At 33.7% G+C, this 144179-nt stretch overlaps 2 protein-coding genes across 5 annotated transcripts; both read right to left on the bottom strand.

The window, feature by feature from the left end:
• Positions 1 to 29307: 29307 nt before the first annotated feature.
• On the bottom strand, positions 29308 to 132396 carry LOC143252974 (tubulin epsilon chain-like). Of its 4 annotated transcripts, XM_076505941.1 has the most exons (13): positions 131954 to 132395; positions 130708 to 131139; positions 100204 to 100283; positions 96125 to 96241; positions 94085 to 94200; positions 82785 to 82906; positions 58116 to 58182; positions 57458 to 57578; positions 44957 to 45156; positions 40997 to 41137; positions 38950 to 39090; positions 33330 to 33504; positions 29308 to 33218 (listed from the first exon to the last, which is right to left on the bottom strand). In XM_076505941.1, exons 4-13 carry the CDS (start codon positions 96236 to 96238, stop codon positions 33057 to 33059), a joined length of 1359 nt encoding a protein of 452 aa, XP_076362056.1. In that variant the 5' UTR covers positions 96239 to 96241; positions 100204 to 100283; positions 130708 to 131139; positions 131954 to 132395; the 3' UTR covers positions 29308 to 33056. The 4 variants fall into 4 exon arrangements, with proteins under 4 accessions (XP_076362056.1, XP_076362055.1, XP_076362057.1 ...); XM_076505940.1 differs by lacking the exon at positions 130708 to 131139; XM_076505943.1 differs by lacking the exon at positions 130708 to 131139 and having other exon boundaries at positions 33114 to 33245.
• A 6458-nt stretch (positions 132397 to 138854) lies between these two features.
• LOC143251662 (uncharacterized) lies at positions 138855 to 139382 on the bottom strand. Its single transcript, XM_076502920.1, has one exon. It carries the CDS (start codon positions 139380 to 139382, stop codon positions 138855 to 138857), a length of 528 nt encoding a protein of 175 aa, XP_076359035.1.
• Positions 139383 to 144179: the final 4797 nt, after the last annotated feature.

Here is a 144179-nt window from a genome sequence, read left to right as displayed (position 1 = left end):
AATTTCATTGCTGCTGCTGCAACGACATTCATGTGCCAACAGTGTTCGTGGTCAGGACATTCAATTAATGGAAAAACTCTGACTGTCTAATGATATAAACAATCTGTATTTTTATGTCATGATCCCAGCAGTGATATACTACAAAGTTGTACTCTTTTGCAGTGTTTTTATACCATGTGCTTTTCCTAGAGTTTCAAGTTTCAAAAGTAGTTTCATCAATGCATTGTCCGCTTGAATGATGTAATTCCTACTAAATAAATAGTTATATAATATTTAACAAACAGTACATGCTTTTTTATTATTGTGCAGTATCTGCTTTCAGAAACTGCATCAGTGAAATTACTAATTATACAATTACACATTTTAATCTACCTCATGCATCTGCAACAATACAGCTCCATTTCCACAATCACTAACATCCAGCAGAAAATGGGCAATCTCGTATTGGGGATATTAGCAGTGGAACTTTGAAATTACACTAGACTTTACTAACTTAAATTAAGGATGAGTCTTTAATCCTTTCAGCCTGCCATGGCCAGGTGGTTAAGTCACTCGACTTGTATTCCGCGGGTTCGAATCCCCGTCACACCATAGATGCTCGCCCTTTCAATCATGGGGTGTTATAATGTGACGGTCAATCCAACTATTCGTTGGTAAAAGAGTAGCTCAAGAGTTTGTGGTAATGACTAACGGCCTTCCCTCTGGTCTTACACTGCTTAATTAGGGACAGCTAGTGCAGATAACCCTCGTGTAGCTTTGCGCGAAATTCAAAAACAAACAATCTAACTAAGCTGAACCTCCACTCAGCCTGACTCCATTACAGAGCTGTCATCACATCATATCTTTTATTCAAGTTTCTTGCTTTTTTCTGTTGCAACACTGATGAGATTTTCACTAAGAAAAAATGTTTAAGTTTGTTTTTATTGTTTTATATTTGATACTTTTTCATTTTTGTTAGTAATTGTTAATTAGTTAAATCTCAAACATATCATTTTTGTGAAGAGTTCAATTGCTTTATTTATTGCTAGGGTATAAAAATACCACCTAACTACGATTAGTCCGGTAGTTTCCGAGATTCGAGGTTGAGACAGATTTATCGCAAATTACCTTTTAATAGTACAAGGTATTTGGAAAGTCACTGTGCACTTATATATTTATTAACAGACATGTTTCAATATAGAATACAGGAGGTAAATATGAATGACAATTTTAACAATGTTGAAAGTGACCCCCGTTGGCATCAATACAGGCTTGGATTCTTCTTATTTTGTTTCTAAACACCACTATCAGTTGCTGGCTTGAAATAGACTGAATGAATGCTGTTATCGCTGCTTTCAAGTCATCCAGCGTGCGCGAACGATCTCGATACACTGCAGATTTTGCTGCTCCCAATAGATAAAAGTCTGGTGGATTAAGATCTGGTGAGCGTGGGGGCTACACGTCTTTGGAAATAATGCGGTCTCCAAAACATTCCTTTAATAACCGCATAGATTTGTGAGATGTGTGGGTAGTAGAACCATCCTGTTGAAACCATGAGTAATTGATTTCATCACTTGTCATCTGACTGATGAAGGTGTGAAGAATATCCGAACAATAGCGCTCACTGTTTATTATGTTCACAAAGAAAATAAGGGCAAGAATTCGACGTCTGGAAATCGCAACCCACATTAAACCTTGAAATCATGTAGGGGTGATTCGTGCAAACTGTGAGGATTATTGGGTGATCACAATCTTGAATTTTGTGAATTAACGTAACCCGAGAGATGGAACCATGCTTCGTCGGTAAAAAAGGCCACATCCAACACAGTAGCTGTATTCTCTTCGATAAATCGGTTAAACCATCTGCAATAGTGTATTCGTTTTTCATTATCAGTTGCTTTCAGTTCTTGTACCACCATAATTTTGTATGGGAAGAGCTTTAATTTCTTTCTGACGTCCTTATGAGCAGTTCCAAGACCAATATCATGCTGCTGAGCTAACTTTCGTAATGATTTTGATGGACTCTGCATCACACTGTCAGAAATATCCAACAGTTTCTACTCCGATAGCTCTGCTGGCCATCCACAGCGTTTGGCATCATCTACTGATCCTGTTTCCCGAAACTTATCAACAAGGTTACTAACTGTATTGCGATGTGAAACAGGTGTATCTGGGAGTTTTTCAATAAATCGCTGTCGCAACACATCTGTGTATCTACCACCTTCTCGGAATACGTGTTCGATGAGCCATACACAGTTTTCAATTGTTAAAACCATATTGGGATCAAAATCTGAAATATAATACAATATTATTACAAAACTGCACAGTGACTTTCCGAACACCCTGTATTTACTTTTGATAAAGGTATAACTATCTAAATCTTATAATTTAGGATCTTCTGTTTGCTAGAAAACGAGGGCACCGTCTTGGCAGAATCTTATGTATTATACAATGTCTTTCGTATCGTTATTGTGTTTTCAGTTTCAGTTGTGTCAAAAATGGATAAAATTAGTAAAAGCTTTAGATGGAATTACTTAAATATCGTATCAACATCTACAGGATCAAGGGATGAGAAATCAAATTTAAAACATCTAGGTGTTCTTTTCAATCTCGTTACACCAATAGCTATTGATAGGCTAAAATGTCAAGTTATTTCAATATTTGTACGTTCAGGCTAGTACACACGTCTAAATAAAAATTTCAGGCTTGATATAATGGCTAATTAATAATGATAGCATTATTAGTAGTAATAGTATGAGTAGTACCAATACTGGTTGGGTCTAGTTCAAATTGAACTTCAATACTAATTTTTTTTTACTAGTGACTAGTTCCCAAAGAGAGTATGGTAAAGATAATAATAAAGTGTAATTAAGTTTCCGAGTATGAAACAAATAACAAAAATGTATTTTTAAACAATCATTTGATTTACTTTAACAGCTATTGTGGTAATCAAGCCAGGCGTTTTTATGCCTGCCATTGTTTCTATGTACAGGGTGGCCCGTAAGTCCTTACCTAACCATATGTTATTGTGTTATATTCAATTACGCATGTATTATAAATTTGTTTCTTCTTTTCAGAGAAATATGGCCAATGTAAGCCAATTTACACTTGAAGAGCGTATTGTGATAAATACGTGGGTACACGACAGCAAGAATACTGGTGACACCACACAGATACACTGGATACATAAGATATATGGATGGGTAAGGGCTTATGTGTCACACTGTAGATAATGCCTATGATAATGATGGTCATGAAGTCTGAAATGTGTAAAATGTTTGACTTCCAAAGCAAATTAGGACTTACACACCTATGTTCATGGAGAAAGATAATCCATTATTTCTTTCCAATGAACCATAACACAAATGTTCTTGTAACTTTATAATTGACCACATATGAAATATGATTCTGAATTTTATGAAACTTTCTTTTAAATAGGCAAAATACATTTTTTATCAAAAGTTTTAAGTTAACATTTGACTGTGGCTGCTTTAAACATGTGCAGAACTTTTGTGAGCCACACAATTTATACAGCACACTCACATCGAACTGCTCAAGATAGACTACTCTATATGGCTCTTATGAGTTATCTTCAATGGACCCTCCTAGGTCAATGGAACTTCTACTTGGATCCATTGGACCACCCTTTTGTCCTTCATTGCCTGATCAGAACTGTCCTAACTTGGTGGTTTGACATAGAGTAGACCACATCAGGGGTGCTGCTTTGTCCACTTTATGTGGATTCACATCTATTCATGGACTCATTTTTAAGGAGTTGAGGTGCTTACTTTGAGTCCTTGGAGATTTACACTTTCTGGTCAGTCAAGGAGCCTTCTCTCCTTATTTCTCATTATTTAGCTTATGACAATTTGTTGAGCTTTGTCCCATTTCCTTCATCTCAGTTAGGGAAGGGTGGACATGATACACTGTGACAACTCCATAGTAGTCACTTAATATCACCAAGCAAGAGTGTACAAATTCCAGGTATCTGTGCTTTCAAATCCTGGATGTTTATGTTTTTTCTGCAGTTCACAGTTGCTAAATTGTGGTCTTAGCTTGCACTATTCCTGGCACCCAGAATTTGGTTGTGAATTGATTATCTCATCCCAATAATATTCTCCCCACAGAGTGATGCCTTGATTCGCAAGTCTTCTGATAGGTGTGTTTCCAGCTAGGAACATGTCATATATGCCTTTCTCACATACTAGTACGCCAAACTTCCTTTTGGTCTCTCATTCCACAACCACTAACACTTGGATTTGATGCATTTAGTCAAGGTTTGAGATGTCTTCACATCTATGCTTACCCTTCTAATCAACTTTTCTGCAGAGTTGTATCCCTAATCTAAACCACTCTATGTGTAATCCTATTGGTGGCTGTGTATAAGCTGGCACAACCATAATTCCTACTGCTCTGACTTTCACTTGTATAATCTCCTTAACCCTTACACATGACTTGGTCTCTACTCTGTAAACCTAAAAGACATTGTTCATTCAGACTTCACCACACTTCATCTTTTCTCATGGATTTTATCAGATCTATTCCTTTATTCTGTTGCATCTCTCCTTACCCATTCCATCAGACATTTTTATGTCCATTTACCAAAAGTGATGGTCTGCATTTAGTCATTTTGACTCAGTTTTTATCCTTCTTGCCCTTCCATTCCCCTTCTTTACTAGTTATTCACCTGATTGTTTAAGAAAAGCTTGTCCATTTCAGCTATATCTAGTTTTGTTGAACTCTTCTGTTTTTTTTTGTTTCTTAAAGTTTTGTGTTCCCCTGTCAGTTTCCTCCTTTTTCACTCCAGTTGAATCATGTGCTCTCCAAGTTCCTTTGATTCACCTCATTGTGATATTTTATGTCCTTTCTTCTCCTCCCTTTGACTTTTCTCTACATGTTATCTCTCCTTCAAGACCTATTTCCTTGACCTTCTTGCTTGTGGATATTGTCAATCAGATAATTATGCCTTTAATGTTACCCATATCCTCTACTATTCTTATTTCATTTTATACCCCAAATGGTTCTTCTCTCCTAAAACTTATGCTGCTTATAAAGGCAATTTGGCTTTCACACCTATTTCCTTATTGTTCAGTCCTGGCATGGCCAGGTGGTTAACACAATCAACTCGCAATCTGAGGGCCATGGGTTAGAATCCCCATTATACCAAATATGCTCACCCTTTCAGCAATGGGGCCATTAATATGTGACAGTCAGCACACAATTCTTTGATAAAAGTGTAGCCCAAGAGTAGGCAGGGGGTGACAAGGACTAGCTGCCTTTCCTCTAGTTTTTCTCTCCCCTCAATTTAGACTCCTGTACGTGGTGAGGGGACCTCCTAGGGAAGGTTCTGTTCTTTTAGTTTGCCTACTTTGGAATTTAAACATCCACCCACGTGTTTACCGTGCGTGGTAACCCGTGAAGGAGAGAAGAGGATCCTGGTGGTTGATAGGTCCAACCCTAACACACAGCTTTGGCCTTTTATTCCTGTAGACAGGATGACTTGGGGTTGCCATCCTTGGATCACTTGGCTGATCCACTTGGGCTAGGGTCAACCAAGTACCAGTGTTAAATGTTCTCAATAGGTGTTGTGGAAATTGTATCTGTTTGTATGTATACAGTGCTCAAGAAACCCTGGTGTTGCTGCAGTGTCCTTGTTTAGCATTGTAGCGCATCCCCTCACAGGGTTCCATGGTAGGTGAGGTCAGTGGGAACTGAAATATTCTTTTTCATTATGGAACTTTCAAATAAAACTTAAATAAAATAGTGAAAAAACAGTCCATAGGTAAATGACCATGTCTTGAAGATTCTGAGCAGCAATTTTCAACATCTGTAATACCTGTATCTCATTTTCTTATACTACGCACTCTTTCAGACAAACCTTTAAGACAGATGTCTCCCTTTTTCATTCAGAAGGGACTAGAGGGACTTGCAGGCTCTCCAAAGTCAGTAATGAAGCTTTGCTCTGGTGAAATATTGGTGGAAACATCCACATCTCAACACAGTGAAGCCCTCTTGCATTTAAAGGTGATTGGGGATGTATCTATTAAGGTTATGTCTCATGATACTTTGAATTTGTCACAAGGAGTTATTGTTGAGAGGGATTCAAAGAACATCCTCAAGTAAGAGATTCACACTGGTTTCTCCACCCAAAGCGTTTCTGCAGTGAGGCGTATCCGCACTCCCAAAGGTGGAATTATAATACCGACCAATGTTCTCATTCTGACATTTACATCACTGCCTCCATCTGCCACCATCAAGGCAGGTTATCGTAATTACAAGATATGGCCAAATAATCCAAACCATTTCAGATGTTTCCATTGTTAGCGTTTCGGTGACTTGAAGACATCATGTGGTGGTTCCTTGACGTGTGCTCGTTGCAATGGCAAGTACCAAGATGTCTATGAGTGTGTAATGGACCCTCATTGCATCAATTTCAATGGTTTTCACCTGTCCTACTTTTGTTCTTGCCCTAAATGGTTAGAAGGAAAAGAGTTGAAGCATTTGAAAACAATGCAAAACATTACTTACTTATTATGTTGCTGTCCACCACTTCATCTCGTACGTATGATGTTTCACCTTGTTCCACTGCTACAGTGGGAGTGCAGATGGATCTCTCTACACCTCTAAAAGAATTGTTGTTAAACCAAATAAAAAGTCTTTTGATCTCCATGGTTACAAACTTTGATGAATCAGCATCAACACCCATCTATGTCCCTAACATACATTCCAGCAAACTCCAAGATCCACTTCCTTTGGTTCCGGGTATTGGCGTTTCTTCAGGTATATCTTTTTCTCCCACCCCAAGATGCAAAACAGTCATTCGTTCAAATCCTCAATCACTGGAATCCTCTTTCATCAACAAAGACCTGCCCAATCGACCCATGGCGGGATCCATGAAGGTCAACACACCTCTTCGAATAAACACAATAAAGAAGAAAAATGTGGTCATAAACAAAAGGGCTCTCCACCCCATTCATCTAACAATAGAACTGTCAAGGGTTAAGTTCTAATCTAGATGACATCAAAGCACTGATTGCTTTCTACCATCCTGTATGTTTTTCCTTACAGGAAACATTTTTGAAACCTACCGATACAGTGATCTTTCGGCAGTTTTCTTTGTACAAAAACGACCATCTGTGTGATGGATGAGTGCATGGAGGGGTGTCACTGTTGGTGTTTCAGCATGTGCCCACCCTGTTTTTGGCACTCTACACACTCTTGGAGGCAGTAACCATCTGCGTTTTCTTGGGACATACCATCACTGTTTATTCTTTCTACCTATTGCATGGAGAGACATATGATCACTCAGACCTTGATGCTCTCATTGAACAGTTGCTATCTCCCTTTTAATTGTGGGGGACTTTAATTGACATCATCCCCTCTAAGTAAGTGTTGATATTGATGGAAGGGGTCATTCCGTAGAGTTTATGTCTTTTGATCACAAACTTTCTCTTTTCAGTAGTGTTTATTTTACTTATTTTCATGCACCTAGTCTGTCCTTTACTTGTTGATTTCTGAATTTGATCCTCTTTACTATTCTCCCACTTTTCATGAAGGGTTGACAATGACCCACGAGGCAGTGATCATTTTCCTATAATTCTGAGAGAGACTGGATGCCACCTGACCTGCATGCCCCCGTGGAAGCTGGATCAAGCAAACTGGCACTCTTTCACCGCTCTCACAGATGTTGATCCTGCCATTGTCTGTAAGCCATCAGTAGACAACTGTGTGGCAGAAGTAACTGACTGTATTATACACGCAACTGTTCAGTGTATTCGTAAAACCTCTACACATTTTCCACAATATCCTCGTCCATGGTGGAATCCTGCTTGCCACATGGCACAGAAGGCTCAAAAATGGGCCTGGGATATTATTTGCAGGTATCCCACACTCTCAAAAAGCATTGCTTTCCAGCAGGCCTGTGAAGATGCTTGCTGGGTAAGATGCCAAAGCCAGAAGTACTCTTGGATTAAAGCACAACAAGCATATCTTCTACCAGCAGTTCCAAAGTCATATGAGACAAGATCTGAAAGGTCAGCAGGCATTATAATTCTGTCCTCCTCTCGATCTTTACTCTAGGTGAAAGCTTTTGCCAGATATCTAGCACTTCTGCTTCATTATCCACCTTCTTAGCCATCAAGACTCAGGTAGAGCGATCACCTCTTTCCTTTTGAGCTGATTTTCTCTATGACTATAATTGTCCCTTTACACTGGTGGAATTCAAACTGGTCCCTCTTCAGCCTAGCAGTATATCTGTCGGACCTTATGATGTACACTACGAAAAATTTCTTAATGGACCGGTGACTTCATGTGTGGGTTCGACACTTTTCCATTCTTTTTTACTGGAACTTGGAGTCCCTCAGGCCTTTGTTTTGAGTGTCACACTTTTTAGTATAAAGATTAATGCCATCACTGAACAACTCCCTCTTACCATTGCAAACGAGCTCTATGTTGATGCCTTCACATCTCGTGTCAGTCATCGAACATAAGGTATATTGAGCGGCAGCTACAGACTACACGGCTTTAACTTCTCTCTGAAGAAAACTGTTTGCAAGCACTTTTGCTGCCAACGGGGTATTCACCCTGATCCTGAACTCCATATCGGTGATGTTGTTCTGCCTGTGGTTCCCAAGACAAAGTTCTTGGGGCTTTTCTTTGACAGTCAGCTGACCTTTGTACCACACGTCAAGCAGGTACGGGTGAAATGCACAAGAGCACTGAACATCCTTTGTGTCCTCTTTCCAACGCTTGGAGAGTGGATCCATGTTCTATGCTAAAGATATATTGTACTCTTATTCAATCGAAACCAGACTATGGATCACTGGTCTATGGCCAGGATCTCAGCCTTAAAGAGACTGGACATCGTTCATCATCAGGGACTTTGGCTTTGTGCAGGGGCTTCTGCACTTCCTCAGTTCAGAGCTTATACACAGAGTCTCATGAACCTTCTTTGCACCTCTGCTGTTTGCGATTGTCTTTACCATATGCTTTGAAACTTTGTTCCTTACCGAAGCATCCCACTTGGGATTATGTTTTTCTTCCTTGGTGGGCCTTGCTTTTTCAGAACAGATGATTTGCCATTGCTTCTTTTGGCCTTCATATCCAGGAACAGTTGGATGACTTGGGTCTGTCCTTGGATAACGTTGGTGTATTCACTGGTCAGCCCATCCCACCATGGCTTATTACAGTCCCCAAATGTGACCTATCTTTAAGTCATCTGAGAAAAGCAGACATTCCCAATTGGAAATACTGTCTGTTATTTGCTGAACATCTTCCAAACCATCCTTCCATTCCTATTTATACTGATGTTTTGAAATCAGGTGACTGTGTGAGCTCTGCCATGGTTTGTTGTGGTTCGGTGGTTGCGTGCATAATCCCCTCTACAGCTTCTGTGTTCACTGCTGAACTGTATGCCATTTCCCTTGCCCAGGATCACATACAAGCTAACAGTATTCAAACTGCACTATTTATACAGACTCAGTTCTCTACTGGCCCTGGAATCGCTTTATGTTAGTTCTCACCATGTTTTCGCCGATAATCAAAACTAACTGGTCCATTTACTTTTAACATCTACTTCTATTCAGTTTTTCTGGAAACCAGACCACCTTGGTATTCGTGGGAATGAGCTCTCCGACACTGCAGCTAAATCTATTTGCTCTGGCACTATCACTGTCGTGCCTGTTCCATACATGGACAATGGTCCTGTATTTCAGGCTTGGCTCCATACCAGTTGACAGTTCACTTGGAATGAGCAACAAGGAAATAAGTTTTTTAAATAAAACCCTCTATTTGACTTTGGCTGTCTTGCTTCCATAAGGATCGAAAAGAGGAAGTTGTTATAACTATACTACGCATTGGTCACAGTTTTTAACTCATCGTTTTCTTTTATCTAGGACTGATGCACCAGTGTTACGACTCTCAACAGTGGAACCATTTTAAATAAGTTCTGTCCCAAGGTTTATCTGTAATGTTAGACACTGTTATAGGTGATGGTAACACTTCTACCTTTGAAATGTTTTTAGTTTTTTAACGTTAGACAGTGTTATTGGTGATGGTGACACTGTTTACCTTAGAAATGTTTTTAGTTTTTTAAAACTCGTTAATTTTTTTAATGCTATTTAAGTTTTTTAATTTATACATTAGACCTTTTTTAAGAATCAAAGTAAATCTAGTTCGATTTTATATTAGAAAATGGCCATAAAGTCAAATAACTCAAAACCAGGACTGGAAAGGACAACTTCAGGTGACTATCATTGCTGTTTGAACTACCTGTAACAATTAAAATTTTGCTAAAAGTCTTTTAAAACTTTTATTACTTTACTTTTTGAAATGGCTATAACGTTAAATAACTCGAAACCAGGAATGGAAAGGCCAACTTCAGGTGACTAACAGTGATTTTTGAACTTACCTGTTATTCTTACTGGTGAGTTATGATAATTACAATTATGCTGCAGAAGGTCCTTTGCAACTTGTATTATTGTAGTTTTTTTCTTACTGCTGTATACTAGATTTAAAAACTGGATTTAATGCTATTTATGTTTCTAATTCAAAATTAAACTTTCCTTTGTTTTACCTTAATTTCCTTTTATGAATTTTAATAATGTTACTTTAATTTTAACTTTTTACTGGTTGTATGGTACAGATATATGTACAAGTTTCTCAATTTTAATACCTTTCACTCAGTGATGGACCATCATTTATGGACTTCATGAATAAAGAAGAAGGGGATTTCTGTCCATCCCTGTTGACCTTTTGATTGAATAAATTGGAATTAGTTGACTTTTCAAAATAGACACTCGCAGACAATAATTGTACTTTCTTTGGTGTGTCATTCCTCCAGACTCCTAACCACATTTATCTGCCCTTTCTTTCTTTATTGGAGAAGGGAGAGTCCTTACCACTTCCCAATTCTCAGTTGTTGAGGTGGTGGATCATGAAGCCTTCCTCCTGAGTGTATTGTATAATCTTAATTAATCTTAATTTACCCTACATACTCATGATTTTCTACTGAGTGAGAAGAGGACAAATTTGGTTTCCCTCTCTCCATTTTCTCTGTTTATTTTCATCCAGATGTCACTTGCAATGAGACCATCATACATGGTATCTTTTCCATTATGCACTCCCTTATTCTTAGTGTTGTGTGTAGTAGAGGGCCTTCTTTTCCTTAATTCCAGTTGTATGAGATTTTTTCCCTGTTTCTACAGTTAAATTTGTGGAACTTTGCCTGCCTCATAATACCAGCATCAGAATGTACATACACTGCTTCTATGGTTGAGCAGATTTTCATGTCCTCTTTGTAATTTCAGTTGTAGGATGTCTCTTACCTGCATTTACAGTTGGGTGAGTTTTGATTTCTACTCATAATATCAGTTTCAGATATTGCCCTGTTGTTACATTTGAGTTGAGGCAGTGCAAAGACTATGTAATGCCAATTTGTTTTACTTTTTGCTTTGATGGTTTTGAGAGTTTGTTCAGTTTTGGCTGACCACTAACTTTTACTTTGTGATTCTTATTGCATGACACACTTATTGCTGAGGTCAATGAGTATATGTAACAAAGTCCACATGCTTTATCTACAATGATTATGTTACACTCTACTTGTTTTCATCCTCAGCCTCTAAATGCTAAGGATGAGCTATGGACCTTGCCTGTCCAGTTGGGTATCTACATAATTAATTCATTTTATATTTTATTATGGATTGCATCTGTCCAAACACATTGCAGTTGTGCACATCCTTTTCTATCCTATCTATATCAGAGTGATTTCCTTCCTCAAGGGTGAAGAGCATATCTGTTCCAGATGCAGTGCGTTATCTCACATATGTACTTTGGTTTTATCTTGAAGCACACCAATTCTTTTCTGGGTGGTTTCTTTCCACTTGGTTTCAATGCTGGGTGTTTACACTGAATCCTTCACACTGTATCACCAGAGTTTTTTACAATGAAAGTAACGAGCAATAATCTTCTATAATTTAAAACCTAAATTTGTAGGAATGGATTCTAAAATTATGTTGGTTCTTCTTCTTTGCCTAAAATGTTAAACTTTTACAAACTCAAAACTATTATTTTTTCAGTCACAAGGTGTTCTTTCCAAAATATGCGTTCATTAAGTGCACAAATCTGTTATATTAAAACAAATTTGAAAACCACACCATGTTGTTACAGTTCAAATTGACATGTCCTGTCTAATGACTTTGAATCTTGACGTTTGACACGACCCTGTAGCATTGTTTCTATTGCATAAGGTCCTATTGTAAGGCTGTGATGTTCAAAGCACACCCCTCACTGAAGGTCTTTCATAAGCCAACTAAAGTATAAAGACCACCCATTTCAGTAGTGTTGTTTCACAGAAATCAGTAAGTGAATTGACTGGTATGTCTTCCTATTGAACAGCATGAATACCTGTTTCATGTTCCAATTGTTTGAGATATGTGATGGGTGCAGCTTGTATATACATGTGTTACTTTTATAGATGAAGATTATTCTTGATTATGTTGTGCATTGTTTCTTGGGCATGTGAAGCTTTCTCATTGACCTTTGTGGGTTGATTATTGTTACAAAATACCATACGTTGCTTACCATGTTAGACCTTGTTCTAAGTCTCTTTTTGGATGGGCCTGATATTCCAAGTTGATCCATATTTCTTTAATTTTCAGTGCCATTAAGTACAAAGGATATCCACATCTTGGAAATGATAATTTCCTGCTCTGAGAGTGTGAAAACTTTATGTTAGAAAGAGCTGTTACATACCCTTTTCATAGCAATCATAATACTACCTATGCAATGCAAATAATCTCAAGACTTAGTCTTGATATATGTTGGTTCACCCTAAATTTTTATTAGTTGTGGTTTTTATGTGACAAGCTAATATGCATATTAAAATTTATTTATAGGACCTATGTATGACTCCATTTTTGTGTAGAACAGATTTCACAGATCTTTCTGGCTCTTTGAGGCCTTTGGTCTCTCACCTGTTGAAGTTTTGCCTACTCCTGTTCCCCTTTCTTGGGTCTTAGCAGCTAGTTGTTAAATTTCTCATTTGCTCCTCCCCCACATCCTTTAACACCATACCTGTGTTCTGTATCTGGATCAAATATTTTTTTTCCTGAAGTCCCCAAGACACCAGCAGCTGTTGAAGGTGACATCACATTCACACCTATTTTCCATTTGTATTCCAATTTCAATCTGGATAATTATCTCTATCCAGTTTATGCTCTCTGGTGTTATATTGCCTGTGTGGCTTTTTTCTGTGGTTCTCATTCCCTTTTGGTTATCCCTTGGAATCTTTTCTCTCATTATGATATTTTCCCTATCACACTTAGAAGGTAGATTCACCAGTTTATCATATTGGCTTATTTTACCTTGTTTTCTAATTCTCAACATGTTCTCTTATAAGAGCTGGCACTTATCTCTTTCTCTGGCTGCCTGTTTTTTTTCTATTATCTATTGGAAGAAGTTATTAGGGCTGGATGTGGATCACAACAAAGATTTATCACCTATTACCTTTATTATGTGGCCATCTCCTCTTCATCTGGATACTGAATATCACCTGTTGCCATTATCCACACCTTGGTTTTACTGTGAGAGGGTAAATTTATATTTCTTTCCCTTTTAGTGTCAGTATTTTACATGTTGAATCCTGCTGTGTTATGTTTTGCTAATGTAGATAGTGTGAACCGTTCTATAATGGAACCAAAAGAAAAATACACAATGTTGCTTAAGTACGGACTGAAAATGATCCATCAAAGTGCAGTAAAAATACAAACTTAGCTCTTAGCTCCATCATCTCTCAGTTTTGGACTTGGGAAGTCAAACCCTTTTGACTAATGTATTTGACCATGTAGGCTGGTCAAGGAACAGATTCATTTTCCATGATTGCCTAAGAATTTAGATAAATGACATATTATTGGATTTTTTTCACATTTATTCTCCTTTCCCGTGCAGTCATTTTGAACTAGATTGTCTCTTTTGTTCTGTATTATGTATTCATTATCTCACTCACTCATACTCCCCTTTTTAAGCTACTTGCCAAGGTTTATAATTGCAATTGGATTTCTTTTCTCTAGTACCATATCTCCTGTTTGTCCTGGTTGAGTTATATTCTCCATTTGGTTAGTTTCTTCTTCCATGGATGTTGACCATTTTCTTATTTTTCATGCCTCTTCCTGTCATGTTTTTTTTTTGCACCTAATCAATGACATCTTTCTGTATGATATCTTGCTGCCAGAGATGTGGATGATGCTGACACATTAATGTTCCATTACTCACAGCACAGGACTAACTTTGCCTGCTTTGGTTCTCATTTCCCTCACCATTCTGCACCTTTCATGGTGGCTTTGATGTTGAGTTGTTTATTTTTCTCCCTTCTTTTTCAGATGTCACAAGCATCTTATTCAAAATATCTATATATCTATATTATTGACATAGTAAAACTTGCTGAAAAGTTGCTATTACCTCACAAGGAATACCTAAAATCCACAATGATAAGGAAGTATACAAAATGTGAAGCCCACCTGTCCATTCTGCTGCTATTGAATTAGTATTTTCTACAAGATTACTTAAGTGATGTCTATATATTTTATCTTCTATACCTTCAGCATTTCTGAGAAAAAGCACAAAGTATATGCTCGCTGTTTTTAGTTGCAACAACCTATTGCACTATCTCTTAGTTTGGGACCTAATTTCAGATTAATGCACCTGAGAGTAAAGTCTAAGCAGCTCTCCAATGTTTTTACACACACAGATTCCTCCTTTCCCATCTCTAGTGAAGTACATGAAAATCCTTGCTTCCCAGTCCAAGCTGCTGGGGAAGTCAATGTAAGGAGAATGTTATTGGACAGAGCAGTTTTACTGGTACATCTCTCATTTGGGAAGTAGGGCTGGAGCATTTATTTGGTCGTGCAATACAGAACACCCAACTGTGTTATAAATCAAACCATTTCCATTGGCTCAGATCAGCAATGGGTTTTGAAGTTGCCTAAGATTACAGTATCTTACCTGTAAAGAATGGCCTGATTTATAGCTCCAGCCACAATATACACTCCTGCCAAACTGCCTGGCTGTCACATAATGGGTAATTGAGCAGTCTTACATTCTGTGTGATGCAGATGGAAAACTATCTTTCACCTACCTCATCTGTCAACAAGTAGGATTAGAACCTGAGTCAGGTGGAAAGTGTTTTTGATTAAATATTAATTTCTTATTCAATTAATAATTTCTTTAAATATTAATAAATTTTTGGACATTTTGTTGCAGTAAGTATTGGTTAAATATATTTTGTTCTTCTTTCTGCCATCATTATTTTGGAGGTCATTATTCGGAAAAACAGTTGACTGTACTATTTGGTTGCATTTGCTGATGGAAAATTAGAAAAACCATGGGTAATAAGTAAAAGTGAAAATCTGTACTGTTTCAAAAATTTAAGGAAGAATCAATTTCCTGTGGAATGGAAAGCAAATAATAAAGCATGGATGACAAGTGCTATATTTGAGAAATTTTTGAATAAATTAAACAAAAGAATGGAACAAAGAAATAGAAATATTCTACTTTTCCTAGATAATGCAACTTGTCACCCCAAAGTTCAGCTTTCAAATGTTTATTTAGTCTTTCTACCTCCATGTACAACATTAGTTCTACAGCCACTAGATAAAGGAATTATAAAGTATATAAAATTAAAATACAGAATATTGATGCTTCAGCATATTATTGCAAACATGGATGACTGTAAGAGAGCATCTGAAATGACCATGAAAATTGACACATTAGATGAAATTGCAATTTTAAGTCATTCAATCAAATGCATAATAAAGTGCTTCTGAAACTGTGGATTTATTCTTGATAATGGCAGAGATTATAGAGAAGTTGTTTGTTATGACAGTTCTACTGAAATCCAAACTCTGATTGAGAAGACTGATGCAGATGATTCTATGAATGCAGAAAGTTTTGTGAATGTTGACAAGAATGTTTTAATAGAAACTGATGAAATTTATTTAAAATTTTTAATAGAATAGCAAAATGATGTGAGAGATTCAGAAGATGAAAAAATGGAAAAGATAGTAAGGAAATAGCAATTCCTACTTCATTGCAAGTGTTATATTAATGCTATCAAATTGTATGCAAAAATGAAGGGGGAAAATGAACTTCATGAAAAGGCTGTAGAATTGGTGTTCTCTTTTAACCGCATGAGAAAGCTCATTAAAAAATGATTGCGTTGAAATTGGACACTTTCTTCAAATAAATTTAAGATTTTCTGTACTTATGTATATTTTAAACGTCTATTTTTGTTCTTATTTTAATAAATATAGCATAAACAGTATAATAACTTTATTCACAAATATCTTACTTCTCTTGAGTTAAGAAAGTATAATGTTTCACTAAAAAATTATATATAATTAAGGAAATGCATGTTCACTGTCTAAGCCAAGAAATCTGTTTAAGCCAGAAATTCTATTCAGTCCTGGTTTTGCTGTATCATCATAGTACCCCTCATCTGGATCCTTACCTACAATTCAATTTACTTTTTAATACAGGAACCCAAGACTGAACACAATACTCAAAATGTGGCCTAACCATCAGTGAGCTATACAGTGAAATTATAAACTGTTTAGACTTGTATTGAGTATTTCTGTAAATAAAATCTCAAATTTTATTTTCCTTACACAGATAGCTTATGAGATTGATTAACCAGACCACAAAGATCTTTTTTTTCTTTTCATAACACTATTAAAATTATTCTTGTAAAAATTATACACATAACATTTTTCTCTGTTAATGTTGGAAATCTGGTCTTGTACAACCTCCCTTGAATTACATTTACCCCTCAATGATTTCTATTGGCATATGTATTACTAAATTTCTGCCACTTTAAGAGTTGTGTTTTGATACTCAGCCTTCATTGCATTGCAAAAAATTCCAGTGCTTTCAAACTTTCTTCTAGGGCATTACAATTGTACTACAACTTGTTAGCAAGTCAGTATCTTTTTATGTAACATATAATCATTAAACACATTAGTAACAAATGATGCATTAGGCACAATATTCTAACATTATTCACACATATAATTTAAGTTACTGTATGGTGATTTAAGAACGGCTTAAGCACCCCATAGTTATTTTCTTTGTAGCTGTTTCCAATACAGTACATTATCTTTGCTAACATAAATATCTATTCTCATTCAGAGATGCTCTTTATATGCAAAATGTTTATGTGTATGCCACAAGCCTTTTATCTCCCATCAGTTGGAAGTGACTGATTCTAATGTGTCTCACATGCAATGACCTTCCAATAATAAGTGTATGACATACTCTCTTGACACCTATAACTCCAATTCAATTCTACCAGTCTATCACTTCCAGTTTCCAGCACTTGTATTGTAATGTTTAAATTGTGCCCTCTTCAAGTGTTTTATCTTTACATATCTTTGTATTAAGTTGCTGTTGTTTTAGGAGTACTTGTAATTCATCTTACAGGTGTATCAATCATTCATTTAATTATATTATTTTACTTCCACGCATCAAATCTCGCATGTAGTTTATTGTTAATACAAACTTATTTCATTTTATAAATTAATGTTTATTTCACTTTTGTACTTCATATTAATTTGGTATTGGTGGAACCCTTGAGACAAAGTCCACACCAAACTTTATCTGTCAATATTGTACACACTTATTGTTCAGTTAAAATTTTTCTTTTAGAGCTTAGCAATATCCTTCGTTCTGCAATGTCCCATTAGGCTGAACATGTGCCTATTATTTTTGGTTTACTTGTGGTTCCACTTATAGGTTAAATATTTTGTTTTCTTCAATACATAACATATACATGTTATGTATATATATATATATAAATATATATGTTTGTTTCACTACACAGTTTCTTGAAATTAATTTTATTTAATTTATAATTCATTTGTCTTGGCTTCTTGGGGCCAGAGTCCACTTTACCTGCCCCCAATGTTGCATTTCATGCAGCCCAGATTTATCAGTTTCTTGTTGTTGTTTTAAGACACATTTCACAGTATATTCCCCTTCTCCTGACATTATTTCATGATAGTCTTTGTGTGTCTCTTTTGAGAGTAGGTAGTTGCAAGTCTCACCCTATACAGGCTTTAATTCTTTTTACTTTAGTTTACAATCAGGCAGTTTCTTTGAAACTTTTATGTCCTTCAAATATCTGTTAATCCTATTCATTTTCTCCTCACCTAGTTTTTCAGCTTTGTATTACCCTATCTTTTTTCCTACAGGCAATGTTTACCTTCTATTTCCTTTCTTAGGTGTTCCAGCAATATTTAAGGATTTTTGTGGTTTTCCTTCTCCTCTTTCCTTCCTTGTTGGGACATTTGCCATCTTCAGTTCTTTTCTTCCATATGTGATTTCTTTATTTTGGGATATTCTTGGGTGGGACACTGCTGTTTGTTGATCATCCACTGCTAATAGGGAATTTAGGTCAGATCTGTCTCTCCACTAGTCTGCTTTGGGGGCTTGTCTCCGACAGTTAGGGTAGTGTGAGGTATCTGCCATGCTATATTCAGTTGTTTTTTTACTTATTCTTTTCTTTCACTCTGACATGTTACCATCTTTGTTATTTTACATGTTCAGCTATTTTCCGTTCTTTACCTGTCCTCCCTATGTGTTTTCTCCAGGCCTTCTCTGTTTTGATCACTTTTTGCACATCTGGGAATACCCACAATACATGTTCCTATCTCTATTTCTTTAGATGTTATTGTAGTTTTTTACTACATGATTCAGTCACAGTTTTCTGTCTTGCTCTTTGGACCTGTTTCGGTTATCTGAGCTATTCATTTTCATCCTTCCCTCTTCATCAATATGATGATAGATGATCATATCCCCTATGACATCAGATTTACCACTTCCTCCACCTTTTCTGGATTATTTCTCCTCCATGATAATTATCTTCAGAGGTTGGAGATATGGTTCAATCAGTAGGAAGCTTTAAGAAAATGGTCTATAGGCAAAATGTCTTATCACCTTCATACCCTAGAACTTCTACCAGTTCAGTGTGCTTTTGTTCAGTCTCTTCCTTTTATCTGGATTTGACTATGCATGATTACTTTTGACTATTTGATAATGGTAGCTTCCATCACTTGCCAAGGGGACACTCATTCTTATTTTCTTTGTAATCAATTGTGGATCTCCCTTTTAGAACCCACACACTTGATATACATCTCCTAGGGAGGTCATGTTTCAGGTACGTTCATTCTTATCGATTCCCAGATAGTTATCTCTCTTGTATTTTGATCTCTAGTTCTTCATCCACTTGCTCTGGCTGTCAATACTTTCAAACAGTACTAAGTCCAGTTTATAATGATAGTTCTTCTCCTTTTTTTTTCAAATGTTTGTTCATCTATATCACTTCAGTTCATGCATTTCTGGTTAATCTTTCCTGGCTAGAAAAGGTGTGGATTTCTTAGCTGTTTTGGCTCAGTTTGTTTTCAATATTCTGGATCATTTTATTCACCTACATGTTAAGTGTTGCAGACAATGGTCCAGTGCAGTTAAACTGGCTAAAGCGCAGCCCAAAATGGACCTCCATCCTAGGAAAGTCTTGTAAAGTGTTTGGTGGGATACTGTTGGTGTGTTTCACTTTGAGCTGCCACCACTCAATGTGACAATTACATCAGATTCCATTGTCAACAGTTAGAGCTCTGGGATATTGCACTGGAAGGAAAGAGGCTTGCTTTGATCAATTGTAAAGGTGGTGTGTTACATACAGCAAGGATCACATCTGCAAAGAGTGAAGAGCTAGACTGGGAAAACTTACACATTCTCCAGACCTTGCTTCATCTGATTATCTTCTATTCCAAAGTTTGCAGAACTATCTTGATGGAGAGAGCTTTGAACACATGAAGATGTCAAAACTACCCTCTCTACGTTCTTTTCCTCCAAACCTCAAGAATTTTATAGAAGTGGCATTCAGAAGCTTGTGAATCATTGGCAGGAAGTAACCTTATACGTTCATCACCTATTATGAGCTTTAAGTAGCTGTTTCTTCCTTGTCAGGGTACTATCATCTACCTTTTGCTACGCTTCACTCTTTCATTAGACCGATTGGGTAAGTTACCTCTTAGTTTTTAGGGACACATTCCTCTCTTTAATTTTATGGATCCTGCTCTGTAGTTAGTGATGCTTGATTAGGTATACTTAAACTAGTCAAAATTGCATTGTAAGGCCATGATATTTTACAGTATAATTCCATGGCCACTAAATGTACACTGCTGAGATGGGGTGTTCCACAATATTACTTGTAGGTTTATTCTTGCAATATGTTTGCTTCAGTAGTTTGCCCATTCTGAACCATACCTACTGATGGACTAAATGGATAAAGAAAAGGAGGATAACTGCTCATTCCTGCCATTCCATGTACTTAATAAATCAGTATGGTCTGCTTTTAAACATAGGGTTTCATGATCATCCATTGCACTGTCTTAGATGTTGTCATTCCTCTGGACTCTCCACTGCATTTTCTCTCCCAATTTTTTCTAGGGAATTTTGGGAATCCTTTACCACCTTTCAGTTCTTAAGCCTTTGCAGAGGGGGGCCACGAAGCATCCTTCTGGATGAGTTAGTGATGAGAGTAGAGTTGTGTTCTACTAGTGTAGATTATAAGTAGCCTTCATTTTATATGTTGAGAATGATATGTCAAAATTGGAGTTCACCTCTTTGATTGGGATCCCTCATCTATGTTGTGTGTCATGGTGGAAGTATTTCCAGATTCATAAGGTTCTTTCTCTTCCATTATTCTTATTTTGGATATGTTACTGCAGTTGGTGTGGTTCCTGTTACTTTGATTTTAAACGAGCTGATTTACACTACACAGACATCTTTTCAATGCAGGATGTTAAGTTCCCAGATCAATCAATCAGTTTCTCACATTTTTATCATATATTCCTGTCGTGGGTCAGGGGTATGAGATTTCCTTTGGTCTCATGAACTCGAGGTGAAGATGGATTGTGGTCAACTTGTTAGTAGCATGATCCCATTTCTTACCCTCACATGAATGTCAGTTCCCAATGGCTGGATTTTGAATTATAGTTGCCCTACCGACAGCATGATCCTCATTCTTACACCTGGAGGCACATCCTTTTACACTTACCCACATTTATGTATTATGGGATTGATATTCATGTATCTGATGGTTGAGATCTCTATCCAGCCACAGTTCTCTCCCTATTGGACATGCTACCCTTATTTTTGCCAATATCTGTGAAACTTTTTCAACAATAGGCAAAAACTATATCTGGTACAAAAATAGTGTGGTCTCACATATATGATCTTTGAAGATGCCCTCCTTAGGAATGTCCTTCAGACACTTTCAAAAATCATTCTTTTTTTTTTTTTTACTTTACACTAGTCTCTCCACCAGTTCAGTGTGAGATTTGAGTTATTTAAGTGAAAAGATTAAATGTACCATATAAAAGGTTTTTTCTATACTGAAAATTTATTTCTGACAGGTACTTACACTTCCCATATTCCTCCTCACTGAAACCTGAGTTTCCATTGTCCTTAACTTGTTCTTCTCACAATATTTCTTTGCTTCTGGTTCTTCTTATCTGGAAGAAAATAAGGTGGCACCTACCTTTGTCCTCTTCTCAGTAATTTAAGTATACTCCCAAAATTGAAGGAGAAACTGAGCAAAAGTGGGGCTTGAAGGATTTGAGAAACTCTAGAATTGTGGACAGTGGAAATAATTGTAGAGGATCCAATTAATTTTAACTGATGAAGCCCATATTTTGTAATTATGTTACTGCTTTGATACTCTTTTAACTCAGGTGTGTAACATTTGTTCTATTACTAAAGTTATTTCTACTGATTCTTGATCAAGATTTTTGAATGAACCTCAACTTGTAAAACTTTTGTTTCCCTCTTTCATTATTGTGGATTCTTTCATTCTGTGTTCCTTGTTGATCCTCAATTTCCACATCCTTCCCAAACATAAGACTTATTATCTGTAGTCTATGGTTGGAATTCTTCCTACCCTTTCTTCCAGCTCAGGAATTTTCTGTTTTCTAATAATTTATATATCTTCTACCATAAATTTGATTATCTTCATCTTTTGTTTACATGACGTCTTAGCTTGCTGTACTCTTTACTTCTTCCTTCTGAGTGCTTTAATGTAGAAGGTTGCACTAATTTCTCTTCATACTTCCATATTTTTTATTCCAATTCATTTGTTTCCTTTTTTCTGGGATTTGCTTCACTGAAATGCTTTATTTTTTGGAGTCAGACTTCCCTATTTTTATCTCAAGGAACTACATTTGACACACTTTCTTCTTAAAGACTTTAAACAGTAGTAATCCTAAACACTAATTCCAATCACATTAAACTATAGAAGATATAATCATATCTCAGGTTTTCTTGTGTTTGACATGAAGACTTGAGAATTTTATTTTATCTAGTGAAGAAATAGTTCCATTTAAAAATTCCAACAAGCAACTTCTGCAAAAATGTTTCTACTTTTAATTTCAAGTAGTCCTACCTCTTACTAGTTTTATTTGTAGCATATATGAAATTAGTAATGTTAGTTGTTAAGGTTACAATTGAAATTTAGAATACTACAAGAACCTACATGATCATTGGCACCCAAAGAAATATTTTCAGGATGGGGGTGACTTTTATGCAGGGATTAGCTTTTATAGCATAAGTCAACAGACTAAAAGAATGTGTAATGTGTGCTTAGATGCAAATTTACAATTTTAGTAAAAATTACTAAAAGTGAAATGTAAGAGGGGCAAATGCCCCCTATTTCTGGCACCTATATGCATGATATTAAGCTTGTTATTATGTACTTTGACTAATATATATACTAGATGTATTACATAAACGTTATCTAAGGTTTTTTCTATCAAGGTTGAACATCAAATTAAGAGCATCTTGGACATCCGCTGTAGCCAAATAAACCCATGGAAAACCAGAAAGAGAAGAGAAAAGCAAGAGCAAGACATTCTTAAAAATTCACTGACTGATATATTAGCTTCACTAGAAATGTATGATGGACTTCAGCATATATTTTGTTATGATCACTTACACAGTGAATTTCATCGAAATGGGGAATTGTTTCATGTCTGGATTATTTATTGGAGGTCTTTAATAATAGCCCATGGATAACGTGCTATTAAACAACAAATAGAAATATTGAAGCCAACTCATAAGTAGTTAAGTGTTCAAAACAAGAAATGTTTGTCTAACATATATATACATCTTATTGATTTTTAGGTTATGAAAATTACATTGAGTTGAATGAACTTTAAATGTGCAGTTTAGAAGGTGATTCATTACTGTGTAAAAAATGTTTTATGAAAACATTTTGATTTTTGCTTCGATTGAACTGAGAAAACTAGATGTGTAGGAAGTGTTATTGTCACTAGATAAATGTTATTTTTATTGAATACATGATAATTCAGTAGTACTCAGTAATGTAGTTGACTTCCATTTAGATTGTAATAAAGTTATTGGTTACTTATTTGCAAGTGTCTTGTAATCAAATTGGTGTTTCTTTTTATTACATTTTTAAGTTATTGTAATAATCAATTAACTGAAATTAAGATTATTCTTATTGTCATGAAAATAATCAGTCAGTCAAAATTAGTGTTACCAATATATACTTACCATCCCCTGACTATTGTCTATTCACTCTACTGACTATATTTAACTATTATTATACATTGGCTTTGCCAATCTAAGCATTGGTCTTACATTTTCTAGTCTTTTATATCCTCGTTTAAATGCCCTTGACAGTATCTAATTTGCAAATTTCTTCACTCTTGTCAAATGCCCTCTATCTCTATATAAGCACCTCACTTAGATAATGTAATAATTTTTTCTTGACAAATCATTGGTCACAGTTTTCTCTGATGAAGTGTCACATGTCATCACATTATGGATAGTGACTTTCATGCTGCTTTGTTGATTTTATTATAATCATAATAATAAATACAGAATCAGGTAATAGTTCCCATATTACTATTATTAATCAGGCAGCTAATCTGATTTTCCCTACTCCTCCTTTGTCATCTGGCATTTCTTTGCATTGGGGTTTCTTTCAATTGGAGCAATCAATGTTTTTTTTCTGTTAAGAAATGGAGAAATTCATTTGGCCTGGGGTGTTTTTCCCTAGGGCTTGTGAAGTTGCTTTTTTTATTGATCCTGGGGAGAATTTAGATTCTGTTTTCTGACACTCTTCTTTACTTGGTCAACCTTTTCCAAGTCTCATTTGAATTCTAGTCCTTTTCTTCAATCAATCATTTGAAGTTGTGATGTTTGGGGCCTTTTTTTTGTCCCCTTTGAATTTGATTCTCCCTTGATAGTGGTGGTGGGGACTATTTAGTTTCTCTTCCTTCCTGAATTCTGGTTAAGGCTGGGTGATTTACTATTTTATTACTTGACAGGAGAGAAATTGTACCATCCTTTGTGTGTTATCTTGCCTTGGTTTTCCACCTTCTAGTGGAAGTATATGTGTTGGCTGCTGACAGGTTGATGTTATAAGTAGGAGTTGTGTGCATGTTTGTAGGACTTAAATTCTGCTATATCCTGATATGCCCTTCCTTTCTAAGTCTGTGGCAATCAGGGAAGGAAATACATCCACCTCTGCAATTTTTTGCCATTTGTTTCTTGCCTCTGCAATTGATTGTAATTTGATAATTTGTTTTGGGCCTGTCAGGCCAAGGAGTGTTATGTAATCCACTTTACCTCCTTTTTGTAGTGATAATCTTGACTATGTATTTATTGAGATCCTTCAGTTTTCCTTGCTTTTTCCCCATTTCATTAGAGATAGATTCCAAAATATCTATTTTCATTCTTAGATCTGTATAGGTGAGTTATTTTCTGGGTTACATCTCATCAGATTCAGCACATTTGTCTTTTTCTGTCTATTTCATTTATCCAGTGTGAGAACTTTTTGCAGACTTTTCCCAATGCTTTTCTGTCACTTTCTTTACATGTCTGGGCAACTTTGTTTTGGAAGTTTGCTCCTACTCCTTGACCATTTTTAACATCTGCTGTATTATAAGAAGGAGATACTTTTGTTGCAGTCTTGTCTCTTTATTTTCCAGGGTCCCTTACATCTTGCTTTCAGACAAGTATGCTTCTCTCAGTCCAGTTCCATACTAACAACCAATTTAATTATTCTTACTGCTAGTTGCAATAGCCACTGTATAAATGAGATGTTTCATAAGACTGTTCAGGCTCATACCAGATGATATTACCATATTATCATGAACTGCCACTCCTGGACTAACTTTAGTAAAGCTAAAGGAGATTCTCCCTGCCCCTGCTAAACATCATATGGAATAAATTTGGGTTCATTTGCTTTTAAAAATTTAAAGAACTTGGTTCAGCTTTTGCACTGTTCCTCAGGATTCTCCAAAATGTGTTATACCCCCCATATTCTATTAGTGGAGCTAGGAATCCTTACCACACCCAATTTCCAGTCACTGGGGTAGTGGGTAGAGGCTTTTCCTTCAGAGTATGTGTTCCTCCATTCTTGGAGATGAGGGTGAAATTGGGGGCCCTTATACTTGGGTCCCTGGATGTTTTCCCAATTGTCAGTAGCAGTGGCACCAGCTTCTCTGTGAGCCTACTTGCAATTATGATTCAGTTTTGACAGTATGCTGTCCTTCTTTTTGATCAATGTCAATTTAGGATATTATTCATAGAAGGAGAATGCATAGTGGTCCCATCCTAGACTCTTGGTTGAACACAAGTTCCATGTTCTCTCCATAATTCCAAGGACATATAGAATACTCCTTGTCCATGTGATTGGGAAGTGGAGATGAATATTCATAACTCCAGCTCATGTTGAAGCACTTGAAACACATTACTCTGATACCCTGGCATTGTAGCATTAATTTCATTCAGATAGGTAAATATGTTGAAAAGGTAAGCCACTTTCCATATCCAGCACTTCTCCCTTAATTTGTATGTAGGTTCAAAATAGTATTCAGATCAAAAGAAACCTATCTTTTCATGCAGTTCATAAAATCCAGCAAACTTTTATGCAAACTTGCCATATCCTCAAAGAGTAAACTGAAGATCCTCATATTGAGTGGTCTTGATTTTATAAATTTAACTATTTTTTTGACATCATGCAATAGCTCATTTAAGTCTTCTGGCATTCATTTCATTGCAAGTGCATGGCAATGAAGACAACAGTGGATACTCTCGATGTCCAAGTTTTTCTTTTTTATGCGTGCCACTGCGCCTGCAAATTGTCCAATCATAGCTGCAGCCCCAACAGTTCAAATACTTGATCAAAGCTGCCATTGGACCTCATGTTCTTCCATAAATCAATTAACCAGTTTAAACATTTGTGTGGCATATTCTGACTCAATTTTATAGTTCTAGGAAAAAATATTAACATTCTAAAATTTCCTCGTGGAGCCCAAGATAACTATGGCAGAGCATAGTTTAAAAAACAGAAAAATATAACAAAGTGAATAGCTTGAAATTGCCAAAATATTAGAATTAAAAGTTTAAAAGAAATCTATGAGAAAAATGAACTAAAATAAGAGTATTGTTGAAACATTAGTTGATGATTACTTGTTATTTGAGGGTGCATTAAGGCTTAAGTCTCTATTAGTTAAAACTGAACAAAAAGCAGAATTCAATACTTTAGCCATTTTATAATCACATCTTCCTTTAACATCCCTCAATGATCCTATCCTCATCCAAGCATATTGTTTACACCTAATATACTTTTAAAAATCCTTACTGTTAATTTTTATGTTTCCAACCAAATTCTTTTCATACATCCTTTTGAATGTCCTAATTTCCTCTTTGACTAACTTGGTTTTATTTGTTTGAATTTTATGCAAATCTACACGAGGGTTATCTGCATTCTTACTAACTTCCTTATTTTCTATAATACCAGTTAATTTCTTAAATTTGTGATGCTTTTCTTAAATTTTTGTTTGTGAGCCCACCTGGTTTTTTTCTTGCAGCTACCTTTTTCTTTCTGTTTTAAATATTGAAATTATTTTCTTTAAACATTTTCCACATTTACTCTGTTTCCAAACAATTCAGCTGCCCAATTCAAAGTGAATAATTCTTGTTGTATTCCTTCAAAATTTGTTTTGATATCTGGGATCAAAATATAATTTTCTCATTTCCATATGCAGCAAAATATCAAATCTAATACAGCAACAATCACTTGTATCTAGGTATTTTCCAATTTCCACCCTCTCAGTCATTTCTGCATCAGAAATTAACAATAACTCTAAAATAGCATTACTTCTTGTAGGTTTCTTCATTAATTGGTGAAGAAATCCATCTTAAACAGTTTCCAGAAACCTTCCTCCAAGTGTCAAATTTAAGGTTATGTGGCCCAGGGGCTAATACTTTTTGTGAGCCATACATCCTATGTAATTTTTCATAGAATAAAATTATCAATGAGACCTGCTTTTTTTCCTTATGATTTGACTAGCATTTCCCAATTAATGTCAGAAATTAAAATCACCCATAATTATGACTTCATTAACAGCTGAAATCTTAATCTCACTAATTTCTTCTGTTCCACCTGGGGGTCTGTAACACATTCCTACTGAGTTTTTCCCCTTGATATACACTAACAGAAACCCAAATGGATTCAACCTCCTCTCTATTATCCTTAATATTCTAAACTTCAATAGGATGTAGTTTGCACATTACATATAGCTACTCCTCCCCCTCTTTTTACTTCTCTGTTCCTATTAAATAACCTATAATCATGTATTTCATCAAAATCATCTACATTTGACCATGTTTTAATTATTCCTATTATATGAAAAATCTTCTATTCCTACCATTCTGTTTTATTTCTTATACATCTAGTATTAAAGCAGTAACAATTAAGTCTATTCTTATAACTATTTTATGCTGATTTCTTATGTTAAACTTTTCTCTATATCTCAATTTTGTTTCATTTAGTTTATCTTTGCCCTCATCACTATCTAGTCCTAGATTAGAAATGAAATAAAAATCCAATAACCTGAGTGCTTTTGAAAGGTGGACCTTTCTTCTTCAGGTGCAAACTAATCCTAGTTTAAAACTACCCTTAAAGTTGAGTTAATAGCTCCTGAATACATGCCAGATCCTTTCCTATTTAAATGTAAACCATCCACCCCACAAAGTTTCTTCCTCCTAATGAATTGATCCCACAAGTCCAACCTATATATAAAACATTCATAACAAAAAAACCTTTAATTATATAAAATAACTTTGGAATCTGTGACTTTTGTTAGTGGAAAACAATCTCAAGAATCTTGTTGTATGCTTGCTATCCCTAACTTTTATGAGATCACGTCTATCTCTGTCCATCTTGGGCTTGAATTAAATTACTTCAAACATAAATATCCAATGAAAGAAAAAATGTCTATATTCTTCTAAACAAATTAACATTGTGCATATTATTAAGGTGAATAACAAAAGATTTAAAACCAATTTGTGTGTTGACCCTTTTCAATCATTCATCATTACGTTACAAACCTTGTATATTACCGAGATGTTTGTATACTTTCAGCATCAAAAGACGTTTTGCAACTGGTTGCTTATTCATAAATCAACCAGTTAAATGAAGCTTCACATAACTGCCAGTTAGTCTCTCATTTCTGGCTTCATCATCTACTTGAACAAGTACATACAACAGCCTAGAATGCATTTATATTCTTAAAGTAGAATATGTTACTTATTACAAAGGTGGTCCTCTTGCTTTCATAACTGAGAATTCTACATCATCCAGAATAACATAAATGCTTTGGCACTGTTGGCAAAAGTCTTGTGGCATAAAATATTGAATTAGTTTTTTTATTAAAGTATTTCCATTACATATGTATGAAATTAAATCGTGTCACAAAATGTTTGAAATAGTAACTTTCTACATATTAAATAAATATTCAGATTTGTTGTATTATGTGTAGATGGAACATTATGAGTTAGGAAAAACAGGTTTTCTACAAATAACAGGCAGAAAATCCTCCAACCTTATCTCATGTTATATATGCAAGGACCAGATGTTTGAAGAATAAATGAGAAATGGGCATATGGAATCTGTTGTCATAAATTTCCTCCTCTATGGAAAGTATTGTCTTTCTCAAGCTTGAAAGGATAAATCTAAGAAACTTGTAGAGGGACTGAGGTTCTCATGAAGTGAAGGTTTATTAAACTTCCTTTCATGAAGTTTTTCTTGCTCTGTCATGTTTAAATGCAACTAAAACATTCTCCTCAGCAGTCCATTTACAGATGATAAGGCATTGGGTTTTAAATATCTTTTAGTTTCAGTGCCTCCAAATAGATTAAAATGTGTATAAATATTTTAAAAATTACTCAAAGCTAAAAATGTTATTTTCACTCATATTTATTATTATTCTTTAAATAACATATTCAAGAATAAGTTTAAAGAATCCCAAAATATATAAAATGTCATATATTTTTACACTTCAATTCTCTTATTCTTATCTATTTCATAATTTCTGTTCTTAATATTTTAATCTCAGGATAGTAGAAATGTGTTATAAGTTTGAGAAAAAAAGAAAAGATTATTTTAATGTTTCTTACAGTAGTTCAATGCTAACACACACACCATAAATTTTTAAGCCATAAACAAAGCACATTAAAAATGTATTTAATTAAATTTTTACTACCTATATCAGTCGTCCTGAAAATACATATTACATTACATATCCTCTAGTATCTCCCAAACAAATATCAGAAGTTGTTTCAGAAAAACTTTAAATTTTTGTACTTACTTGCTCTACTTTGACACTAAATGTAGTGAAATGAAAAATATAAAATAATACCATTTATTAATGTTTGAATGCCTCATTTGTTGCAAGATCTTTAGTTTTATTATCTTCAGTTTCAACTATTAATTAACCTTTTCACGTGCATTTTCTGTTAGTTTTATTGCTGTTATATACACTATTGAGTACTGTGTGTGTGTGAAAACATTAAAATTATGATAATTAGCTTATTATATCTTTGTGGAATATAAGTTATCTATCAACTGCTGAGTTTGTGTCTAATCTCACACAGATGCAACTACACTCTTGTGCCAGTGTAATTTCAGCTGTTCTGTTTTGGAGAAGTTTTAACCAGGTAAACTAAAAGTTTATAATTTTTGCATTTTAGTAACATTTATTAAAAATATATAACAATAAAAAAGATATATACATAAAAAACAGAAACTTAATACTTATTTTCTGGGCTGAGGTCCTTTGCTCTTGGTGCCTTAGCTCACTAACACTACTTTATTCTTAGTGAGTTAGTTAAAAAAATTCTTCATATAAGTTTAAATATGCATTATAGAACAAAGGCAACACATCAGGCAGAATAACAAAGTGTCTGAAAACTGTAACTTGTTTGGCTTTGTAAATAAGATATCAATAAGTTAAAAAGATTCTGTTACTTTGAGCAACTACCATCTTTAACCACCAAAAATTAAAGAATTATGATTAGAATATGCTCTTTCTACTTGTTTCAAACATTTCTATCAGGTAAGTACCAGAGATTAAATAAATAATTCTCTCTAAAGCTATGGAAAGATGCAAGGTAAGATAAACTTACCTCTTGAGGTTGAAATTCTATCCCCAATTATAGTAATAAAGGTTTAACATAACTTTACTAGTAGTAGAATAGATAAATTATACTAGTATTGTGTTATAAAAGCCTAGCCAAGTTATATAAACTGGTATAATTCCCAAGCACCACCCATTAAATCTACTAGAACTACCAATTTTCAGACTAAAATACTTATTGGAAGCTCTTCTTTATATTTATTTAATACATTTTTAAATTTTTCATGAAATATTAATAATTTTTTAGAGTTTCTTTACTAAATCCATTGAATACTAATTTTTGCATATTTCAATATTAATAATAATGTGTATGTTTTTTTGTGAAATTAAATAATTGCATCCAAATGAAGCCAAATAAGTAAACAAAATCATGAGAAAGGACTGCATTAAAAACAGCAAATCCTTAAATTTTTATGCCATAAACAAAACATTAAAATTAAACAAAACACACTGCATATTTAAAAAAAAGATCCTAGGGTACAAGCTATAACGTGGGATTATAAAATGTATCCTAGGTTTTGGAGGTGACTAAAGAAGTAGGACTTACATTGCAGCAGCGATACACCATCTATCAGTCTTAACCTCCAATTTGCTAGTCTCACATAAGAAGATTAGAATTTTAGAAATTAGGAGAGTGAGATGTGGGTGTTCAAGCCAACAACATCCCACATCTGTATCACCCTTCACTGCCTGCAGACAGCTGTGGGAAGGTGACTGCTCTCCCAAGTTAAAATAACAACAAGAAAAAGATAAAGAGGCACTAATTAACATGACATCAGGAAAGTGATAGTTTATTGTAACTGTAATACTTTTATATGCAGCTTCAGGTGTACATCTGCATAAAATAGTGCCAAATTCTTAAATGACCCTATCTTAACTAAAAATAATTATTAGTAAAATTTCTGTGATTTTACTTTCTTTGTATTTATTACAGAATAATTTAATAATTTCATTTAAAATTTCTTTATTAATTCCATTAACTATCAATTTTTGTATCAGTATATCAACATTATAATTTGTTACAAATTTTACAATATCTGAATAACTGCAAAGTTATAACAGATGAGTATGGCACATTACTATGTAAGGTGGGTAAACCATAAATTGGAAAGTCAAAATCTTTTCTTTCATCAAAAATATTTATATTGATATCCTTTCTATCAATTACTTTAATTTCTAAATCTAAATAACGTGTATTATTTAGATTATTTAGCATTAAATGTTAGCATGTCTTGATAATTCATTTTTACTTCAAGTGGGTTGCTCATTATCGTGCAATATAAAGTATTTTATTTTTAACATCAGAATCACCTTTCACTCAAACCTATTCCGTGAGGGCTTCATAAATTCACAAACAAATTTTTAATAAAAATAGTTTTGTTCAAAAATCTGTTTTTGTAGATGGTAGACAAAGTTATGTTTACTAAGAGCTCACCAAAGTTTGTAAAGATACACTTAGCACATTTACTGTTATAATATGTATAATTTGATGATTACAAGATAGTTCACATTGGCCAACTTTGTATCAAAAGTATTAATATCAATGTTCCTGTATCAGCCCTTTTGCAATTGGTCATGGGTCAAAGGCCATGTCATGTTTGTTAACTTGAACTCAAAATTTTATCAAACTACTATTTTATGAATTTATGTCAATAAATTTGGAATCAATATGTACATTAAAATTCAAACTTTAATATCATATATAAGTTAATTTCTTAATTGAAAAGTAAATATTAAAAAAACACACCTAAATGTAGATTTTAGTGAGTCATGGTATGTAGAATACAGCACTGTTTAAAATTAGATGTTTGTAATGTCAAACTTCTTGGTCTGTAGTTTTGTACAAATTAGGAACTCAAATTACCAACATTGACAAGCTAGAATATAAAATAAGAACCTCGTATCTTTTTATTTTGTGAGATATGGCTCAGGTACTGAATCAAACACAATGGTCCTTTATATACACTTACCTCAATAAATGACATGTGAATAACCAGTCAACATCTCAAAATGTCCCCAGAATGTTTTTCTCAGTTGTTTTAATGTGCAAAAATTTTACCTCATTCTTTCAAACCAAGATATCAAGAAGGAAAGTTGTCTCTTTAATCTGGTTGAAGTTTCATATTTTTTTAAACCTAAATACATCTTAGTTACTAAGCTTAATAAATTATAGCATAATTCTGTGGTATAAGTATAGCTATTTATGATTTTTTGGTTATTCAACTGTATGTATATATATATATGAAACCTAAAAAATAAATTTTCTTTGATATCCTCCATGTACGAAATTTTAAAAGGTATAGCAAATACTTAACATGTAGAAATGTGTAGACAAACTCGTGTATATCATATCAAGCAAAAATGGTTAGTCAAACAGTCCTTGAATTACCTTTAATTTGAATTACCTTTGTACAAGCATTCCAATTTCCATTTCAGTATTTTTTTAAATAAATAAATTGTAAACTAAGAACTTTCATATATGTATCATATTTATATATCTACAACAGTATAAATTTTTCATACAAATAATTTTAACCTTGGATGAGTAAACAATGCTGCATTTGCAGTTGATTTATCCAGTGACTGATAGTCTTCTATTAGAGTAGACAAACAGGACAATGTTGTTTCAAAATCTTCACTCTCCATCCCATCAACCTTCAAGAAGTGGTGAAGATGTGCCTAAATGAAATCATTAGTCAAAACTCACTATATTATTTTTATATATTCTGTTGATATAGAAACTGCTTATAATACAATCTTTAAATATATATTTAACCAAAATTATATTACCTTGCACTTGTATAGTTTAAGAAATCTGGATTTCATTCTTAACAAATTCTGCTGAAAACAAGTGTTATTAGTAAGAGTCACCAAAGAATAAGGATGGCCAAGAGGAGGTACTGCACAAAATCCAATCTTCCATCTGTCTATATTCCAAGGAGCAAAGTTAAGGCCATGGGTCAACCTTAAGTAAAGATAAGAAATTTTTTTCTGTCTGATATGAAACAAAAAATAGGTTTACACCTAAAGTTGTGGATCACTGTAAGTATATATTCCACAACAGAGTGGACTTAGAACAACTGTACTTCTACCAAATCAACAAAAATAATTCACAAGTGCCATGTTATTTAAACAAACAGACCTTATTGATAAGCAGAATTTGCTAGTTAATTATATTAAAATAATAAATTATTCTCACACATGTGACACTTATATAACTGGAATAATCTCAAATAGTAATAATCAAAAACACTAGTTGCTATTAATTTTTGGATTAACTTCCTAAGTCATGACACTAAGACATGAAGCTGAACAACCTTGAATTAATAAAAAAATGTAAAGACAATATTTTCAATAATGAGTAAACTAGAAAGGATGTCAAATGTCCGTTTTAAGAAACACAAATGTAGAGGAAGACTTTTGAAATATTGTCTACTACAACTGTGTTTTTTAAAACAGGCAATTGCCATCCATTCCAGTTTTACTTGTCATGAATACTCTTGCCTAAACAATCTATCAATGGTTTAAATACTTGGAATAATCAGACACTGAAATTACCTTCATGATTAATCATTTATTTGACATGACACTAATCAATTATTTTTAACAGTCAATATGCCCCCACTAATACAGTGGTAAGTCTACAGGCTTCTAACACTAAAATCAGGGGTTTGATTCCCCTTGGTGGGCTCAGCAGATAGCTCAATGTGGCTTTGCTATAAGAAAACACACACACATATAGTCAATATAATTAACACTTACAGATAATCCATTATATTAATAAACTGCATTAATTAACCAGCTTTGTAAATAACTACATATTTCATAACAGTCAAAACAAAATAAACATCCACAAAATTAAACATTAAACTTCATAAGACTAAACACATGCCAAGGTGACTGCAACTTCTACAAAATATTATTTTTCACAATTTCTTCAACACTAGTAACATCTTTAGAAGGCTACAACTTTTACAGATGAACATGCAAAAAACAAGATCCACAACTGAAACATTTAGATCACTGTAATTTTGACAGAATATTTCACAAGATTTTAAAAAACAAACACTTGATTATTATACTTTACACCAAGTTTAGACCAATAACTGTAATAGTCTGAGATGGTTATCCCCATCAAAAAGTACACTACATGGACATCTGGCCATCACACCCATATGTGCTTGTTGAAAATCTCATTCCAAAACTAGGAGAATTAATATGTGGTTGGTTCCCCCTTTGTTGCTATAACAGCCTCCACTCTTCTGGGAAGGCTTTTCACTAGATTTTGGAACATGGCTGTGGGGATTTGCTCCTATTCAGCCACAAGAGTAATAGTGAGGTCAGGCACTGATGTCCTGTGAGAAGGCCTGGCTTGCAGTTGGCATTCCAGTTCATCCCAAATGTGTTCAGTAGCGTTGAGGTCAGGACTCTGTGCGCCAACAGTCAAGTTCTTCTATACCAACCTTGGCAAACCACATCTTTATGGACTTCGCTTTGTGCACAGGGGCATTGTCGTGCTGAAACAGAAAAGAACCTTCCCTAAACTGTTGCCGCAAAGTTGTAAGCACACAATTCCCTAGAACATTACTGTATGCTGCAGCATTAAGATTTCCTTTCACTGGAACTAAAGAGCCTTGCCCAAACCATTATTCCTCTTCCACAAAACTTTACAGTTAGCACTATGCATTCAGGCAGGTAACATTCTCCTGGCATCTGCCAACCCATATTTGTCTGTCACATAGTTTCCACTGCTACAGAACCCAATGGCAGTATGCTTTGCACCACTCCAGCTGATACTTGGCACTGTGTGCAGCTATTTGGCCATAGAAACCCATTTCGTGAAGCTCTCAATGAACAGTTCTTGTGCTGACATTACTTCCAAAGACAGCTTGGAACTCAGTACTAAGTGTTGCAACTGTGGATAGACGATTTTTACAGGCTTCAGCACTAAACGGTCCTGTTTTGTGAGCTTGTGTGGCCTACTGCTTCATGGCTGAGCTGTTGTTGCTCCTAGACATTTCCACTTCACAATAACAGCACTTACAGTTGACCAGAGCAGTTATAGCAGAACAGAAATTTGATGAACTGACTTATTGGAAAGGTGGTATCCTCTGACAGTGCCATATTGAAAGGCACTGAGCTCTTCAGTATGACCCATTCTACTGCCAGTGTTTGTCTGTGGTGACTGCATGGCTGTATGCTTGATTTTATGCACCTGTTAGCAATGGGTGTGGCTGAAATAGCCAAACCCACTAATTAGAAGGGGTGTCCACATACTTTTGGCCATATAGCATATATAGTGATGGGGAGAAATATTTTTACAATTCTTCTTACACTAAAATCACTGTGCTGAAAAAAACTCCTTTAGGAGACTGCAGATTTCTTAAATGTTGACAGTAAAAACAATACATTGTATTGAAAGTAAAATAAACTAAACAAAACTGTGTTACAGAAGAAATCACAATTTACACATCAGGATTTTATACACTAATGAATATTTCACAGAAATAATACTATATCAAAGCAATTGGAAATTCTTAACCTACAATTTATTTTCAAGAATAAAAGATGTAAAAGAAAATATATTTACATGCAAAACTTTTCTTACCATATTGTGCCTCTTTCTAAAGAGCAATGTTGTTAATGTTGGTGCCTTCTAATTTGTTTATCGTAATTTTGGTACATTGTTTTTTGAAATAGCTATTAAAGTACAAGTCAAAATAAAAACTTGGATTTTATAAAAAAAATAAAAAAATATTATAACTCCTAACCATCTACACGATCTTTTAAGTATTTTTGAAAATATATATTAACAAAATATTATTTTCTATGGACAGAAATGCTGTATATTCAAACACACTTTAAACTTGTTCTTATACAAGATGTCATAAATGCATAATCTTGAAATTAACCCACAGTACTGAAATCATTCTTTTGATAGTACCATCAGTGCTCTACATGGACACATTAACTACAAATGCAGTTTGGAGTAAATAATATTTGAGGATGTTTTAATGTGTATTTTTAACCCTACTACATAAAAGCATATGAATGTGAAAAAAAACACAAAAAAACAACACACATATAAGCTTTGCTATTTGTCCAATTTTCCTGCAAATATATACAAGAAAGTAAGTTAGTGGTCACAAATGAACTGCAATTTAGATGAAAAGTTATTAAACTCTGTAGTAGTAGCAGTAATACACAAACTTTGTTGATATCTGTGATGGTTAGTTGTTACAGTTTGCCTATTATTGCTTCCATTCCTTTAGTTCTTCTATTTTAAAATACTTATACTTCAAATAAATCATGAAGTTGTAACTCAAGATTACATTTTACTTATTACTGATTTTTTATGTAGTTAAATTATTTCAAGATTGAAAAAGTTTCTGAAATGGACTTGATCTTAAACAAATGACTCAAGCCTAAATATGTGCATGTCCTACTTAGCATCATAATATTTATTTAGAGATATATAAAGATGAATATTAGTTATGTAAAATGTTTTTCTTTTCTCTTCAACTAAAGCTATAAGAAGTTCCTATAAAAAACACCCTACAATATAATGTTCTTACAGTCTAGTATACTCATAAATGTAATTGTTTTGGTCTATAGAATAGGTTTGGTTTGTAAGTTGTTAAGCTCAGGATTATACAATGGACTGTCTTTGTTCTGCCTACAACATGTATCAAAACCCAATGTTTTAGTATTATAAGCCATCAGACAAGACTATATAATAACAAAAAAGCTAGTTAGTAACTTATGCAACCAGCTTTTGGTAAAGAGCACGAAATATTGATTCAAGAAGTGAAAGAAATGCATGTAATAAACCAGTTCACAACCTCAGCCAGGTGACCACTATATAGTTGAAACAACATACAGCTAATCTTGCTCATCAGTTAACAGGTTTCATTCAATCTTCATTCATGAATAACTTAGAGTACCCAGATTTCCAAATCAATAACCTGAGACAGTTTAGGTCTTGCACCTAATTTCAAAATTATTATTATAAGTTTGAAGTAATTTAACTTTAAATTTAATAGATTGTTCTACAATATTCCCAATTATATTAATACTGGTAAACTTTTTGAAATAATTTCAACTATGTTTTTTGGTGATAGATACAAAAAAATGAACAATAATTGTCAAATTATACATCCAAGTAATTTAATTATTCACATTACACAATTCATCTTAAAACAGACTACTTAATAATTGAATTTATTTAAGAATCCATAATGTTTTAAAACACACTTCTTTTAGGTTTTAACATTACTTTGAAAAATTTTTAGACATATCTTTGTGAAGAATGAATAGAATGTACAAGTTCTGGTTTTTCATTAAATAGTCATAAAATTCAGTTCATGACTGTGTAAGGTATGTTTTGGTGATGAGCACTGCCCTAACTGTCATCACATTCAGACCAATGCAGACTTGGTTTCTCACCACATACAGATGGAGCTTTTGAGAGTGTGGTGACAGAAGAATAGGCATTACAACAATGAGCAAGTTAAGAAGGCCTATTAGATTCAAAATTTGATGTAACTGAAATGTTTTGTGTGCTTGAGAACTTTTCTTTGGACAAATTACCAAAAAATAGTATGTCTGGTCACCCATCAGTAATTAAATATTACATGGTCATGTTTATAAGATTACACTAACAGATGTCATGTACCACCAAATTTGCTGGCTTATGCATTTATTTATGAAAAAGAAATCATTCTGACTGGTGTAAACCTATAAAATTTAATTCACGAATTTTAAAGTCAAGGATTAATTAAAAATTCATGCAACTATTTAAAACAGATAATTTACACACAAAAAACTTGAAAGTATATTATAAAAGATCATCAACCACAACCTTTAAGTTATATTATTATTAGTTTATTTTTATATTTATTGTGACCTCTAGGGGTGAAATTCTCAAAAAGGTAGAGGTAACAACACTCAGCTGAGTGAAGTGGATCTGTTTTTGAAAAAGAAAAAAAAAGTTTGTGTAAACATAAAGAATGACAAAACATCTAAAATAAGCCCTAGTACTAGTATTGCCTTAAAAAGTAATACCTGGTGCTCAGTACCAGTGACCACTGGCAGAATTTCAACCCAGGTGACTTCACTATTTGACAACTTTTTGGTTCATTATTTTATAACTATTTTGTCAAAATTAACACATTTACAGAACTCTATTATTGCCAAGTATATTTCTATGTTTATCATAATTTGCTATGTGCTTTCTAACAAAAAGTGATCCTACTGACTTACATTGACAATTTCTGTAGGAAACAATATTAATATAAAAAATAAATATATCCCTAATATTGTTTTGAAATGGTTTCATTCTTTAAAATTTGCTTGATACTGAATATACTAAAAGTAAGAAGTTACAAGTCAAACAGTTAACTGAACTAACCTATTAAGGTTACGTCTAATATCATAAAGTTGACCTTGACCTCTAAGCATGAGAGCACATGATAAGTATAAACCACTCTTGGGATTGGTTTCTAAAAGATAGTGGTATGGAGAAAAAGCCTCAGAAAACATGTTGTCTATTCTGCAAGAAATAAAAAAATGAGTGTAAGAAAAACTGATATAAAGTTAGTACAAACTTATCTAGAACATGTGCTCTGGTTTTGATTTACAGTAAATAGAAAAATCAAGTAGCAAGGAATTTAATAAATAAATGTAAGCTTTAGTATCAAAAACTAATCTAACGTGTTTTTAAAAATACAACAGATACCATTTTATTTTTTTTCTCAGTGTAGAAGTACTTCAACAATTTATATGAAACCTAGTACAAGCTTACTAAATAGTATCTAGGTTTGGCTTTACAAAAAATACTTCATTCATTTGTCTGATGTTAAACACAAAGCCACAAATGGGCTATTTATGCTGTGCCCACCACAGGTATCAGAACCCAATTTTTAAAATCTTAAGTCCAGAGTCTTACTGCTGAGCCACTGAGGGAGGGGGCTACAAAAATTGTATAATTCTATTTAGTTTTCCTATAATTAATTAGGTTGCCAAATTTCTAAAAAAATATTGTATTGAGATTACTAAGAATATTTCTTTTCATCTTAGAATGTCAACTTCTCTTTGCAGTGATAACTAAAAGTTCAATTATTCTATTATATTATATTTTATTCAATTATACACACATGTACAATTCCAATGATAATAATTAACATATTTCTTTTGATAATTTACTTTTTAATGCACTATTCACCATTTAAAAAACTGACAAATATTTATCAATAATTCATGACCTGACTTTTCAAACAGTCAGGCTACATAATATTTTTGCTAACATTTTTCTTAGTCAAGAAAAACTTTTAACTAATAACTATACTGTTTTTTTTGAATAAGTAATAAGTTATTGTATTGTTGGAGTATAATAAACTTAATAATAATGTTCAGTGAATAAGGATTTATGTAAACAGGATATTTTGCCTAACTAAATTTAACTGATGCCTTGTCACAGAAGCTTTGACAAAGATATAATCTAACATGAAAATATTTTAAGAAATGAAAAGAATGTCTAAAAAAATTATATAACATTTCCAGAACTATGGTTTGTTCCTAAGTCATTTAAACTTCCCATTAGATTCTTTGCTCATCCCTGCAAGAACTCCATCTAGTCACTTCCCCCCAAAACCGTAAGTTTAAATTCTTTTCAAAGCTGTGCTTCATAATTAATTGTCTAGACTATATGCTGTGATACCATAAAAGAGTGGAATAAAAGACTGTAGCAATAAAATTAAATCTGCAAAAGGAAAATAAAAGAACTTGAAAAAGCAAGGCATAGCTACTGATATTCCCAAGGGATAATTACTTTCCTAACAAATATCAACCTAATGTTGTAAGATAGTCAACTTTAATTTTTTTTAACAATAAATAGTTTATTTATTTAACTTTGTGAAGAAGTACCTGTCAAGTGACAGGTAAAACTCCTTAGAAGTGCACAGAAATGAAAGTTTGAACATTCAATTAATTTTCACTCATAAATTACAAAAGAATAAAATTTACAAAATGAGAAAAAATCTCAATTTTTTAAAGTAAAAATTGTTAAACAGAGTTAGAGTTATTACTTCTTGTATTTTGAAATTTGTTACGCAGGTATACACTCAACACCTGAGAAGTGCTTTGCAGTATGGAGAAAGATTCTTAAGAATTAGAAACTATATTGTTAAACTCCTCTAGTACACATACATCAGTAACTGGTGTATTAAAAATCAGGAACTATACACTTTGTGTATGCTATCCTTTGTACGAATACTATATTTATATTTTCATGGATTAGCTAACATACTGGTAAAGCACTATTCTATAGTACTATACTAAAATTAGTCATCAACAAAATGTTGTATATCTTTCAAATTTATACAGTAGGTCAATGATTAACCCTTCACAAGCTTAAACATTTGCATTTTTTATTATACTATCACATCAATAAAACTTACCCACGTAATAATATTTCACCATTGGCTAATGCATTAACTGGAGCAAAACTAGATACAAGAAAGTGAAGTTGACGATATGGAACAAGATTCACTACAAGCTCATTCAGATCCATATTTAAACTTCCAGGGAACCTTGAAAAACTAAGAAGTAGAAAAATATAGAGGTTATAATTTTCCTATACTGAAAAGGTATTCCTCCATAGGTACTTCCTTATTTACACAAGGTTATCTATTCTCATTCAATGCTGCTCTCTATTATTATTTTTTATAACTTTTTATTACACATGCCACATGTTTTCTGCATCCTCCTATTAGAATCAAATGATTCCAACATGTTTCTCATACAAATCATCATGCATTATTACTTTATCAAAAGGAGCATTGTACACTCAAATGATATAACTCCCTCTCTGTGCTTTGTAGTTTGGCAGGTGATGGAAGTACCAAAAGTGAGTGGGGAGGAAGGGTGGGATGTGTGAAATTATAATGTCCAATACAGTAGGTTTTACTGCTCACAAGATTAGCTAGAATGCCATATTCATGATGAGGAGAGATTGGTGTGAAGGAAGAAAATACAAGCCCTTGAAAAGCTTTTGAAGGATATTTCTGGAGATGAGAAAGTCAGATTCGAAGAGGAGAGCAACACTACATTTGATCCAGATATATTCTTCACCCATTGTGTAATAAATCAGGGGAGAAAATGAAAGAAGCATCTCCAAGTAGGAGTGTGTGAAGGGTGACAAGTAGGAATAAGCCAAATGGATTAAGTTACAAACAAAACTGGTGACAGTAAAAAAGGAGAAATCACTGGACAAAGAGGGTTACCATGGGATAAAAGATGGGAATATGAAGCTGTATGGGCAATTATAACAAAGAGTATGCATAGGACATAGAAGTCTGTGGATTGGGAAGTGGTAGAGATGAAAAATAGAGGAAAGGGAAATAGGATAAAAAGGAGTTACCTTCATGAGCCACAAAATTCTTTGGAAGGAAGGAAATATCTGGATAAAGGAGAAGATATATATGGTGGTGAAGTGTGCATGTAATGCTGATGGTAAATAAGTCAGGTCAACAATGCCAGCAAGTCAAAAGGAGGAAATACACTTTAAGAGATGGGTGAAACAAAGAACACAAGGAAATACATTCAAATGTAGGTAAGGAAAGAGAATAGAGAGCCACATTACCATCCCAATTACTGAAGAAATGGATTAATATGGTAAAAATGGATGAGAGGAAAACCTTGCAGTAATTATTAATGGGAAAAATGAAAGGTATGGGATAAAGCTGCCGGATAATATGAAATCAAGGAAATAGAAGACTCTTCAATTAAAAAGCCATCTAGTCTAGCAACATCTAGAGTGTGAAGTGTAAGATTCAAAACAAGGAAAGAAGGAAGTGTCATGGAAGCACTCAAGGGATCCCAAGTAAGGTTCCACTGGTTATGCAAGGTCCACTAATGGAAACAGTCAGCCCCATGAGTTGCAAAGGTAGACTGATATGAAGCCAATGGGGAATAAGGTATACTAACACCATCATTCAACTGAGAGGCAAATTATTCAGCATAAACCCAAATGTCAGGAAATGGGAGAGTAACCAAATTAGGTTGGGGAGTAAATTCATGCAGTAATGAAAAACACAGGTTATAAAATACAGGAACAAAGGATAAAACATTACATACTTAAGAAATGAAGTCTGAAAAACTGTGGAAGGCAGAACAGAATCTTCAGGAAGGATAAATTCAGGAGGTGGAAAGAGGTGATCAAAGTCCTCATCAGCTTGCACAGGTTCCACGTGTTTAAGAGAAAGTGAGGCAATGTCTAGAGATAAAGGATGATCCATATAACATCCAACTTCTCTGCAAATAAATGTAGATTTTTTGGATTGCCAACACCTGAAGCGTGTGGTAAAGTGCTTGTTGAATGTGAAACACCTGAAGTGGTGACATTAACTTCATAATTCATGTTGCATCAATCAATAAAAGTATTTGAAGTAAAAAATAGATGAGATTAGAATCAGGGTAACTGAACCTGAATGCTTTAAAAAAAACTGAGTATGTTAAATTAAACCACTTTGAGAACTAATTCAATCAAGAAGAAAAATAAAAATATCTGAATGTAAGCACTGCTAAAAATGATAGTTTGATACAAGTGGTAGAGAAGTGATTCATGATGATTTGCATAAAACACATATTGAAATCATATGATTCCAACAGGTGTGTGCAGAAGACTTGTGACATGTATAATAAACAGTTTGCATATAGAGGGCAGCACTGAGCAAGAACAGCTAATCTTGTGAGGAGGAGGGAAGTACTATGTAAAAAAAACAATTTTAAGAATGTTTCTTAAAGTAAAGAATAAATTATATGGTGTAAATACTACAATAAAATTAATTATGTAAAACCAAACCAAAGAATATTTTGATCACTTTTTTCAAGCTAATACACAAAATAAGCAACAAAACTATAAAACAACTTAAGGTGTATAAAAATGACCCTTTGATAAACATGTGAATGACAGTCTTTCTTAAGATGTATTTGAAAAAAAAAGGGAAAAAAAGCTAGAGATTCTGTCAACTAAAATAAATCAAATATGCTTTAAATAAAGTCTAAAACAAGAATAATATACCAATAATGTAAAAAGTCATTTTTCTGACCATTCAATATTATTGATCTTAAAAGCAAAATTAACAACAGTTGATTTTATGCTTACTCAGAAGGGAAATAAATTAATTTCACATAGCCTAAATTCACACTGTATTATACTAATCACTCTTCTCGTAGTTATAAATGTGATTAATTCACCGAGTTGAATTTTAAAACCAGTTCCTCCAGAATTATACTAAAACACACAAATGGTATGTATATGGCACAGTCCTCATGTCCTTATTGTATATAGCAGTTAAATGTTTGGGGGTCATGGAGAAGACCTAGTTTCACTTTTCTTTCTGAAAATTAAATGTTTTACCTCTTCACTTCTGAAAATTTATAAAATTAGTCTGAGAGTCCAAATGAATGTTATATTTTACTGTCTTTTCATCCTACAAAGGTTTTACTTGTTACTATTAAAAAAGAAGCTTATAAAAAAGGATTATGCAAATTATTTGTTAAAACCATGGGATACCATAAAACATACATTGACAACTCATAAGCTATGTGTATGTATAGTAAGTCTACAATATATTTTGATTATAATGTAAAAAATTAGCAATACTTTCAAGTTTTTAAGCTGTTTTATTGCAATTTCAATCTTATGTTACTTTAAATTGAACTGAACAAATAAACACAAGCACAGATAAATGTCATATTAGCTTATTACATAATTCAATCCATTTCCACAAAAGGTAATAAGCATGTTCTATTGTCTCTCCTATATCTTTATATATCCTGAGTGTATTGTTGAAATGAAAATAAGTATTTAAATATAGAAGTAGCTTAATTACAAGCTTACTTTTCTCACATAACTGATAATTATAACAGTAACTAATGCACCATATTGCTCACCTTTAACATACAGATGAATTTCATATACTATTGTAGCTGGTTTGCATTATGAATGCTTTGGTCATAAGATATAGCTTACAGTACATGAAAGTATAACATTAATGAGTTACACAACTGTACTAGATTTATAATCTTAGGAGTGAAAAGAAAACTGGCTTATAATTAAAATGGAATAACAAGATATTTCACTTACAAGTTTCTCAGATATAAAAGTTGAACTTTCTTACAAGATATTATTCACTAGGTTGATGCATGACTTAATAACAAAGGATAAGTATTTTTCTAATGATACAAAAATATCAGCTTACTAGTGAAAAGTCAGTCACTAAAATACCTTTAATGTAGATTCAATCCCTCAAATTACAGATTTTCTGCTTATGAACTGCAAGGAAAACTTGATTTAAACAAACAGATTTTGACATAGCCTGTTAAGTAATTTAAAACAAAACTATTAAGCTTACCTTGTGATATTTAGAAGTAAATTTGCCACAATGTTATTCATTTGATCAAATGGTTTTTCTTTGCAGTGTTTTGCTGATACTCCCAGAGATGAGGTGAAAACACTTTCTTGTTTAAGAGAAATATTAGTAGGAGTTTTCCCAGTGTTATATGCATTACATGGAAGGGCTTTAGAAACCTGATTGCAGATGTTTATCAGAGCCTAAAAATAAAAAATACAAATGAATAAGAAATTTTCAAACAATTTAAAAATTTCCACTTAAGCATATTCGCTAATACAAATATTTATATTAGCATGAACTTCACACTAAATAAAAGCAAGTATAAAAAAATATCATTTGATGGGTAGAGTGAAAGTATGTAAAGACAGAAGTTTGTTTTTTTGTTTTGAATTTCACGCAAGGCTACTTGAGGGCAAAGACAGAAGTGAAATTATTGAGTATTCTATGCTTTCTTTTTAGACACCTAAATTAACATTTTAAAAAATAAAATGAAATTGAAAAAAATATATAACTCTACTGTTATTATACTTGTTATCTAGATTTTACCAAGAATCAGACCTATAAATAGTCTGGTTCACATTTAAGAAAAGTGATTGACATACAGCATCTTAGGGTAATTTTTGGTAAACAGTTATTTTGGCCAATTTGGGGGTGCTAAATTTAGAAACATTGTTTGCTTACTTAGCAAATGGCTCCTTCACTCTCAAAATTGAAAATTAAATGATCATTCATAAAAACCCCAAAATCAGTAACCATTACCTTGTAAACACAACAAAAAGTGAAAAGAGATTTCTCTCAAGCATTTAAACACAATGTTTTTGGTTTTTGTTACAGATCTAAATGGTTCTTTGAAAAGCACCTCAATAGCCATAGTACTTTAAATTCATTTAGGCAAGATTAAAATAAATTAGTCCATAAGTTTTGTTTTCCTTTTTATTGGCTATATTTTTGTGTGCCACTAATAACAAACATGAGGCAAACTTATACCTGATTCAGTTTTATTACTCATCAAACTCTTTACAAACTAACCTCAAATTGAAATTCTTTTTATAGACAGGATTAGAATAATCTATGAGATCTTGCTAGCACTCAAAAAGTGAAAGTCTCAGATGTGGGAAAGGACAAAACCAAGATCATTAAAGCTGACTGGACTCTCTTACAATGACTTGTTGTTGCATATGAAATTGGGCAAACGGTTGACTTGAATTAAATTATGAAACATGAACTGCCACAAGTCCCTCTTTCTTTACTGGAAGGCTTTTTGAGATTAGGATCAAAGTCACTTCTAACTGATGAGCTGAAAGCAAAGGTCAATTGCCCTAAGAAACTGCCTCAATATAAAGATGCAACACTGATCACTGATAATATAACTATAGTCAATATATCCATGGAAAACCTCAAGGGGAAAAATCTTTAGTGATTTTGCTAGTGTTTTCTGTGCACTGGTCTTTAAGGCAGGAGAAAAATCCAAACAGCTTAGCATTGTCCTTGACCATATCAAATTTTGTCTGTGAAGACTATTACTCAATAAAGGTACAACAAAACCAAGAAACCCATATCAATCAGAAGGTCACTTCAGTCTTCTAATGTTCCTTTACCTCATGACTGGACAGGTCCTTTGGCTGTTACTGAAAACAGTGGAAATTTCAAAGCAAGCAACACAAGCTGAAATACTTGTAATTGTATGTACAGGTGGTTGTTATTCAGCCAAGTCAAGTCTTTTGCAGCCAATCAGATATTGCTGTGACATTCCTTCAAAGTTCCAAAGAAGAAGCATATACATGTATAATATTGCACTATATCATTCAAGTACTTCTGTCATTATTGTACAAGCTCAAGAAAAAAATATATTTGCTGTTGCTACTTGCCTGTTTTGAGAAATTTCAGTATGAAGAGCTATAGATGAAAGTAGATTCTCAGAAACTTTGCAAATTCATATCAATTCATGAACTTGTCTCTGATCTGTCTCCACTGTGCACTTTCTCCAACCTTCTTTAAACCAATACACACAAATCCAACAAAGACACGCGAAACACAATTGAACAAAATGCTACTAAAAATGAAAAAAGCCAACACAATTTCAAAAACACTTTATTCCTACCTACGTAAAACTGACTCATGCACACCACAAATATACGGCATCCCCAAACCTCATAAACCAGATTGTCCACTATGGCCAATAATGTACACATATGAATTGTTAAATTACAATCTTGGTAAATACATAGCATGGGCATTCTCTAAATATGTAGCATCAGTCAGCTCATTCATCAAAGCCTCTTTTAATTTCAAGTCTAATCTTAATCAACTTAATCATAAAGCCTTAATGGCCAGTTTCGATGTTATATCCCTCTTTACAGAAGCCCCAACTGCTGAAGCCTGCAAGATAGTTTTAGAACTTTATATCTGAGACCATAACCCATCAATAGACATTCCCAGCAACCAATTAGCAACCCTCATAGAATTAAACACGATGAAGACAAACGTCATGTTCAACAGCCACAACTATATACAAACAAATGGCCTAAGCATGGGCAACCCAGTATCACCAGTTCTAGCCAATATTTTTATGACACAAGTTGAAACATAAGCAATTAACACAGCATTACATCCACCACTATACTGGTACAGATATGTAGATGACATGATTGCAGGATTCACATCTACAGAACATGTACTTAATTTTTTCAATCACATTCACTATATACATTCCCACATTAACTTCACATGTGAACTGGAAGAAAGCAATCAAATATCATTTCTTAACCTCAAAATTACAATAACCGATACACAATTTAAAACAGAAATCCACCGAAAAATCACCCATACTGGACTATACATTCTTTGGGACTCAGTACATGAAACAAAACAAAAACTCAACATACTAAGAAACCAAACAAACACAGCCATACAACTATGCTCACCAGATAAAATTAATGGCAAATTAGACAAAATAAAACAATACTTCATCAACATTAATAAGTTTCCTCCACCGACTGCAGAAAACATTACACACACACCTAGACAAAAAGCAAAATCAACTAACAAAAGTAAGTGTATCCAACAAATTAAAAAATCATGAAACCATATACTGCTGCATATCATATATTCCCAACATCAGCAGAAAAATCACTAACATTTGGCAAAAACAAGAAACAAAATATGGCATTCCAGTTAATACCAAATTTATTCAAAAACTGGGCACAAAACTAAGGTCTATACTATGAAAAAACTACACTGACAAACACCACACCAACATCATTTATACAATACAATGTGATAACTGCCACGATTTCTGTATTGGAGAAACAAGTAGAAAAATGGAAACCAGATTCAAAGAACACAAAAAGTCACCTTCACACGTTTTTGAACACTGCAAATCAAATAAACACAACATAACCATAGAAAACACCCAAATACTAAATAAAGAATTAAACGTAAACAAACACAAAATTAAAGAAGCTTTACTTATACAACAACTCAAGCTCAAAATAAACCAATATAAAGAAACACCTTTATACCTATATTAATAAATATCTAAGCATGCCATCTACATTCCTATACTCAGTTACACAACCCCCTTCAAACATGTTGTCAGCTACCGGTCAGTTACCTCTTTCTTTCTTTGTGAACCTAACGATGACTGAAGAAGGTCGAAACGTTGTTCGCTCTTCTACATAAAAATTTTCTCAACCCAAACGAGCCGTTTTTACATATGTATTTTTCTCTACAAGTGGGTTTTCTCATCATCACTGATTAAAGTGCAGAACAACGTTTCAACCTTCTTAGGTTACCTTCAGGTTAACAAAGAGAGTTTGCAACGCATGTTGTTGGGCATATGTCTTAGGGAAGAGAGTATAAACAGGTATAAGACTGTTGCAGTTAGATGTTTGGTTATTAATTAATAAAGGTATAAGAGTGTTCCTTTGTATTGGTTTAATTTTGGTTTAAAGTCTTGTATAATAAAAATAGCTCAATTAAGGTACCAATAACAAAAAATATGCCAACACAATGAACCATCAACCAATTTAATAATAAACAGATCCAACCAACAACTCAGCAATGAAGAGATACATCTGCTCAACAAATGACTTAACTTTGCAGTGACACCAAGAAATATTTCATCCATCAGAATGAAAGCTAGTCTTGAAGACTTAGCCAGAAGACTAGTGACCTATTCTACACAAACTGAAAATGTGAACAAAACTATGAAAAACAGCCACAAGAAAGAAGACAACTTTGACTGTAATTCCATCGACAACCAACAACCTATCCTTCCAGCTAGAACTAAACATCTATTTCCTCAAAACACTTCAAAACAGTATCTTAAACAAATTTTTCAATAAATTCTCACACAAAACCAACAACATAATTCCACAGAAAAGAAAGCTAAAAAAAAACAACCTTACACAGTAAGATATTAATTCTATAAACAACCCAAAACAGAACAGCATCAAAATTCTAAAAAGCAGAAAAAGGCAGTGAAATAGTTATAATGAACACAAATGAGTACATTCAAAAAATGAACAACCTCTTATCAGATACAAAGAAATGTAACCCACTACACAAGAATCCAACAAAAACAACTGAACAAAATGCTACTACAAATGAAAAAACACACAAAAGAATCTCAGAAAACCTTTATTTCAACCTATGCAAGACTGACTCATGCACACCACAAGTATATGGGACCCTTGAAACTCACAAACCCAATTGTCCACTATGACCTATAATGTCAACCTGTGAATTATTCAACTACAACCTTGGTAAATACATAGCATGGGCATTTTCTAAATATGTAACATCAGCCAGCTCCTTTTTCAAAGACTTTTTTGAACTTTATTCTTGATCAACTAAACCATAAAGCTTCTATGACCAGTTTTGATGTAATCTCACTATTCACAAAAGTCCAAACTATTGAAACCTGTAAGATAGCTATAGAACTTTATATCCAAGTCCCCAACCCATTAATACACATTCCCATAAAAAAAATAGCAAGTCTCATAGAATTCACTACCACCCAAACTGACTTTATGTTCAATGGCCAAAACTACTTACAAATAAATGGCTTGACTATCCATCAGAATGAAAGCTAATGTAAAGTCACTACAAAACACACACTTAGTTTTTTTCAACCATGTTAATTCCATGCACTCCAACATTAAATTCACTTTTGAACACGAGAAAAATAACCAAATAACATTTCTAAACCTCAAAATCACAAGAACCGATACACAATTCAAAACAGAAACCCACAGAAAAATCACCAATACTGAACTGTATGTTCCATAAAACTAAGCACATGAAACAAAACAAAAACTCAACATACTAAGAAACCAAATAAACAGCCATAAAACTATGCTCACTCAATAAAATTAATGATGAAATCAACCAAGTAAAACAATACTTCACTAACATTAACAAATTTCCTCCAAAAGCCATTGAAAAAAAATTACACACACACCTAGATCAATAACAAACAATAACAAATTCAAAGAAACAACAAACTATAAAAAACATACACTAATGCATACCATATATTCCTGATATTAATGAAAAAATAACAAACATTTGGAAAAACAACAAAACATAACATTCTAGTAAACACTAAATTTATTCAAAAACCAGGTACAAAACTAAAATCCATACTATGTAAAAACTACAATGACAAACATAACACACAACAATTACTTATAAAATATAATGCAACAACTGCTACATTCTCTGTATCAGAGAAAGAAGAAGAAAAATGGAAACCATCTTCAAAGAACACAATAAAACACCTTTGCACATTTTTGAATACTGCAAATCAAAGAAGCGTAACATAACCACACCAACATAAGTAAGGAAACAAATAAAACAAACACAAAATCAAAGAAGCCCTACTTATACAAGAACTCAAACCAAAATTGAACCAAAAGAAAGGAACACCTTTATACCTATATTAATTAATAAAATAACATTCAATTGCAATGCCCCCTACAATTTCATAACCTGTTTCCACTCTCACATCTAAGACATGTGCCCAGCAATGATCAGTTGCAAACTCTCTTTGTTGATCTGAAAATGACCTAAAAAGATCAAATGTTGTTCTACACTTTATTTTAATTAAAGTTTGAATACCCATACCAGCCATTTTTAGAATACATTTTCACTTTAAATGGGTTTCTCATTATCATGAATGAACTAAAGCAGTATGTCAAGATGATGCAATGGATTATAAAAGTAACAAACATAAAATGTAAAATGTGAACTTGGCTAAAGGCTAGGCAACTATTCTCAAGAAATATTTGAAAGACCATGGGGTAGATCTGGCAAAAATCACTGAAGGTAAAAGAAGTCACAAAGAAATATATAAAATCAATTAAGTATTGTAAGAAGAAAACCATTCACTAGTGACTGAGACTAAGATAGGACACAGTGATGGTCAAAAGCAGTAGCAAACACATAAGCTGAAAGGGTCCTCAGAATCTGATTCCAGTGTTTTCAGTTAACTATAATAAAAATAAATTATATCTGTTAAAAATAACTATAAAATACTGTAAAACAATAATGAAATATTAAATAAAAAAGAGGTTAAAATATTTTATTACTTGACTAGTTTAGTAAAATTGACATTCCATTTTAAATCCATTAATACTATTGCCTATTTAATATATTGTTTATAGCTCCAAAAGATGTACACTTTGTATGATATATATTTTTGTGTACATAATATGAGGCTATAAAAACATGTATCATTTTTGTTTCAATGTGGTCCATATTCATAAAGCATTTTCTACCATTGAACAGTGACAATTGATCATGTGACTCAACAATCAGATTTCATTAATAATGCATTCTTTTATTCTCCATATGCTCCACTGTTGAGTCTCTATGATTACAAAACTTTTGTTAAAATCAACACATTCCATTAACCATTATCAAACTCACTGATGAGTCATCAGATTCATCAAGAATAACAGCTGGGGAGAATTGTCATAAATACTGTGAATAACATGGAAACCTCAATGACATTGCTTAATGTAGATTGTGGAAAGACAACACCAAAGTTTTAGTGGATCTGGAGACAATGAGTTATCTGAGAAATTTTAAGTACAAGTTTTACCAACTTTATGTCAAAGCACTTCACACATTAAAATATTGTAAATCAAACATGTCAAATTGCATATGTACATAAATAAATAAATATATGTATATATGTATTAAAATGTAAAAGAGACAATAAAGCATAAATTAGTACATAGTAAAGACACTACTTATTATAAAATTTTAAAACAGCTAAATGATACAGTTTTGGAAGAAGATTTACATAATATATATTATCTGGTGAATGCAGCATATGTGCTACTGTCACTTAAAACTATTTGTCAGATGCTAGTTTTAATAGAGGCTATACACCCAATATACTTGCCTCCACCCAATTTTTCATGGAAATAGGTTATAAAATTTTTTTGAACGATTGGTTTTCAAAGGTCTTAAATTTGATTAGTTGAAAACTGTAGGAACCAAAAGTAAGTGAGTCTGACAAAAAGTATTTTGAACAATTAAGTTTTGTGCAAAATTAAAGCTTCCAAGTGAAACTAAATAAACTACTAATTTTCATTCCCAAAATGGTTTGAAAACTGAAAGGAAAAATTTTTAGTTAGACCTCAATTAATGAAATTCAGGAAACCATATCAAAGTATATGTATAATGACATTGTGACATCTCCAAAGGTGCAGCTTTTATGATGTCATGACAGATCAGTCATGTGATCAATGACTTGAACAAAACTTATCATTTGTGTAAAATGTGTGTGTGGAAGCAATGTTGAGACATCCTTACTAGAAAGTATAAAGCTTGATGATGTCAAAGGCCATTCATTTACCCTATATTTGGAGGATATCTTTGGTAAATTATGAGTAGACATAATAAAATAGTAAGCATATGTAGAGATGGCACTGCTACTGTGATAGGTTACAGAGCTGGCATAAATAAAGTTCTCCTAATTTGTCACAGAGACACACAAGCTTACATTGAAGTATTTTAATGTTATCAAAAACATTAAAGCATTTGAAATCTTCAAATTAAGATTCAACCGTTTTTTATTACTTCTTCAAAAGCATTGTATTATAAACTGCATAACATTCAGAGCATTTTCAATGACAAAGAACTGCAAATCAAAGATTACACACTGTAAAAAGGTTGAGTATGAAAAGTGCAGTGAATTCTGCTCTGTGTATCATAGTTATTATTCTGTATTCAATATACAGCAGATGCAACAACTAAATCATTTCACACACACTTTAACAGCACTAAAATGATTTGAACTACAAGCCTCATGTTAGATGCCCATAATGAAATTCAGGTTTTAAGTTGTGGATTTCATGAGAAAAACTGGTATCCAGTTATGTGAAACCACTACCTGCTTCAGGCAAAGTGGATGAGCTAAAAAAATATGGTGGGTATTACAAGGAGATGGTATTTTGGAACAGAACAAAGAGCATATAAATGGTGCAAAACTTTCTCTTTGAGAAGGGTCTCCTTTGGAAATAAAGAAAGTGATGTGTAAATATACAGACAGACTTCATCAGAACATCATCAGTTGGCTTATTTCCAATTCAATAAGAGCAAGTATCCAAACAAACGACTATATTATTAAATAAATTACTTAATATTTTACTTGATAAAATAAAAAAATGTAAGTGTTAATAATATAAAACATACTTTTTGGATAATAAAAATAATTAACCTATTTTAAAATATCTAAAAAAAGTGTGAAAAAATAAATAATATTCAAACATTTGATTTCACCACAATTCCATTAAAATATGCAATCTTTGTTTTAATATTCATTATTAGAACAGTTCTGTTATCCTTTTATAGAACTGGAAAAAAGAAAATTTAGCTACAAAAATATACAATAAATATTAAGTTTATGTATTAATAATAATGTATTTTGCAATAAACAGGTTTTTAAACAAATAATAGGAGTTCCAATTGGAGCTAACTATTCTACTTATATAGCAAATTTATATCTTTACTATTATGAGAATATTTATTGAAAGCTACACATATTAAGATATTTTTACCTTAACTTACGGTTATATAGATGATTTAATTAGTATAAACAACGTTATTAACACTATTTATTCAGCAGAATTAGTAACTGAAAATACTTCAATATCTAATACAAAAAAACATTATTTAGATTTAAAAATTAAAATAATTGATAAGGATATCAATGCAAATATTTTTGATAAAAAAAAATATTTTGCCTTCTCAATTTATGATTTACCCTTTTTTAATAGTAATGTACCATACCTTTCTGTTACAAGAATTATAACTTTGCAATTACTCAGATATTGTAAAATTTGAAATATATTACAACATTTTATAAGTAATGTTGAAATACAAATGCAAAAATTAATAGTTAATAGGTTTAATAACAAAACCTAAAATAAAGTTATCAAAGTATTCTGTAACAAATATAAGAATGTATTAAATAAATTTTACTTAAAATTTCTAATAACTATTTTTAGTTATGAATAAGGTAATTTAACAACTTAGCATTACTCTATTCAGATGTACACCTCGTTGCTTATAAAAACATGTTTAAAACATGATAGTCACAGTAGACTTGACAAATGGGTGGTTGTTAGGAGCTATATTAGTTTGTTTGGATAGCTGGACAGGACGCTTCATGCTGGTATAGAGCATTTACTGTGCTGTCAGTTAGTGCCTTTCTACCATACTGGGGGCTGGAATGCTAACTTCAGAAAGTAAGTTAGTAACTGACTTACCCCCAAATGGTAGTACTTTATTTCCTTTTTTTTTTCCAATATTTTTTTGCTATTACTTTGAAGAGCAGCCAACTTCCTACAACTGTCTGTAGGCAGTGAAGGGCAATACAGATTTGGAATGTTTTGAGCTTCAGCACCCATATCTCGTTCTCCTAATTTCTATATCTATTGCTACTTTTTTATTTCTTATGTGAGACTGGCAAATGGAGGTTAAGAATGATTGAAAGTGTATCCATACCACAATGTGGGTCCTACTTCTGCAGTCACCTCCAAAACCTAGAGTACATTTTATAATCCCACATTATAGCTTCTACTCTGGGATCTTTTCTAGTAGTATAGTGTTTTTTGTTTAATTTACTTTTGTTTTGGCTTGTTTTTTAAGTTATAACAAACTAATATGTATATACTTATAGTATGTACCAGATTGGCCCAATGCTTTATTTTCCTATTCAAAGCACAATAAAGCCAGGATTCTCTAGTCTTTTTTAAATTTCAGAACAAGGGAGAAAAAATAATACTTTTTTTGAGAGCTTATTTATCATGCAATAATCTCAAACTTAGTCCTTATCTGTGTGTTTATCATTTTCATTGTGACATTTTCAATTATGTCATCCAGCATAAAATAACAACTGGAGTATGTTTAGGATTTTTAAATGTGGATGTAAAAACTTCTAATTAGCGTAAGTTTCAATGAAAACATTTTAAATACTGAAGTCAAGTATAGTGTGTAAGTATATCAAAGTATAAATTCAAAATATGGTACTTTGTATAATAATGAATAACAGGATGACGGGTAGCAACAATGAACATTTGACGCACATATGTTCAGTAACAAACATTTAATTCTTGGACATTTTGGAATACACATATTCCATTTTCAGCAAGCTACATTGAACACGGTAAATTATAAGGTACAGATATATCATAAATATTAAACACTTTATAAAAGCATTTAAAATATAGCATAACAGTATGAAATAAATTAAGAGACAATCAAATAAACAGAAAATAGGATAATGCAACAATATTGTACAGATATTTAAAATAGACTTAATTGTAGTGAAGTTGTGTTCTACACAACTGATAGCAGTAATTTGCACCAGAGCAGATGAAGTTAGCTGGGGTGTCAGTGAAGTCACTTCCACAAATATCAGCATGACCTGATATCCAGAAAAACTGGATAGAAACAGAAGATGAAGAAAAACAGGCCAATCAGTTTTGAATATTGATAAGAACAGGGTGAGAACTAAAGTGAAGCAATTCTAGGACCAGTAGAGAGCTAAGAGAGTCAGTATAAATAGCACAGCTTTTGTACTGCATAGCTTCTACATGATCCAGGTCAAGAGAAATGGCATATAACTCAGCAGTGAATACAGAAACTGTTAAGGGATCATATGTGCAACCATCATACCAAATAGAACATGGTACTTCCAAACTGAAGCATCCACCTTCCTCAGATGATTCAAAGAAAGGTTTCTGGACAGCCATTTACAGATTAAAGAAAAAAAAAGAACTCCCATGATTACCCATGGAAAAGAAGTGAAGCTGTTCTTCAAAGTTTAGCTAAGCTGAGGATAAGAATCCCAAAGAAGATATCACATGTTAATGTAGCCAAAAAAACATGGCTTCTAAAACCACTGAGAAGAACTTACAGAAGTTACCCAATCCCATACCATAGAAACAACTAATGAAGTAAAGTATATGGTTTCAATGTCTCCTAGCTAAATTAAGTCCAAGCAAGGTCAAATTCATCAGGTAAGGACTGCACAAGTGCAATGTATTTGCAGTCGACCCAAAAATAATATGAATTTGAATGACAATGTCAGGAAATATGAAGAAATCTGAGTACAAAATCTTACTGAAACAAAGAAGTAATGTGAATAAGCCAAAGATTTTTGTGCTCAATTGCAAGCATGCAAAAAACACAAAATCCCCTGTGTCTTAACTAATGGAAATACTTTAATTTTAAAACTTTGTAATAATCCAAAATAAATGGTTCAGACCCATTATTTCACTTTACAATTTCATCCAGGGAAGATGCTCTAGAAAAGGACTATGCAACAAATTTATACTGATAAGATATTATGATTCTTTGACTAAGGAACCACAGCAGTGACAGAACAGTGCTAAACATTCAAGTAATTAGAAGGTCAAAATAAAAATAACAAGTTCTGAATTCATTCAAAGCAAAATAAAATACATGCTAATTTGAATATTGATGTAACACTCCTCACTCTAAAAATAATTCAAAATAAAACAATAGAATGGATCAAAATAAAATCAATAATGATAACTGCTACTAAGTTTAAAGAGCCTGCAACAACAAAGAAATGCAAGTTATCTATCTGAAGCATCAAGAGTAAATGTAACTAAAAAAAGTATTATGAGTACCACTTAGAAGCCAGGAATAGGTGTGAGCTGATGACTGACTAACACATAAATCTAATTTTTGACACAAATAAAAGTAACTACAACAGTTTTGGAATGAAACATTCACACACAAGTGAGGTAGGTTACTTGAAAATGTAATTAAAACTTTAAATTGTATCAAAATGTTACGCATAGATTAGAAAAAATATAGTAATTAATATGTGTAGATCAAAGCAATTTTTAATTACATTAACAAAATATTTTTTAAAAAAGTAAACCTAGTTACAAGTTTCAAAAAGAAAGTTTTACTTTGATTTTTTTTTCTTCAAACAAAACTGTTTCACACCTGATTCTCTACAGGTAATGCACAATCAGCAAACATAGTCAGTTGGTGAGTGGCCAAGGCTGCATTATAAGGAGATATAACAACATCATCCTCTCTGGATGGATAAACTGGTACTACAAACCTAAAAAGAGTGACAAATATAAGGTACACGTAAGAATTATCTATTCATATAAAATGTAACCCATCACACAAGATGAATAAAGTATACTGTAATCTCAAAATTTACTATCACAAAAGTCACTCATTGCAATGAGTTATATCATTAGTGCTTATAAGTTTACAGTCTATATGACAAAATGGTAAGGTTTTTGGTAAAGGAACAGTACAAAAAAATTTAAAGATTAAAATTTGGAATTTTCACACTGTAATTGTTATATACTAATTTGAAATAGAAAAAAGAAATTAACTGCATAAACGTTCCACATTAAAGCACTGAGAACACATATTTGCCCCTAAAATATGAAACATTGTACAGTAATCTCAATTAAAAATTAATAGCATCATGGATAAAACATCAAAATATGATTTTTTTATTTAAGTTCTAATTCTCTCATTTTTTCATAGAATTGATTTTTTAGCACTTGAAAAAAAGTTAACAGCCGGATTTATAAAACAAAGCTACATGATTTTTTCTTATACATCACAGTAGAAAAGTCACCTTTGCACTGAAGGAAATTCTTCAGATAAATTGGAAAGAACAGATGTCCCCATACCAGATCCAGTCCCTGGAAAAGTACAGAAACTTCATAACTATAAAAACAGTCAATAACGGGTCTAGCAAAAATAAGTCTACTTGTATAAAGTTTATTTATTCTGTTTAACTATTTTATATGGGAAACATGACCTAATATATTCATACATACACATGCTAAGGCATGTGGGTAAATTTCCATGTGTAGAAAGACCATGTTGGTAATGTGTTTAACTTGCTACTGTTTAAATATGTATTGCCAAAGACCGATTTCTTCTGCTAAACGAGTCAATGAAAACTTATGTAATTTAGTATCACTTAGTTTTTCAAGTGTGAATCAAATTATGTATGTTTAATAATACATTAAGGCTGCTTATTTCCCACTTTAACAATTGGTTCAGTCTCTTTCTTCAAACTAAATCAAATCAGAAAGTCAGTTTTAATTCCACACAGCATTTTCTGCTGTTCATCATTCTACTGCAGTAACTATTCTCACCTGTAAGGTATTCAGTACACCTGAGAATACCGTAAAGTAAGGTGCTAAGTTTGATTTTTGTGTTGTAGCCATGGGAGTTTCTGTTTTTATTAATGAGTGTACTTTTCAGTAGAAATGTCAATTTTTACAAGTCAGAGGACTTGTGAACAAACTAAGGAAGGAAACGAGCAGCAAATGAAAAGTTCAAGGCTCAAAATAGTAGTCCATTGGAGAGCTTGTCTGCTTATGTTACCCAGATACTAAGATGTATCCCATGGTATATGATGACTGCAATGATATTGTCATACATTCATGGAAGAACTACCAAGTGAAACAATGTGGTATAACCTTCAGGTGAGAGACATCAAAAGTCTAAATACATTCTATCTGTGACAATTAGGTTTGACTGGTAATTCCAAGTAAGTTTCATGGGAAGAAGACGCCTGCAACTACTGTATACCCTGTCAAGATTGTCCCCTGCAATGACTACACTGTGAAAAGCTTGTGTTCCATCAAATGTTACATAGTCATCGATACAGTGGATAACACTGATTGAGCTGGGTTTTCATTCATGGTTATACCATGGCAAATGCTGATAATGTCTTTCCCCATATGGTACTTTGGAGAGAAGGTTTAAAGTACCTACTTTGATTAAGGGCTGGAAAACCACTATCAACAAAATTACCTATATCTTTATTGCCCAAAAAAGCATGTTTGTACAGTTTTGCTCTGCTCAGCAGGTACAAGAATGTGGATAGCTATACATGGCTTCTATTTGTCTATCTCTAGAGAAGTAATAGGAGTAATTAAGTCTGGCCATTGACCAGGGAAGTATTCACTCAACATTTAATAATCAGGCTATCTCATTCTGGTATAGGTGGAGCTACAAATGTACAGGCAGTGTAGTATACCAATTCACACATACATACTTCATGCTCAGAAGTAGTGTTTTCCACATGCAAGTGAAGAGGCATGTCTGGACAATATCACCCACATAATAAAGAAAAATGTCTTGATTCCATGTTCTGTTATAGAAATTGTCTTAAGATTTCCCTTGCAATAGGTAAACTTTACTTCTGTGGAAAACATTATCCAATGCTAGCCAGATTAATCTAAGAATGGTAAATTGCACAAGTTGAAATGTGAGTCACAGTATTTACATGACCACAGTTAAGAGAGTTATATCCATCTGCTGCAGTGATACACAATCTGTGCATGAAATACCAGTTTTTTGCCAAGAAAGTTAGACAAACTCTCTGTAAGTGGTGACACAGTGAGTAATGTGAAAATAACTGGAACTAGCTGCACACCTATAGTTGTTTATGTTGCATTGCATCACAGAACAAAACGATTGTTAGAACATCAGAAGGTGTTAATTCTGATATAAAAATATAGTGTTATAGAAAACTTCCAAACAGATATAGGAAAAATGTTGGTATTTTAACCACTAAATATAAGAAGCCTTAACTATAAAAAATACTACAATTCATTGAATGTTTTATATTTTAACACAACAAAACTGTATTAAACATATTTGAAAACACTTTAAATTTTCAAAATTTTATATCTTCAACAAAAAAATGGCCTTTGTTAGGTTATTTTGAATAACTCAGTCTATTTCACAATCCCAAATAATTAAGGATATATATGACTTAATCACATTTCAATAACTATTAATACTTATAAGTGAAAGTAAAAAATAATGTAAATAATATGTCAGTCATACTACATCTGCTATATCTAGGGTCAACAAGGCCTTTTGCTCTGTAACAGAGTTCATCAGGCGAGCTGAGGTATAAGAGGCAACTACTTGTACAAAAACAATTTGAGTGCAAAGTTAATTAACTGTAACGGAGTGTACCATGAGATATATCAAATGACTGGTATTCCATTGCAACAATAAAAAAAAACTTTCAGTTTATGCTTCATTACTAACAAAGGTCACACAAAGATTTAATAAATTTCAAAGATAATTTTTTAAAAATAATACACTTACTACAACTTTTTGATTACTTGTTACAGTTACTGCAACAAACTGCAATGAACAGCACAATAAAATAGATAAATAAAACACATTACTACATATTTATATTTACAAAACAGAAAGCATATACTGTAAGAAGTAACAATCTCTGCAAACTGTCACTAAAATGGAATAAACACAAATATCACCTGTAAATATTCAAACAATAGGGCATCATGATGTGACCACAAAAACTGTTTGGTTATGATGTAGTTCTTTACTCACCACTAATAACTTAAAATATTTTAGGTGTTTTAATAATGTGATAAACTATTACAATTAATTATCCATTACTATTCAGCAGGCTAATCGAATGGTTTAAAAGCTAAATAGATACCTCAATTTCTTATTTTCAATTTTCTACATCAGGAATTTTTTTATACATAGAAATTCTTCAAATTATAAAAATTAACAGAAACTTGATACCTTTAACATATGACAAAATCTCAGTGAATTTGGGGTTGAATATGTCAATGTGTTTGTGAAGTCACATGGTTACACTGGTCAGACAGTAGAAACTTGATATCAGATGGTCTCATGAAACAACCACAATACAAGGTTTCTTGAAGCCAGATGAGATATATTAAATATTTAAGGGTAGAATCTTGTGGCCTTCAGAGATTGCTTGACTACTGAAGCAGTAAGTAGGGAAAACAGTGTATGATAAGGCTCTGAGTTTATTTTAGATGGGTGAACAGCATTCCTTTCTGCAACAGATAGAGAAATATTTGGATTGAAAGGCACTTGTTTATCAATCCTTTAGATTTGCCTTCAGGATACTGACAAATTAAGTTGAAGGATGAAAAAAAGCTCTAAAACTTTTTTTTTAATATCACACAAAGCTACACGAGGGCTATCATGCTAGCCATTTTTAATTTAGCACTGTAAGACCAGATTGAGGGCAGCTAATCATCACCATCCACCACCAACTCTTGGGCTACTCTTTTACCAACGAATAGTGGGATTGGCCATCACATTATGATAACCCCCTGGCTAAACGTTTAAACACAGTTTGGCATGATGGAGATTTGAACCTGTAACCCGAAGATTATGAGCTAAATGCATTAACCACCTGGTCATGTTGGGCCCACCCTAAATCTGCTTTCATCTCTTGAAATGTTTTGTACAAATTCCATGTCATATCATTAAGTCTGTATAGCAAATATGCCAGTTCTAAGTGGCTGCTGAAGCTTACACTGAAAGGGCTGCAATGGGATAAACATCTGATCTATGTTAACAATGCACTTGTGTTTGCAAGTAGCAGCAAAAGTGTATAAGAAAGTCAGGCTTATAAATGAAGCCAGAAAATGTTCATTTATGTGTACTTAAGTTAAATTTCTCTGTCATGTTGAGGAAAGGGATAGTCTTAACAGACCCTGTTTATAACACAGCATTTTGATCAGCACCAAAGCCATGATTAAACAAGACCTGTAACTCATAGGCTTCACACTGTATTGCACAATTTATGGGCAACTTTCCTAAAGTTTCTGCACCATTACCTGCTCTGATTACAGATTATGTTGATAGAATTAAAATCTTGGTTTGTTTTGAATTTCATGCAAAGCTACATGAGGGCTATCTGCATGAGCTATCCCTAATTAAGCAGTGTAAAACTAGAGGAAAGGCAGCTAGTCATCACCACCAACTCTTGAGCTACTCTTTTACCAACGAATAGTGGGATTGACCATCACATTATTGAAAGATGAGTGCACAAGGTATAAAAACACTGCAAGAGTACAACTTTGTAGTACCTCACTGCTGGGATTGTGACATAAAAATACAGATTGTTTACATCATTAGACAGTCAGAGTTTTTCCATTAATTGAATGTCCTGACCACAAACACTGTTGGCACATGAACGTCGTTGCAGCAGCAGCAATGAAATTGGACCTTAGAGTACCTAATGATTCCAGTGGTGAATTGACACTAAGTAATTCTTCATAAGCTATGAACAAAGCAACAGAACAATACAGATATAGCTTGGATGATACTCGTCACGCAGCAAAGTGAAACATGACTGTCATAAATCAGTATAAGACCACAGAGTAGTTACAACTCCAGTGAAGTCATTGGGGTAAATCATCAACTGTGGTTCTTGAACATATGATGTAGCTAGAGGTCTTTAGAATTTTTAGCCAAAAACTAATTCAAACTGCATAATGCAAGAATTGGAGGCCACCATGATGTTACTTTTATATATCTGAATATTGAAAGTAATTTTTGTCCACTTTAAGACTAAGAAATAGTGAAAACGCAAAACTAGTGTTCTGCCTAAAACAGAGTAAACTCCAGCAAACAGGTATTGGTCTTCCATTATAAAAATATAGCTAGTACTCTTCTTTATATTGAATAAGGTAGCACAGTATGTGCTACTTCTTCTAATTTTGAAGAAATCCATAGAGATAATAGTAGTACTTATCTACTAAGCTGTATATAGTGTTGGGTGTGGTAAAGACTGCACTTTTATGTATCATTACCACTCTGGTGGTTTTGAAGAATGAGTAATATAAATTATGAACTCATGATTGCAATTAATGCTAATCTCAAGAAAAATGACTGGGGATATGACATACATTTGCATTTAATATGTCACAGTATTTGCAAGAATACATGGAGGGGTTGTGGTCTACATTAGTTGACACATAAATTTGCATGTAAACAGCTGGATAATGTTTTTATATGAAAGTTTGTATGTGGAAACTGCACCTATCTTCGCTAGTACATGCCTGCAGTAAGGAATATGTCCACATCTGATTGGACTAGTTCTTATCTTGTTCTTCAATAGCTCAGTCAGTCAAAATATGAGTTTTAGCAGTAATGTAACACACATAAATATGTGAAACACATTGACAAACGTATACTGTGCATCATTTATGAACCTCTTGGGCACAGGTTAAACCAGAAGTCAAAGGATAGTAAGAATAATGTTTTGTATGATCATAGCTCAACCTATGAGGATAAATATGTTGAAAGTATTCATGTGGCTGTTAAGAGGTCAGACAAAGGAAACACACAACAGCATTGATAGTTGGCTGACACTGACCCAATGATTGATAAATCTGAGATTAACTACTAGACCAACAGTTAGAATGGTCACTTGATTGGAAAAAAAAATTACCTACTGAAATGAAATAGTAAAAAACTATAATACATGGCATGATAGGCACTTGATCATCATAAAGTTAGGAATTAATTGACTGTTAAGTTAATGGTATTAAAAGAACCATTAAACAAGTTCAGCAAAAATCTGCAGAGCTTTGTATGATAGCTATTTCAATAAGTATAAAGCCTCAAGTATTAACTTTGCCATCCATACCCATACTTAAGCAGAAAATTTGCAGTGAACATTGGCAGGATGATTTTGTGAAAAATTATCTATATTAATGTGTATGTATCAAAATGTAAAACTGAAGTACCATCTATACAGAAGGATATGAGACCTGCATATGACTGGAGTTTGTGATGCCAGAGTTTGCAAACATACATGCATGTACCTTCAATAGAACCACTGAATTCCAAAATTGAAGATCTTGACAGAAATGAAGTTTCAGAAGAATCACACAAAGCTATGTAAGGTCATTCATTAATGCTCCCTTATCATCCAATTGATTACCAATAATGGTGGAGAACACTGAGGCACCTACTTTGTCAGCAATGCTAACACCAGTGAAGAAATCAAATGGTAGCCCCAACAGTTGGAGTTTCAGACAAAATTATTAAAACTAATCTGACCAATACATTGTACCTCATGCTGCCATTCTCAAAAACTACTGCTCATCACAGCCAATAAAATAAACAAGACCTGGGCTGTAGAGAAGAGTGACAGGTGGCTAGTATTTTGCCATGTGGGGCATAGTTTATGAAGTTCATACAATTTCTGATAAATGCAAAAGAAGATAATCCAGCAAACCATCTTTGCCAATAAATGTCTGCTGCTGAAATGGAAAACCTGTTGTCAAATATGTAACATTCTAATTCTGTGGGTAAAACACTATTTCTGAAATATTATTCTTATTTTTGTAAGTGTGCAAGAATACAATCACCACTCTTCATCAGTAACTCCACAGTTACAAAAAAATAACGCAATGTTTTCTTTAAGGTTTGATTTATAAAAATAGCTGATAAACAACACGAGTTTGTGAACAATTCCATTGCTTGGATGATAAAAATATAGTTACAAAATAATATATTTTCATAATTAAAATTTCATCTATAAAAACTTTACTTATGATAAATATTAATAAACATTTCTATTGTTTGTTGGTAACTATACAAGAGAAATGTTTATTAATATTTATCATAAGTAAAGTTTTTATAGATGAAATTTTAATTATGAAAATATATTATTTTGTAACTATATTTTTATGATAAATATTAATAAACATTTCTATTGTTTGTTGGTAACTATACAAGAGTGCTTAAGTTTTTCACAACATATATATATTATATAAAATGTGTGTGTGTTTGTATGTGTATGATAGGATTTCACAGTTAAAATTAAACATGAATCGATAGCAAACCTAAAATAGACAAGAAAAGATGTTGTATGTTACACACACAACATATTTATTTTCTTATTTGGGCCATTTTCAACAAAATGATGTCTGTTTTTTTCTGTCTTCTCTGGGATCAAATTTTATATTTCAGTGGACATACTGATAAAACTGATTTATTCCCTGAAGGAAAAAAAAACTGTAAAGTTCTTTGGTCATATCAAAGAGAACACTGGATTTAAATGTGACAAAAATATCTATACTGTTACCTGGCAAAAGTAGAGACTATAATAAAAACGTTGTACAATCTCATAAATGATGGAAGTGTATTTTATATGATTATTAGAAAAATTTCAGGTTTCTTAAAAAGAATTAATAATTCTAGTTTAGCTTATGTTATATAATTTATCCAAGAAAGATTTATAGTCCAGATTTCTGAAATGAGCGTGTCTTTACCGTTACCATGGACAATGTTTCCCAAGGAATGTTCACCAATATCCACAGAGATAGCAGCAATTTAGCTCATATGAAAGACCAAAATGTAGGGATCAGCCATATTGGCTCCAAAATCAAACAGAACGTAGAAGCGAACAAGAATCTGTCAGGTAAGTTGCAACACTAAAGTTGTCTCATAAATACAACGTCTTTACTGTTACTGCCAAAACGTGTATGAAAACATATAAAATCACTGTAACATATATATATAATGAGTATTTGTTATTTCCTCAATCAGAAGAAATGTAAGTGCCTCATGGCAAAAGGTCATTTAAACATTTTTTGTGGTGTCTTTACCATTGTTTATCTAGCAAAAGAGAGAGAGAGAGGTAAATTAAAATTGTTGATCAGCCCTTTATATGGTTTTGCTGAAATTGAAAAGTTGTAATGCTTCTTTGCCTGATTATATAATATGATCAACATAGTAAGTTTGGTTTAAACTGTTTTGAAACAAATCTGTTGGCCAAGATTGCCCAATACCCTATCATTAAAACTGGTACCATCAACCATTGTACAGTAGGACCTATCTAATTCACAGTAAAAGGGGTCCAAAACACAGCGTATTTTACAGTTTTATACCCTGCAAATTGTTTGAAAAGTTGTAGTGAAATTAGTCAAAACATGTGAACTTTTACTCGTTGTGTAAGTGCAGCATCTTTATGTGCACATTGACAGCTGGATGTAAAGTGCTTGTATGAGTGAATACTCATATAAAACAAACTAAATTAGCAGATTTCAAGCCTATATAAGCCATTTTGTGTGTATTTGATTGCTTACACACTTTATTGTTGCCTGAATTTCTCAATTACACAATTGAGCAATGCAGCAATTAGGGTGCTGCATGCTGGCAAAGATGATGGTTTTCATGGAACAATCTACTTGTAAAGTTTTGGTATCAAAAGCAAAAACCATAAGAAGCAATCCATAAATTATTTAAGCATAAATTAATGAGGTCTCTCTGTACTTATGTTCTTATCCTTTTTTATAACCATACAACTTGGGCTGAGTCAGCAAGTTTGGTAGAGTGTACATGAACAATCATTATTCTGTCATTAGTGTTAAAGGCATTTCAAACATTATATTTCAGGTATCAACAATGTAAGGCTCAAGGGAGAATAAAAACTATACGAGGTCTGTTAAAAAAATATGTGGACTGACGTCATAAGACAAAATGTACTTTATTTAGAAGTTACAGATCTGGGACCCCTTCAAAGTACTCTTCTCCCCAACACACACTTATCCCAACGGTGTTTCTACTTGTTGAAATAGTCCTGGTATGCTTCGTTTGTAATGTTCTCCAGCTCCTTCATCGCATTTGCCTTAATCTCGAAAATCGTCGTCCTTTCAAGGGTCTTTCGAGTTTGGGGAACAAGAAAAAATCGCAAGGAGCAAGGTCAGGTGAGTAGGGAGGTGGGGAAGAACAGCGATCGAGTGTTTGGTCAAAAACTCACGAGTTCTGAGGGCTGAATTTCGCAGCAACGCGGCGCATCTTCAATTTTTCGGTCAAAATCTCGTAAAAAGATCCAACTGATATCCCACACTCTTCAGCAAGCTCCCTGACAATCAGACGTCGATTTGCCCGCACCAGGGTGTTGATTTTGTCGACGTGTGGGTCGTCAGTTGACGTGGAAGGACGCTCATTATCTTCAAGGGACTGTTGACCATCCTTAAAACGTTCATGCCACTTGAAACATGCTTCATAGTAACATCACCGTAAGCCGTGTTAAGCATAGCAAAAGTTTCAGTTGCAGATTTTCCAAGTTTAACACAAAATGTCACAGCAAGTTGTTGCTCCTTCAGGTCATTCATTCTGAAATCCGTCAAACGAAAAAATTGCACTTCACTTAAAACTGTGTAGCTAATACACAAATGAAGATATCTGCAATCGGGAAATGGCGTCGTAATCAGCTGATCTGTGTGAACCTAGCGACACCAAGCGGATTCCCCTGGAACCAACTGGAGCCGCGCAATTCAAACAGTCCGTGTATTTTTTGAACAGCCCTCGTACATAGTCTCAGTGAATGAAAACAGCAGGCTCAACAGCATATATGGAAACAGGAGAAAAGAAGACAATGGGCAGTTGTAAAAGTAGAACCAAAGCCTCAGCCACATTTCCAAGTCTCTGACCTAACACCTTCCAAAAGTCTTCAAAGTCCTGAGTGTCCTCCATTTCATCAAATAGTGGTGGGAAGAAAGAAGCTACGAAGAGAGGCAAAGTGTGCTTACAGAAAAGTCAGGAGCCAGGAGGAAACAATAAAGAGCTTGAGGAATGAACTGAAAAAAATGAAAATGAAAAACAAGAAATTATTACAACAGCAAACAAATATACCTGAGAACAACACAGGTCTGAACACAAGTGGGACAACTGCTCAGCATGCAGATTCATCACCAGCAAAAAAGACAAGATTAATGGTTAGATCTGGCAAAATGAAAGCTATTCAAAAGCAGCTGACATCTGGCTTTACACTCTCAGATGAAATAAAACAAAAACTCAAGGGCAAAGCAATGGTTAGAAAAAAAAAGTCATTTTGAAATGTGGTTAAAGGATAGTTTCTAAAGAAATATAGATTGATGAAGAAAGCTGAAAGAGACCTGGCCATCTCAATGAGACAACTAAAGAATAAACAGAATGAGATAAACAGAACACTGGGAATGGATGACAGAATGCTCAACAAGTATCCAACTGCAGTGTAAAAACTAGTGAATTACTTTTATCAGAGATGATGTTAGCAGACATGCTTCTGCTAAGAAAGAAACTATTACTCAAAAAAAAAGAGAAGAGACTGGAAAGATACCTATATGACACATTAAAGAAGTTGAGGATGAAATTTCTGGCTCAAAATCTGCAGGTTTCCATTTCTTACACTTCCTTTACAAGACTTTGTCCCTTTTATGTTGTTTGTTCAAATGTAAATAACAGGGACACCACCGAATGCAAACTGCATACAAATTGTGAGTTGCTTGCTTCAAAGCTGAACCAGCTTGGGGTTATAAAGAGCAAAAATGTCAATGTTATTATCAACTCTATTGTTTGTTAAAAAACAAATATGTCCTGTATGTATTTAAAATATACTAAATGCAGTAGTAGTATGAGTAACATATACATCAATGGTACAGATACTGAGTCATTCTGAGAGCCCATCAATACTACCAGTGGCAAAATAAATCTGAAACATGCACTAGTATCAAAGGTGAGGTCATTTCAGTAAACATAAACACTAAAGAATTGTTAACCGGTTCAGTTAAAAATGTTTGTAACCTGTTTGAATTATCAGCACCATGAGATTAGAAAGCTTAAAAATATGTTAGCAAGTGATGAATGTGTATTACAGATTGACTTTAACCAAAATTACGAGTACCGAAATTATGTCAATACATTTTGGAGCATCAAAGCATCAGTTAGCATTACACATTTGACATGCAACGTTCTGCAGTTCAGTTGCAGGTATATTTACAAAGTGTTACTGTACTCTATCTGAAGATACAAGACATGGGCTGGGTCACTATGGGCCCACTTGAAACCAATGCTCAAAGACCTCAGAGAAAATGGTGTAAACAAGGTCACTTTGTTTCTTATGGGCCAACAAGCCAATACAGAAACAATTCTGACTTCCTCCTAGCCAACATTCCATTTAGTTTAGGGTTTGAACGTGTGTCTTGGAACTTTCTCAAAAGTGGCCATAGCAGAGGTCCAGCTGACAGTATTGGAGCAGCCCTTAAAACTTCAGCTGACCAGATAGTAACATATGGAAGAGACATGGGGACTATTGATAATTATTTGAAAAATTACAGGTGAATATCAATGTAACAATGGATAAGATATCAGATGATCCACTAGCAGATATTAAGCCACATTTGAATACGGTGCTATCAAAATCTATAAAGGGTACCATGAAAGTATATCAAATTTTAGTTAATAAGCCGGGTTCTCTGCATCATCGAACACTGTCATGTTATTCCAAGGGATCAGGTCATAAATGTGATTGTCATTCCCAAAAACAGAATCAATGTCCACAATAATAATCTGATGATGCAGCAAACAAATCTTTTTGAAAGAAGATTAGCTGAAGGCTATGATGTAGAAATTCTTGATCTTGAGGCCCTCTCACCTGATGAAAAAAAGGAGTACCTTCTATGGAAGGTTTGGAAAACACAGGCTAGCCTCAAACTAGTTCTTGAGACACACAAGCATTATGTTGTGTTAATCACCAGAAGTGTGAAAAAATTCAGTTTACATTGGTCACTTAATTGACTTTGAAAGCATGAAATTTAAATTCTTTGAACAGATTGGTGTTCTTTCCCAGTACATCTTAAACTGGCCAAGACGAGATGATATTGTCACCAATGTTGATGAGAAATTCATACTGAAGGAGGTGATATTCCAGGGACCAACCCCATTCAACTTAGATGTGTAACACGTCACTACAATTAAAACCATTATGGCTCATGTTTAACAAGTTTTTGTCTGTTGTGAAATTCTAACACAATGTACATGCTTATAACAACACTTGCATGAAGGAACAATGATTTTCATTTTAATGTGGTTACACAAGATCCTGCTATTAATGGATCAGTATTGATTAGATACTGTTCACAAGTTTTTTATATAAAATTTTTGTTTCAAATTGTATAATGTAGGTCATTCTGAAGTTGCTGGGACAATTTTCATTTCAATATGGTTGCTCAAGATCCTGCTATTCAAAGACCAGTATTAATTTGTGTTTACAATTACTGTCCACAAGTTGATTCAATAAAATTCTTGTTTTAATTTGTATAATGCAAGCCATTCTAATTTTTGTTTTACATTTTCCAATATTTTCTAATTTTTTTAACATTGTTTGTTGGTTTTTTATCCACTGCACTTGATTTTTGTTTAAATAAAAAATATTCATAATATTTCTGATCCTTTCAGTTGTATTTCTGATACTTGGATAGTATGGACTTGATAAAAAATTTTAAAAAATCATCTACCCTAATATCTACCTATACACTTGACATCAGTTCATCAATTCTAACCTGTATTCTGTTCCAGATTACATCATAATATACAAATGCATTCTTAGACATACAATATGCAAAAACTTTCCTCCATTTCATAGTAATGGTAGAGACATGTCTTTCCTATTACCACAGTCACAGTAATGACAGATATGTAAACACTATTTTTCAATTATTGTAAAAAATTAGAATTTTCTAGAGTTGAAGCTCCATAGAAGTTAACAAATTATTGAAAATAGTAAGATAAACCTATTATTGGCAAAAACAAAAAGGAAAAAAAAAATCATTGTCTTTACCGTTACTGGCTTGTTTTGTTGAAAATGGCCCATTTAAATTACTACACTTTCATATAAGTAATCTACAGGATATACAGTACTGTGCAAAAGTGTTAGGACAACGTCAAAATTTAAATTTCAGGTTACTTTCAAAGAACAATTGAAGGAAGTCAAAGGTGAAACATCAAAATTTTATTAACCTTCATATTTAGTACAAAAGAAGCTCAGTGGAAGTTCTGATGTTCAGCAAACAGTTAATATTTTGTGTGTCCCCTTTTGCTACAATAACTGCAGACAGTTTTTCAGGCATTGTTGCAACATATTAAATCAGTGTCCTATGAAATTTCACTCCTATAAAGTTTCTTTGGAAGTAAGTTTGATTTGTCAAGTTTTCGATCTATGAAATCCCATATCTGCACAGTTGGGTTTTTCATACCCAAGTTACTTCAGTTTGATTAGTGTTTATTGGTCATCATCTTCTTGATAGCAGAATCCTTTAACAATAAACCAAACCACTGGGTATATCATGAGGGATCATTATCTGATACTACTTGTGCTGGTCCTTTATTCCTTCTATTTTGCAAATACTTCCCTGTTACCACAGCAGAAAAACACCCCCAAACCATCACACTGTCTTCCCCATGGTTTTATGGTAGAGGTTATGCACTGAGATAAGTATCTGTCACCCTTCTTCTGCTGGATGTATAGCCTACACTTAACCAAATATTTTAAGCTTAGAATCATCTATCCGTAACACCTTTTTCCAATCATCAATAGTCCAGGTTTTGTACTTTATAGCAAATTTCAGTCTCTTTACAATATTAGGAAACTAAAAGATTTTATGACTGCTACACAACCAAATATTCCATACTCATTAAGTCTTCTTGATACTGTAAATCTCAACACTTTTCTTTCATTTGGTACAAGGTAATTTATCTCATGCTTGAAATCAGTGGCAGTCCTCCTCCTCTTCTGAAGGCTGCATAAACAAAGATACTTAACATCAGTATAATTGAGTTTAGATGTTCTGCCTCTTCCTTTCCTATTTTGAACCTGTCCCTGTTTTATAATTTAGGGGAACACTTCAAGTCTGTAGCAATTTGTTGGAGAGTCCAACCATCATCACGTAAAGCTTTTATGTAAATTCACTGCACTACTGGCAATTCTCTATACTTCTTTTTTACCATGGCATAACAAAAAACTTAATATATTGCGTTGAACTATGTTTTAAACAGAACTATTATGACACACCCTTGATACAAGTATATGGGAATTCTAAAATATGATGAGTATTCTCACCTTGGCTCATTCAATTGCTAATAGGAATCAGTGAAGTATTACCATTACTTTCTGTAAAGGCATAACACAGGCATAAAATAGGAAGAATGGCAAAATATTCTCTTCCCCTAGCGTATTGTATGTCAAATTAGTATGACGGATCGAGTTAAATTATCAATAAGATATAATCTTTTTTCTTTGGTAAGTTTAAGTAATATCATTAATAATAGTTCTTTTGCATATTGCATTCCTTTATCTAATTTCAAATGAAGCACCTAAATGACTATAACAAACAATACAGTTTCTTCCTGAATGAAAACAGCTTTCCCTGCACATGTAACAAAAGAAGGAAATTACATCTTTGAAATAAAAAATATACATGTCCACAACCTGACAGTACTTTATTTAAATAAAAGTTAAAGGTAAATCATTTTTCATAAAGCCATCAAAATGCTGCTGTAAAACACTAGAAGCAGCTCCGAGTCAGCAAGTGTAGGTGTGTTGCAATCCGCATAATTTTCACTCTTGTCCTTTTCTTCCCCAGAAGTCAGCCAACTCTTCTTAAAAGCATTCCAAATGCTTGATACTTTCACAGCATTCCACGCTTCCACACCGAAATAGCTAACTTTGGTATAACTGGCCTCCTTCATTCTCCTGAAGGCTGTATATTTGTGCAAAGCCTCCATCAATCTACTTCTACCAACATTTACATATCTTAAATTTGTACACACTGTTTACAGTAATATAAAGTACCTGCAGTCTCTTTGTGAGTGCTCCTGGTGCCAATTTTGTTAAATTTCCTCTTGATAAAGTCACATTCAAGGGCTGACACAGACTCAAATATAAAGAGCAATTCCTTTTTTGGTGATGAAGAACCCTGGTCACCATAATCAGCAGTTTTCAGCCCATTCTTTTATTTCATTCTCTTTTATCCAACTTTTTTTTTACCTCACAAAAAAGCCAGTGGAAAAATTCCCTTTAGATAGTTTTTTTTTTTAAATGACCATTGGCCTTACTTGGTTCCATTAGTGAAGCAGGATAGTACAAAGCTTAAATTTGTTTTTTCATGATGTCTTGTGTCATAATATTAATGGTTGATGTGATTTTTTGGTTCAACAGATCTTGACAACAGTACACCATAACTGATGTGCACCTGGTCCATATCATCAAGGGCATACAACATATGAATGAAATCTGCCTTCTGTTTTTTAACTTCCTAAGCCGCAGGTAGCTTTTTGGTGAACAGTGATCCTAGTTCTAATAGATACTGTTTTCTTTCATGAATTTAAAACACTACACAAAATTAGTGATACTCATTTGCTGTGCTCAAAGACATATCAGGTATGAGGGATACTGTATGGCCTACTTCTCTCTATGATATAATCCAAACCTTCAGATCATCTTGCAATGTTGGTCATTTTTCACATCCACATCTGATGACTTGTTATATTTTGGTATTTCTTTTAATTTTTGCCATTGTTATCCCCACTCTTGCACAAATTTTTCATCCACTTCAAATAACTGACTGAGTGCTCTTTTACATGCTAAGAAATTTTCAACTGGAATTTTGCCATGTACTTTTAACATTATATTTTCTTAGTACTGAGAGCAGACATCATACAGCAGTAACTGTTACAGTGATTACTAATAATCTGAACAAATTTCTAAAATGGTTTAAAATTCAACAGCCAAACATGGTGGATTCAGTTAAATGGACAGCAAATGGCTGTTGTAGAAATAAAAGCATAAGACAACAACATTTTGACTGTCTTCTACCCTTTGTCTTCAAATCAGTTTGTCAACAACAATAAAGCATGATGGTAATTTAGGTTAAAGTTTATTCTTTAACCAAAGGAGAATGAAGTATAGCTATGGGTGGTCAGAAATGTCTGCTTCTCTTCACCCCATTGCATGGTTCAGTTATAGGGCACATAACTTTGAGTTCTGTTAATTTGCCATAATCTAGAGATGATATTATTTTTGTTGATTAAAGTTATTAAAGAAGAAGAAAGTTGAGAGAAGCCATAAAGCTGTAATGAAACGGAAAAGTTTAAGCGTTTGTATGATGTTGTCAGTCTTTATGTACTCTAGTGGATTGTAGATAATATGTTCTGATTCATTGTAAGATTTCCTATAGATTTAACCAATAGAATCTACATGTTACTCAACTCTAATCCAGAATCTCTGTTTAGTGAAACTTTTTATTGCATTACCATAACATGAAAGGATTCTTTAATTTCTCTCATCTTGTAAAATTGGTTCATGTCACTAGCTTGCAAAGTATATGCTGTGGATAATACATGCCTCAAAGTTTCTTGGAGCATGAGAGGTTTAGTGTAGATTTCATGGTTACTTAAATGTTCAAATTAACCTGTATACATGTGCAGAAGGTGCAAGGGCAGATTTAATATAAAGGTGTCACTGAAGATCTATATGGTTTAGTATCATATAATTTTAGCTCATGAAATAATCAAATAATTTGAGTAATAGCTTATTTTGAAAGAAATGACTTATTGTGTTCTTTATATAGTTTTCTTAATGTTTGGTTGCTTTCTTTCAATTAATTCAAGTTAGAAATTCACTTTCAACTGCATGACCTTTTAACACTTACAACCAAATTTAATTATCAATGTATATCAATAAAAATATCAAAATGCAGTTTATAGTTCATATTTTCATGTAATTTTTAATTTCTTAATTTCAACAGTAAATATTTAAAGAAAATTTTAATCTTCACTTTCTGTATCATACAACACTTCTTAGCTCCAAATTGCCCATTTTAGGTTTCTTTTCCATCCCTCTATGGTTTGTTACGGAATTATACATTAACACATAATGTATCCCTGAGCTAAAGTGTAATTTACTGCCTCTACGTTTCTTACTGTAGTAAATGAGATATACAATGAGATGAAACCCATATGCCTTGCCCCTCATTGCACATTTTATCTTTTAAAAATACCAATTACCTCTGACATTTACTATTAGATTATTTTGAACTAATAGAAAGAGAATATTCCAATTTTTCAAAAGTTGGAACAGGTTTTGAGAAATTTTTTCTTGGTCCTGCCTTTGCTGGAACTGTTTGACCATACATTGGAATTATTTAATTTAAAGCTTAGTTAGAAAGCCAGTTAAATTATAGGAGTTTTGGTATATTTTATTTTTCCTGTATGGCAATATTTTGAAATATAAATTTAATATTAGACATAAGAATTATCTTTCAGGCAAGACTATGGTGACAAACAAATAGGCCTAGGATGCAAGGATAAGGGTACAAAAGCTCGAGAAAAAACAAAATTCTAGATTAAGAATAAGAAATTTAGTGCTTACATCTACTTTTTTATTTAATATAAAAACAAAATTGTAAAAATTAGAAACTTACTGGGTTAGAAATCCAAATTTAAATTAAAAAAACTCAAGATAGAACATGCATATCATGAAATAAAGCTGTCCTATATAATAAACAGATTTTACCTTTCACTAAAAAGGTTTGCAGCTGTAAATAAATGTAAATGAAACATCTGTTACCTTTGACTGTAAAAATAAATACCGTATAATTAGTTGTTCCAGTGTACAATTATTTCAAAAAGGAAAAAGGTTAATGCAGTTTTATTTTGTATTTTTGTTACACGGTGGTAACAAAAATGGTTAAATTGACAAAGCCCATATACAATTAATGTTAAGATAGATAAGATACAAAGTTTAACAATAAAAAAAATTTTGATATAAATTTATGAGGTTCTAGAAATTTGAAAGCTATAAAATAAAAGAGAAAGGTATTTTAATTCTGAAAACCACATTACACTCACACTGATCTTTTGTAAAAATACTTTGTTTTAACTTTTGTAAACAACAGATCTGTAATATTTACTAAACGCTGGCCAAACTTTCCAAAAACACATAGCATTCAATGTTATAGTGTATATAGTTTCATTGTTATGTGGTGGACAAGATCAGTCAGAATGGTAAAGCCTATACTAGGAGAGTTAAGAGAGCTACATTCAAAATGAGATTAAAATTATTTATCATCAATATGGTTCCCACATATTAGGGAGAATGGAATTACCTGACTTTTCTCAGGCCTTTTTCTGCCCAAAACATGCTAGTTCCTGAACACTTGATTAATACTTGTAATGTATCATTGAGCTATTACCAATAAAAAAAATTGTTACTGCAAAACATTACTCAAGCATTATTTAATTAAAAAAGGCTGTATGTAAAGAGTCCTAGTTTCCTTAAATATCATATTGAAAATATATACTGTTCTCAAATCACCAATAAAGCAGTGTATCCATTTCTTAATATATATTAATCATAATTCCATTATGTCACAAAAGCATTATTACAGCACAAATAACAGTATATATTTTAACAAATTATTATATTTTGGCTTTTAATATATGGAAGGAACATGTTTACTATTGTAAAATAGGTCAAATATTTGTTAAAACAGCATTTTCTGATGTGCTTACAAGCACAAGAATGTACAAAATTTTCAGCTGCTAATCATACATTGAACTTATAGATACCTATAAAACAAATGCAAATATTAGTGAAAGTATTCAAAAACCATTGTATTATTTATGCATGTAACATCTATGAAACTTTCTAAATGATTATCCAAAAGTGTTTTTCAGCCAAAATTTTATATTTAATGTTATTTTCTCCAACCTAACATTGTACAGACTTGGCCCATTTTTCCAAACTTGTATAAACAACATAAACAAATGAAATAAACTTAAATTACTTTATTTTACAAATGACTACAGATTATAACAAAAAGTTAAAATTATTTATCATAAATAATCTAAAGCTCACAAAAATTTACTTGAGTTTACTGCTTTTCAACCAATGTTGAACTAATAAACTTGTATAAGAAAACTAAAAATACTGGCAAGTATATAGCTTAAACTATGTTAAATAAATTAATGAAGTATGTAATGCATGAGCAGATACCTTTCTGAATAATTCTTTTATCTATTTATTTTTTTTAGTTAACCCAATACATTTATAATTTAGCATTTATGTTTCGCTGCTTCTTTTTTAGTTCTTGACTTCCAGTGAAACTTAACCTTTACTTTTTGATAATGATGACAGTAATATATAACAGTTTTTATTTATCTTAAGTTTGTTATTAAATTATTCATAGCCATATAAGGATAAATTCTTTTTATGATAGGTCACCTCAACCAGGTAAAAGAATTATTTTATTCCACTTATAGCTCAGTTAGAAAGCCATTTAAGTTATAGTAGTTTTAGGAGATTCTGTTTCAGTGCTTGATAATTTTCCTGTTCTAAAATGAAATAAAGATGGATTATTTTCAGACAACCAACATCTTTACAGAGAAGTAGGTTTAGAATACTTTTCCCATTGATGGTAAAAAGCCCTAGTCCAAAAACACAAGTATTACATTTCATATTTTCATACACAATTTTTATTTATTGTTATAAAAGTAAAAAAAATGAAAAAATTAGAAACTTATTAGATCATATAAGAAATCTTGAATGAAAAAAAACTCAGTAAAATAATTTTTATGCAATTACAGAGCACAAGCCTCATATTGTATAATAGTAACTCAATCATTTCTTTACACTAAACTGTTCTTCTGTAATAAATTATTTTTTGCTGAGATGGTTTAAGTATGGTTGTAAAGAAAAAAATTAAATTAAATTCATACTATGAATCAACAACAGTACACTTCACAGGAAACACTGTTTAGTGTAAAGAAACTCAAGGACTGGGTCATCAAACCCAGGACCTTTAGCTAACAGAGCCAATCACCTATTCAACTATCCAATAGTACATGCCTCCCTGTCTCTCCTCACTCATGAGGCCATTTGAATATGAGTATAGAATTTCATATTACACTGTATATTTGTAGTCAAGTAAATACTGGATTTATTTAGTATCACACAACAAAATGATAAGAGTTTAACCAGTTTAACTTATTACTACATGAAATTCATATTGTGAATTTGTGAATCAATGAAAGTACATTTACTAAATATTATGTATCCAACTGAGCTACTTAAGAGTACAACTTATCCCTGTCTTCCCTTACTCATAAGGCCTTTTAACTTTCTACAGATTTACAGTTGTTTATTTATATACATCAGGTATACGGACAATGTCTCACTGGACAGTCTCACCCAAATATTATTTATATAGTCTACCCTTATATTTATTTCTTTTTATTACTTTTTTAAGGCATCTTGAAAATTTGTTTGTTTGAAAGTGAGAATATAATTAGGTAGGTAATTTGGTAATTACAGCTTGTATTTTTTAACATGAGAAATTACACACTGTTGCAAAAAATTTGGTACTTTTTTTTTCATAAAATTGGCTTCTCATTACGATATTTCAGTTGTGGGCAATTGCTTAACATAAAGATTTTTTTTTTGTATTTTCTAATCATTTTTTGAAAATTTTTAGTCTTTTGTATTCAACTGAAAAATGTGTTCAAAAACACTCTTGAATATTTATAAAAATTAGAGAAATTTTGGTGGTAGACTTCATTTGATTACCATGTTCAAGTCTTATAAGTAACACCAAATTTCACAAAAATCTGTAGTTATGAATAGAAGTGCAGCATAAAAAGATAGTTTGTTTTCAAACTAGAGTCAGTAACCATGCAAGTGAGATACTGTCCAGTGAGACATTGTCTTCGATTCTATACACAGGCCTAATGTCAGGACTAGACTATAAATTATTACATCTAGATCTATTTTAGGCATATTACTACTGTTAGAGTGTTAGATCCAGATTTGGAATTAGTTTAGTATAATGTTATATATAAATTGTTAGGCTTATGTTAGATCTAGAACAAGACCTACAGGTCTAACATTAATCATACAGACCAATGTCAAAATACCTACATCTAGATTTAAGCTGTGTTGTAATTTCTTTATTTACAAAAAAAAAATCAATGGTCTTACACTGTCCCAGTAAATAATTAATAGTGTCATTAGTGTTACAGAGTACTGAAACAGGTAATGGTAGGTATGCTGAGAGTCATAACAAACAGTACTCAAATACCAGGATAAACAGCCATGATTGCACAAGTCATCATATCATTGAGTTTGCATAAAGAACAGAGAATCTGTCAGAGACTCTTTTTATCACAAAACATATACTTTTAGTGTACACACTCAAATATTTTGCATGAGACCACTTTAATTTACTAAGTTACCTACTGATAGCTCTTCTAAACTATTCAGCAATAACGATTACATTAGTCAACAATTGAATCCAGTCTTTTAGTCTTGTCTTAGTAGTCATTTCAGATAAATATTACTACAGCTAGCATAAGATGGGAAATATAGACTTATTTTTGGAGATTGGAGAGTACCAAGTTTCTATCATTGTCTTCTTATGGGTGTCAGGCTGAATATCTTATTCTCAGTAACTCTGTTATTGGCTAGATGGCTTTTTTCTTTCTCTCTTCCTGGTTCTTCTCTGTAGTTTATATCTCATCCTTTACGATCAGGACATTTGCATAATTTGAAAACAGAACTAAAACCATAATAATTAAGATATGTGATTTCTTGGCATTTGTTGTAGAATCCCAGGCATAGTATCTAGAAATCCTAAGCTCATCTAAGTTTGTTTACCCTATAGACTTGCACATGCTTTTCTAATGGGATGTCCACCCCTGAAAGTTCTGATTTCCTTTCATTCCTCTGTTTATTTCATTAGTAATGATCTTCTTTCTATATTTGTGATGCTATTACTCATATGCTTCATGTTTTTTTTGTTTGTTTTTTATTTAAACAAACATCCTGCCAGTTTAGTTGATTCATGGGCATCTGTTCTTTCAGAATTTCCAACTGGAAATCTATCCTCTAAAAAAAAATACTTGTTTTGCTAACTTTCCTTCACTGATGCTTGATTTCATTGCTAAGTCAACTCGAGCTTTACTTACCATTGATGATGTCAACTACAACATAATATACCACTCTGTAGTTTTTTCTTTTCTTTTTTAATAATTAAGCTGTGTCCGCAAGTTTTGAACAAACTTCCATTCCTACATACATGTACATGTACTTCACCAGCCTATGATGCAATCATCATAATTCTGTAAGCAGTGCAGAATACATAGAAAACAATGAAACAATGGACAAAGAGCTGCCAAAAACCTGATTCACAATAGTAGTAGCATCATGTTTAAAAAGCATCAGCAGTAAATACATTGTTAATTTATGGTTCATTACAACATTGTGGTCATCTAACATCTCCACTATAACCATAATCCCTCATTACAGATTGAAATCTGAGACCTGTCAAACACTGAGCATTTGCTCTACCATGTGAAGCAAAGAGATAATTACTGAATGTCAGCTCTATTAATACATAAGGGACCTTGGTCACCACCGACAGTTAGAGAAAATGCCTGAAGAGAAATTACAGGGCATATGATTTTTTTTGTTTGTTTGTTTGTTTTTGGAATCATCATTTGAAGTAGCACAAAGAAAAACTGGTGACTAAAGAAAATAAGAACTTGCAGTCAGATGTACTGAATGAAAGTGCAACAAGAACAAAAGTACTGTGGCACTTAAAAAAGAAAGGCAGTACAAAGAAGCAACTAGAAACTAAAAAAGCCAGACAAACAAACATGTCTGAGCACAGGCAGGGACAAGGAAAGAATGATCCGATGATCATGTACCAATGTCCATTGGATTTACTGCTCATGAAGGCTGTGTCACCCTCTTACTGGTGAAGGGCTATATTACTAGGAAGATTATGTCATAGATTGACACAGCACACATAGACACATATAGGGATAGTAGTTTGTTCAAGACCTGTGGCAGACACAGAAATTTTTCCAGCAGTTACATACAAAATTACAACTCTTATTGGTGCATAGAGGTATATAACCTTTCTGGACTGGAGTTTTACATGCTTAAACCATTCAAAATATCTGAGAATAAAAAATAAATTTTAGACAATAAAATTTAGAGATGGATTGAAAGGTAATGAAAACACTTTTTTACAAGCTTAAAACTATTACAAATGTACATCATTTCAACAAAGTTTAGTTACCATCTCCATCATGAAGATAGAGAGCTGGTAAAATAAGAACACATATTCAGTGGAAGGATACTGGATAACATTTCTATCATATATAAAAACAATTAAAAAAATGTGAGTCATATTTCCAAACATTTTTACTACAGCACAGATTGCTTACACTCTTTCAATCTTCTGCTATGAAGATGAGTGTAGTTCAAGCACTGTACACTGCCTTAACACCTTTACATACTCCTGCATAAATAACAAAAGGAAACTGCATAATCTAGCACTGATTCATGTGCACTATGACACAGACTGATCCAGTGAAAATCCTGCATACATACTTGCCTACAGAAATTCCAGAAGAATGGAGCTGGAATTTATGCAACTAAAACCACATTCTTGACACCACTTTCAAACTTAAAAGCACAGATTCACTATAGTAGCATTTTGTGTATTATAGTTAATAATGAATTAAAAACAACAGTGGCTCCAACAAATACTCTACCTACTGTAACTATATTGATTTGCTGCTGTTAATACAAAACTACTCGGAAGAATATTTGTACAATAAATCAACAGAGAGATGTACTTGAAGTTATTTGTTACAACATTGCATTACTCTTAAAAAATCTTTTTTCTCAAACATAATTACAGTGGATCCCCTCTAAATAGCCACCCCTCTGATTCGGTCACCCCTTGAAAGCAGTCATTCAATCACAGTCCCTTTTTTTGTTTACATAATCTCTAATTATGTACAGTGGACCCCTCTAATCAGGCCAGTTTGTCTCAGTCTTGAAGGTGGCTGCTTTAGAGGAGTTCCACTGTAATTTACTTTAATTGAAAGTGAAATATTTTCTATAGTATTTCTACCTGGATGATATATTAATAGAAAATTTATGTTTAATTATTTTATAGTAAAGTTTAAAATATAACTACATACCATATATGCATGTCACATATTATGCATGTTTTAAGATCAACATGAAAAAAATCATTCAATGTAATATGTTTGTAAACACATCAGTTTCTTCAAGATGATACACTTTTCACACCTTAGCTTGCACATTAAAGGCTGCACAATCTGCCAACAGTTGCATCTTTAGGTGTTTAGATCTCCTCCACTTTAATCCGAGTTATAGGCATAATTATAAGACATAAGTACTAGTTGTTTGCTTAATAAATTGTCAAATATTTAATGTTCATTGAAGAATCTAACAACAGTATAATCAGTACTTTACACAACACTTACAGTGATTTTAATGATCAATTTTTTGAAGATTTATAAGGTTACTTGGAAAATTTCAAAGCAAGTTTATGATTGAAATATATTTTGTAAAATAAAGCTATGATAGAATAACAAATAAACTAGCAATAAGTTTGAATGAGAGTTAACATATTTATTTCCTTTATTTTCATACACACCTCTCCATATTCTTACCACACACCACTTCTTTTTTTATAAATTTATGTTTTATACACTTTGAAAAGCTAATGGTTCAAATTAAGTTATCCTAGAACCGATAAATGTAAAATATTAATTTATTTCAAATTAATTAAGAAATATGTAAACATTTTAAGGGTTTTACCTCCTCCCATTGAGTGCAAGATGAAGAAACATTGTAAAAAATCGCACTTCTCTGCTTCCTTCCTAAGGAGGTTATTTACATTTTCCTTGTACTTTAATCCATACTCTTTATGCCCAACTGCCCTAAAAATTTCCAAATTCAGAACATTTGCTTGGTGAAATAAGACTTGATTTTAATGGCTGTCACAAACTTTGGCCAGAAAACATTCTGAAGTATAAATCATTTTACAAAATCAATATAACATTGAACCTTGCATTCAGGAATTAATCTTTAAAACAACAACCTAGAACAGTTTCATTTTATTGAAAAAAAAATCAATCATATCAGGACCCAATTTAAGTCTAATTTTAAGACAAGATACAAACCTTTTTAGGAGTGAAAGAAAAACAAAGGTAAAAAGCAGGGTGCCCAAAGATGAACATACCAAAAATAAAATTGAATAACTTTAGTGTTATTTGAGGTGACAAGTAATAGTTTTCTAAGCTAAAGTTATAATAATTAATGGAATTCTACACATCTTCCATCATTTGCTATAATTAATCTAATTCAGCATTCAAATTCTGAGGAAACACTTTCCACAGAGCAGTACGGATGGATAAGATAGCATTATGAATCTGATGTTTTAGTTCTTCAAGGTCTTTTGGTTTGTTTTCAAAAATACCCAGGAATAAAAACCTAGAGGATTTAAATCAGGCAAATGAGCAAGCAATTTGATTGAACCTCCCCTACCAATTGAACACCCTAGAAAAGTAAGGTTTAAAAACACTTTAATAATTCAAGCAATGTGGGAAGATGTTTCATCCTGTTTAATAAAGGACTCTTGTAGCATATACAGATACAAATTTCTAGGAACAGTTCATTTGTCAAAGAAGCAAGAATAAAACAAAACTTACAAGCCTACTACTTCTATTTATATTCTAATTCTGTTGTTATATCAAATGACAATAAAATCATTCAATTTTATCTTTAGTACATTCATTTCTGGACACCATACATTATAGTAGCAGTCTCACAAAATAAAGTTTGTGAATTGGTCATATTTTCAGAAAAGGGGATTCTCAATTTTAATATATAAACATATATATAAAAATATATAATATTTATTGATAAATATTAACATATCATGATCTATATTACCATGAGATACTGAATTAGAAATAAAATTATAACAAACTATGTGTAACAAAGTATAAAAATGAACTAGACTGGGCTACTTAAGCCAATTGTAAGTTGTTCTATTTCAACTTTCTTATCAGTATACTCTAACAATAAAATTGTAGCAATCACATATCAAAGGTTACCATGGTTAGAAGTCTGGAAGCTCAACTGCAAGTAATTACAAAGTTTTTACTATTTTTTTATTTTCATACATAATTACCACATAATTTATATTCTACATATCAGCTGCTGTCTTCAGAAGAGTCCTAAGAAAGGCAGTTGTTATACATGGTGTAAAGTGCACTAACAATGTTTTACTTCTAAATAATTTGCTGTTTGCATATCCTTTATATGATTTTTAAAAAGAACTCTTATATGAGGTAATAAGGAGTGTGTCTTCTAATTTTCTATTTGCTTATTCTTGGTGGTTGTCTCTTTTTCTCTTGTGTCGAAACTATCCACTATCAAACAGGGACATAGTGGTGTATTTTATCCATTCTTTTTAATACTAGTTTTACAAACTTCCCTCAATCTGGAGACTAGACAGTCTATGGCACCCACCTTTAAATCACTGGAATAATCTGGTCTATGATAGAGTTTGGGTTCTAATGGAACTGTTAATTTAAGCCAAAACATTAAGTTTACACTGCCTAGTCTGATCTATAGTTGAAGTACTTACTTGTACTGTGAGTTTCTTGTTACCTCCTTTGATGTATGAACACCTGTGTTGGTAATCATCAGGTCTAGAAATAGGAGCTTTTTATCTCTTTTCTATTTCTGTCATGAATTATATGGCTGAATGTTTGTTTAGGTTGTTCATGAATTTTGAAATTATGTCTACATTGTACAGCCATTTATACAAAAAGACAAACATCAAGAATAAGCAGCAAAGAAAATTATAATCACACAATTATATTCCATACTAAAAAAACTTATTATATCAGAAAAGAACACAAAATAAAATGAAGTAAAACAATGGGACATGAATTACACACAGAAAAATAAATGAAGGAAGCATTTATCATCCAAGTAACTGATACCACACTCAGTTAACCTATCTTATAAGTCAGTAAAACCTTGATGACTCTCTTGAATCCATTTAAGTATTTCAATCATTCAAGTCCTATGGATGGAAGCTAAAATATGTGGAAAAACACACCTAATAAAAATACCCATAATGAAATCGCAGCTCTTGCCATCACCCAAAATCCTTCTCAAGATTTCCCTAATGATTACAATAGATTATAATCTGAAACATAAATCAATTGGTAGTTAGTAACTACCAATAATAATAAAACATATAAGCAATTTATTAGTAGTCTTAGTTGAGGTCACATACACAACTAAACAAGAAAATATCTTTTTTTTTTTAATACAAAATAATGTTATGAAAAGATACAAAGTTCAAGTATCAGTAACACAGTTAATGTAGAAGCTTTCTTGAAGTTTAATATACAAATGATGGTGTTAAAAAATAATAATCTTAATGTTATAAGATTTCACAATTTCTATTTTTCAACTAACTTTTTATATACAAATTAATCTTTACAATCTTTGTTATTTAGTAATTTGCTTATCTAAATATTAATTCTTTATCAGTGAAAATAAAAATTATTACAAGTAATAGCTGTTTCCAAAACTTCTTTCTCACAAAATTTAACATTTTTCTTCTTTGAAAATGTATTTCCAATAGATATTTAGCTCCACTCACAAATATCTTTTCTTGACTTATACTACCCTCTATATGTAAAATGTTTCTTACCACTAGCTTTAAAACTCCCACCTACTCGCATGTTTTCGACACATATCCATATGCTATGATCATGCAACAGCTTCCATAAATAGAAGTGTGACAACTCCTATTGCCACTAGTGCCATCTCTTCCAAGTAACCAATAATGACTTTGAGATTGGGCAGCACATGTAAAACTAACACCAGTACTGGGGAGGTTGAGTGGTAAATTTAACTAGCAGAAATACATTATAAGTGAAGAAAAATTTTAACATTTGACATGATATCTTTCCTCTGCTCTTAAATAGCTAGAATTCCAACTGAGTTAGCAGAACATTCTGTAAGAAGATAATTCCCTTTTAGAAAGTACCCAAAGACAGATCATGGGGTGTGCAAATAAATGAAAGACAACATCCCAGTAGAAGACTGCACCACTTCTGAGCCAGGTATATTCTTCACCTACATAATAAAAGCAAAAATCACATGAAAAATCCTCCACTGCACATCCAACACAATCAGCACCACATATGCCAGCAACTGATATCTGAAGTGCAGTAAGAAGGTGGACAGTGAAGTGGGGGTGCATCATCAGCTGGTATTAGGAATGTATCATCCATTCTGCAGTAGGAGGAGGGTATCCAGTCACACATGTGAAATTAAGGGACCCCAGGTGTAAAGTGGTTATGGAACATTCAAACATAAATGGAAGATTAACCTCAATCAACAACATTTGAACAGCAAAAGGGATATCTGGCCCACAAAAGAAGAAAGTTTTCTACTTTTCACCCTAGATACAGGTACTGGTAGGAAAAATGATCTTTCCTACCAAGGATCCATGTCATCATGTGCACATAAGCAATACAATCATCACCATATCAGCTGTAAAATGACATCCAGGGAAAGATGGGAAAGTGAACAACAAAATGGGGGTGTATCTCCAGTCCACCACAAGAAACCGGTGGGAATGTATCATCCAATCTGCAGTAGGAAAAGGGTACCTGGCCACACATGTAAGGACTAATGTGGCTGGACCAGCTCTAACCATCATCATACCCACCAGGAAGTGATATTCAGGGAATGGTGGGCAGGAAGGTGTGTCAGCCAGAAGAACAAAATGGTTTTAGAAGAATGCCTCATCCATCACCTGACAACATCTGGAATGGTGCATCAGGTCTGCAGTAGGATGAAAGTCAATGCCATCTACACCATCTCCTTATTCTCAGCTGAGTGGGATTTAGTGCACTCAGAATGAAGCCTCTATGGCTCAACTCAAGCAACAGCTAGGAACTGGTAAGTTGCAAAGGCTACTTTATATCACTAGGGAGAAAACAGTGCACTGAAGAGTCTAAAAGAACAAACACTGTACTAGAGACAGTGCAGTAGTGATGGTAAAACTTTATTTTGAAAAGCAGACAAATCCAGTGACAAACAATACATAGGTCATCAAGGATGGACAGAAATTTCTATCTGCTTTACTCACAATTTATGAAAATACAGCCAGAATTAACATCTGTAAGGAGCAAAAGGTCATAAAGAATACTTATAAGTGAACTTAACAGTGGGTTTATTTAATACTCAGGTCTTACAGCATAGATTTAAGAACAAGTATACCTGTTTAGCCAAAACTCAGCCCAACGCAGGATTCTAAAACATGAAAAGAGGCCTCTACAAAAAAGGTAGACAGGAGGAGGACAATAACCCACAGAACAAGAAATGGCCAGCTGGTGAAGATAATGATCAGTGAATTTATGAGGAGTGATATACATATTGGCATGAATGATGTCCTCCATCAAATGACAAAAAGAATATGGGGAAACAGACAAATGGGAGGGTAGGAATAGAGGTAGAGGCCTGTCCAAGTCTAACTGAGGGCATCTATTGCCCCAACAAATGTATGTGAAACAGGAGAACAAAACCAAAGAAACTGGGAATTGAGATAAGTGGCAAAGGTATCCAGACATAGAACATCCCACTTGGAATAAAGCCACTGAAATGCCAGTGTATTCAGTAGTCACTCCATATGGAGAATTCCCTCAGGAGGGGATACGTGATCCACTACTAGATTAGAACATTTTAAATATGACAAGCCATCAAAAGAATTAGAACAGCCTTTGGGACAATACAGGAGATCCAGTATCTGAAAGCAGAGGCCACATGACCAAGTGCCCCTTTGCTTAGAGATGAACAAAACCACAGTCAAGTTGTTGGAAGGCAACATCACTAACTGGCCCCAAATTGCCAAAAGTATGTGAACCAAAATCTGGCAATGGGCTCCAAGAGAATGATATGGAGAGAAGACTCTTATAATAAGATGACACTACCCTAAACGGGTAAGCACCCCAACTAGAAAACAGTGATGTTCCAGATGAGAAAGGGCAAGAGGAACACCCATAGTAGTGTTGTATTGATCCAACCACCAGATGAAGATGGTCTGTAAGGAAGGAAGAGAGGGACATTCAACCTTATCACCCCAGTATTCTTTACTGTACATGACAAAGTTTTGGAGTCTTACATTCAAAACCTTATTAAACCACTTTTTGTTTACGTTATATCAATTAGAATAGTATAAAGTCTCAGATAATAATCCATATTTTAATAGTATACAATTTTCAAATTTTTAATTGTACAAGGCAATGTGACACATTTTCTCTTAGCATGTCATTGTCCCTATTTTATCCACCACCCCTTGAAAAGTAAGAAATTAAATCTAAATTACTTTCTATAAAATCATCATTGATCAGATAAATCACATCAATTAAAGTCTTCAACTTCATTTGGGTATAGAGTTATTGAATAAAAAAGTCATACTCCTCTTGTCACAAACTCTCATACTCTCAAACTTTCATAATTTGTTAACAGTTCACTCTTACATTTAATAATATAATACTTATATCCAATAGAAACTCAAGGTTTTTCATCTGTTATATGATGTGTTGTGTAATGTTATGTTGTGAATGATTAAATGTCAATTTTACTCAAAGTGTGAACATTGGTCCCATGATAGAGTTAATGACTAGCTTAGATGAATTTGTAATGATTCTTGTTGCAGAGTTAGAAAGTGAGAACATTTTTAGAGGTAAGGAAATTTGTCTACTTTTCACATGTTATTATTTATATTGCATGGAGCGTTATTTAATTAACAGAAATTATTGATTGCAACACTATATGTGGTATAAAAATTAGGGTTAACACCCTTTGACAACAGAGAGCAGGAAAAAGAAAATTAAATAAGTATTTTATTTCCCATTTTTCATGTTAATTCTTTATGTATAATTATAAAAGCAACTTAACTCTAAAAAATAAGGATATTTTAGGTTAGTTAAGATCAGACTAAGTAAAATAAATAATAACAATAAAAAATGTTTTACAAGGCATACATGTGAGCTGTATGTAATTTACAACTTATAATGGCATGGACAGTAGTTACTCACAGTTCAAAGGGCAAGAAAATATTAAAATTTAATTATAAACAGATGTATACCATTATGAACTTGGAGCTACTTAGAATAAATGAATATGATTTCACATTATAATATGAAGCAATTATATTAAGACAAAAAAGGGTAATTTAGATTTACCTCTATTTTGTTTTTTTTTGGTGGTTATAAGGTCAGAGAGTTAGGGTAGAGGAAATGACAAATAAACTATGAAGTTTTATTGAAAACAATGTTTGAAAGGTATTTAAGAGGTCATTGAGAAAACACAAAGAAAACCAAGAAGTTTTAAGTGAGGAAAATACTTTTAATCTTAACATGAAAATTATTTAACACACGTACCATTCAAAATAAATACTCAATATATTCATAGACAAATCTTTATATTATCAAAAATACTTCATTAAAAATATAATTTTTTATATGTTAAAGACTTATATTAGCTAAAATACTGCCAAATTTTGTGAATAAATCCACACTATGTTGAAATTTAGAAGTATTAAATCTAAAAATACTTTAAATGAGTGCAAAAAGGTCACACAGTCATGCAGACCAAGCCCATGTTGAGAGATTTAAAGAATACTTAACAAGGCTCCACTGGTCAAAAAAACCAATGAAGGTTACAAATGTGGCAGGATTAGGGCTTTGAAAGAGGCCTGCATCCCCAAAAGAGAGAGAAAAGCCTGCAAAGCAGATGTATCATAACCCTCAACCAGAAGAGAGAAGGTTGGTCTTGACTGAATAAGGCATTGAACAGCACTCCCAGATAAACTAGTTATTACATGGGGGTAAGAAAAGATTTCTTCACCTTCACCAAACAACAAACTCAAGCTGCTTCTCTTACAAGTATGAATGGTAAGATAGCCATCCATCCATCCATGTAATAAAAGTCAAGGAAAGGAGACAGGCAAATGCCTAGACAACCTGACAAAAAAATGTAGGGAGTCAGAATGGAAGAGCCAAGAACAGAAACACGCAATCTTGGTGGACAAGACAAGATTAACACTTTTGTGATGGGTCACAATTCAAAGGCCATGTCATATAAGGGACTATTTCCAAAAATGAAAAGAAGTAAATGGGGCTACTGTATTTGATTCACTATATAAGCCATACGTCAGCAAAATAAAAATATATAGGTTCTTATTTTATATTATAGCTTATTAATATTAGTAATTTGAGTTCCTAATTTGTACAAAACAACAGACTTAGTATTTTGACATCACAAACATCTAATTTAAACAGTGCTGCATTCAGCATACCGATTGACTAAATAAACTCTATATTTATATTTTGCTTTTAATATTTACTTTTAAATTAAGAAATAAACTCATATATAAAATTAAAGTTTGAATTATAATCTATAATTTGAATCAAAGTTATTAACATAAATTCATAAAATAATAGTTCAATAAAATTTTGAATGCAAGTCAACAAATGCAATGGCATGGCCTTTGACCTGTTGCAATAGGGTTAATGAGAAATTTATATTGAAGTAAAATCTACACATAATCTTATGAAACACCCCATCTTAACAGTAAGTGTTTAATAGTCATGACATTTAAAATATGTGGATAAACAAAAGTGTTAGGATAAAACAATACTTTGTCATTCTTTCCAGCTTCTGTGGCTCATTCTTCTATGCAATTTCAACACTATGGTAATACTTCTGATCCCTGTTAACAACTGAATGAGCCAGGGTGAGATTATTCATCACTCTTTACAATTTCCATATACTTGAACCAAAGGCATGTCGTAAAAGTTCTGCATAATAAATTTAAGGTGTAAAATAACTGTTATGAAACTGCATGCTGTGTCTTAACTATACAGAAAAAAACTAGCAAGGAGATAGCATATGGTACTGGTATATGCCAGAAGAAATAAATTTAATAGCACTCCACAAATAAACCTTGAAAAAAACAGTGTTTAACACAATATATTAAGTTTTGTTGTCATGCCATGGCCAAAAAAAAGTAGAGAGTTTGCATAAAAGTTTTGCATGATGCTGGTTGCACTCTCCAACAAACTGTTGCAGACTTGAAATGTTCCCCAAACATGTCAAGTACACCCTAGATCACGAGACCAAGACAGGTAAATTTGAAAACAGGAAAGAAAATATATAACACCTGAACTCAATGATACTAATGTAAAGTACCTTCATTTATGCAGCTGTCAGAAGGAAAAATGCTACTAATCTCAAACATGAGATATATGACCACGTACCAAATGACATAAAAGTGTCTGTATCTACAGTATCAAGAAGACTCAATAAGAATGGAATATTTCATCGTGTATCAGTTAAATAACTTTTGCTTTGATATCCAAATATTGTCAAGAGACTGAAATTTGTTAAAAGTTCAAAAACTAGACTGATATGATTGGAAAACAGTGTTATGGACAGATGAGTTCAAGTTTGAAATATCTGGTTCAAACAGTAAATAACACATCTGACAGAAGAAAGGTGAAAGATACCTCAATGGAAAGCACCTACCATGAAGTGTTTTTCTGCTGAGATGACAAAAGATATTTGTAAAATAAATAGAATAATGGATCATCAATTACTGGCTCAGTGATTTGTGTATCATTTGTAAAGACTTCCACTACCAAGAAAATAATGACTCCATACACTCATTGAACATGTACAGAAATCACTTAGCTAAGAATAAATTGCTGCAGTTATTCAAATGACTCCAACAGAGTCCTCATCTTAATTCGATTAGGATTTTATAGATCATAAACTTCACAAATTAAAAGTTACTTCCAAAGAAACTTAATGAGAGTGTAACAGAGACATTTGGAGTAAAATCCCAAATAACAATTTTATTAAATATGTTGCAATGATATGTAAAAGACTGTCTGCAGTTATTAAAGTAAAAGAGAACACAAAATATTAACTGTCTGCTGAACTCCAAGTTTCTGTTGTACTAAATAGGAACATTAATAAAATTTTGATCTTTCACATGATTTAGCTTCCATTCTTCTTTGAAAGTAGTGAAAAACCCAAGTTTTTACTTTCTCTTAACATTTTTGCACCATTCTGTATCTTAGTTATCCATAAGCCTGGAGAAAAGGCCCACCTGTGGGAGAGAAAAGACTCTTTGGTAAATCAGAATGAAACCAAAAAATTCATTGAGAACAATTCAATCAAACATCTTGAAATAAAAAGCTGGAGACAGATGAGTTACAAGTTTGATGCTTTGTTGAGAGAAAAGATTTTGTAATGCCTCAGACATACATTAACTGGTGGTAGGTTTGTTTGTTTGTTTTGGAATTTCGCACAAAGCTACTCGAGGGCTATCTGTGCTAGCCGTCCCTCATTTACCAGTGTAAGACTAGAGGGAAGGCAGCTAGTCATCACCACCCACCACCAACTCTTGGGCTACTCTTTTACCAACGAATAGTGGGATTGACCATCACATTATAATGCCCACACGGCTGGGAGGGCGAGCATGTTTGGGGCGACGCGGATGCGAACCCACGACCCTCAGATTACGAGTCGTACGCACGCCTTAACGAGCTTGGCCATGCCGGGCCTAACTGGTGGTAGGATCACAAGACAATGAAAAGACATGGGTACCCAAGACAACGAAGGAGGGAAAAGGAAGCGAATGACAAGTCCCTTGGATAATACCTAAAATAGCCCACTGATTTGTGATGTAAATTTGCTCTAGGGGAACAAAATTGGTCATGCAAGCTTCCACTGGACCAGAACCCACTGGTACTGTTGGCAATGTGTCCATGTGTATCAAATAATAGGGTAAAAAAAAAAGAACTCCTTGAGGTAGGAGCAGAACAAGAAAGATTAATAGGTGCTTGCCTAGGCTTTGAAGAAGACAAACAAGTGACCAACTATTAAAGGATCTGTTGCTGTCTCACAGATTCAACACATGATTCTAAAGTCTATGGAAAATTTCTGAAAACAAACTGCTGGAGTAAAGAAACTGTACTTAGGTCCCAGAGATAAGTAAGTGGTAAAAGAACTTGTGACAATACAGTGTCCCTCATTAGAAGACACACACAACAAAAAAAGCACATGTAAAGAAAAAGCTGAAAAAGACAAACATGGCAATCTGAAGGTTATCAGGGAGAAGCTATTCTTCAAAATACTGTCAGGATCTCAATGGAGCACCTCAGAAAGAAAGTGGATAGTAAACAAGTACCATAGGAAAGTCAACAGAGTAAGATAAAAGAAAAACTGGGCACAGGATGATCAGGGTTTGCCCACAGACAGGCAAAATCAATTCCAACTGTTAAGAATTAATAAACTAAAATTCAGCATGACATTAAGCTAAAGCAAACTGACCCAAAGCCCATGGAGGGTGAAGCATGCCAGTGCCCTCAAACACCTGAGATAAAATGCTCTACATGAACCCTAATATCCTGGGAAGAGGGGACACACAATACTGAGAGGAGGGGGTATCATGTAACAAAGAAGGAAAGAATTATAAAAAATGGAGAAATACATAAAACAGAACACACCTAAAAATCATTTCTAAAAAAGCCATATTAAGCCTAGCTGATTTTACAGTATGAGCATAGGAAGACAGGGCATATCAAGTTGAGGAAAGAGGGAGTCAAATTCCTCATGGACCTAAAGATGTTCAAAAGATTCAAAAAGAATGTAGGCAACATCTGGAAAGGTAGGTTAACTCATATAATGATTGATCTTACAATGGATTAGAACTGATAATTCCATAGCAAAGTTACTCCCACTTGCAGCCTGAGCAAGTGTATGGGTAGAAATTATTACCTCCAAACTTAAGACTTCAGAATTCATAGTTAACAATGAATGGTCAAACACCACACATATAAACGGCAGTGCTGAATAAGAATAGCTATTTATATGAGAAGAGGTAATGTACCATATTGGGGAAACAAAATCTCTATAACTTGATACAAACCTATAAAACATTATAAAATTAAAAAGATTAAAATTATAAATATATGAAAGTTACTCTAATAAATAAAGCAAAACTTTACCAGTTATTTCCTGATCCTGAAACATCGGTAATTAGTTGTCTACTGTCAAAAACATCTCGTAGAGGTCCTCGAAGTAGCTGACTGATTACCCCTTCTTCCATGTCAATTAAAATGGCCTTTTATAAAATTAATAATTTTAGCATTTACTCCAAAACAGATTGTTGAATTTAACTGTAATGTTTTTAGACAACTTAAGAACTTTGTTGAATACTTAAGGCATACATGCTAAGTTCATATCCTTAAATTAACACATTTAACAGTAAAATATTTTATAGCTGAAATTTTCAGTTATCTTAAACAGTGCTCCAGATAAGTTTTTACCATACAAGTACTTTACTCCTCAAAATAAATTTCAATGTTGAAAATGAAAATTTATCCTGAAAACATGCATATTTTTTGGTTTTTTGTGATTTTTTGTTGTTGCTGTTGTTCTAAACCTGACATTTTTATCTGCTTTACTGTGTTTAATTGAATGCTTATTATTATTATTATTTCTGTACTAATATCCTATTAACAACCACCCACAAAAAATACAGTATATATTCAATAAGTAAGCATTTTGTAGACATCATTTGACAAACTTACACTGATATAATGTTCAGTTAAATGTTAATCCCAAACTACAGCTAGATCCTCAGTCTATAATGTATATTATTTACGAATTTTTTTCCTTACTAAACTTGTAATTCTAGTAAAGAAAATATAGATTAAGTGAAAAGATAAAAAGCCCTAATCTATTAATTGATTCACTACTCTCTGTAGATAAAATTTTAAACAAATTACAGTTATTCGGTATAATGCTTGAGAAAGCAAGCCAAAAAGATATAGTAGGCTTCCTGTAGTGGTATAACTTATCAAAGGGTTCTTGGCAAGACTGATCTCCAATGCTTTGTGTTTTGTTTTTTTTGATAAATGTTCCTTATTTTTCAACAGAAAAATACACAGATAGAGTTGAACAATACACCAGTCAATGGTATGCATACTTTTTATTTCTAATGTATTTTTCATAAAATAAAAGCTTGTATTTAATGCAGATAATCAAATACATTCACCATAATCAAAAGAACACAAAGGGATTGGCCTGAGGAAGTGCTCCACACAAACCCAAAAATTTTTCTAATTTGAAATTTCTTTTCTAGTTTATAATATACCACAATTATTCACATAAAAAGTTTCAAGATTAAACGAGGAACTTTCTGCACAATTGGCACTCACATGTACATAATGAATGATAACATCGCCTAAGTACAATGTATCCATATCTTCTAAAAATTTAAAATGCCTTGAATGCAACTTTAACATAGTAAAGCTAATACATGAAAGATAAAAAAAGTTAAATCAGAATTCAAGAAATTTGAAAAGTTAGCCACTTTCAGAAGTTCTACATGTTCTTCAGAAATGTGCTTGAGTTATAATTTATTTAATTGTAATATATGTATGACATTAAGAAATTATCAAAACAATCTTTGAAACTTAAAGATACAACATACCACTTACAATGATAATTTACTCCAATGTATGTTTCCATCTTTATTTATGACCACCTTGTTTTGGGGTTTTATCTAGACTTTGGCAAAGGTTAATTTATGGCCCTAGTTTCATGACCAAAGTTTGCATAATTTCATAGTATTCAACAAGTTTCCAAATCATTAAACTTTTCCTAAACAGCTTTTAACTTCAAAGTTTAACTTTATTAAGTAGCCTATAACTTTCTTCAAATGCAAGAATTTATGCTACTAATTTATAGTTTGTTAATTTAAAAAATAACAATAATTGTTTTCCACAAAGAGATGACCTCATTACCCAAATTCTAGATAAAATCCCTGTATTTGAGAGGTATTAAGTAATCTAAAACTAGACACACTGTTTGAAAGTCAATTTAATTTGTGAACATGCACCAAAATATTCATTAATTGATACTGAAAACTTTAAATGAAACATGTATCTTTCTGATTTGATACAACAGACAAAACACATTGCTATGATGATATTAATTATGTTTATAACAAATAATAAATATTGTAAGTTCTGTTGATTTACCCTTGCTTTACAACCACTTCTGTGAATACCATGCCATTTTCTCAAGTGTTCACGTTCAATGTCATCAGAATGAAAAAAACTACTGAAAGAATCTTCGGTTGTAGATGCACACATAAGCTGTCATCCAGAAGGAAAAGCATTGTTAGTTTTGTAATTATTAAGTAAAACAAAATGTGAGCCTCAAATGCAAGTTAACATATTTAATTCCTACATTTAAGATTAATCATAAAAACAATGAATAAAATTAAATCTCTTGTTATTGTTCTTAATACACAAAATTTATATCAGAAATTTGTAAACAATGTTAAATCAAGTATGCAAAACAAGCAGATTTACAACTATAAATAATGCAAATTATTTTCATATATTAACCCTAAACTGAAAAAAATTAAATTGATTGTAAAATAAAATGGAAATCTATAGTATATACATACACTATATGAGCAAACTAAAACAAAAATTTTGCAATTTAACTTATAAATTTTAAACAGTGCCAAATATGTTAAACAATAATTACATTAATTATAAGACAAGGTTATAATTTTCCTATACTGAAAATATATTTCTCATAGGTACTTACCTCCTAACACAAATAATTATTTTAATTCAGAGCTACCCTCTATATGCAAAAACATTTTTTACACATGCCACAAACCTTTTATCTCTCATGCACCAGATGACTGATTACAATGTATCTCTCATGCAACAACCCTCCATCAATCAGACTGCATCACACACTCATGATGCATGCAACTCCTTCTATACAATTTTACCATATTATTGCTTTGAATTTTGGAAGAAAATAGAAACATCAGTTTCCAGAAAAGGAGGAAAGCTGGGAAGTGTGAACAGAGCTAAGTATCTATTGGAAAAATTATAACATCTGATACAGTACACTACCTCTGCTCATATAAATAAATAGAATCATTGAACAGATGGAAGGATCAGTGCAAGGAAAAGAAAAAAGCATCCTTCAAAAGTGTCAGAAGGATACTCCCTACAATGAGACAGCCAGATTCTAAGATCTGATGCAGGGGACCACACCACGTTTGAACCAGAAAGAGCCTGCATTCAAATCTAAAGACAACTTTCCTCCTGCACGTTTACTTGCCACTCTGAAGTCTATTCGATAACTACCTGAACTGGAGAAAGTGTTTGAATGGCACTCCCTACAATGAAACAGCCAGATTCTAAGAAAGATGTTGCACATATAGACACAAAAGGAAAAAGGAATACATCCAAGTGGGAGAGAATCAAAGTTGGATAGTAGCCTGAACCATACAATATGTATGAAATTCCATCCCACAAAATATAAAAGCAAGTAAAATTAAAAGGATGTGGAGTGGCACGAATGATCAAAATTACTCAGTGACAAAGAGAGGATAGAAAATTAGGTATTTCTTGGCCTAGTACTAGCTGAAAATATCAGTATCCAGAACAAGATAATAAGAGACGAGAAACCAAAATAAAGGCAATTTGATGATGAAGAACATGGCAAAAGCATTAATGTGAGGAGTACCCCAATGAAGTCAAAGCCACCGAAAAACAAGCCACTCTGTCAGATGAATTTTGTCTGAATAGGAAAGCTCATCAGTAATAAGACTGAAAATGACACACAATGATATGAATATCTAGCATCTGGTCAAAAAAAAAAAAAGAGAGAGAGAAAAAGATACAATATATAAATACAGAGGGATCAAGAATGGGTGTGGAAATGGTGATTGAAATAAGCACTCACTCCATAACTGTCAGAATGAATCATTTCCAAATACAGAAAATGAACCAAGGCACATCATATAGCATGAAGCTCCAAGGTGTTGTGATGATAAGACGTCATGGCTGCAGACTAATACCATGAAGCTTCCTGTTGATCATACCATAGAGAACTAAAAGTTCCATCAAAGTCAAAGAGGGTTTGACCGAAATGGGCGTTTCAAATAGGCAAGATATTGGATAGGGAGTATTAATGACTTCTCCAAATTGATTAACTACCCCACTCAAGCTTCCTCCAGCAACTGACAAGTGTTATGAGCAGATTCCCTTTCAAAACAAGCTAACAGTAGCCAGTCATCCATATAATGATAAAAGCACAACCTGAGAGCATGTCATGACTTGCAAAATGTTCTACACACTTAACAAAAAACATACAGATCCTAAGGGCAGTGTGCAAAACTGATAACCACCCCATAGTGAACAAACCAAAGGCAGGGCAGTGACTGACAAGATACTGGGATATGAAAATAAGTATTCGTAATATCCATCTTGATCATCAATAAGCCTGAAGAAAAAGCCCACTTGACAGTAAAAAACAACTCCATGGTGAAATGGAGAAGATTGTGAAGTTGATTAAAGTGGGACAAATGTGTTGCCAGTCTCCAGTTTTTTTAGGGAAACAACCTGGAAAAAAATCCCCCCCAAAAAGATGATGAACAGGTTTGACGACCTGTACAAATAGAGGTATTATACTGCCCCTAGCTGCTGCTGGCTGGTGGTAAGATTCCAAGACATGGGAAAGAAAACAGGTATCTAAAACAAGGGAGAGAAAAAGAAACTGTAGGACCAGTCCCTCTGATAAAACTCAACAACCCCCAACTGGGTAGTCACTGGTATTGCTGGTGACATTCCCATCTATTTTGAATAGCATAACGAGATGAGAAGCCCTTGGAAGAACTATGATGAGAAACAGGAATAAGGGCTTCTCTTGACTTCAACTGTGACAAATGTGCTAACAAAGAGGTAAGAATAGAGTATTGATACAAAGAACCCATACGAGTCCAAAGTCTCAGGCACGTGATCAAAAACATACTGCCAAAGAAAATGGTCCATACATAAATTCCTAAAATAAAGGGGCAGCAAATGAAACTAGGATAAGTCAACATCTTGACCCAGAAGACCCCATCAACAGAAAACCATGTGTGTAAAGCAAGAGTTAAAGACAACAATCTAGTCATGGTGGAGGTAATAATGGAGAGGCTTTCCCTTGATAAACCCTCAGGATCTTGATGAATTACCTCAAAAAGGTGATTGATAATAGATACATATCATAGAAGGGAAGTAAGGGTAAGAGAAAAGCACAGAAAGTTGGCATGGGTTAAATGCAAAGAAAAATAAGGGATGGCCCTAAACACGGGTAAAATCTATCCAAACTGCTGAGAGTCAGCCTGCTGGTAAGCTAATGCAAACTGATCTGTAGCCTGTGAAGAGAGAGGCAGTTGTGAATCAAATTAGTCAGCATGAACCCTATTATTTTGGGAGAGTAGAAAAACTAAATAAGGAGAGGAAGAACTATCATGTACTTGAGAAATTAGGTATTAGACCTAACTGAATCTACAGGAGGGGTGTAGGAAGATAAGCCAAATTCCAGTGGTAAAAAGAGCTGTCAAAATATTCATCACCCACAACAGGTTCAGCTTGCTCAGGGGAAAGTGAGGTAAATTCAAGAGGAAGAGGATGACCAACATAATGCTTAATCCCACATTGGATAATCATAGATAAATCTAAAGATGAATCTTCCCTACCTGCAGCCAGCGACACAGTGCTAGTAGGAAGTATGATACTCAAAGTAGTAACATGAACCTTAGAATGTTCATTATAAAAATATATATCAAACAAAAGTGTTTGATGTGAAAAATGTGACTATGAGAAAAAATACGGATTTGTAAATTAAGTTAAATATTTCTTCAATGTAAAGAAAAAAATTTATAAACAGCCCCACTCCAGAAATTAAAGACAAAGGGAGTCACATGTATCATAAGAGTATGTCAAACTTTCATTGATGAAGGTTGTTGCACAAGGAATTACAAGAAATGCATTGAATCAGTCCATTCCAACTGAGAGGAGATAAAAAGCTTGTGGCATGCACATGTCTTTTACATATAGAGGGCAACACTGAACAAGAATAGCTATTTATGGGAAAGATAATGTTGTACCATGTCAAAATGACCATTTCATGTCAATTTAGTTTTTTTGTATAAAAACATCTCTGTTACAATGTCAACCACAATAAATGCTTTGTATGTATAAAACAATCATGACTGAAGAAAAAAATCACTTTAGAGAAAGTCAAAAACTTAACATACATTCTGCTTTCTTATGTAAGCATGTTCTCGTAGAGCCAGATCCCAGAACTGATAACCAATTTGATTTCCAGCTTGTCCAACTGAAAAGTAAAATATATAGGTGTTTATTATAAATGCCTTGCACATTAGACATACGATAGTTGAAAGGTATGTACCTTTCATGGGATTCAAGTATACTGATACCTAAGAGGTAACCACAAGTTTCCATACAAATATAAATTCAGGAAGTGTAATATAGAGAATAAATTGAACAAATAAATAACTTTATTCATATACAGCTTGTTGTACCTTTAGACTGGTTTATGGCATTCTCTTGTAACATCTTCAGTACAGGCTAGTACTTTATGTTAACCATCCCCTTTTATCTGTCTACTGTATCTGTTATTTTATCTACTCTTACGCTAAATGTTGTGAAATCAGCAATGTACGGTAAATTAGCTTCATTTTATTTTAACTGAAGACAAGTACTATAATTTTTCACATGATTTTTCATTTAGCTTATGGAGGAGGTTACACTGGATTGGTAAGAGATTTATTAAGTTTTTTTCACACTTTTCTTATCAATTCAATATACTTACAACAAACTTTTTGTTTGTGACTATGTACTGAGTTTGTTCTGTGACTGTTTTTGTTGAATAAAGATTGCTGTGCTGTACATTCTGTGCACTGCTTCATTCTTTATTGATGAATTCAAATAAAAGATCAAAAGAGAAATAAAATGAATCTAACATGGTAGCGTTTGAACCTCCAGTTAGCAGGCCCTGACTGATGGATGTGCAGGAAATCTGTGCATTAGAGCATATGACACTTCTAATGACTACTGTGGTGAAAAAGAAAGCTTTCAAAATATGTATGCAATGGAAAACAACGAAAATGATTCTATATTTCACTATATTTCAAACCACACAAAAGAACAGCTACATGAAAATTTCAAACTGTTATCTGAACATAGCTCACTACAGACATAATCCAAATTAATCTATGAAGTTAAGAATTAATGTTTATTTCAGAAATGACAGATTTGTGGTTCAGTTATCAAGAGCTGTAGGTTTCTACATGATAAAGTCAGCTGAGGTAAGTTTATATCTTTTAATAAAATATTAAAAACATGTGCCAGCAAGTTTGTCTGATTTAGAAAATTTAGGTGAAGTCCAGATCTTAAGATTAAACCACCAATACACTATGTAGACACACAAAGCTTACAAATGTAAGAAAAATTGGTGCATTTTATTAGCTTTAATGTGTTAACAATACTCTTTATTAATTAATATTAGCTCATAATCAGAGCAAGCTACCTACTCGGAATGAAACTAAAAAAAACAACCTCATAAGAAGTACAGCATTTTTTACTATAATCTTCTTATGTTCTTACAATAATTAAAATGCATGTTTCATCAGTTTTATTAACCAATACCAAATATGCACAGAATGTAACAGCTTCCTGATGCTCTGGAACAAAAAAAAAATCATATGTTCACTGAATTGTGACGTGTGTCCTACTTTAGTCATAACAGTTCTCACTTCCAATTAAAGTATAATGACCTGGGTTTTGGTGAAGCTAAAGAAATGAGTATTTTGCCATCACAAATGAAAATTTGGGCCTACAGTAATTGATGCTAGCATATAAGCATGTTCACTTACAGTACTATTAGCATATCATGTACATTGGAGACAGGAGTTTATATATTGATGATGGAAAATTATATGTCTGAGTTCAGTCAATCAAAAGTGCATGCAATGTTGATTCACGATGGGTTGGACTTAGAGAACAGAACTCAGATAGCTACTTTGGCATGAACACTTCAAAATAGTACTCTTACTCTGATTCAAGTAAAGATGAATTTGAAATCTTTGGATGAAAGTATTTAATCTGATATACACTGTGTATAAGGGTAAAAAAAATCTGAGCTGGTGTAACAGCATGTTGTCAGTGTGGATTTAAGTAATGACCTACAAAATATATGGTTGATTGGTTAATGTTTTTTTGGTACAAAGCAATTAGGTTATCTGTGCCAAACAATCAGTAATATATAATAAGATGTAAAAAGAAAATGAGTTCAAAAATAAACAAAGCCCTATAATCAGGTAAAAACTAAATAAAATGATAAAGACCAATGACCCACAAAAATCTAAAAAAACATTTGTCATGTTGTACAGTGTCACCATTGCTAATAATAATATTAAACAAGTGGTAAACCCTGAGAAAAACATGTTTAAAATGTTGCAGCTGTTCACAGTCACAACAATGGAATGACAGTAAACATAAGTTATTGTGACCAAAAGAACACATTTGTAGATCAGTCCCAGATAAAAGACAATGATAAGTTAAAAAACTGTGACCAATGTGTAGTCTAGCCAAGACAACTACCTTCTTTCAGTTCTAACAGAGACATGACAACTAAAGAATAGCAGAATCTTGAAAAGCTCCAAACTAACTGCCAACTGGTGCAAATCAGAGCCTTGAACACAGGACCATAATCCATATACAGAACAGGCAAAGCTAAAACAACCCCAGAGTAGACTGACTGAGCTGTGGTGTCAGCGAGCTAATTACAGCAAACGGCCAATCCTTTCCGAATGTCTGAGAGAACAGAGTGAGAACTCATGTGAAGTAATTTTGAGGCCAGAAGAGAGCTAAAAGTCTGTGTAAATCAGGCCTCAACAAATCCCAGGTGCCAGGTCACCACAGTGATTAAATATTCCATTGTGGTACAAAGTAATTTCCCCCATTCTATTAAAGTATAGAGCTGTGATAAATATAACATGAATCTAAAACAGTTCTGGACGAACTCTCTTTACAAGTGGAGACATGTTTCAGAGTAGAAATTACTTGGTTGGAGAAACCAGCCAGGTACTCACCCTATCTCAAGGATGTTCCTTAAATTACTTTCAACAATAACTTCTTTTGAGTAATTCAAAGAAGCATGGATATATCTCCAATGACCTTTGATTTCAGGAAGAGTTCACTTGTTTTGATGTAGATCTTCCATCAAGAAGCTCCAAAATATAGCTTCTGAATGAAAAATGGAGATATTTGCCCTATAAGTTTGTCAGAAAAAGAATGCAGAATGAAAAAACATGGTAAAGGAACAGACAGAGTTAATGACTGCTGTTCAGTCTTCCAAATGAGGTCACTTTCCTATCAATGAAGCTTTTTTAATGTTTATTGTGGTGGGGGGTGTCACCAGATACAGAATCCATAGAAATGGAGAAAATGCAGTGCCCACTGTATAAGGTGTGATCTACACAAAAAGCTTGTACAATCTCTCCAACAAGCAACATAACTGGGCTGCCAGGGACATGAAGATATAGCAAACTTGGTGAGATGAGACCCAAAGAAATGTCCTCTACTCCAATAAAAGCCAAAAGTAAGCAATACTAATCAAAGAATGAATCCAACGTGTCAAAGTGACTAAGGATAAGTCACATGGCACTTTAAGATGGTCACAATAAAGAAATCAATGGTGCCTTAAACCTCAAAAACCTAACAATGTAGAACTTCAACCCAGCCTAAAAAATGATCTGGATCAGAGTGGTAATAAAATAAAAAACATAACACAAGAACCTGACAAGAGGAGCAAATCAGTGCAATGATTTTGGATAACAGACAAATTGATAAGGACTCTCAAACTCCAAAAATAAAGGGGGGGGAATGTGATGCAGAGTGGAGGAAGGATAACACCCAAGACAGTGAAGTAAGTGACCACAAAACACTATTTTTAAAAGCAGACTGTACCAATTTACTAATACAAGGCATAGCAGAGATAGGCAGCTAGCCCCTTCTGCTTTACTCTTGTAGTCCATGGGCAAGTACAGCCCAAGCCAAGCAAATGTTTTGTTAAAATTCCACCACAAGGATAAACTTACAAGAATATTGTACAACACCCAATTTCTGCAGTGTTTTGCATGGCCATGAAAATATAATATGAAAGTCAGCATGGCCTTACAGTGCAAATTTGATCTGTTGAAGAATATGTGCTCAGGCACTTTTCCCCACAGAGTGGGATCCAAACAATGATTAATGATAAAAGAAAATTACCTTTGTTTTCTTTATTGTGAGGAGATCTATTACCTCCATGGATTCTGTCTAGGGTTGAGTAGGCAGGTCTCTTTTTTGAGGACAAATATTCTTGCAACTGAGGGCATGCATGAATAATCATTCTGCATCTCAAGGCTGGAGAAAAAGATAGACCTGAAGAAACTCCTGAACCCAAAGCCAAAGGAAGTGGATCTGGAGAACCACTGGAAACAGTGATGAAGATAGAGATGGGAATAGACACAGACTCATCAACTCTATTAACCATGGAGGGCACAAGACTTCAGATGCTTTGCAAATGACTCTGTTAGAGACATGGAGAGATTTGTCTGCACTCCCACCATAGCAGTGAAATGGAGTGCATCACCATATGTGAAAGATGGAGTGAAGAACAATAACTTCCATGCTACATGGTAAGAGATATTATTAACAATCTTCAAACATTACACCTCTTTCTCCTCCACCCACTTAGGGCAAGAATGAGAGTAAGAGGGGTGTGAACCACTGCAGTTAATACAGCATGGTTCCAGTTTTCACTCATAGTCATCATGGTCTTTGCCACCACAAGGAGCACCTATTAAAGAACCATGACATGATGTCTTCAGGTGGTAAAATTGCTGACACTGGAAATATCTGAGAGGGTTGGGAATGTATGGCTGTACCTTACAGTTCAGATATAACCTGCCCTGACTGTGGCAGGTGGACGTGATGATGTTTACTCAGAAATGATCTTCAAGTCCCTCTCAACAATAGCTCCCCATAAGGAATTCAGGGTAACATGAGGAGTATACTTTGATGGGAAAATCAGGAGAAGTTTAGTGTGTTGTAGTGAAGATGTTTCTACTAAAATGTTTAGAGTGTAACTTTCTCATTGACTTGGGAGAATCAGCAAGCTGCTCTAATCACTTTTGAATAAAAAAAGAGAGACATCTGCCCTAAGAATTTCTCAAATAACGAGCACTAAATGAGAAATCTAGGTACAGAAACTGTGATGGTGACTGTTGAACAGTCATACAATTTTTTTCTTCATGGATGCAGGTATCCTTAATAAAGTAATAACATTTCAGTGCCCACTGCCCCCACCCACCATGGAACCCTACAAGGAGATGCACAGTGATGCCAAACAAGGACATTGGAGCAATGCCAGGGTTTCCTAACTACTATACCCAAACACCAGCAACAGACACAATGTCTACAACACCTGTTGAGAATGCCTAACACTGGTACTTGATTAATCCTAACCCAAGCGGACCAGCCAATTGTGGTGTTAGGGTTGGACCCCTCAACCACCAGGATCTTCTCCTCCCCTTTACAGGTTGCCATGCGTGACAAATGTGGGTGACTGTTCAGGTCCCAGAAGAGGTAAATTGAAAGTACAGAACCTTCTCCAAAAGGTCCCCTCACTATGTACAGGAATCCACATTGAGGGGCACAATGAAAGACGTTCAAATAATATTTAAATAATTTTACAAAGATAAATGTCATGCTGCATTGAAATTTAAGTTTGAATTCTGTATTTATTTATTTCTGTTACAATTTTTTGTGGCTTATAAACCTGTACAAGAATCCAGGATTTGAATTAATGATATCTTCCATTTAACCAGTAGAAATAGAGCTTGCAATAATAAATTAAACCACAAATTCTTGTCATATTATTGACCAAGACATCTTGTTTACTAATGGTAATTTGATCTTGAACATTTATGACAATTAAACAACTTAAAATTCCACATATAGTTTTTTGTCTGTTGACAGTGTAATCCCTAGTATCTTAATCAAAGATATAATTCAGAACTGAAAAGATATATGCTTGTTTGTGATAAATTTGAATATTTGTTATTCCTTTTTAAACTACTGAGAAGAAAACTCAAATTTATTGGTTATGGCTTTCCTACTATAACCAAAGTATATATTATTTTCAATAACTGTATCATTACAGTAAATAAGTATGGCACCAATTCTATTTTAAAATATATGATTTTCACTTTTTTTTTAAAGTTATTTCTGCTCTTGAACTTGTTGTCCAACTGTTACCTCAATTGACATTTGTTACACACAAAGATATTTGGATATGATATCATACAACTATCTCCCAGTCAACCATTCCTTTTCAATTTAATTCTTTTAGTTCTATAGCCTTAAGAGCAAGAAGTATCTTATTCTCTGATTATCTTTGTTTTAAATTTATCTATTTTTCCTTCTAATATAGGTCAAATGGGACAGCAAAACCAACTACAAGGTGATTGAAGGTTAATTCAATCTGCTCATACTTACTAAACTTTTCTTAAATTTAGTGTTTTGATTATCTTCCATTACAAGGTTAAATGGAGTCTTTCTTTGGCACTTTTCACTTTGCAATCAAGAAAGAAGGGAAAAAAAGTCAGTAATTTAGTTTGAAAAAAGAGAAAGCAAGCTTTGTGTTTGTCTGTTCTTCCCAACTGGAATGTTCAGGTACTGTTATTTCCCTTCAACCTGCATTAGATAGTATTACTTTAAGGATTTTAGTTTTAAGTTGTGCTGATTGAACTAGATCAGAAAACAGTAGACAAAAGCCATAGAAAATCCATGTAGAAGGCCAGAAGAAGCAAGTCGAATGTCTTCCTGTTGAGTAGTGGTTGGGTCGATGAAGTTTGAAAAGAGGCAGGAAGAGCCAGACATGCATTCCAGGTATTTAGTTCTATGTCACATGGATTTAATGGTTTTTGTCCTTTTTTAAATCAATTACCAAGATTGAATTTTAAAAAAAATTTGATTGTAATTTCAATTCTAATTTCTTTAAATTTATTTCATTTTACTGAAATAGGCAAATGGCCATCAGGGGTCAAGCACCAGAGGTCCAATACCAATTTGAATTTATATGCTGGGGGGAACCAAAGTGCCTGGAGAAAACCCAATACCACAGGACAAAGAGAAAATGATGTGCTTCTTTTCATTATGCATGGTGGGGGAACAATCACTTTTAAGCTTTACACAAAGGCTCATTCTTGAAGAAGCAATAGAAGCAATCTGAAAGTGGGGAGGAAACATAGGTAGTTCTGCATATATTACTAGACAAATTAGCAAGAAGAGACATTGTTAACTACTGTGGGAAAGTATTACAAATGAGATAACACACAATCCATACAAGACAAAAAAAAATGACTGGAGTTGAAACAACCATGCAGGGAAGACAAGAAAAATGAGGGTAAATGGAGGAAACATTAACCGCAGCCCAACGTTTGGGGAGAAAGGGCCAATTAGGAGATATTATTAAACAGTCTTTGTGGTGAAGAGCCCAGGAGGTTTGCAAAGTAAAATGTCAGAGTGACAGCTCCTACATACAAGAAGAAAATATACTTTAGCATAAAGATGGTACAAATAACAGTGGGTCAACAGTTCAAACAAGAAATGAACTAAACAAACTTCAGTCTGGAAAAGGAACCAAATGAAGAACACAACTGATTAAAAAGATTTAGGAAAAACCAACATAAAAAGGAAGAAAGAAGAAAAAAATGGCCAAAGGAAAGAAACAGAATATCATTTGCAAAACCATCCTATAACTAGTAATGGAAGTTGAAGAGTAGATAAAGCATATAAAAAAACTAACCAACCTAGACTGAGAGCACTCACTCATTGAACTGTATATTCTACAAACTGAGATAAAAAGAATGGAAGCTATGTGAAAATGGAGTCAGGAAAGCAGCAATGAAAGTATTTTTGAAGTAGAAATATACCTCCTGGAAACACTAGCAGATGTACAGACCATTCTGTAGGAAGTATTCAGTCTGAAAGAGAGACTCAATCAACCAATCTAAAATGGCAGTCACAAGCTGAAAAGACAAATTCAAGGACAAGGAAAACAGGTGTTCCAAGAGAAAGTTCCTTCCTGTAAGTGAATGGATGAGGCAACAGAGGTGTCCAAATGTATCTTGATAAGAAGACCAGACAGATGAGTCAGAAAGTGATGTAAGCTCTAGAAATAGACCAACTGTCCAGAACCACACCCCAAACAAAAAGAGACAATGGTTGGCTTTTTTTTTTTTGGTTTGATTGTTGTTATGTACAAAGTTACACAATATATTCTCTCACATTTACAAATGCCTACCAGACCCACTTATAAAAAAACTGGGCTGTATCCAACCTGAAGGAAAGGGCTGTGAATAGAATATTTAGAATATTTAATTATTGTGGTTGAACCAAATGAAGTGGATGATAGACAAATAAATAGGAATGTGCAGAAAGTATCTGATTAGTCAATCCTGGTAATCTATCCCAAGTGTATGTACCTTAGTGTGTGTGAAAACTGTCCACCATGAACTCAGGATGAACCAAAGTTGTTGCAAGTGGGGAAGAACTATCATAAAGCACCAATCTCCCATCTCTGTGGGAATAACAAAAGGACAGGAGTAAAATCTCAGTGGCAGGTCTTTCCACAAGGAAAAAACATATGGTGATTCACATGAGCAAATGAATTTGTATGTGCTAATTACAAGGATGCTTAAAGTGATACAGTAAAACATGAAAATAAAAAAAAAACATTTACTATTTAACATAAATATTGACATTATATCAGCAGAGTATTCAATTTTATCACAGTATAAAAAGAAGAAATTACACAGTACTACCAGGTTCAAAAGGTTCATTTTAATTTTGATTTTATATACAATCATCATCATAATTGTCAGGATCATCCCACATGTTCTTCCTACTTCTTCTACAGTTTTTATCCAATATTCTCTGATTTGCCATATCTTTGAAACTTTCTCAGTAAGAGTTTATTGTCTTTGGTTACCATATTCTCTCTTTATCTTACAGATTATCATAGTAAATTAAAAATCTATTATGCAGCTCAATATATTTTCATAAATGGTTTTGCTTTCCTTAAGAATAGCTAAAACTGTAATATAAAGGTTACTAGTTAGTATGCATAATTAGATTTGCACATGTGCCTATGCATAGTGTATAATCATACACATCAAAGAAAAAGACAGTAGGGGGATCGAGAAATTGTTCCATGGCATCTTATCGGGTGAGATGGATATTGGAAGGACAGAGAAAATTTTTTAACAAGCACCTGAGTAGCCCTCTAGTCTGCATAAAAGAAGAGTGTCCAAAGTAAAGAGACTTGACTGCATCCCTACCTATAATGTCCCAACAACAAAGAAACCCCATATGTAACCCCAGAGCTCAAGACAAAATGCATATAAAAGATGTGTGAAAAAAAGATACCACAGAAGATTAGTTATGGTAAGACAAAGATGAGTACATTGAGTATGGATAAGAATAACATTAGATTCAGCAGGCACTGCCCCTTAACTAGATGACAATAAACCCAACAACTGCTGATAAAAAAATGGATAGTCCACATGATGGTAAGAAAGGATGTACTGATCAGAAGTTCTTAGAGGGCAGGAGATGTTTTCCCTTCACTTAAAGGTGAGACAAATTGATTGTTTTATTTGTTTTTGAATTTCATGCAATTTAGCAGTGTAAGACTAGAGAGAAGGCAGCTAGTCATCACAACCCATCACCAACTCTTGGGCTACTCTTTTACCAATGAATAGTGGGATTGACCATCACATTATAATACCACCCACAGCTGAAACGGCAAGCATGTTTGGTGTGATGGGGATTCAAACCTGCGACCCTCAGATTATGTGTCGCACGCCTTACACGCTAGGCCATGCCGGGCCAGACAAAATGATCTGCACATACCTGAATATTAGGGGAGAGAGGATATACCAAAAATGGCTGAGAAGAATAAAGTGAATAAGAGATAAAAGAAAGGGATAAACAATCACAAGCCTACGATACAAAATCTGTGAAGATTCCTCAGGTTGAAATTAGGAAGGGGTGGAAAAACCCTAGAAAAACAATAAAATCTTCATCAATCTAAATAATTTCAACCAACTTAGTAAGGCCCTAGGTGATGTCTAGAGACAAAGGTGGATTTGTATAGCATACAAAATAAGAAAGGCCCCTACAGTATGTAACCTCTGAGCTAAAGCCTACCAGACCCACTTATAAAAAAACTGGGCTGTATCCAACCTGAAGAAAAGGCTGTGAATAAAATATTTAGAATATTTAATTATTGTGGTTGAACCAAAGGAAGTGGATGATAGACAAATAAATAGGAATGTGCAAAAAGTATCTGATTAATCAATCCTGGTAATCTATTCCAAGTGTATGTACCTTAGTGTGTGTGAAAACTGCCCACCATGAACTCAGGATGAACCAAAGTTGTTGCAAGTGGGAAAGAACTATCATAAAGCACCAATCTCCCATCTCTGTGGGAATAACAAAAGGACAGGAGTAAAATCTCAGTGGCAGGTCTTTCCACAAAGAAAAAACATATGGTGATTCACATGAGCAAATGAATTTGTATGTGCTAATTACAATGATGCTTAAAGTGATACAGTAAAACATGAAAATAAAAAAAACATTTACTATTTAACATAAATATTGACATTATATCAGCAGAGTATTCAATTTTATCACAGTATAAAAAGAAGAAATTACACAGTACTACTAGGTTCAAAAGGTTCATTTTAATTTTGATTTTCTATACAATCATCATCATAATTGTCAGGATCATCCCACATGCTCTTCCTACTTCTTCTACAGTTTTTATCCAATATTCTCTGATTTGCCACATCTTTGAAACTTTCTCAGTAAGAGTTTATTGTCTTTGGTTACCATATTCTCTCTTTATCTTACAGATTATCATAGTAAATTAAAGATCTATTATGCAGCTCAATATATTTTCATAAATGGTTTTGCTTTCCTTAAGAATAGCTAAAACTGTAATATAAAGGTTACTAGTTAGTATGCATAATTAGATTTGCACATGTGCCTATGCATAGTGTGTGATCATACACATCAAACAAAAGGACAGTAGGGGGATTGAGAAATTGTTCCATGGCATCTTATCAAGTGAGATGGATATTGGAAGGACAGAGAAAACTTTTTAACAAGCACCTGAGTAGCCCTCTAGTCTGCATAAAAGAAGAGTGCCCAAAGTAAAGAGACTTGAGATCCTAACAAACTACAGCTGAGTAGTTTTCTACAAGTTGCTCCAAGACTCTTGATGGACATCCCTCTTTACTTCTTTATTTCAATATACTCTGTGAAAATTATGCTTTAAAAATAGCCACTTTACACTATTTATTGCTGAGCTAACAATCATGCAGTATAGAACTACAACTCAATGATGATTTCTTTCTCATATTTGTACCCTAACAGGAGTCTAGAATATGCCACACCAATACTAAATATTATAATGCAATAATACTCAATTAAAACCACAAAAAACTGATTTGTTTTGAATTTCATGCAAGGCTACATGAAAGCTGTCTGTACTTGTTATTTCTAATGTAGCAGTGAAAGACTTGAGAAAAGAGAGCTAGTCATTGCTACCAACCACCAACTCTTGGACTACTCTTTTACCAATAAATAATGGGATTAACATTATTATACCCCCATGGCTGAAAGGGCATACATTTTTGGTTTGATAGAATTTGAGCTCACAGCCGTTAGATTGCAAATCCAGTGAACTAACTGCTTGGCCACGCAGGATCCACTGCAAGAAACTTGGAAAGTTTTGGCAATAGCCTCACTAACGTAAACAGCTGTTAATTCATAAGAGTTGAACTATACAACATAGAGTTTATAAACAGTTACTTAAAAAACTTACCATAAGATTTCACTTCTAAAATTAACTAAATATTATACCTCTGTTATATAAACTATCCACCTCATAATGCTTGTATTAAACTGAAAATTGAAAGTCTAACACTAAACTCCTCTTCATTACAAATATTTATAATTCTTTTATTACATACAAAGAATGTTCTAATTTCATGCTCACAGTCTACTCATACAATCTGCACTTACATTTATTGTCCCCTTGATGGCCTCAATGCAGAACCAGAAACTCAAGAAGTATAATGCCCACCTTACAATCCTAACACTATCAATTTAGCACCTCTGAATGTATGGAAGGAGCTGATGGTTGATATGGATATTGATCTCTATCCTATAGAGGTAGTTCTATGATTTCCAGGTAACAAGTGTGATGGCAACACTCTCTTGTTCAATCACAGAGCAGTTCTTCTCACTACTCAAACTCTGTTTACTGATGTGCATTATAGGAAACAATCTTTTTATTTTTGCAGAAGCACTGCTCTAACTCCAACATTTGACACATTAGTCTGAAATATAACAATTTGTGAATTCTGGCATTCTAAGTACTGGTGAACTTCCTACCTTGTTCTTAAACTACTGGAATGCCATCTGCTGTTGTTGTTGTTCCAACTTCACCACATTAGGTTGGATTTTCTTCATCAGGTCAGTCAGTGGTGGAATAACTTCAGCATAGTTTGGGTAAACTTCCTATATTATCCAACTAACTCCAGGAAGGATCTGACCTGCTGCTTAGTTATTAGAGTTGGTGCATCTTATATGCAGGTTAACTCCTCCCTTTTCGTGGCTGTCAGTCACCCACCTTTTACCTAACAAAGTCCAGAACAAAATAGCCAATACAGCACTTAGATGATCTAATTGTCATTCCTGCTGTCCTCCACTTTTGTCAAAACACTTGGCTGCATGGATCAAAATGTTATCTATGTAATGACCAATAATGGTGGATTTCAACAGCATCTCCCTCATGATGAAGTTGAATGTCCCTGCTGAGTTGACTCACCTAAATTGCATCCTCGAACTGATAGCATCCATCTGGTGTCACAAAAGCTGTTATTTTTTTAGATTCTTTCTTCATTAGGATCTGTTAATAACCTTTATTGAGGTTGATCTTGGTAAAGAAATTGGTACCATTTAGTTTCAACATATCCTTTTAGTTGTCTATGGATTCAAAATCAAACTTGTCAGCATCAGGATATCTATACAGAAGTAATTTCAATTGTCCCTCTTCTTGACAATTATCACTGGAATACATTAGATTGAATTCAAAGGTTCAGTGATTCTGGTTTCTAACATTGTCACAACTTCTTGCTTGATCAGGTCTCTAATAACAAAGGGCATCTGAAAAGAGCTTCACCTTGACTGGATCTTTAGTCATGGCCTCAGTTTTGTGTTGCATAAGGTTTATCTGTGAAAACTTCCGTGTACAAGCATAATAGTAAATATTGTAGCTCTTTGTACTGCTTGCCAGTCACTTCTGCAACAATGCTGACATCTTCATACATCTCATTTCTACCCAATGGTTGAAGGTATAGTAGGTCTTGATCTATAAAAAAGTTGCCATCTCCTGGTTTTACATCTATGACAGCCACACCTGCAATGTCCATCTATATCTCAATTCCTGCATCCATTAGTTCACATTTTGAAATACTACTTCAACAGATTAGCATAGTTGACCTTGGTTTTCCCATCCACTTTCACCTTGCAGTCCACTATATTGACCACTTCTTGCACTTAGAAAGTTCTTTTTCACTATGGGATGAGCTTGTTGTTTTCTGTGGATAGCAAAACCTCATTACCAACCTTGAAATGTTGATCCTTAACCTTCATGCCACAGAAGTGTTTCATACTGCCTTGAGCCACAAACAAATTCCCTCCAGCTAGTTGACATATCTTCTCCAGTCAGTTTCTGAAGTCTAACTTCTATTCCTCACTTCCCACTCTTCTTCTCCTCTCCACAGTTCTTTCAATATCTTCATTAGGCCTCATACCATTCTTCCATACACTAACTCAAAGGGTGAAAAATGCTGTACTTGCTTGTGAAACTTCACAGTAAGCCTGGAGATACCTGTCCCAGCCACATGATCTCTCATAGTACATCTTCTTCAGCATGCTCTTTAAGACTTCACTGACTCTCTCACCAGTGTCATATCTGGAGCTGTACAAGGTGGCAAAGAGCTGCCTACTGTTGATAAGTCTGTTCACTTCTTCAACCAGTTCTAAAATAAACTGGGTCCCTCTTTCACTCCAGAATTATTTTAGGAAGACTACTCTGCAAAATACTTATAGGAGGGCTTCTGCTACTTTCTCTTGTTTCTGTCTGAGGCAGTGCTATGGTTTTTGGGTAACATGTTGCATAGTCAACTACTGTCAGCACCTACTGGTCGCTCTTGCCACATACTGGTGCTAGTGGTCCAATGAAATCCACAGCTATGCTGCTAAACAGCTTTTCCATGAGAGTCATCTCAACCAGTGTCAATATGGCTACTTTCCCTCTAAGTACTATTCTTTGGCAGACGTCACCTGACCAGCAGAATCTCATCACATATTTGATGATCCATTGCCATTGGAAATTGCAGAGAATCCTGACTATTATCCTCTTCACTCCTAGGTATCCTCCAACAATTAACTTGTGAACAAACATCTTCAGACAAGTTCAGTATTCTGTTGATGGTATGATCTCTTTAATCTCTCCAGTCTATCAGCTTTGATAGATCCAGTACTGCACTCCTTTCTGGTACTCTATTCTGTAGGTCCCTTTCTCATTAGTCTTGTGCTTAACTTTCTCCCAGGCACTGTCCCAAAGTTTGTGCAGTGAAGAGTCTTCCTTACATGCTTCCTTCAGTTCCCATAGACCTACATTTGAGACTTGCAAGAGCTTCATGTCTTGCCTGCTTTTCTTCTCTTGAGCTATAGTGGTGACTGCAGATGTCTCAGTGTGGTTTCTTCAAACTTCTACTGTACGGTAGATGGATGCCTTCCTATACATGGCCTCAAGGTCTCCTATATAGTGCACAATGTCTACCTTTATCACTGTCTCATTAATCAGCATACATAGATGAACTGTGCCTATCATCTAGACAATAAGCTGGTTCTCATTGTTGCACCTAGTATTTCTTAGGCATTTCACTTTCTTGTCCTTGACACAATCTTCACCTATTGGTATGTCATGATTTGTTGGCACCTTTCTTTGTTTGTTATATACTCTGATCATTACTGAGACTGTTTACTCATTCACTAATTTGAGCTGACCATCAATCACAAACTGTTTTATGATAGAGATAGTACTTCCATCTTGCGATGAATATGATGTTTCCTCAATTCTGTTTCTTCTGGCAATAGCATCCATGATGACAGTCACACTTTTCTTTGTAATTGTAAATAGCTCTAGCTGCTTTATGTTGAGATTTCTGCTGTTGCTTGTTAGTGATGGACTTGCACTCCTTTGTAATGTGCTCTACTTTATAATAAGATATAGCACCTCTTCTCTTATTTGTCTGTTAATCTCCTATCACCTTTGGTGGACTCCTGATTCTGTAAGCTTGATCATCTCATCTGTCTTTTACTGCTCTCTGCTTTAGAAACAGCGGCATTTTAGTGTAGCATATGATTATGAACTGTTCACATATTATTAGATCTGCCAGTCCTTCAAAACTATCTTCACACATGGCCATGTCAGTACATCTCTCCTTTTTTGTTTTGTAAGAAATGGAATGAGAGACTGCCCAACCACCTTTGTTCCAGTTCTGATTTGGGGCAAATGTTTCACACCTCTTCATGTAAGCATCCATGCTGTATTTTTGTTCGTCAAATTTTGGCAGCTTGGGTCAACTAACTCTGACCCCATTGTCATTCTTCAGTCTTTCTCCTTTCTGTTGGGTAAATTAATGTAATATCTACTAATGCAAGCAGATCAGCTGATCAGGTTCTCCCCCTAAAGGTTATCCTCAGTGAAAGGGATATTGTCACTGTGGTTTCAAGTGTAGCAAGTATAAAAACCAAATGGTGAATTCTCTGCAAGAGTTCCTAAACTGATGACCTAGCAAGAATGAAACACTGTTCTCTCCTTTATTAGTAAAAGCATTAATATCCATACCAGCCATTCTGAAATACATTCTAATAACACCTCCTCTCAACTCTCAGCTATTACTCAACTGCCAGGGTTTCTTCCTTTGCCAATCTAAACATTGGTTTGATTTTTTCTCACTTGCTCCAGTCTTTTACACCACACTTAATCGCTCTTGGCAATATTTGTCTCATAACACTCTTCACCTACATCAATGTGCCCTCTATCCTGGCGCTATACATAAACACCTCATTCAGATTATTATGTTTTTGAGACTGACTCTATCCTAATATCTAACACTGGCTCTTAATGGGGATGAAAGGTGGGGAGAGAGCATGTATTATTAGAAATACATTTTCAATTTAGCACAATATTACTTCTAGTACATACATACCACCTCTTCCATTTATAGCAAGAACCTCACACTGAGAAGGTGGAGGGTCCATTGAGGGCATTATCCATACAGAGCATATGAACAGGTCATGTGGGTCTCAGTAGAAGACTGGCACCCTAGTGGGAGAACAACACTACATCAAGAACAGGTACACTTTTCCTTTTGAACTTAATTCCTGTGTCATAGGTGGAACTATATATGAGTGATCACCACTGTAGAACAGTCCTAGATAGATGAGTTTCCATTACTCAAGTGTTGGAATTAAGGGATCTTAATAAGATCAATAAGACTGCTATAAACAGAGCAACTGTGAAGACACAAAAACTCTCCCAAAAAGCCAAATCAAAAATACGTTATGGATGGTACTTCTACCTAAAATGCATACAACCACCTCTGAATCAACCTTTGCCAATATGTTTGTCATTTATGTTAACAAATTTTAAAGTAAACAACAACTGAGACAGATACATAGCTATCTTATAAATTAAACCCTAATGCTGTGTGCCATAGACTGCATGGTTTCTATGTCTGAAACTTAAGTTTCTGGATGGCTGGACATATCAAGCCAGATTGTGGCTGCATCCATAGGGATAGCTAAAAAAAAGAAGGGAAAGAGGTGGACACTGAGAGTTACTGCAGAAGCAAAAATCACAGAAGACACCTATTTGGTGCTATAAACTGCACCTGATAATGGGCTGAAATAAACCATATTTAGTACCCTGCATAACATACAAAGGGTAGAGAAGTCCTAGAGATCTAATTCTGTCCTGTCCTGACAGAATGTATCCATTGTCAAAGCTTAAAGATAAGTTAGAGGAGACCAAATTTCCAGTAGTTGGGTGATCCAACAAGAGGTCAATCCACCGATCAGAGCTTTAAAATTAGAGAAACCCAACAAAACTCTGACATGGTAGCATCTACTTTTTGGGGGTAATCAATGAGGATTGAAACAATTGACCTACTACCACAAAGGGTCCAAAAGTAAAAAAAAAGGAGCCATGGAACAAGTACCTCTTTGATGAGAAACACAAGACACCACCACAGAATTGGCAGAGTGAAGCCTGATATTTTCCCCATAACAAGCCCAAACCATGAATCATTCCTGCCTGTTGAAAAACAAGGACTAAAACATTGTGTAAGGAATTCATTTTGTACATGCATAAACTCTGGAATTCCTGACCATTGGTATATGCACTTCACCTATGAAGGAAGGCATTTTTGTCAAAAGATGGAATTCTGGACAAGGTGACAATAGAAGAACTCATATTATAGTGGTGTCCTGACTTAATAACTCCTCAAAATTGAAGAAACTTCTTGAGTAAGAAAACTGGAGAAACCAGTGAATAAGAATTTATGATCACTTGGTCACAGAAAGATCATTAAAAGGATCTCTTGTGTTCTCATCCCAAAGGCATAAGGGATTCAAGTGATGCCCACACTCCTAGAAGAGAACGAACCATCTGTGCCATTGAGCAGAGGTAAGTCAGTTTTATTCCACATAAGAGTTAATTGACCTTAACTGAGAGACAAGATTAAAAGTACCCAGACCAATGACATATGGAATTGAAACAAGGATAGATGTCTTAGCCCCGACAGTTTAAAATATCTCGTAATAATCATGTCTTTTCTATTTGCTGAATCAAGCACAGTGGCACTGCTCACCTTTTTCCATTTTTGTAAATGCTCCTTTGTATACACTTACTTCTTTTTATGACATGAGAATACCCAATCAAAAACTCAGAATGCACCACTAGTGGCTCTCTCAGCTATTTTCAAGTGTGATGTTGTAATTTCCTCATAAAATAAGAGTCCAAGAAGGAAGGTTGATTATTTTTAAATTCAAATACAGCTAAGTTAATAAGCTTGATAAATTATAGTGTAATTCTATGGTATCAAAATAGATATTTATGATTTTTTTGCTTATTTCAAACATAGATATAAAAACAACAAAAAATTTTGTTTTACATCCTCCACAAAAAAATCTTAAAAGGCTTAGCAACCAACAGCAAGCGATAAATGAATACAAAGATTGTTGTAACTAAAAGATATAATTGTTTGCCATATTTATTTACTGTTCTATGTTTTGAAAAAACTAAATTTAAGAACTTATTTGTAAGTAGTAATGTATGTATATATAACCAAAATGCAACTGTATTTTACAAAATACTAGTCCACTAAAATACAGCCCAGACAAGTCACTTTGTAAAGATCAATTTTATATTCTTGGATGTGGTAATATAAGTGCATGTGCTCCACATAATTGTAGCTTTTATGATGTTAGCCAGCAATGGCTGAAAGGTCAATATAATAAATATTTAAAAATGTATAATGTTAAGACTTTTAAGCTATCTAGACTAAATATTTGTATTTTTTAGTTATAATTTGTAGTTACTCTAGAATGTAAAAACATAATTTATATTTACATCCTAATTTTTTATGGTTACAAGACTGATCAAACCCACTGAACATATACTGCGATTCTGATTTTGTAGCATAAATAACATGTAAAATATATTTTCTTTAAAAACAACTGATAATCATCTGGAAGTTATAAATGTTTCAATGCAAAATCTGAATTTTTTTTAATACATAAAAGTATTTTTAATTTTAAAATGAAAATTACTCTGCATGTTGGATAGTCAACATACTGAAACAAAATTTATATGAGAAAATATTTAAATACCTTAATACTTAATTCTAAACCTAATTTTTTGCATATAAAAGCCTTGTAGCATTTACCAATAACCTGAAAAATTTTGTAAGCATGTCAAATTTCATAATATAATTACTCTCATGGATACGTTCCTGCATATGAGCTGGGTGGATGTCACCAAACCCTTAAAGGAAGGGTTAATTTGATCTTAGGGTGGCTGGATTGAGTCCCTTGTAGTGTCTCATTGAATCAATAGTTAGGCCTTTGCTTTCTGTTAGTTACAGTTGCAAAAGAAAGTGTTTGTACTCCTGCGTCGTGAGTAGTTTTTCCTCATAACTTAAAACGTATCACAATTAGCATAATGAAAGTATAGTATATTATGACTATTATACTAACACACATCTACATAAATTTTTATGTGAATTGAATAACAAATAAACTGTTTATAAACAAATAATCAAACATGGGAGGAGCAGAAAGTGTTCATGCATCTACTTTAATGGTCAGTTGTGTAGCTTTTCAGGTGAATTACCTGGTGCAATCTCTTCTCACAGCCCTTCATGATCGTTTGACAGTACTCAACTGGTACTTTCTTCCATTCTTCTTTACAAAAGGCCTCCAACTCTTGCAAGTTTTTCAGATGATGCTGATGAACCCTGGTCTTCAACTCATGCCAAGCGTTTTCAATTGGGTTGAAATCGGGTGACTGCAACGGCCACTCCAGAACGCTTATATGGTTCCTCTGCAACCAGGATTGCACATATTTCAATGTGTACTTGGGGTCATTGGCGTGCTGGAAGATCCAACAACACCCAAGCCGCAAGTTCCAAGCATCATTCTTGATATAAATGCCTAATATATCAACATACTCTTCTTTTTTCATGATTCCGTTGATGTGGTGAAGGCTGCCTACACCAGAAGAGCTGAAGGAACCCCATAGCATGATCGAGCCACCTCCATGTTTAACTGTAGGGAGAGTGTTCTTTGGAAGATTTCGTTCCCCCTTCTTAAGGAAAATATTGCAAACATCGTGGCCAAAAAGCTCGATTTTAGTCTCATCTGACCAACGAATACTCTTCCAATATAAAGGGTTTATCTATATGCTTTCTTGCATACCTCAATCATGCTTCTAAATATACAGGCTTTAAATATGGAGTTCTACGAAGACAGCATGCTTTGAACCCAGAACTGTAGAGGTGCTTACTTCAACCCCAGTTTCCCTTACCAGTTTCTGTATGTCATTACATGTTAAACAAGGGTTCCCACTAACTTCTCTGAGAACCTTCCTCTTGGTTCTCTCTAAAATTTTGGTGGGGTGTCCGGAACGAGGGAGGTTAACAGTTGATCCTGTAAGCTTAAACTTGGCAATTATGCTTTGAACAGTAGATTTCAGCACATTAAATTGTGTAGCAATACTGGAAAGAGACACACAAGACTTGTATTTTACAATAATTCGGTATTTTAAGTCACTGGACAGTTGTTTTCTGTTCGCCATGATGACCAAGCAGATAATGACAGAGATGGCACTAAATTGCCGGAAGTAAATATTTTGCCGGCTAAATTCCAATAATTATGAACCCAGTGTCTAGTTCTGGAATGGTATAATGTAGTTTATTCACCAAACTAAACAAAATTTTTTGTGGGAATATCAGTTTTTTTACATGTTCTGAAATGTACGAACACTTTCTGCTCCTCCTATTTTTCGTTATTTGTTTATAAACAGTTTATTTGTTGCTTAATTTACATAAAAATTGATGTAGATGTGTATTAATATAATATTTATAATATATCATACTTCTATTAGCCTACTTGTGATACTTTTTAAGTTATAAGCAAAAAACCACTTGGGACGCAGGGGTACAAACACTTTCTGTCCACTAACTGTACTTTAATAATATTGATAAGGAAGTAAATATGTGAAGTTTACTGATAACATTAAACTCTTGAGTATTTCTAGCTGTATTAAGAATGATTAAGTATTGCAGAATGATTTAGATAAGCTGGTTAGTTGGACAAATATTTGACATAACACCTTTAAGTAAAGTAGATACAAAACAATGCATATGTATTATTAAAATTCAGATTATACATTTAATATGGATGGGAATTCACTCGATAAAGTGACTAAAGAAAGGTAGAGTGCCACAGTTATGGCTAAGTCTCTTAAAACATTGAGTAGTGGTATACCTAGATAAAAGTAAATTCATATAAGAGTAATGCAACAGTTCTGTTTAATAACAGAAAAGCCACTCAAAATATCAATTAAGAATTAACATCAATTTTCTTACAAAACAAGTTAGTCTACAATGAAGTAATAAAACTGGACACAAAGTGCACAATTTTCATTAATACACTAAACACAACAAATGCAGTTGCTAGAATAATCACAAAGAACTGTCATTCTTGACTGAAAGCATTTAGTGATTGGCTCTCTCTTATCCAATTCCAGATTAGACTGACTAAACATGATGTTCCTTAACATGTAAAAAACCTCACACTTATCCAGAGCAACCTGTATTTCCTACATAACTTGCCATTCTTACCAAAGTATAAGCAGGGCCATAACTTCTCAATTTATCCTGAACAAACTGACTGGCATCAACATCTTTGCACAACATGCAATATTCTTTTCAAGTGTAACAGGAATTATTCACTTTAAAATAACAAAGGTAGCTTAAAATGAAATCAATTTAATGGCTTTCTTGATCATGTATTAAATAAAACATTCTCAAGCAGAACAAGAAAAAAATTCACAATAAATATTATAGATATATACAAAAAGATAAAAATGCATGGTATATTCATATACTTCTGAGGTAGTAGTCTGTTGCCAGTAATAAACAAAGCAAACAGAATTTTAGGGCATACTTCCAAACACGTTAATTACTAGTCTAAAGGGGTTATATCTCTTCAAACGAAATCAGTTTGGACTTTGTTGGAGTACTATATATAATTTTACTTTTTTTTTATTAATTTTGCATAATATATTTTCATTTGAATATTAACATCATATACTAGCTGAAGTATCTGTCCCTTTGACAAAAGCTATATAAGTCAATGATTAACTCTTTCACTATGGGCTCAATATAATACACGAGTTTTCATACACAATTGCACTATAATTTTTGATACAGCATGTGTATTTTTGCAAAATTTGGAAGACGTTTAACAAAGATTACACGTATTTTGTGTACAAAAAACCAGATTTTTTAATGAAATATTTTTACTTAAGATTTGTTTGTGAAAATAGTTTTTTCATCACTAGTTCACATGCAAAATGATTTCATATTACGATTAAAAACTATTCCTTGTCCCAGAAGTCTCAAATATTATTTGTGTAAGGTCTAGAGCTTCCTAAATACATTTCAAACACTTGTTTTCAGTAAGACTTTATATATTATTTTGTATACTCTATATATGTGGGGTCTGTCACTTGACCAACCTTGCAATCATCATAAATGAAAATTGAAAAAGGATGCATTTTTCATACTACAGGGTGGCCCATAAGTCCCTACCCATCCATATATCTTATGTATCCAGTGTATCTGTGTGCTGTCCCTCATTCTCACTGCATAATATTATGTGTACTTGTCAAAATACACTTTTCAAATGTAAATGGGCTTACATTGGCCATATTTCTCTGAAAAAAAAAAATTTATAATACATGCATAATTGAATATAACATATGGATGGCTAGAGACTTATGTGCCACCCTGTAGTATGACTATGTATTATAACAAAAAAACGCAAATGTTTATTCTAAGTAGTTTAAGTCTCATAACTCTATATATTTACATAGATATTTATCTTTTATTATTTTATCATACTGACCCTCCAGTCATACTTAGATTACATTACCTAACTTGCACTCATGGTACATCTCCAATAATATAAAACTGACCTTTAGTCTTCCTTGTCTTCACTGTCTTATTAAATTTTTCTTAAAATGTATAACAATAAATCAAGAAGTAAAGCAAACAATTATCTCATCTCGCTATGACCTTTTCACTCGGGTTTCAACTGGGCATAGGTTACAAAACCTTTTAAAATTTTCCACATGTAGGATATCAAACAAATTTGTTTTTTAGTTGAATAACCAAAAATTCATAACTACACTGATACCATGGAATTCCACTAAATTTATTAAGCTTACTAAGATGTATTTAGATTTTAAAATATATGAAACTTGAGCAGACTAAAGACACACTATCTCATTGAAATCTTGGATTGAAAGAATGTGGTTGCCTTTTCAAAGGTTGAAATGGCTGAAAAACCACTCTGAGAACATTCTAATCTGTTGACTGGTTATTCACGTCATATACTGTAATCAGAGTATATAAGGAGCCACCTCAATAAATGGAAAGAGTTGAACAAGACCCCCTTACCTGATTCAGTACATAAGCCATATCTCAGCAAAATAAAATGATATAAGGTTCTTATATTCTATCTTGTCAATAATAGTCATTTGAGTTCTAATTTGTACAAAGTAGACTTAGTATTTTGACATCACAAATATCTAATTTTAAACAATCCAGAATTCAATAAACCATGTGATTCACTAAAATCTATATTTAGATGTTCTTTTTCTTATTTACTTTTAAAGTAAGAAATTAACTTATATATAATACTAGAGTTTGAATGATAATCTACAATTTGATTTCCAATTTATTGAATAAATTCATAAAATACTAGATCAATAAAATTTTGAAGTTAACAAACTCTATGACATGGACTTTGACTCATAACTCGCAATGAAAGGGCTATTGAAAGGTTATGATAAGAAAAGTTGATTCCCTTGTATGTAATTGTAAAAACAGCCATAAAAACTGCAAAACACAAAATGTGAAATTGAAAATTTGCTCATATCTCTGCATGAACTCATTGAACCTTCACATCAAATTTAGTCATAATAGTAAAAATCAATTTTGGTGAAGTTTCATTCACATCCTGTGATGAAACTAAAGAGAAAGATAACACAGTCCTACATTTATATAGATTAATGTGTTCATGTATAGAAAGAATATTGTAATTAATAAATACAACTCCTGTTACTTTGTAGTAATATTTTATCACTGAAACATATCTTACTTCTTAAATTTGATAACCTTGTTGTCATTGTATGTACTAAATGGCAGTAGCTAATTGTGCACAAATACATCCATTACCTCATTAGCTGATTTCTATGTGGTGAAGTCTAAAGACAATAGGATTAGATGAAAAGTTTAAGATTTGGAAATGGCAGATTGGGCTTCAGTTAAGTAAATTTTACTTTACTTAACTTGTGGAATGAAATACCAAGGGCAGCAGTAAAGGCTGACACATTATTAAAAGTTTAAAATGCTCGCTAAACCAAGCGTAAAAAAAACAAACATCATAAGAGGTACCAAAGAGCAGTCACAGTGTCCCAAACTTCTATGCAATAAGCGAAATCTGGCTTTGAAACAATTTCAGTATCATAAAATTATAACTTCTAACATGGCATATTTACCTCCTCTCAGAAGATTAACTAGAATTCTGTATTGATGAGAAGGAGGAAGAAACAGTATCAGAGAACAAAAAAGTACTCACAAAAGCATCTGAAGGATTCCCCTGACAATGAGAGAGACAGATCTAAATATCAGAAGAGGAGAACTGCACTACTTCTGAGGCAAGCATAATCTTCATCCAATTCATGTGTAGATTAGGTAATACACAAGGGCATACTTGGTACAACAACTAAACACCAAATTTCCTTGCAGAATAATGATATCCACATGCAGGTAAAGTGAGGATCATGTCATCTTCACCTCAAACTCAAGAACTGAAGGTTAAGACCCACATTGATTTCTGATACCATGAGGATCATCACTGATTTATCAATCTGTGAATGCCCCCAACAGTGACACAAGCCAGCATCATTTAATGGCAATAACATCCCTGTGAAAGTAAATGAAGGATAGACAAAGATAGCACTGAAACAATCTCATATACCACCACTGTGAGCAATGAAAAAGAGGGAGCAATTGAGGGAGAAAGATAGAATCAAATGGCATGTTAGGCCTCATGTTGATTGGTTCACTCTATTCCAAAACCTCAACGCTGGGAACCAATACCCATGAGAAGGTAGGATGAAGCCTCACAACTGAAGGGGCAAACTGTAATTGTGATAGCTCAACTCATGTTTACATAATGTATATCAGTACACCACATCATCCAATCACGAGATGACTCAACACCAGTGGATAGGTAAATGTTAACAGGCCACATCATCTATGAAATAGCTTGATTCCAATGGCCATGTAAATTGCATCAGACCACATCATTTGTTAACTGTATGACTATGATCTACTTACATTGTAAGTAGGTGTGCAAATCTCTTTAAAGTTCTTTATAAAAATTAAACCAGTTGAAGAAATAGTTTTAAATTTGTCTTGCATGATATTAAGATTATATAATTTTAGAAAAAGAAGACACTGAATTTTGAATTTTTCTACCATTTCTAATAAAATGATCATTATTTAATGTAGTTATATGGGCTGCTAGTAATTAAATTTCACCTGTATAATCTCTAGAACCTCCTAAATGAATATGAAATGCTTTTTTAGAGTAAATGTCTATATTTTACTATTAACTCTAGATATTATCATCAATGTACAGTGCAATGAAATGATTAAAGTTAAGAAATGGAAATATGTACATACCTTTTAAATGTTTATAGACTATTCTGTAATCTCTTTTTTCACACCCATAATTTCATTTTTAATTTTCCTTTTCAATTTTTTCTCTTTTATTCCTAATTCACAAATGCCCATGGTTGTAATAGTTATCATAGGGTAAAGATCATCTATAAACTCTTTCACCAATACTTGTACACGTGAATAACACCATCTTGGTCAAACATTTCCACATGCCGAACTACATCAAGTTAAATGTATAGAACCATAAAACTTTCAGATATAAACAAAAATAATACATGTCTAATTAAAATATAAACATAAAATCTAAATGCAACCTGTTTAGCAAACTAATGCATATAAGATGAGAAACACTTGCCAAACACTAGGAACACTTCAAGAGAACAATAGACTATTATTTTCTATCTCATGCTCCAAATTCATTTACCAGTAGAACTTTCTTTGGGTTATAACTGAATAGTGGGAAATTTCCTCTTTTTATTGGTAGTAAGCATGTCATTAAACTTCAAATTGTCAACCTAGCAACACAGCTTTGACCTTGCAAGTGAGAATGGCTAACCTGAAGCTTAGAAATATTAGAATGTAAAACTCCCATTGAGAAATTCTGGGATGTTATCCAGTTGCTAATGAAAGACAGGTGGAACACCTTGTATGCTGACAGTCTTTATTCTATTCTCACAGTATCGTGTATACTAGCTTGTAAAGTTTAGACTCTTAACTGTGAAAGGATCATGTCACAGCAAAACCTGCACTTTTAATAATTGTTTTAAATCTTTGAAAATAAAGGAATAAAACTCAAATAATATAAAACTTTTGAGTTATAACATACTTAATAATAGTAATTAAGTCAAATCTGTATTGAAAACAAGATGTTCAGCAAATAGCAGACAGCATTTCCAAAAGGATTGTCTACTTTTCTCAGATGACTTAAGAATAGGTCACAATTGGGGACTATAAGAAGCCATGGTGGGATGGGCTGACCAGTGGATACAGCAATGTTATCCAAGGACAGACCCAATTCATCCAACTGCGCCTGGATATGAAGGCGAAAAGGAGCAATGACAGACCATCTGTTCTGTAAAAGTATAGCTCACCAAGGAAAGAAAACACAAGCCCAGGTGGGATGCTTTGGTAAGAAACAAAGTTTTGAAGCATATAGTAAAGACAGTTGCAAATGGCAAAGGTGCAAAGAAGGGTCATGATGATAAATTGGGACCAGCATCTTTAAGGCCGAGAGTCTGGCAGAGCCATAGACAAGTGATCCATAGTTGAGCTTCGATCAAATAAGAGCACAATATATCTTTACCACAGAACATCAATCTGCTCCACAAGTGGTGGAAGAGAAGACACAGAGGATGTTCAGTGCTCTTGTACATTTGATCCGTAGCTGCTTGGTGTGTGGTATAAAGGTCAGCTTACAGTCAAAGATAAGCCTGAAGAACTTTGTCTTAGGGACCACAGGCAGCACAACTTCACTGATATGGAGTTTAGGATCAGAATGTATATCCTGTTGGCAGTAAGAGTGCATGCAAACAGTTTTAGAGAGAGAGAAAAGTTAAACTGATTTGCTGTGGTCCACTTCAGTAAACAATAGAGGGCAGGCAGTCTGTAGCAGCCCCACAATACACCTCATTTTCAACAACTGACACAACATACTAAAAAGTGTAACACTCAATACATAGTCCTGAGGGACTCCAAGTTCCTATAAAAAAGAATGGAAAAGTGTCGAACCCACATGAACTAGGAATCTCCTGTCCATTAATAATTTTTTTTATGAAAATGGACAATGACCACGTAACCCATACCTCCATATTGTATCATAACCCTTCCCAATGTCAAAGAATGTTGATACAAGATGTAATTTGAGAAAGGCTTCTTGATTGACGTTTCAAGTCGAATCAGGTGGTTCATGGTGGAACGCTGTCATTGGAACTCACACTAGGTGGATGAGAGGAGGTTGTTTGATTCGGGGAACCAAACAAGACGAGCATTAACCATCCTCTCAAAGGTCTTACAGAGACAGCTTCTCAAAGCAATTGGAGGGTATCTTGAGATCCTTGAGGGTATCTTGGTAGGAATCTTGAGATCCTTCCCAGGCATAGAGAAAGGTTGAAAAATACCCTGGCACCAGGCATCAGGAAAAACATTCTCGGGTTAAAAACAATCAGAATAGCAAGAGAAGCAGGAGATAGATGGCACAGCATGTCATAGTGTATATCATCAGGTCCAACCGACATAATGCCAGACCGATGAAGGGCCAGTTTGAGTTCCCCCAGAGGACAATTATAGCCATAGAGACATTCAGCTTGAAAGGAAAGAGGTGATTGCTCTGCCCGAGTCTTGATGGCTAAGAAGGTGGAAGAAGAAACAGCAGAAGTGCTAGACACCAGGCAAAAGCTTTCATCTAGAGTATCAGCGATGCTTTGGGTATTAGCTAATCTTTGCCATCAGAGAGCAAGATCAAAGGGGGACAGAATTATATTACCCAATGACCTTTCAAATTTTCTCCCATATGACTTTGAAACTAGTGATATAACATATGCCAGTTGTAAACTTAATCCAAGACTCCTTCTGGCTGTGATGTCTTACCCACCAAGCATGTGCACGGGCCCACTGGAAAGCGATAAGGTTTGAGAGTGTTGAATATCTATGGAATGTATCCTAGACCCATTTTTAAGCCTTCCATGCCATGTGGCAGGCAGGATTCCACCATGGACGAGGATATAGTGGAAAATATGTCGAGGTTTTAGGAATACATTGAGCAGCTGCTTGTATAATACACTCAGTTACTGCTACCACAGAGTCGTCTATTGATGGCTTACAGACAATGGCAGGATCAAGTTCTGCAGGAGCAGTGAAAGAGGGACAGTTTGCCTGATCCAGCTTCCACCAGTGCATGCAGGTTGGGTGGCATCAATCATGGCCAGTCTCTCTCAAGATTATAGAAAAATGATCACTGCCTTGTGGATTATTGTCAACCCTCCATGCAAAATGGGAAAATAATTAAGGGGAGTAAACTGAGAGATCAATAGCAGTAAAGGACTGACTAGGTGCATGAAAATAAGTTGAAGAACCAGTACTGAAATGAGAAAGGTTGTGACCAAAGAGCATATGTTCTACAGAGCAACCACTCCTATCAATATCAGCACCTCCCCAGAGGGGATGATGTCCATTAAAGTCCCCCAGGATTAGAATGGGAGACAGCAACTGTTCAATGACAGCATCAAGGTCTGATTGATCATATGTTTCTCCAGGTGACAGGTAGAGAAAACAAACAGTGATGGTATGACCCAAGGAAACACGAATGGCTATGGCCTCCAAGGTTGTGTCGAGTGGCAAAGACAGGGTGGGCACATGCTGATCAACCAACAGTGCCACCCGTCCATGCACTTGTCCATCACACAGCCTGTAATTTCTGTATAAAGAAACCCACTGAAAGGTGACTGTATTGGCAGATTTCAGAAATGTTTGCTGTAAGGAAAGACAAACAGGATGACAAGAAGCAATCAGTGTTTTGATGTCATCCAAATTATAATATAAACCTTGACTGTTCCCTGATAAAATGGCCATTTTTATTTATGTGTAGGCGAATTGGGTGGAGAACCCTTCTGTTTACAACCACGTCTTTTTTTCTTTACTGTCCTTATTTGAGGGAGGTATATAGACCTCCATGGATCCTACCCTGAGTCGATTGGGCAGGTCTCTGCAGTTGGAAGGGGATTCCAGTTGTGCATCTTAGGTTGGGAGAAGAAGATATATCTGAGGAAATGCCTGTACTCAGAATCAAAGTGGTTCTTGGGATTTGCTGGAATTTACGTTAGGGACAGAGATGGGTGTTGAAGTTGATTCATCAACTTTTTTTAACCATGGAGATCAAAAGACTTTTCATTTATTCTGAGAACTATTCTTTTGGAGGCACAGAAAAATCCCTCTGCACTCCCACTGTATTTGTGGAACAAAGTACAGCAGCATGCATCTGAGATGAGGTGGTGGACAGCAATTTTCGATCCTCAGGATAAGTAACGTTATGAATCATTTTCAAATGCTGCACCTCTTTTTCTTCCAAACATTTAGGGCAAGAATGAAAGTAAGATGGGTGAGAGCCATTGCAATTGATGCAATGATGGTCCTTTTCACACTCATAGGCATCATGGTCCTTGCCACCCCAAAAAGCACACATCAAGGAACCATGATATGACATCTTCGAGTGACGGAACCACTGATGCTGGAAACATCTAACAGGGTTTGGAATGTATGTAATTTGCAATTAAGATAACCTGCCTGGATGGTGGCAAGTGGACGTGGTGATGTAAATGTAAGAATGAGGACACTGGACGACATCCTAATTCCATTAACTTGTTTATTCCCAATTCATAAATCTTTCTCACTACTATGCAAAATTAATTTACAGTATCTTTAAACTTAATTCTTTAGCCTGGCTGCTTATGTGGAACTCATCTATAATATACAATTCATCGTTATCCTGAAAACTGTCTTTTCAGTTCAACTAGCAATCTATTACTCTAAACATATCAATAATAATTTTTCATTTAAAGCCTTGGAAAGTAATTCATTCCCAAATGTTGAGATTTATAACATTTTCCCTCTTAAAAAGAAAATGATTAAAAGTGAACTAATTTAAATATTCAAAATTATTAAGAGAATTAATAAGGCTGATGTAACAAACTTGTTTGTATTAAACTCTGACAATAGAATGGCAAGAAGTTATAAATTTACTGTATGGAAAGACATCTTTCCATTTTAGATACTTTTATTTCTCCATTAGGGTGGTAAATCTGTGGTGTAATCTGCCATCTCAAGTAGAAAAGGATGAAACTTTACATAACTTTCAAGAAAAACTGATGAATGTTTTGTGGATCTAGTTTCTTGTTTGTGTGAGTTTAAGAATGAGGATCTTTTATGAACCAAAAGGCCACTTTGATTTTCCATAACTTATACTATGAAATTTATAATTAAGGAATAAAAAATTTTCAGTAGCATTACCAAAATACTATCATCCAAGAAGCTATTCAAATGTTTTAGAGAAATGTCCATATACTTCATGTAAACTGGCTTTCCATTCCTTTCTATCATGAAACAATTTTTTATCTCTTCCATCCATCCATTCACAATTTGGTACTGTAACAAATGTACACCATAAGACAATGAAAGAGCATGCTTTTTCCTATAATGCATTAGAAGAAGAAGCCACAAACTGAAAGTTCTTAGGCTTTGAGATAAGTGAGTTTCCAATGTAAAACATTTGAAAATCTTTGAGTATTTTTAATTCTCAAAACTTTGTTGGACAAAAAAATGGATGTTTTGGTCTACGTTCAAACTGAGTTGAAGAAAGAAATTGGCTAGAGGATGACCCCAGTGGACCAAGATGCCTTCTGCTGCCTTTTTATTTTCTTGTATTATATATATTTTGGAAGCCTGGAATAAATTTTAAAATTACATAATTGAGTGTGAAAGTTTCAATTGAATTCTAAAACCTAAATTATGAGTTCAAGTTCAGTAGTACTTTGTTGTTTAATTCTGACTTAATTTCAAGAATCAAATTAATCAATCAACAAAACATTAAGCTTTTACTCACAATTTTCAATCTGTCTCAGTAAAAATACATCAAAATTAGGAAAGATACTCTCAGGAAAAGCAAAAGAATGCATAAAATTTAGCATAGAAACAAAGAACTTCCAGAGCTTGACTTAGATATAATTGGTGCATATTCCCTTACTTCGTTGATAAAAATTACCTTACCCCTCCCACACACATACACACTTTTAATTTACCTCTTACATTTGTGGCCCAGACATGTCCTTAGGCAAAGCTGTATTTTGTTAAATATAGCTACTTTATATGATGATGCATGATGTTTACTGAATAAACATTCATGTCATAGACTATATTTTAGTTTGGATTTGGTAATCTTATAGTAGTAGTAGAGTAAAATAGTCACAATACTGACAATTCCAGTGTCTTAAGCAAGGCAGTAGTATTAATATAATGTTTTATTACCCACTACTATTATTACTACAGACAAGCTAGTGTTTATTTCTAAACACACTTATATTACACTGCACTGGAGAATAAATTCAATTACTTCAATACCCGTTAACAAATTGAACAGAACAAGTTACTTCAAACTTAAGAAGTGCGTGGTGAAGAAATTGCGAGATCGTCAATTCTAGTTATTGTTACCAACCAGTAAGTCAATAATTAAAATATATTTTCTTGCAAATTCACTCACCTTGGATAACAATGCATTGTGTCATTCTGTAGAATTATTTTCCTTATATTTATTGGAAAAATAAAAATATTACCCAATCTAATATTTATACCAAAAGTATTTAAAAGTAAGAATACTTCTACACAGTTCACTTTACCGCCCGATATTCAAAGCCGCGCCACCTGCTAAATAGGAATGCTTATTACCTTCTCATTAAAAGATAATGACAACAAATAACCTCATTAAAATTTAACAGTAAAAGTTAAAACGTAAATGAGTAGCACTGAAACCTATGCTTCAATTTTCTGCTAAACATCGTAGTGACAGTTTTATAGAATCGTACAGAGTTGTTCAGGTTTGGTTTGAATTTCACGCAAAGCTAAGCGCCCATAATTTACCAGTGATACACTACAGAGAAGGCAGCTAACTAATCATCATCACCGTCTGCCAACTCTTGATCTACTCTTTTTGCCAATGAATCCAGAAATGCCTCGCACACTGCGGTTAATGCATTAGAAAAACTACAGCATTGATTGAACCAGCACTGAACGGGGAATAGTTTCGATAGGTAAAATAATGATATATGGGTATCATAAGGAATTTCCTCATTGTAGAAATAATTAAGTTTGATTAGTAAGAAAAAAATAAACACAAATAGTGGTTAGGTAATATAAAAACGAAATTAATTGATAAACTTTATTTTGAAAAATTAAAACAATGAAAATTTTATTTTGAAAAATGAAAACTGTAAAATTTTACTGATTAAAAAAAATCTATCTACACTAAGTTGCACCATTTTCTTTTTCTTCTTTTGTTCGTGGAATTCTCGGTAATTTCGAATGGCATTTTCTAACGCTCGTCGGCCACTAATGCTGCACTCAATGTCTGGATCGTGATTCATAATTAAGATTGAAGCAGTTTCCACAGTTCTTAACACTTTTTTTCAAGTTCCTGAAAGTGAAATTCTTTTTCCCGCTCTTCACTACACTCCGAACTTTCTTTTTTCTTTCTCACATTTCCGATCTTGGTCCAAGTTAAGGAGCGTATCATTGTCGAGAGCTTGAGAATGTGCGTCAATGCACTTTATGACATTAGCTACTTTCAAAGACTCGAATCCATGATTGTATCCGATTTTGACGATGTCTTCGAAAACATCCCTAATATCGACTAAAAGCTGCAGGAATCGCTTGTGCAATGAGGCAAAACATGCTTCCATACTGCTCTTGTATTACCTTCGCTAACTTCAAGCCACGTTTCGTTGATGTTTTCGTGGCATTTCTCATGTTGTAATTTTTTCCAGAATTCAGTCAAAGATAGTGCAGCTTCTCCAGTTGTAGCCTTTATTGCTTGAGAAAAAGCTCGCCTCAAGTAATAAAGTAAAGATGTTGTATTAAGTTTAAGAAAATGAATTTTGACATTTTCATTAAAGTCACAAAGTCCCGTTGGATGGCCTGGTGCATTATTTAATAACAACAAAGCTTTAAAGCCCAAGTTGTTTTCTTTGCAGCAACGTTCAACTGCAGGACAAAAATAACTTTTTAACCAGTCTTCAAACAAAGTTTTCGTGACCAAACAACTGGGAGAGTCTTCTCTGCACAGCTGCTAAATGCTCGGGGCGTTTCAGCACGATACACAAGCATAGATTTTAATTTAAAATCACCAGGTGCATTTCCGCCTAACAAAAGTGTCAAACGATCTTTTGACACCTTATAACCTTGCTGAGTTTTTTCATTTTCTGATAGAAAAGTTCTAGAAGGCATTTTGTTTTAAAAATAAACCTGTTTCATTAATATTAAAAGTAAGGTTATCTTTGTACCCACTTTTTTCAATAATTTCTATAAATTCATTAGAAAAATTTCAGCAACATCTTTGCCTGCACTTCAACTTTCGCCTACAATGCGAACATTATGAATCCCGGAGGTATTTTTAAACGAAAGAATCAACCACGGCTTGTCGGAAATGTTTCATTATTTGCTCCTTCTCCATCGTTTTCTTCCGTTACTTTCTTTTTTAAGGGAGTTTAAAAGACTCATAGCTTTCGTTTGAATTTCCATTTGACTTAAAGGAATTCGCTTCTGATTACAGTCTTCTATCTATATTGATATCAGACGTTCCATATTTACCGTTAGAGAGCACCTTTGCTTTACGATTATTTTCGAGGCAAAAGAGTTGGTAGCCATTCAATACTCTTTGTACTGATTCTTTTCTTTTACAATTCTTCTTACAAATGATTCATTTATTCCATTGCCTCGTGTATGTTTGGCAAACGAAGCGCTTTCTTTATGGCATTTGATGACTTTAAGTTTCTGTTCTAATGTCAGACATTTACATTTCTTTGACTTGGTATCAACACACTTTTTTCACTCATAATAAAGGGACCTCTGTAAAATTATCGCAAAAAGGATACAAACGTGCTTGAGAAGAAAATGATAAACTTAGGCTGATGCTAGAAGCAAGTGATGCTTAGATATATATTGTACAGTATAGAAATGCGCATGCGCATTGTATAGGCTTGCAGAAAGATCTGGAATAAGCGGGTGATGCAAATTCGTAGAGATCATTCTAGAAAGTTGTAGAAAAATGTCAGCATAATAAAAAGGACCCAAGGACTTATACGTATATAAATATAGCCGCATTACAGTGAATCATTTTGCACTAATTGAATCATCAGTCACAAATTATAAACCACATTATAGTGAATCCCGTACTGATTGAAGCTGCACTGTGCGAGGTATTGCTGTAGTTGGATTAGCTATCACGACTGAAAGGGCCAGCATGTTCGGTAACGGAGATTCGAACCCGTAGATTACTAGTCGAGGACTCGTATGATATAAACCCGATATGTAATTCCAGTTATAACTCTATAAAGATCATAAAATGCAAATAGCTATGTTGTGAAAGGAATATCTCATGTAAGTTGTGAAATGGTGTTCCTTTTTTTTTCTTTAATTATTATTATAGTTATCTAGCTTTCCACTGGAGTGTAGTTCAGGTATATTTTGAGTTTCTTTATGAAACACCTGCTCATTTCCATTACTTAAGTAGGATGTTATTACCACCACAAATCTCTGTCAAGGAGGATAGAGAGATTTTTTCTATGGTATTCAAGGATATGATAAAAGAAACCTGAACCATTTCTTAAGACATTTCAAGCAGGTAATTGTTTGATGCAAGCAATACATCCACAGTTTTTGGGGATTTTTGTCATATTATTAAAGTTTTGTAGCCAATTTTTCAAATTGCTTAACATTAATATGCTCTCATGAAAGCTAAATACAGTAATAAATGGACTAAACACTGTGAGCAAGCATTTAAGTTTCTACTCTCTGCTTTAATCGAATTTCTGGTGTTGACATATCCATGATAATATTGTCAGTTGTTATTGGATACTAATGTTAGTGATCGTGAAATTGAAATAATATTGTCACAATTACAGGATGGAGTGCCAGATATGAATGCATATGCTAGTCATATATTAACAGCTCCTGAACATAGATACTGCATTCTGAAGAAAGAAATCCTTGCAGTCATAGTTTCTATCAACTATTAGTGTCACTACTTGTGCCATAGAAAGTTTACCATGAATTGTTAAAATGACCCATGAACTTTAAACTCAGTGGCGGCGCCCAGGGTGAGGGGCTTGGGGGGCTTGAGCCGCCTTCAGCCGCCCCCAATATTGTTACCTACATATATTCATAAAATATGGAAAACACAATCGTCGTTATTGCTTAACAATTAACATCAAAGAGACATAGATCTGTAGAACTCAACGTCTTCATTAAGACAGAAGTATGTGTCATGCGTCCCATAGCAACGTATTGAATGTACTGAAACACATGCACTGTATTGCCGCTCTCTGTGTAATGCCATTCTATCTTGAGCTTTGACGAAGATTAGACAACCACGTTGATTTCAAGTTACAACAGATCATCAGGGATTTTACTTGATAAACCAAAGGTTTCACAGGTATTTACTCATTAATTTCATTTATCTTTTATTGAAAATTAAAACATAGCATGCATGTATAAGTGTATTGTGTATAGGTCAAAACTATGAAGCATTTAGCCGGTGTTGTGTCTTCTGTGAGATCATTTTGCATTGTGTATCAGCCATCTAAAATTGTACTGATGATTGTGGCATACACTTAAAATTGTGACTTACAATCCTATTAGTGTTACACTTGTGATTAGATAATAACCTTACATTTTAACTGACCAAATAATATTTCTAAACAATTCTAAAATGAATTTTGAAATTGTCATTGGGCTATTTAGAAGTGCCTAATTTAATGTAATGTTGTAGTTACATTATTGTAACAGGTGCTTGTCACACTTATGATAATAAGTACAATATCACAATCACAGTTTGGCCTATATGAATAATGTGAACTTATGAAGAAACCAGCCTTTCTGTGAAGGTCAACTGCAATTTAACAAACTATGGTGTGGCAGAGGATGACCTCGCAGTGGAGGTCCACCAGTTGAACCGGCTAATTGCCAGGAAGAAAGACAAGGGGCAGGAAGTATCCACACCATTGGAGCTTGCAGCCATGCTGGAGCCATACAAGGATGCCTTCATGGATCTCCACAAACTTGTATGCATCGCTGTAACCCTGCCTGTTACTTCAGCTGCCTGTGAGAGAAGTTTCTCATGTCTGAAGCTTCTCAAAATATACTTGTGCAACAGCAGTGGTAACAACCGCACCAGTAACCTTGCTGTTATATCAGTAAACTCCAGGAGAGCAAAACAACTCGATATTGATACTGTTATAGACACATTTGCTGCCAATCACCAGAACAGGAGCATTGTTTTGAAGTAATATTGACTATAAACACAACCTGATAGTGACCTTTCTTTTCCTCAGAGTGTATTAACTTCACATGGGATAATTCGTTTCTGCTATGTAAACTATGTCTTTATGTTATATTTCTTTTGATTTGTAGCTTTACTCTTAATGGTATATTAAATGTTCAATCTAAGCTAATCTTGATTTTCTTTATTATTATGTATTACCTTGGGTGGAATTTAGGTGCGCTTCCTCTTTCACATATACGCATATTTTCATAAACAGATTATTTCTAATTTGTAATAATGAATTATTAATCAGAGCATGAGTTTTCAATGAAAACTGCATTGAAAACGCAGTTCAAAATAACACACCTTTCTGAAATGTACCTTGGTATTTACATTATTATAATTTACCATCTATACTTCATATTGATGGAATTTTGGGAAGCCCCTCCACAGTTTACCTCAGCCCCCCAACGAAAATATCCTGGCGCCGTCACTGTTTAAACTTTTGGAAAGAATAATTGCACGTTGCAAGATTATACATCATTTGCTATGCTTATTATACAATAATGCCAACAGACTTTCATTTTATGGTGAGAAACCATCCATTTGTTGAATTTCCTGACACTGCACACCATGTGTAAGTTAAAGCTATTACATCAGTGATTCTGAACAATGCAATAGGATAATCTATTAATGTTTGTTTAAAACAATTAATATTTCAGGAGCATCAGGAAGAAAAACTGAAGAATACAGATTTGGCGTGAGCAGTTTTTGCCATGAAAGAAAGTAAAGAGCATAATATGAACAAATGTAATCTATGACACTTGTAAAAGCAGATACAGGTGCTGAAAAGTGTGATGTATTCTTGATGTAAATCACAAAAATATGGTTTCAGCCTAAATGAAGATAATAGCCTCTTTCAGACCTTGTAAGATGCAAATACTGAAAGCCACCAAGATGTTACCTGTGATGATGTAAAATAGTAGTTCTAATGACTGCATTTACATCGAAATATTGATCACTTGTGTAAACACTGTATGGTGTAGGATGCTCGGTTAAAAAGGCAGAGAAAGTACTATAGCTGGCCCTTCCCATAAATGAAACGAGGTAATTAGTATGAACTTTTCATAGAGAGGTATTTCTTCTTCTTCATGTGTCAAATCTGCGGCAAACATCGACGACCATGGCATGCCAGACTTCTCTGTTGTCAATCCTCCTTATCAACTCGATGTTGCTCATTGAGTTCTTGGTGACATAGTTATTGAGGCTGTCGATATATTTAGTTCTTTGACACCCTCTGCTTTTCCTCCCTTCTATTTTTCCACATAGCATCTGTTTCTCTATTCCATTCTTCCTACAGGTGTGTCCTAGAAATTCCATTTGTCTCTTTCTTATATTTTTCATGAGGGACCTTTTGTATCCTGCCAGCTCCATGACTTCCACATTTGTTTTTCTTTCAGTCCATGATATTTTTAGCATCCTTCTAAGGAACCACATTTCAGCAGCTTCTAATCTCTTCTCTGTATCTTTGTTCAGTGTCCAGCTCTCACAGCCATATAAGAGAACAGACCATACATATGATTTCAAGGTGTTAATTTTAGTGACATTTGTTATGTTCCTGTTTGTGAATATGAACTTCATTTTATTGAAAGTATCCTTGGATATTGCAATTCTTTTCTTTATTTCTGTGTCACTCTTTGCATTTGATGTTATAGTATATCCAAGATATTTGAAGCTTTCGACTTATTTTATTCTCACGTTCTTGCCGGTTATGCTGCATGTGGGTGTAATTGATTGTTTTGAGATAATCATGCACTCTGTTTTCTTTGCATTTAACTGCAAGCCTTTTTCTTCACTTTCGTCTACTGTTGTTGTGAAGAAAGTCTGTAGATTTCGTTCGGAGTCCGCAATGAGGACTGTGTCATCAGCGTAGCGCAAGTTGTTGATATTGTATCCGCCTACTTTGACTCCCTGATGCTCATTGATGTTTCGTAAGATTATTTCGCTGTATAAGTTAAAAAGATTTGGTGAAAATACACATCCCTGCCTCACCCCTCTTTCAACTGGTCCAGTGATCTTTCTATGAGCATGTTTAGAGCGAAAATTGCATTTTTAGTGCCTTTATCGGCTATAAATCCAAACTGAGTATCAGAAATCTTAGAACATATATCATCCTAGACATGAGCACTCTTAAAAGAACCTTGGTAAGATGACTCATTAGACTAATTATCCTGTGCTGTTCACAGTCAGTTGTTCCGGGCTTTTTCGGCAATGCAATAAAGACTGATTTTTTAAAGTCTTCCGGTATTTCACCCGTGTCATAAATAGCGTTCAGTAGTTTTGTCACTTCCTGGATTCCCACTTCTTTTAGGGCTAATAAAAGTTCAATTGGTATGTCGTCTGGACCAGCTGCTTTGCCTTTATGTATCTTCTTCATTGCATGTTCCACTTCATCAGGCATAATTGGAAAGCCTTCTGTGTCTATTTCTATGTGTGGGGTTGGGCTTCTGTTGTCGTTATATAGTTCCCCAATGTATTCTGACCATCTGTTAAGTATATCTTTTTTATCCATCAAAATTTCTCCATTCTTAAATTTTAAGCATCCTGTTTTTGCTGATGGAGTCTTTCCTGTCACTTTACTAATTTTCTTATGCATATATTTGCTGTCTTTTACCTTGTTATTTTCAATCTCTGTACACTGGGTGTTAATCCATTCTTCCTTGGCAACGTTGCATTTTTTCTTCACAAGTCTATTTAATTTTTTGGTATTTTTCCTTATTAGGTTTGGCTTTCCTTCTCTCCTCCATTAGATTAAGGATTTCTGAAGTAATCCATTTTTTGTTTACTCTTTTTCTGGTAGTAGGAATATGTTCTTCAACAGCTTCGTGGATGCTTTCCTTCATTTTTTGCCATTTTTCTTCAGCAGTATTCAAACTGCCAAGGATATCAAATTTATTCTTCACACATACGGTGTATTTCTTCTTCAGCTCTTCGTCTTCTTCTAGAAGGTTCAGTTGTAGTCTTGGATCTTTTTTGGATTTCTTTAACTTTTTCAGTTTGACTACCATGGTTGCTACGACTGGGATGTGATCACTGCTGCAGTCTGCGCCTGGCATAGATTTGCATGATGTTATGGAGTTACGGTATCGTTTTTGCATCAAGATAAAGTCAATTTGGTTTCTCACTCTGTCTCCAGGGCTTTTCCATGTCCAACATCTTCTTGGATGATTCTTGAACCAAGTATTCATTACAGCAATATCATGCTCTTTGCACCAATCAACAAGTCTCTCTCCTCTTTCATTTAGCTCTCCGATTCCAAATGGTCCCACTGTTTTGTCTATTTTATTCTTTCCAACCTTTGCATTGAAGTCTCCCATAATGATCTTAATATCTTGTGATTTTAGCTGTTTCATTGCCTCTTCAATGTCTTCACAAAATCTTTCAATTTCTGTCATGACCTTGTCTGCAGTTGGAGCGTAAGTTTGAATAATGCCGATGTCAAATGGTTTTCCACTAAGTTTCAGAACCATGGCTCTGTCGTTGACACACCAGAAACCTTTCAGGGCCTTTGCACATTCTACATCCAATATTATGCCAACCCCTCTTTGATGGTCATCACCTCCTGAGTATAGAATCGTGAACTCATCTAATGTTATACTGCCTGCTCCTTTCCATCTCACCTCCGAAAGTCCGAGTATGTTCGTCTTCATTCTTCTCATTTCTTCTTTAATGTTCTCCAATCTACCTTTTTGCAGCATTGCTCGAACATTCCAAGTTCCAATTCTTAGTTTTTTTCTATTGCTGACAGTCGCTTAATGACGGTCTGGTGTCACCTGTCGCACATGACTTCCCCTACCGATCAAGGAGTTTCCCGAAGTTCTGGAAACCCCATTCACGCTGTTATCTGACATATTTTTAGTTTGGCTTGCCATAGGTTTTGCTTTGAAAAATGGTACCTATAGTAGGTAGCAATTACTTGCTATAGGAGCAGTGTCCATACAGGACCGTTCTGCCCAGCCATTGTTCCTTAGATTGGAGTCATCTGCCTGGCCAGATTGAGTGTTGCGCCATTAATGACACTGTGTCAGTTGTCTCGCACTCATCCACCACCTGCCTTCCATGACTTCATCGTAACCCTGACACGGGGGGCTAAATGGGTACTCGGTCATGCCCAAGGACCTCCCTCCCATGGGCTATCGGAGGGAAGGAGCGCCTTACTGTTCCTTTGTCAGAGCATGCTCTGACCCACAACCCAAAGAGGTATTTAACTAACTGGAAAGTTGACCATCTTTCACTGAAATAGCTAATGAACTTTCAAACTAGAAGGCATGACTATAAGTTGCAATATTACAACTTTGTTAAACGTCATTTACTGGGCTCGTTACTCAGTAATGTCAATAGACTTTCGCTATTAGTGAGAGAACATTAATTTGTTGATCACCCTGACACTGTATACGACATATTAGTTAAAGCAATTATTAGGAATTCAGGGTTAAGACCAGAGATGAATTTAGCAGTCAGCTGAAGCTCAACTTGCCCATTTTTAAGCTGGACCCTTATTTGCTTTCTTTGATTTATAGTATTGGTATGAATAGAGTCTGCCTCCCCTCCTTTTTAACTGACTAGGTATTTAAGCTTAGATCTGTCCCTGGTTAAAATCCATGAGTCAGAAAATAGTCGTACCAAGAGATTTTCATTACATGGATAGTTTCTAACTACTTGTGTGTTTCTAAGTATAATGTGTACATAGCCTGTACAACACACAAGCGTATAACGTGTCCTTAAACATCACGAAATATGAAATATGTTGCTATTAGCTAATAAAAAGTTCTGGTTTTATTGGATTTCACTTATATATATATATTTCTGTTACATCAAATTACGAACTAAAGATAATTATATTAAAGTAAGCCTTTACTCAAAGAATATTATGTATAGATTAGTTTAAGAAAATATGAATTCAACAGGTAAACTCGATTTCTTTGGACAGTCAATAACGTCACCTCGTTGTCTTTGTTCTCTCACAACATTGATTAGTTGTAATGTTCAGAAAAAGTGATGAAAAAAAGTTACGAAACAGAAATCGCATAAGTTTATGTGTTGGTCAGCTGCAACATTTAGACAATGTCAACTTGGCCAGCAAAGAGTATTACAGTCACTAATCCTTTAAACGAGCTGCTATATGTAACTGCAATATCTTTTTTGTTTGTTTCTGAATAAAAAAAATCCTATGTAACTAAAGCAGGTAGAAAATATATATTTGTCTGAATATTACATCTTTCATAATTGTTCACACAATCCAGTCCTTGGAATCCCTTTCCAATCATCAACAGTCCAGTTTTAGTGCTTTTTAGCAAATTTTAGTCTCTTGACAGTATTTGGAGATCGAAGACTAAATATTCTCTTCTCTTCGAGTCTTCTTCATGCTTTAGATCTGGACACTTTTCTGTAATTTGGTACACGGTCGTTTATTTCATGTTAGTTTCTTTCTTTCCTATTTTATAATTTAATTGTCTCAGTCTCACAAGTCTGCAGCAATTTGTCGTAAAGACCAATCAGCATCATGCAGATGTTTTATGCTAACTCTCTGCTATACTGAAAATTCACTATCCTTTTTGGGCCGTGGCATGAGAACAAAACTTAACATATATAGTACTAAACACTGTTGCTGTTTTTTTTTTTTAATCAAGCTTTATTTATTTATGTACCAGTATGCTAGTTTTGCTAGCTTCTTTCTATATAGTTACGAAACTGCATGGGATACCATTGCAGTTATTTCAGACTCTGAATTAAAATGCAAGCTGATTCAAGCAGAATCTTTATGTCATGCCCTTGGTACAAGTGTATGGGAATTCTAAACAGTAATAAGTACTCTCATTCTCGTTCTTTCGGTCGTCAATAGAGATTAGTGAAGCACTGACATAATGTAGAAATTTACATTCTGTAATACCATGGAAGTATTAGTCCCATTACAAGAAAGAAAATAATAAAATATTGTCTTGTCCTAACACTTTTGCACAGTACTATATAACGCGTTTTAATCATCACAAAACATGAATTAGATTGCTATGAATCTAAGTAGAGAAGTTCTGGTTTATTTGGATTTTACCTACATGTATATATTTTTGTTGCATCAACTGTAGTAACTGTATCAAAACACAAATGATAGTATAATATTGTGATAGTTCAGTTACTGTCATTTATGGTCATTTAGAATATTAAATATTATGTTTATCTTGTATCAGCCTCAGTGTGTTTTTAGGCATATTTTAATATACACTATGTGTATTAATCATAGATGGGAAAGTGAAAAAAATTGAAGTTTTCGATTTCGGTTTAAAATTTGAAAAATAAGGATTTCAGTTTCGATTCAAGTTTATTTTTTTTATTTCAGTTTTAAATTCAATTCAGTTTTTCATATTTCGTTAAAATGGTTATTAATTTATTCTGTGGCGGTATGCACTATTTTGGTAACTTGTGACCTTGTTATATATTTGCATTCACATCTAGTTTTGAAAGATAACATAACTTTTCCATCTCTATACATGAGTTATATATATATATACATATTTAATCTAAGTGCCAGACTTTGGCAGCTTTATCTTTTTTCGTCTCCTATTTCGTCTCTTCTCTCTTTCTGGGGGACGAAGCACTGAGTCTGCCTCCTCCTATTTTCTCTTCTTTTTGTTTTTGTCCGATTACAATCTCTATAAATATAATTTAAAACCAACCTGGATAGAAACAATGTATTTAGCGGAAACCACTCATTGTTTCCGGTGCTTATTTATTTGATTTTCTTATTGTATTTAAACTCTTTAATACTTTTTTAATTCACAGTTTTACAAACATATCAAGTTCTAAAATAGGAATAGTAAAAAGGAGTTTCTAATGCAATTCTTTTATTATATAAAAAATACAAGCGTTATATAACATAAGCTTACGAGCTGAAATTAAAATGAGTAACTGAGATATTTTCAATGTTTTCGGTAAAAATGTTTATTTGGGAGCATTCTAAAAATGCTGTCTGCTGGAATTCTTTCAGTATTCGCAGTCTTTTAGAACCGAAGAGATATCCTTTTTTGGAGTGCTCTAGTTTTTCTTGCAGCCCTTCTACCCATTTTCTACAGCTCATCCTCTGATGTACTGGATGCCATATGCTTTTAAGATTTCGAAGTTAAGTTTAATCAAATGATTTACGGCTCGTTCCTGTTCCGCTTAAGATAACATAACACTAAATCTAGCATCTAGATATAACGATGCTAATATTACTTCATTTTTAAGAAGTTTCTTTTCCCTCGCATTCATTGCTTCTACGATATTATGAGCCAGCAGACATTTTATTTTGGATACTTCACTTTTGCAAAGAAACTACACCTTGTAGAAGTCCCTCGGAGTTAAATTTTCTTCTTGTAACTGTATTGTTTTTTGTTTTTTTCTTTTTAGCTGTTTATAA

This window comes from Tachypleus tridentatus, chromosome 6 (assembly GCF_004210375.1).
Source record: "Tachypleus tridentatus isolate NWPU-2018 chromosome 6, ASM421037v1, whole genome shotgun sequence".
NCBI lineage: Eukaryota > Metazoa > Arthropoda > Merostomata > Xiphosura > Limulidae > Tachypleus > Tachypleus tridentatus.
Note: the sequence above shows the minus strand (reverse complement) of the source record. Positions and strands in the feature narration are given on the sequence as shown.

Bases quoted from the DNA above. Each gene is read 5' to 3' on its own strand.
- LOC143252974 (XM_076505940.1), bottom strand. From the start codon at position 131,978: ATGACACAATGCATTGTTATCCAAG. The intron at 96,242-100,203 runs GTATGTTAAGTT...TCTGGATGACAG, and splicing joins CTTACATAAGAAAGCAGAAT to CTTATGTGTGCATCTACAAC. The intron at 57,579-58,115 runs GTGACTTTTCTA...CACTCTTTTTAG, and splicing joins GAATTTCCTTCAGTGCAAAG to GTTTGTAGTACCAGTTTATC.
- LOC143251662 (XM_076502920.1), bottom strand. From the start codon at position 139,382: ATGCATAAGAAAATTAGTAAAGTGACAGGAAAGACTCCATCAGCAAAA.